The sequence below is a fragment of the Grampus griseus genome (assembly GCF_964374135.1).
Source record: "Grampus griseus genome assembly, chromosome: 9".
Taxonomy (NCBI): Eukaryota; Metazoa; Chordata; class Mammalia; order Artiodactyla; family Delphinidae; genus Grampus; species Grampus griseus.
In genome coordinates this window covers 90,866,685-90,998,589 of record NC_139003.1, presented here as the reverse complement: position 1 = coordinate 90,998,589, position 131,905 = coordinate 90,866,685, and the positions used below count along the sequence as shown (strand labels likewise).

Below are 131,905 nucleotides of genomic sequence, written 5' to 3'. Positions count from 1 at the left end.
GGTTGTTAAAGTGCAAAGTGTTTGACCTTAAGAGATAAGCAACTGAAAATATTCTATATATAGATTGCTACATATAAACCTAATGCTAGCCACTAACCAAAAATCTATAATAGATACACACATGAAAGAGAAAGGAATCCAAACATAACGCTAGAGACCGTAATTAAATCAAAGGGAAGAGAGCAAAACATGAAGCAAAGGGGTGGCGGCCAGGCTCGGCGGCCAGGCTCAGCGGCCACGGCTCACGGGCCCAGCCACTCCGCGCCACGTGGGATCCTCCCCGGACTGGGGCACGAATCCGTGTCCCCTGCGTCGGCAGGCGGACTCTCAACCACTGCGCCACCAGGGAAGCCCTCCCAGCTTTTTAATGTGAGATGAGGCACCTTTGCCACACTGTTCTCATAGGTCAAAGTGAGATAATAATACCACTGACCCTCAAGATTGAGAAGTCTAAATGAAAGAATACAAAAAACTATTTAGAACAGTGCCAGCAAATCCTCAGCAGATTTGCAGTAGAAATACCCTACCTACATCTTCCTCCTGTCCTGCCAAGTCACACGACACCTGGATCTTCCAAAACCCCACTTTCCTGCTTTCTTCTAGGTGACATGGTCAGGCAGACAGGAAAATGTCACTGCTGGGCACATCCATATTTTTCTCCCTCTGGGCTTGTGAGTTGCTCTTAAGAGATGAAATACATTCTTTATTATTTCCACTTTCTGTGTCAGATGTTTATGGGAATTTCCCTTAAAAAATTTTTTTTTTTTTTGTGGTTGGACATGGGCAGTTAAAGTTAGAGCAACCTAAAATGTCATCTTCCAGAGCAACAGAAAAACAAATAACATATCCTGTATGAAGAAGACTTTGAAAATATAGTTATACACTGGTATTTGCAGAAACCCAAGGAAATTATGACACATCAGATGTTTGTCATCTCAATAAAAACCCCAGTTTGAGTTCACTTAGGTGAGAAACAAAGCAAATTTGAGGCAAGAAAATTTTCAAGCGCCCAGTTCAATCCTTACCATAAACTTCATAGAAGAAGCTGTGGCCACTGACTACAGTGCGGTGGGACCCACAACACTAGAGGTGCCGACAGAGCCTAACAACTGCCTCTGACGGGGCTCTGCCCCATCACAGCCTTCCCACAGGAGCAAACTCAGCTAGTTCCTGCCTGGGCTCCCAGCCTCTGCCTCACTGTCTCTGCTACTTTCCTGAGCTTTCCAGGAAGCCATCTTCACTTGTCCTTATACATCAGGCCCTATCTTGAGCAGCAAGCATTTCTGACCATGAAGTTCCCAAATCTTCCTTTAACACAACTTCCCAATGAACTAAAGTCTTGTCTGGGAAGGAGTAGACATGGGCTTCATTTATCATATCACCATCCAGAGATTTCCAGTAACTGGGAATCGTTCAGGCTGAGGGAAGGAATCACTGCGTACCAGGACTCCTAGACTTGGTACATATACATTACCACGCGTAATTATTACAACTCTACTGCATTTTAATCATTATCTGCCCATCTTATAGATAAAGAAATTAAAGCTTAGAGAATTAAAATGATTGGCCAGAGACAGGAAGTCTATGCTTTTTTAACTGGACCTTGAGGCTATCCTGAAAATTTAAGGATCACAATTCTATAACAAACAGAATACTTGAGGTAAATTTGGGATGGAGCAAGTGTCTTTTTTCTGGGAGAGCAGCAGAATGTTTCCTCTCTTCACATTCAAGGCTGTGCCAGCCTGACTTCATCAGAGTAGAGGTCTGAGCTACTGAAGCCAATAGATGAACCCACCAAATTGTGAGTAACCCTCGGTTCTGCCTATGAAGAAAGTCGGAAGATGACCCAAGAGAGGAACAGCTAATAATTCTGTGTGTGAGAGAATTCTCTATTAGTGTTCTCAGTTCTTTGCACATATTAAGTCTCTTAACCCACACGGTAACCCGGGAGGCCTCTTCTGTTACTGTCATGAAGCCACTGACTCACGAGGTAAATAAGATACTACTTGTCTCAGGAATCTGTCCAGGTCACACAGCTGGTACCTGGCACAATAGGGTTGGACCCAGGAAATCTAGCTCCAGGGTCTGTCCTCTTCATCATAAGAGGATAAAAAGAAGTACTATGCATCGTTCCTACCTCCATGGAGAAAATAAAAGTCACCTTTGTGGAACACTCACTGGCACAATTTATTATTTTATACTGAATCAGGTGAGCAGGATTTGAGTCATTGCAGGCTTCACAGAATATGTGAAATGCCAATAAGTTAGCAATGTATTTTCCAAAGTATAAAATAATAAAAATCTATTGTTTTCTGATGCCACCTCTCAAATAATTGTGAAGTAAAGGGCTATCCTGTAATCCATGCATTCTTTTTATGCAGTACATACTAGGCACCCCCTGGATATCATTTTGCATCTGTGCCATGAGTATTCCCTTATTTATTTGATAATTTCCAAAGTCATGGCAACATATTCACCCCCATCATCCTGTCTACTAAATATTCCAGTCCTATTTCTAATTCAGGGAAGCCATGGAAAGAAAGAAGGGGGATTCACAGGAAAGACTGACATAGAATCAGTCTGTCAGCCTTTCTCTTCTTGCCTCTGATGCAGGCAACCTTTTCTGATTGCATCCTGTCTGTTTAATTTCTGTCCATCTTATTCACTCAGTGTGGCCGCCATTAATTTCTTGAAATTAAATAGGGCGTTATTGGTTACCTAAACTTTGAACACAAGCTAAGGTAGAGAGCCAGACCTTAGAGAAACCAAAGGTCTGAAAACATAAGCCCTTTTGAGACAGAAACTCGAGGACAAGCTTGTCAACCTACTTCTGCTCCCTTCTTGACATGGTTGCTGAGTACTCAAAAGTGCCTCATAAAGCAGTATGAGGCGTCCAAGGCAGGACCCCCTGTGTCACAACTTAGAGGAGAAGTTTCCAGTAGGTTCTTACGTGTCGGACTAAATGGTGAATAACAGGGAAAGATTTACATTGTGTTCAAAGGGTAGAAAACTAGGCAGCCGTTGAAAACAACGTGTTGTGGATTTATTAATAGAATTGAAAAATACCCACAATACAATATAAAGTAAATTCATGAGGATATAACAATCTATTAAAATTATAGAGGTTGTATTGATAGAAGAATTTAAAAAGAGAAGAGGGAGTTCTCCAACATCTTAAGAATATTCTTGAGAAAACGAACGGTTTTATTTCTACTATGTACTTTGATAACCTAACTTTACTAAATGAGCTACTATGGTTTTACTGTAAAAAAAGTAACTTTCTCTTGTTTGATAATAGTAATAACAAGATTTTCTAACATCACTGAAGACTCAGGATGTGCCAGGTACTGATATCTGAGCATTTTCTTCATGTAATAAGATAATGTAAGCCTCCTAAAACCTCTGAGAGATATGTATGCAGTCAAGGTGGAAAGTGAGGCAGAAGAAGCTTAAATAATTCAGCTCATGTCAGATAGGGTAAGTGGTATTGGAAGGTGTTGACTTATCTTTAGTCATTAGAAATAGCATTCACATAGTTTAGTTAAAGCAATGTTGCTTACTATCATAAGTTAACCGAGAGAAGAGAATATAAAGCCCCAATGCAAATCCCACTTAAATGTGTATTTATGTAAATAATATCCAGCAATCCCATCTCTAGCCATAAAAATGTACAGAAAAATTCAAACTGAAAGTAAAGGATGGATGATGCCTCTTTTGTCCTTCTTTATATCGTACTTTACCCATTTTCTCTGATAAACAAAGGTTACTTATGTGAGTTATCACATTTACCAGCTCCACGTCTCTGAATGAGTCTGTTTGCCACTATCCTCACTGGTCACATGGAGATGTTCATAACAGCTCCCTCACAGGCTGATTAAGAGGATTAAATAAAATTGTAAGAGGACATTTAGAACCATGCCTGACAAATAGCAAGTCCTCAATGGATATTAGGTACCATATTAATTTTAAAGATTACCGTTGCATATTAAACAGAATATTGCTTTTAAAATACTCCTGCATGTGACATAAAGTTCATGAGACTGTTCTCAGGTCCAGGTTGAGTGAAGCTGATTTCCATAGATCACTCTGTCTCACAGATCCACTAGCAAATGTAATCTAATCCCTTTTTGAAGGCACCCTGATTGTAAACAAAGTATGATTTCTCTGACTGATAATTTGCATGGTAACATCTCAATTAATTAAAAAAAAAACCCAAAAATACCCCAGTGCTTGTGCACATGGCATATTAAATAATGTCCAGGATGGCTTCCCTGGTGGCGCAGTGGTTGAGAATCCGCCTGCCAATGCAGGGGACACGGATTCGATCCCTGGTCTGGGAAGATCCCACATGCTGCGGAGCAACTGAGGCTGTGTGCCACAACTACTGAGCCTGCGCTCTAGAGCCCACGAGCCACAGCTACTGAGCCTGCGTGCTGCAACTACTGAAGTCCGTGCACCTAGAGCCTGTGTTCTGCAACAAGAGAAGCCACCACAATGAGAAGTCTGAGCACTGCAAAAAGAGTAGACCCCGCTTGATGCAACTAGAGAAAGCCCTTGCGCAGCAAGAAGACCCAACACAGACAAAAATAAATAAATAAAATAAATAAATTTTAAAATAATGTCCAGGAGATGTTCTAGTGTCTGATTTTTTTCTGTAGCATTACAGAAAAATAAAGGTTAGTTTTCATACCTGAGTCCTGGCTCACCAGCCAGTTACAGAAAGATAGACATAGGGAAAGAACACAGTAGGGATATTTCTGTAGCAACGTTACATATGTACAATTTCTGTACATATTTCTGTAGCAATGTTACTACAGCATGGAATTTCAGGGGGATGAGGGGAGTGGCTGTGGGAACTGCTCCACCCCCAGGTATACGCATTCGTCTCAGGGTTTTCTTTCCAGATCGTGAGCCTACTTAGCCCACCTGCCCAGCACTCAGGGGCAGGAAAACCCCACGAAACCAGAACTGCTCATATCCGTAGCAGGTCATGAAGAACCCTAGAGAACCACCCGACCTGATCCATCACTTCTTCTGAGACACGAGATCCAGCCCGGCTCTCCTGCCACTGGCCTGAGACTTCCTGCCAACAGAGCCCTCAATTTCTTACCTCCTCCCAGGGAGCCAGTCTGGGGACGGGATGGCACTCCCGGAAGCGATCCTCTTCTCCTCCCTCTGGGCTTGTGAGTTGCCTCCGAATCATTTCAGTCTACAGGAGAGACTGAAGAAGGTCTTTATCGTTGCCTCTTTACATGTCATTTGTTTATGGGAATTTCTCTTCTTTGCTTGCAGTTGGCCTTGGGCAATTAAAGTCGGAGCAACATGAAATATCAGTTACTGGAGTAAGAGATAAGAGTGTAGTTATATCTTGCAAGGTATCCTCTCAAGACTTTAGCAACGAATACATCCACTGGTACCGGCATAAACCAAATCAGGGTATGGAACATCTAGTATACGTCGTAACAGCCCCTGCTCCAAAAAACTTAGGAGGGAAGAAAAACAAGATTGAGGCCAGAAAAGACGTCCGCACCTCCACTTCTACCTTGAACATAAGGTTCTTAGAGAAAGAAGATGAGGCCACGTACTACTGTGCCTGGTGGGTTTATGTCCACAGTGTTAGAGTTTCTTGGGTAACACACACAAGAACCATCTCCAGCTCTGTGCCTACCCACATCCTCAATACCAGCAACTACTGAGGCTGCACAGCTGAGAGCCCCGCCTAAGTCTCCCGTTAAAGAGAGCGAGTCGCATGTGATATTTTTTTTTACTATCCAGAGATTACTTGAAAGTTACATGGCTTATCCTCAAAGAGGAAATCACCCATTGCCAGAAAACACGCTGGTGGTATTACATCTTATATCAACGTCACAACACTGTTGCAACGTAATTCTCACTTTTTCCACTTCAATACTAATAATTTGAGGCTTAGCGAGATAAAATGACTTTTTTTTTTTTCAAGCCTGCATCTGACATTAATTAATTAATTTATTTTTGCTGTGTTGGGTCTTCGTTTCTGTGCGAGGGCTTTCTCTAGTTGTGGTAAGCGGGGGCCCCTCTTCATCGCAGTACGTGGGCCTCTCACTATCTCGGCCTCTCTTGTTGCGGAGCACAGGCTCCAGACGCGCAGGCTCAGTAGTTGTGGCTCACGGGCCTAGTTGCTCCGCGGCATGTGGGATCCTCCCAGACCAGGGCTCGAACCCGTGTCCCCTGCATTGGCAGGCAGATTCTCAACCACTGCGCCATCAGGGAAGCCCCAAAATGACTTTTTGAACCTCCAAATCCCATGCTACTTCAACTCTCTCAGGCCATCCTGAATAAGTTCAGAGTTTGGTTACTCCCTACATATTTGGGGTGAATGTGGGATGGGGCTCTTGCCCTCCCTTGCAGGAAGGGGGTCACTGTTAACTCCTCACTCAGGGTTTGTGTGACAGCCCGACCAGGGCACTTCCTTTTGCACAGGCCTCTGACCCCCAGGGGCATTAGGTGATCACACAACAAGGTGGAGACTCCTGTCAGGATCCTTTTCCCCGGGATTCTGCTGTGAACCTGCAGAGCACCACAGAGTCCATTTATGCAGGCTGCTGCTCTCTCTCAGACACCGTTCTAAATCCTTTAGGTCTAATTTTTCTCATGTTTGGGACAATCCGTTGACATCAGTGCTGTCATGATTCGCATTTCACAGGTGATGAAACACAGGCATGGAGATGTGATTTCTTTTGTGGTAATAGTTACCGAATGGGGGAGGAAGCCTGCAGCCAGATGGGGAAAAAATAGTAGACTTTCTTCAGAAAGCATGCAAACAAGAAGACAGTGGACAAAAATCTTTAAAATATTGGAAGGGAAAACTGACATCTCAGCAAAAATATCCTTCGAAAGTCAAGGAGAATTGAAGAATTCTCAGACAAAACAGAAATTGAGGGGTTTCATTGCCAGCCCACCTACTCTTAAGAGATGTTAAAAGAAGTTATTCAGGCATAAAAAATATGGTATAGGTCCAAAATTTGAATTTCCATAAAGAAATGATATGCATTATGAGTATAATAAATGAAGGTAAATAGTAATCCTTTAAATGTTTTTTTTTTTTTTTTTTTTTGTGGTACGCGGGCCTCTCACTGTTGTGGCCTCTTCCGTTGCGGAGCACAGGCTCCGGACGCACAGGCTCAGCGGCCATGGCTCACGGGCCCAGCCGCTCCGCGGCATGTGGGATCCTCCCGGACCGGGGCACGAACCCGTGTCCCCTGCATCGGCAGGCGGACTCTCAACCACTGCACCACCAGGGAAGCCCTAAATGTTATTTTTAATTGCACTAAAATAGGAGTTGGCAGACATTTTCTGTGAGGACCAAAGAGTAATGATTTTCAGTTTTGTGGGCTGTGTAGCCTCTGTCCTTCAGCTTTGGCACGGCAGCATGAAGTCACTCTCCTTTTAGACCTTTAGGGACACGGAACTGCTATGACAACAGGGAGGGTATCTGTATTGAGAGGTCACTTTGGGAATTCCCTGGCGTTCCTGTGGTTAGGACTCAGTGCTCTCACTGCCGAGGGCCCGGGTTCAATCCCTGGTCGGGGAACAAAGATTCCACAAGCAGTGAGGCGTGGCCAAAAGAAAAAAAAGAAAGAGAGGTCACCTGCCAGGAGCTGTGGCCTTTAGTAAAGGGACACAACTGTCTGTCAATGCAAATCATTCGTAAGTCATCTTTAATAGGAAGAGAAAAAAAATTTTTTACTTGAGCTAACCTGAAGACAGCCTAGGAGACACAGATTCAAGGACCACAGCTTTTCTGTCAGTAATTAGGATTAGAGTCGGCAAGGTGTGAAGGGTGACTCTGAGCTGGCAGCTACGAGCAGGTACTGTTTTTGAAAGGGCTTGTCGTGTCCTTGAGTTTGATACACTTCAGAAAATTCAAGTTCCCCGTAATGCAGGAACGTGCCGGAAAACACATCCACAATGGAACCCGGCTCCATTTGGGATGCCTCAAACAGTTTTGTTTCTGTCAGAACAAAGGACAGACATCGAACATGACAAGGGCACACTTCATCAAGGTCTCAGAGAGACAGATCAGTATGTACATGGCGACTCAGCTTGACCTCGGTGTCTGGAAAGGAAATTTCATCTTCAAAGGAGTACAAGCATTGACCTCATAGGAAGGGAAGGGCATTCATTTGTATCTTCAAAGTGGACATCCTAAATAATCTGGTAATGCATTCTTTTTTTTCCCTTGAATGGTTAAAGCGAATGTGCAATATATGTTTGACAGGCCATAAGACAGGCTGTTCTAGTTAGCACAAAGTTCAAGCCAAATGAGGTATAAACAAGAATGACTTCCCCATACCTCAGTATGTGAACATGTCTTCCATCAATACCTACCTATCTTAGTTTGGGTTCCCCAGAATAGATGACTTGGGATATGAGTATAAGTAGTTTATTTGGGAGGTGCAGGCAGTAAGGAAAGGAAACATGAAAGGCAAGGCAGATGACACTAGGTCGCTACAGGGAGCATAACAAGGGTTCAAAACTGAGTGATGGGGCTTCCCTGGTGGCGCAGTGGTTGAGAATCTGCCTGCCGATGCAGGGGACATGTGTTCGTGCCCCGGTCTGGGAAGATCCCACATGCCGCGGAGCGGCTGGGCCCGTGAGCCATGGCCGCTGAGCCTGCGCGTCCGGAGCCTGTGCTCCGCAACGGGAGAGGCCACAACAGTGAGAGGCCCGCGTACCGCAAAAAAAAAAAAAAAAAAAAGTTTATTTGAAAATACTGGAAAAAACTAAACATTCTCCAACTTTCTCCTCTGAAACATTAAGTATTAAGTAAAGGTGCTTCTTAATCCTCTTCCCTTTCCAAGCTCCCCTATACAACAGACCCAATTAGTCCCCTACTTCTTTCCAGCTCACATCTCTAGATTCTTTTTCACTTGGATATTTATCTACTTGGAACTCAATTTATATGGTATGAGGTAGAGAGCTATTTTTGCTTTTTCCAACAGGGTAATCAATAGTCCAAAGCTTTTTTAAAAATAATCTATTATTTCCCTATTATTAAAAAATACCAGATCACTGGGGCTTCCCTGGTGGCGCAGTGGTTGGGAATCCGCCTGCCATTGCAGGGGACACGGGTTCAGGCCCTGGTCCGGGAAGATCCCACATACCGCGGAGCAACTAAGCCCGTGAGCCACAACTACTGAGCCTGCGCTCTAGAGTCCACGCTCTAGAGCCCGCGCGCCACAACTACTGAAACCCACGCGCCTAGAGCCCATGCGCCGCAACAAGAGAAGCCACCGCAGTGAGAAGCCCGTGCACCGCAACGAAGAGTAGCCCCTGCTCGCCACAATCAGAGAAAAGCCTGTGCGCAGCAACGAAGACCCAACGCAGCCAAAAACAATAAATTAAAAAATATATATACCAGATCACATTTTAATATCAGCGTACACTTGGACCACCTTCTGGAGGATTTCTGTGTTATATAAGTTTCACTATTCTTACACCTTTATCCTACTATGTCAGTAGCTTTGTAATAAGTGATAAAATCTTCTATGCTAAATGTCTCTTCACCATTGTTTTTAAAAATATTTTTCAATTACCTCATATTTATTCTTCCCATTAGAATTTAAAATCAACTTATCTAGTCCACCCTGACATTTTACAACAAAGAACAAAAAATAAAATGTTATCATAATTCTGGTTGGAATTGAGGTCAATTTACATACATGCTTTTAGGAAAGGTTAGCATCTTTATGATCTTGAGTTTTTCCTTTACAAATATGGTATATATCTGTTTATTCAGGTTTTATTTATGCCCTTTAGTAAAATATTATACTCTTCATCTAGTTTTTGTAATTTAATAAAGGATTTTGTAACTCTTTACTTTTTTGTATTTTACTACCTTCGTGGATCTTAAAATATAGACAACTCCTAAAATACCTTATAACTCTCCTCATTTTCTTGGAATAAGGTAAAACAGAGGAAAAACTATCAGAAAGGAATTGAGTGGGCATCATTTATGTCTACAATGGGTGCAAAGGGTGTTTGACAGCTCCAAGTAATAATATCTTTGAATTTTCAGTTAAAAATCCCTTTCTAAACGTGATTTTCATTTAGGTCTTCCCCCATTGTGTTGGGGGTTCTGAGCTGCTGTGAATGAACAGTAGCCCACCGTGGCTTCCTCCTACTTTCATTGTCAGGGCAGAGGCAATGATTGCTCACAGGACTGAGGCCGGAACCAAGTGGATCTGGAGTGGACATGGGGATACTCAGGCCCTATCCTGTCCGGGTCCTGGCAGTTGGACAGCTCATCTGTATTCACAGGAGCACTCAGCTGCTTCTGGCAATTTCTTTTCCCTCTGATCCATATTGAGTGACATAACATTACAGGACAGCATCCCAAGATGGCATCTTTCAACTTATCAGAGAACTAGGCTTAGTTTTTAAGGTTTAGTTTAAATAAGGAATCTATTATTTCAAAGAGACAGAATGCTACAAATTTCTTCTTTCATCCCACGAAAAATAATAAGTCATCACAGGACTTATTTTCTCATTTGACACTGCCTTTTTAAAAATCATGTGGCCCAATGGTAAAAGCGGTTTAGGAGAAAAGAAGAACTTTGTTCACAGTGCTCAGTATATTTGTGTTGGCATATTTGCATTTTCAGTTACTGAAGCATTTCCTCCTTTCAGAAATGCATTCCCTAATCACTAATGGAGAAGCCCTGGTGTTTGTGAGAACAAAAGAGACTTTCTTTGATGCAAACTCAGCAGTTTCAACACAACCGAACACCTGGAAATAAAAAAAAGCCTTAATCCTCTGAATACTTTTCCTGGTAATTTAGAAAAGCAGTTGGTTGACCAGTTGGTGCTGAACTCTTCTTTTCCTGCTTTTATCCTTTTCATTTTCTATCTGTGCTTTTTAAAGTTTATGACTCGGAGGAAAACAGACATTTGGGTCAATTGATTTGAGGAAAATCTACAAACTATCAGATGCCATGAAACCTACGTTCAGGGACGTTCGAAAGAACTGGAAGATCAAATTGACTCTACAAAGTTTTTTAACTGCTGGTCACGTCATGAAGCTAGGAGAAGGCTGAGATTTTTGTAGGCGCTCTAACCATTGTGATAGCTCAGGTTGGATCAAGATATTTGGAAGAGGAACTAAGCTCATAGTAACTCTCCCTGGTAAGTAGCTTTTCTCTATTTTAACTTAATAGTGAAAAATTCATAGTTGCTTTTTAGAAAAAACAAAACAAAACAATTTAGGGTTCCCCCTTATCTGACTGCCACATTCTTGTCCTCAGCATCTGAACAGCAATTTTGCAGCTACTGGTCACTGTATATGGAAACAAAACTCTCTTGTAAATGGCTTTTCCCTGCTTGTTAGTAGTTCAAATTCTACTTTTAGAAGTTCAACTTTTTATCCAAAAAAGAATAGACTCAGGGTAGAAATTAAAGTATTTTGAGGACCATGTCTGTAATCCGTTGCTGTAAGTTATTGGTTCAAAATGCTTTTCTTATAGATGGGCTATTTTTTAATAGATTTTTAAAAAATTTTTATTTTTTCTTTGTGTCTTTATTTTTGGCTGTGTTGGGTCTCTGTAGCTTGTGTGGGCTTTCTCTAGTTGCAGTGAGCAGGGGCTACTCTGTGTTGCGGTGCACAGGCTACTCATTGCGGTGGCTTCTCTTGTTGCGGAGCACGGGCTCTAGGCACACAGCTTCAGTAGTTGTGACACGTGGGCTCAGTAACTGTGGCACACGGGCTCAGTAGCTCTGAGGTATGTGGGATCTTCCCGGGCCAGGGATCAAATTCGTGTCCCTTACATTGGCAGGCAGATTCTTAACCACTGTGCCACCAGGGAAATGCTATGGATGGGCTTTTAAATGAGAGACAATATTTACCTCTTCTCTATAGTTTGAGATAAACATATTGCTCCTTTCTCCCAATAACCTGAAAAAATGACATTATTGGTTTTCATCTCATCCTTAACAGCAGTGCAAAAAAATTCTTATAGTAAATGACTATAGAACATCGATAAATCCCACTTCTTGTTACTCTAGCTTCTCAGACATAGGCTGAGATCAGCTGAAATTCATGCAGTTACAACTCTTGTTACATTGCCTGGATGTGGACCAGTTTCATGGGATTTTTGAGCTCAGTGAGCCATCTCAGCTCCAAAGTCCATGAAAAGGGTCTGCATGGTTGTATATTCTCATTTGCTCCTTCTCTCAGCAAACATTTATTGAGGACACTTTCTGTGCTGGATGCTGGAGATAAAAGGGTGAACAAGACACAGATAGGACAGGTCCCAACACTCAAACAGCTTCCAGTCTAGTGGAAAAGTCTTCTAGATTCTGGCTTGATTGAGCCCCATATTCTTTGGTCCGTGGCTGCCAGAGAGGTAGGAGGTCTTGCATTGATGAGCTTGTTTCCTTTCTTAATTGATGTAATACCTATAAAATCCATATACTTTGTTTACTGGAAGATTTTGATGAAGTGGCCACAACCATCCCATTAAAGGGAATAATAATATCACCTACTGTTTACTGAGGACCAGACGCCAAGATAAGTAGTTTCAGTGCCTTATCTCCTTCCTCAACAGGAATCCTCTTCTTCCCATTTCATAGATAAGGAAACTGAGGTTTAGAGAAGTTCAGTTACTTGCCTAAAGGCACATGACTAGTTACTGTGGCAAAATTTGGGACCCAATAGCGACTTGTTGATTCCAAAGTGCAGGGTCTGGACCATTATGTGATGTTAAACGTCATGTTTTTATATTCTGAATATTTAATCTTTTGTATTCTGGCCTTTAAAAAGGATTTTGTAATTGACTACCTAATTAGTAATAGCTCATAATTTGTATTAATACTCATGTGTGAAAATAATGCTCCTGCTTCTAATCATGGCACCGAAAGGACCTTGCTCCTCCCAGAAAAGATCATGTAAGTCATACTGAATATCCAATTATTAAATACTCAAAATATAATTCTTAGAGTATCTTTATAGAATGGCAATTCATTTTGACACCATTTCACTCAATTTTCCTTCTGTATTGGCATCAAATTTGCTAAAAATATTGAATCTGGTAAAAGAATTATAGCATTTATACTAAATTGCATAACTTAGAACTGCTTCTCCAGACATGATGGGAGCGAAAAATACCAAATACACACTATTCTATTTAAAATAGATAACCAACAAGGACCTATATTCTGCTCAATATTCTGTAACAACATAAATGGGAAAAGAATTTGAGAAAGAATAGATACATGTATATGTGTAACTGAATCACTTTGCTGTACACCTGAAACTCACATAACATTTTTAATCAATTATACTCCAATATTAAATAAAAATTTTTTAAAATAGTGCAGGAAAGGTGGTACCAAATGCTTGAGAAATACCAAACTGAATAGGATTCTCTGATGAGCAGCGGAGGATTTTATTTCAATGCCCTTGAAACCATAAGGTTATTTTCAGGTAGAAAGGAGCAGTCTTTCAGCAATGAATAGCTTAAGAGGCCATCATTAAAAATTCACACTCTGCCGCAACTCATCTGGTCTACTGAATGAGGATTGGATTCTGGAAAGAAGTTACTTTAGAATTAACCCAGATACCTACCTCTCAATACATATATATCACAAAATAGCTATAAAAGGTAATGAATAGACATTTATTAAATAATCAAATACATTATTCCTAGTTCAACTTTGGAAATTAAAGAAACATTAACTGTATACCCTAAGCATGAACTGATTTTATACATGAAAACCCTTTAAGGGAGGATATTTAGAAGATTTAGGCAAAATGGTGAGAAAAGATGGAATCATACTCTCCAGTGTACGTGAGGTGAGATGGGAGCAGATGTAACCCAAGATGCCCAATAAGAGCAGGTTCAATTTTTCAATTCTTGACCACGTTCGTACCTAATGCACTTTTGCTTGAGTTCCACCTTTGTTTATTGTTAGCAGGGCCATTTTTAAAATATATTTACACAAATATTGAAAAACTATGGGCACAATTTTAAAGCAGGCCGAGAGGGAGCTCTCTACAAAGGCTTTTTAGATAGTGGGCTAACACATGGCAAGAGCGTCAAAGTGTTTGGTTCTGGAACACAGCTCATTGTTACAGGTAAATATTCTTTAAATTCTGTAGTAAGGTAGGGGAGGGAGGCAAGCAATACAGGCACTGCACACTGCAGTGCTGGTGTTGGCCCAGAATTCTTGGATTTTATCCCTGTTTGGTCACGAATCAGGGTGGGGTCTCTGGAGAGGTCGGTGACTCCATCCAGGTCCTTGGCGTCTGCCTGGCTCCTTCTCTGCCTGACCTAGTACAGAGGACATTGACAAGAGTTAGCCAGTTAGACCAAGTGTGAGTCCCTCAGTGGTGGATACATTAGGTTCATTGGGTCTTGGAAAATTTCAAAGACTCTTAGGTGGTTTTTTCATTTGATTCCAGAAATAACCGATGGAAAAATTGGACAAATATTGTTCAACTTGTCATTTAGTTAGAGAATGATTAGTATCAAGTAGCAAGATATTTAACTTTGCGACCATATTCAAGCATGTCTTAAGGTGGATTTTTTTTTTTCTAAATTCAATCCAGTAAATTTATTCCCTCTTCATTTGCCTTAAAGGTGAAATTTTGCCTGGATGAGGGGGGAACATCTCTCAAGTATGTTCCTACCCTATGAGATCCACGGAAATGAAAGTTTTAAAAAATTTTCACAAAGTTGATAAAGCATTGAAAAAAATGAAAGAATTATATATTTTGATCTCTTTAGTGGTGGTGATCATATGAACAAATGAATTTGTAAATTGAAAAGCAACATTCCGGTCTCCCTTTTTCAACTGAGTCTATTCAATGAAAAGTATAGCAATCAAATTAAATAAAGGTGACCCAGATACAACTCATAAGTGTCCTGAAAAATGATTTTTAGTAGTGTGTAGTGCAGGGAAAAATATGGACTTTGATTCTGTCACTTTCTGTATGATGATCCTTTAGCAAATAAAATTTGATTCACTGGTTAGTGCTTTAAAAAATTATGCAAATAATGCATGCCCATTGCGGGAAAAAATTGAAAAATACCAAAATAAAGAAAAATTAAAAATTTTTATAGACACATCACTGTTAACAGTTTGATATATTTCTACTCACTTATTCCATCTGTGCAACAACCATCTCGAGTAGATGTTGTGAGGATTAAACAAAATGAAAAATGAAAATTACCTACCACAAATGTTGGGACGTGGTCTATGATAAAAAGATCAATTCCTCTCCAGAATTTAAATTGTTACTCATTTACTCATTGGAATTCTTTATGAAATCAGGAGTGCAGCTAAATGTATTAATTACCATCTAGTCTTAGGTCATTTTAGAACAAATGGTCGGTACTTAAAAATTCTCTCAGTTTCTATGACCAATTGTTACTAAAAAGTGGTAAAAGTGGTAAAATGTAATAAGCATTACCTCAAATATTATTAACCTGAATATAAGGTGCTCTCTCATCTTGCAGTAGAAATATCTGGAAGTAAAAAAAGTGGGGTTTTTTAAATATTTTTTTTTTGCAACTTGAACATATAAGCTTATAGAGATATAGACAAAAGTCAAATATTCAATTGTAGTATTTAATTTCTTATTTGGATTACACCTGAAAGTTAAAAATTATGTCAATACAAAACCAGTTGAGAAATATTGCTTTTTGCCCACACATTTCATTAAAAATTTTGTTCAGACCCTAAACAGGCACCTAAAGCATCTACCTTAGAGCAACTTACTAAGTCATCTCAGGGTCTGTTTGTTTTTTGATCCCCATATGATGATGCCAGTGGGTATTTCATTCAAAGAAATAATTACCCACTTATAAAATAAAAGGAAAGCATTTGTAAAATTTATTCTGTTATTCTATACATGTGCAAGGTAAGCACAAACTGTAGAGACTTCAATCCCAAATAATTTTTACCAGGTAATATTAATACTCCCAAACCAGCTTTAACTGAGTTCCTTTCAAGTTGATATCTTGTCCAGGTAGTACTTTTTGATCAGAGCAGAGTATTAGAAGAGGGTCTTTTAATATGAATGGTTGCACAGGCACTGACACATAGGCAGCCCCTTGTTTTGTGAGGGATAATTTTGAGAAAGAAAGCCTCACCTTATGTTCTGGCACCCTCGGTCTGTTTGAATCCTGCATGTTTTGCTTCTATATCACAGAACTAGGATTAGTAAACATATTTTACCATACCTCATATCATCCTGGAGTTAGATCTTACTAATTATGAACCCCTAGGGCAGAAAAACAAGCAACCTATAATGCAGAAACTATTTGTCACTCATTTAAACTGCTTGTTTGCAAAATCTATTTGAGAAGACCTAACAGAGCAAACATATATAGAGGCAGAGCAGGAAATAAGAATAGAAGATCAAAGGCACTAAGGGAAGCAGAATGAAAAAGGCCTCTGATAATCTAGCAAGAAGCACAGGGTAAGATTTTATGCTCAAAAGTAGGAGAGTTATGTGTCAGTTATATCTCAGTAAAAAGAAGTGAATAAAAAAAGAAAAAGGAAGGTAGGGGAACATGTAGTAGAATACATACCCTTTGTTAACTGATAAAATGAAGCACACCAAATTTTCAAATATGATATGTTTTCCCACCATAAAATTAGAAAAAGACTTCAATGCAGGGGTCTTGAAGGAGGAAAGTGATGTAAAGCATGGACATTGACTTCAATATCCGTTCCATAAAATGGAAGAAATGGTCTTTAAGCCAACCCAGTTTATACTCCCAGTGCATTGATGATACGGCACCATAACATTTAATGTCATTTGGATGGTGACCCTCAGCAGATAATGTCAGGCAAGTTTTCGTGATCCAAGGTGACAATAATAGGATTTGAGGACCAGGCATCCTGCCATTTCTCTAGTCATCCTGCCTTGAAGGTCCACTGCCAGGAGTTGCAAGCTGAACTCTGAGCATGAGCTGGAGAGAAGTCAGATTGAGGCTGAAATTTCTGGTAAAACTTCGAATGCCAATAGATTATGCTGTTGATTGGGGAAAAGCCATTTGTTTTGGACAACACGAGTTAAGTAGTCCCATATACTGATTACATATATTTAACCAATGTTCCCTTTGATTTTCTTAACCATAGATATGCAGGGGATAAGACAAGATATACTGCCTATTAATTGGGTGTGTAAAAGACACATTTCCTATGATGAAGGCTTTGAAACTTCCAGATATATCAGAGCACAGCAAACCAGGGAATCAGTCTTCCTGCTTGATTGCCACAGATCCAATTGCAACCCCCAGATACTGAATTTCTAGCGGTGAGGGCATGATTTGGTCCCATGAGATTAAAATGTCATATTGGACCACACAATCATCACAAATTGCTAATAAAATGATAATGATAATAATAATAATTATAATCTCATTTCTGTAGCATTTTTAATCAAATTGCTTTTCAGATCTTGTTTTATTTTGGTCTCACTTCAGCACTGGTAGGGATGATGAACTGATTTACATTAACATCATTGTTTTCAAATAAATAAAGGCTTTAGTTTACCTGATTAGCTCAGACACAGAACTTGTTAAGAGCAAAAAGAACCAGGAACAGAGCCCTGGTCTCTTGAATAGCAGGCTGTTATAGTTCCACTAGGATTTGAAGAAATCAGAGAAGCTAAATTAGTCTAAAGTTTTTGATATGGGTTGAATCACTGTGGAATTATTACATAAAAATTTTCGGCGATGGGACAAAACTTGTGGTCACAGGTAGGTATCAGAGGAATGCAATTTTTTTCAAGTTTTTGGAGGGAGGGAAGAAGAAGTTAGAGTAATAGTTAAGAATCTTTAGAAAAAACAAGGCTGTGATGGTATTTAAATGTAGAAACCTTAGAAGTGGTTTTAAACAAATCTGTATAGTAAAGGACAGCACAGATAACACTGTGCACATCCTGTGATAGGAATTAGTTTTGTGTCCATGTGGACTTATACAAAGTGCTCATACGTATGTAATTATTATGAAAATGTTTGACCCAAGGCTGAAGTTTGCTATTACAGGTAAGTTTTGTGAGTTGACGTATTACTTTTCTGATGGTGAAAGGGTGTTGTCAAGGAGCCTGGGCTTTGGCATCAGGCTGAGCTGGAGCTCCAGGTCCATCACTTACTGCTTATGTGAACTTGGAGATGATTCTCTGGCCTCAGTTTCCTAATCCATAAATGGGATAACAGTATGTATCGAGCAGGGGTTGTGCTGGAATTGAATGAGACAGTGTGAATAAAGTACTTTGCACATTGGCTAACTCATCATAGGTGCTGGATAGGTGTATCTACAACTTATTCCAGGAGAACTGTGTCCAGTATAGAGTTATTTGCAGCCTATAATATTAACAGAACAGATATTCTCCAGTGAATACAGTTGTACTTCTAACTGCTCAAATGAAAAGTTATTTTACTGTCCACTCACACAAAAAGATTGAATTTAGACATACTTTTTTCTCTTTAGCAGAATTTTTCCTCACTTAGCAAGAAAAATGAGATTAAAATGTGTCTGTTTTTCATTTCTGTTGTTCTGTGTTTGTAAACATAGATTATGAACACTTTAGGCACATAGAACAAGAAAATAAATCTTAATCCTTTATCTCAATTGCTATTATCTCAACACCAATATTTATTGCCTCTAAAATTTATAGGCAATAAGTTTGAGTTTCATACTCATGTTTATAAGGAAAAAAATTAAATTCATACAGAAAATGATCGATATGTAAAATCAATTAAATGTAGTTAGAAATGTCATAAATTTGAAATTCTTATTTAAATATAAATTAGCTGTAATTAGTTATTTGATTAAAAATGTGACAAGACAAAATAGAACGTGTAAATCAAGATCAACAAAGTACATATACAGTTGGAGAAATTTTTAGTGTCATTATTATAATCAATCAAATATTATTTGCGCTAAAATTGAGATGTATAAAATTAAAATAAGCACACTGTGAACTAACTATATTTACAGTATGAGTAAAAAATCAACATTGTTTGCTTACTGATTTATGATAAAAATCAGGAACTTGGCTACAAAGGCAGAAATTCTCAAGAATATTTTTCCTTTTCTGCTCAATGGAGAAATCCAGTTCTTTTCTTAAGAAATTGCCCATTGAATTATTAAACTAAATCCAAACTAGTCAAAAGACAATATCAGTAAAGCATTAGTGTTTCAGTTGAAGATCAAATTGGAAAGAGTTCTAACATTTATAATTTCAGTTGTTATATTAACAATAAATGTATAATCAAGAACATTCCAGCATTCGAGTGACATCCTTTGCAAACTGTGATGGTTTTGTACATATCTTGACGTTATGTCTGCAAGAAAACTCGGGAACCATAACTTTTAACATTACACTAATTATATATACTCTTTATTCAGCAGAAGTAAACACAGAAATATTTGAGCTTGAAAACAGTTCAGCAGCCCAACAGGGTAGACTCAAATTTGGGGGGAGACAATAAAAGTCAAAATATGGTGCCTTCTTAGTCATGCTTCAACTTCAAATGAAATTCCAAAATAAAATGCGTTCTAGATGAACATTTTCTAAAGTGGAACAAAATTCTGTAAGTGCATTACTTGGTAAGGTAAATATAAAACCATTTCCAAAAATAATATATTTTAACAGAAATATTGGAAGTATTGCTGTTTTACTTCTAAACTCAAGGCAGTGTTTTGGAGGTGCAACTTTAATATTGCCCTCCTCAAAAATCTGGAGTGGTTCAGATGTGACATTGAGAAGTTGTACAAAATTAGGAGAACTTCTTCACTTCAGAACTGAGCTTCAAAATAAGGAGAACTTCTTCACTTCAGAACTGAGCATGGGACCCACATTTGAAGCTCAAAATTCAACTTGATAGATTGTCAGATACAGATGGAGGTAGAGTCCCATTAATACAAGTAACTGTATATTGTTTTTAAAATGATAACCCCCTCCTGACATTTATTTATTTAGGAATTAAGATAAATATGGTGCATTCCAGAATCAGTTAAATGAAGAATGAGGTTCCACAGAGATGCAGAACATAAGAATGTATTAACCAGCCAAAGAGAGCGTGTTAACAAAACACAGGATAGGAAAGGGAAATAGCTTAGAAGTGACTAAAGATTCTTACCTGTCGAGAGACCATCAAAGTTACATGGTCTTCTCCCCCAACCCTACCACCCACTCTCATCCCCCTTAAAACAGGCTCCACAATGATAGAACAAAAGAGATTTAAGAAGATGAATTTGTTCTTGAATGTTCCAAGCATTGATATGGGGCAGTTTTAAGTCATATTCCAACTTAGCAAGTGGAGAAGGAACCAAAGCCAAGGTGCGAGCCAGCCTCTGTTTCTGAATAGCTGTGACTTTGGGCAGGTTATATAACCTCTTGAACATCTCTTCCCATTGAAAATAAGAGCAATAATGAGTACCTAGACATCTACTGTGGATGAAAGGCCATGATGAGAACTAATTCAATGGAAGCTTTTCTGCCTTTTACTATAAGCTAGGTTGTTCCAAACCACACAATATTTATGTTTCTCTAATAATTTTCAATTCTATTCCATTATCCCCTACAGATAGAAGCCTTGATGGAGACATGTCTCCCAAGCCCACTATATTTCTTCCTTCGATTGATGAAATAAACCTCCATGAGGCTGGAACACACCTTTGCCTTCTCGAGAAGTTTTTCCCTGATGTCATTAAGGTCTATTGGAAAGAAAAGAATGGCAACAGAGTTCTGGAATCCCAGCAGGGAAATATCATCAAGACTAATGATACATACATGAAATTCAGCTGGCTGACTGTGACTAAAAAGTCAATGGATAATGAACTCGTATGTATCGTCAAACACGAGAATAATAAAAGAGGAATTGATCAAGAGATTCTTTTCCCTTCAATTGAGAATTATAAAAGAGGAATTGATCAAGAGAGTCTTTTCCCTTCAATTGAGAATAATAAAAGAGGAATTGATCAAGAGATTCTTTTCCCTTCAATTAACAAAGGTATGTGATTATAAAGAAACATAACCTCCCATAATTCTTTTTTCAAAGAAAATACCCCACATTGACGATCAAGCATTAATGAAAAACAAATATAAATTGTTAAATGTTGTTACATTTAATGGTAGCATAAATGTCCTGCTATTTCCCCACAAAATTAAAATTGTATTGGCTTTGAAGCATAAAAAAGAAAAAAATTTACTGAAGCTTTTTCAGCTCAGTTTTATCATCTGAAATATAAAGGTCACAATGATGTATTTTAGGGTTGCTGTATAGATTAAATGAAACAACGCATGTCAAAGTACCTATCAGTTTAGCACACAATAAATGCACAAAGAGAGATTCCATTTTTGATGACCTTACTTGATCAGGAAATAAGAACAATCACACATCTTTCAAGAAGGTTCCACTCAGCAAGCAGAGTTCCTCTCACTTCACTCTTACTTTACTCAAAGTATAACCCAGAAATAATGAGTTATTAAATGACAAAATGGTGTTCGTATGAGGAAGCCAGATCATGGCTCAACAAAATGTAGAATAATTACTGCTGCATGTTTATTATGGTCTTAGGTTTTTGAGGTTTGTGTTTTACGTACCACTTAAGCTAAAATTTTGTAATTGACGATTGGGTGAGCCTTAAGTGTACAGACTTACTCCCATTTTACATAATGAATGTATTTCTTGCCATTGGTAAACGCCTCTCAAGAAACTTTTCTTGCAGCCCTAGCACGTGCCGGGCCTGGAGGGATGTGTGGATGAACACTCTCGGGTGAATTACTGTCCCAGGAGGATGCAGTACAGTAAAGAGAATATACACTTTTCCTAATCACTCAGGGTCTCTCATGATTCAGGCATGATGTCCCAAAGGAGACCTTTTGATGCAGATGTTGTGCATATCCACACAGTGTGGGCAGAGGGCTGGCTGTACCTTGGCCCTGGCAGTGGTCCTGTAACTCACTGGACTCAGGACTTAATGACCTGAGTGTTCACCTAACAGACCAAAGGACCCAGAGTGCCCATCAGAAGAAACCATTTTGTTATCACTTCTTTTCTCTGTGGTTGGGAAAACTTTTTAAGCAGTGGCAACCAAGCATAAAACAAAACTGTGCAGAGATTTTGGTGTGTAGCAGTCTGAATTTCTGAAGCAAGTTTTTATCTTCTCAGATCGTGAGTTCATCCAATGATCAAATTACATCCGAGCACTTGCCTTGGCTTTGTCCTGGGGCTGCGATGAAGAGCAAATGAAATAACGTCAGTGAAAATGCTTGCTTTCCAAACCATAACACTGATGTATTTATTCATGCATTCATCATATTTATTGATATGCTTTTCTCAAACTAACTAGAGTAAGATTACGAAAACAACCCTAATTTTCTATTTCTACAGCTAAGAAACAGAGGGGAAGCAAATACGCAAAGTGTAAGTTTAACATAACCTTGGGCTTAAAGGTCTTATTAGGTTTTGCTTTTGCTAGTGATCAGGGAAAAACAAAATGATAAGTTCCATGGTGATGACGATCATAAAGGAGAGAAGTTCCAGTTCATAATGTGTTTTACTTGGCACTCCATTTCTGAAATAAATGTCTTCCATGGGCTTCTCAGTGCAACATAGCAAATGAGGGCATTTCTGTCAATGTCATTCTACACTAAACTCCTAATGCTGTTTCATAGAAGTTTTTGTTGGTGGTTCTTTTTGCTGTCTTAATGAAAGATAAAAATATAACATGGAAGCACAAATCAGTGAAGTGATCTTGAAGGCTCATAAAAGTAATCTGGTCCAAGTTCTTGATTGAGAAAGAGAACTTAGGATATTCACACAAATTTTATGATGAAAACTTTTTATGCTATTGTTTTTACCTCAATCAATGCATGGTGATAAGTGATTTTTATTTATCTTATAATAAATAAATTCGCTGAAAGGAAAAGAAAGAGGTTTTTAAGACATATTAATGTCAGTTCTTAAGTATATTTTAACATCTAACAAGAGTGTACTAACATTTTCCTTCTTGGAATTTACCCCAAAGTCTACACAGGTTTACCCTCTACCTGAAAGTAGATTGTTCCTATGAAACCTTTCCTAAGATGAAAGGCATAAAGCGAAGAAGCAATCATCTTAAGACAGATCTTGCTAACAGATGCGCAAAGTAAATGGAGATAAGGCACAGATGCTCACAGATAACAGTTCAGAGCTATGGCAGCTTGATGCTGAAATGCTGAGTGTAGTCCCTTGGCGATGCTGTTCTTGTTGCTGGAGCGCCCGCTGCCTCTATCATGGCTGGCTGCAAAACAAACACTAAATGCTATTTTTGCTTTTAACCTTTTCTCGTAAAAGTGAAAATCCTCTTCAGATTTCTTTCTGTTAGCAAAAACAGGTACTAATGTAGGTCTTTCGTAAAAGCGAAGTGGCGTAAACTTTTGAAAAATAGGAGATACTTGTACCTCGAAGCCATTTTTTAGAGCAAACCAACTAAAGATCTCCCTGAACCATATCATAAACTAGAACCATATCATATGTACAAAAACACACCTAGGAGAAAAAGGATAAACCAAACAACCTCTGTGTCTCTGATTTCCTCCATCCAACAGTCTATTATTTTTTTAAAGAAATTTTGTTTTTGTATGAATGTAGGAGAAAAAGGATAAACCAAACAACCTCAGTGTCTCTGATTTCCTCCATCCAACAGTCTATTATTTTTTTAAAGAAATTTTGTTTTTGTATGAATGTTTGCCTTTTTTTTTTCATTGTAGATAAATACACCTTTCACCTCAGGTTTTCATATTAACTAGAAATATGATTTGGTCTCTCTCTCTATCCTGGAAAGAATTGAACTGAAATGCTGAGCTCCTGTAATAAATATTTCATTTGTTAAGAATAATTAAGATCTCTGGAAAAGAAGATGTTTTCAGTGTCCACCATGGTGGAATTATGTTGTCTCTCTATAGATTAATTTCTCTTTATTTCTATGGATTATTTTTTACAAAGTACTTCCCACCTACTCTATCTCATTTAATCCCCCATGACCATCCTTTGAATGCACTCTGTCATCACTGATATGACTTATCCTCTAATCTTTATTCCTCTTTTGTACCGTGCAATACCCCCAAATACAACTCACTCCAGTGTCACTGGGGAGTTAAAGGAGATAGTGCATATGAAGTATTTAAGCAAGTACCTGGCACAGTAATAATCACTCGCTAGCTATTAGCCTCATTTATATTGTTATCCTGATGTCCACAAACTCCACAACTGCAGAAAATCACATACATGAGTTGGGGATACTGGGGGTATGTGTGATCTGGAAAGGTTTCACTTCTTTTTTTTTTTGATGGGAAATTTACCTAAGCCAGACTCCTTCAAACATGAGATTCTGTTGTAGATTTTGGGATTGGATGCATCCGTTTGGGGAGCATCCCTTCATGTCAGCAGTGGGCGCTGAAGATGTAGAGCAGCCGCTTTTTCTGACGATTTGTCGTTTGACAGTATTTCCTGAACGCTTTGGGGTGTAGGAGATGCGAACACAGAAGGAAACCAAGATGGTCTTGGATATTACCCTCCAGTTGTAATAAAGAAAAACAAAAATGTACCCTTCATGAACTTGAACGTCCTCAGATAACAGAAAACAGTATATGCACTAGATCTACTGAATTACATTGAACCAGACCATCTATTCCCAGATTGTAGGCATCTTATTTTTAATGATTCTCTCCTCTCTTGGCAGATTCTATCAGTCTGTCTATCCAGAGACACACACAGAGATGCACACTGTCAAATAATGGATATAAACAATTCACTAATACTTGCTCTTATTTCTTGTAGAGGTCACTACACATGCCTGCGTGAAAAAAGGAAGTGGTAAGTTTTTGTCTACGTTTGCCTTTATGTCAGGCTGCAGCACATTTTTTTCCTCTGGATAAACTGAACTTTTGAACTTCCTTGGTTTAAGGGAGAAAAACCAGAATGTCTGGATGCTGCAGAAATAGACTGAGTGATAGTTTAAGTAAATCTATCATCATTTCCTAGGAGTCACCTTAACACAGTAAATGCCGGTTTTGGTGTGACGTGACTCTAAATTAGGGGGTGCAGTGATAGGTTCCGAATTATTTCAACAGTGGATTTCCTCCACTTGTGTGGCTTGTGTTTCTAATGACTAGGGAAACGTGGTATCAAGTTGTTTGTAGATTTTTTTTTTTAAGTTTTAGCCCTTGCTAGTACCTAATACATGAACTGATACTAACTGAGAACTTCGTATACACAAGGTGTTGTGCTGTGTCTTGCCTACATATCCTGTTTACTGCTTCTAATACTCCTAGGAGGTGATACAATATTTTCCCCTCACTTTACAGATGAGGGCAGTGAGCTACAATTAATTAAGTCCCTTGTACAAAGCCACACAGCTCTATCTGCGGATTCAACCCAACCCATTTGAATCAATGGTTCATGCGCTTACTCAGTTCTCTATCCCTCCTCTAAGATATAAATATAGAGCAAGAATCCCAAGGTCAAAGCCCTGAGACAGAGTGGGCAGGGGTGTAAGAGCGTGGGCTTCCGCTATCACAGACTGGACTTGAACCCCAGTTCTTTCATTACTAGTTGCATGAATATGGGTAAATTCCTTACATTTTCTGAGCAATACAGTCATCATCCGCCCATAGGGAACAATTACACCCTACTCAGTTATTGCAGACATAAGGTCACATATGTGGAATAGGGTATCCATTTAGCTAGCACAGAATCAGTACTAGTTGGTGGTCCTTTCTCCCCACATGAAGGTTCTAAGTGAATTTAGAAGCACTGGCTCTGGCCCTGCTGATCCTTCTTTCGTTCCCCCTATCAGGGGGCCTGGAACTCACCTAACACCTGAGCTGACTGAGGGCAGTGAGTTCTGAGCACATCACCTCCTGAGATCCCTTTCCACACCAAGTGCTGGTGATTCTGGAATTCTGACTCTATGAAGGTGAAGCGTGGGAAAAGGGAAATTTCCCCAGAAACGGACTCAGCCTTGTGGTCCATTCAGTAGCCAAGTCAGGCCCGTCATCACTGTTGTTAATTATTTCTTCACATCATATATGTCTTTGAAAACTTGATAGGAGAGGAAGTGTCATTACCTAATAACACCCTAGCCACCATGAGAGATGTTAAAGAAAATACAGGTGACTGAGGCATGAGATCCTAAAGTTTCAGAGAATTTGGATTAAAATGTTTATTCCACTTTGTGCAATGTTCTCTTTACTAAGCCCTCAACCACTCCACTGTGAACACCAGCAGATTTCCCTGATTTGTACCCCTCATACGAATCTCATTGATACTTCTGACTGTGATGCGTTCCCCCATCACTGTGTTTTAGCCTCTCAAAAGAACAGGTGAAACTAACGAAGATGTCTTCTCCTAGATTCCCTGCAGCTGCAGCTCACGAACACCTGTGCCTGCTACACCTACCTCCTTCTCCTCCTCAAGAGCTTGGTCTACTTTGTCATCATCTCCTTCTGTGTGTGTAGAAGAACAGCCGTCTGCGGCCATGGGAAGAGCTCGTGACAGAGGACACCACAAAGGGGTCACCTTTCCTTCATCATCTCTTGTCTCTAAAAGTGTCTGCTGAGGATCTAGCTGGGCTTCCTTTCTGGGTTTGGGTTATTTCAGTTCACATGTGTATTCTTCTATGTGCCATTATTGTGTAAGGGCTTTTCAAACCACTGGGCAAGCAGACAGTTTGACTCCGTAACAGGGAATTCTACCATTACTCAGGGCAGGGCCCAAGGCTGGCCCAGGGGAGCCTCTCCCACCACTGTCCCCACAACCTCCTCAGGTCCTCCTGCCCCCGAGTCCTCGTGCCTCCTGAGGGCACACAGCGGGCAGCTCCCCTCTCTCCCTCAGTGCCTCCACCCAGACCACGGCCCACACCCTCCCTGCCACCCACCCTGGGGCCACCAGCTTTGCCACTTGAATCCTGTCCTTTGATCTTCATAAGAGACATGAAAAATAAAAAAAACAAATCAAAAGTCCACTTTTGTCTGTGTATTTTAATCTCATGAAATCTAACCAAGGTAAGGAACAGCATGACAACCGAGCTATCAAATCCAGTGCTGGTTGTAATAATGGTCACACCGCATTTCTGAGTCTTTCCCTGAGGTGCTGATCTAGTCCTTTCTTTGGGGCACTGGCTCCAACGGCACCCACCGCCAAACGAAGGTGCCCGGGTTCCTTCACTTTCAAAGGTCACCGGATTCAGACTCATTGGTTTGGGACGTTCCTGTGATGACAGTATAACAGCCAGCGTGACCTGCACCGTGTGTGCTCAGATCTGTACTAGTGTCTCACAGGCACTGACTCCTGAGCCTCACATTAACCCCATGAGAACTGCACCGACACCAGAGGGGCACTGGGCGGGGGGTGAAGCACACAGATTCTGACCCCAGAGGGCCTGAGTTTGAACCCTGGGTCTTTTTTTTTTTTAATAAATAAGAGAGGCTGTTATAAATATAATTAAAGAATAAGAACAAGAGCAAGAGACTATCAAAATGATTGGACAAAATTTTCAACTAAACTCAATTGAAAAATACAGTAAACTGGAAACTTAACTGTTAAACGAGTCATGCATTGTAGAAAAAATTTATAAGCTAGAATCTAAAAATGAATAAATTACATGCACACACAGATCGATAGATATACCTCACATATAACATGTAGAAAATATATAAATATGTATATCTATATGATTAGAAAAAAAGGAGTAAAGAAAGAAAATAGCTGACATATTTACAAATGGACTTCTGGAAGAAAAGAACACGAAGAATGGAGGAAAGACAATATTTAAAGAGATAATGGCTAAGTATTTTCCAGAATTGTTGTATGGCATGAATCCTCAGTTTCAGGAAGTCTAATCAATCTCAAATGGGATAAATAAAAAGCAAGGTATACTTAGCCAAGTTGCTGTAAAACTGTAGGACCAAAGACAAAAACATGATTTTAAAAGCAGCCAGAGGAAAGAGAGAAATTGCTTACAAATGGCAAAAATCAGATTAAAACCTGACCTCTCGACAGCAGCAATGTAAAACAGAAGACAATTAAACAATAGCGTCAACTTTCTGTGAGAGAACTGCTGTCAACCTAAAATTCATTATCCTCTAAGCCTACCTCTCCAGGACAAAGGAAAATATATTAACTTATAGATTAAGGAATTTCTAAGATAAGTATTTCAAAAAAAAAAAAGAAGGAAAAAATGATCTCGAATGGAGGCACCTGAGATGCAAGAAATTATAAGCCAAAAATATGGCATGCGTGTTAATCTAAATAAACAATTACTATATAAAGGAAAATAATATCTCAATTATAATCAAGAGAGAAATGATCTGTTCTAAGGCTTTGCTTTTATATTGATTTAACTTTACATTGTGTTGAGTTAAATTCCCTTATTGAAGCTCTTTAGGGCAACCACTAAAGAGAAAAAGCAAGAGAGGAGAAAAATAGAATGGGGAAAATTATTAATAAAAAGGTAAGAAAACAGAGAGGAAAGAGAAAACATAAATCACAAAATAACCTAGTAGTAATGAATCCAAATAACTCAGTAAGCATTTCAAAAATAATAGATTATATAAAAAACAGAATCCAACAATATATTGCTTGTATATGACACAATCAAAATGTAAAGGCATTTGGGTGGAAAAAGATCTACTAGGCAGGGCTTCCCTGCTGGCGCAGTGGTTGGGAGTCTGCCTGCCAGTGCAGGGGACGTGGGTTCGTGGCCGTGGGCCGTGGGCCGTGGCCACCGTGGGCCCCCTGCGTGGGCCTGCGTGGGCCTGCGCCGTGGCCCCCGTGGGCCATGGCCGCTGGGCCTGTGTGTCCGGAGCTTGTGCTCCGCAGCAGGAGAGGCCACAGCGGTGAGGGGCCCACGTACCGCAAAAAAAAAAAAAAAAAAAAAAAAAAAAAGAAAAAAGATCTACTAGGCAAATACTAAGCAAAATCAGCTGGGCAAGTATTATAACAGAAGAAAAGTAAATAAATGACATAAAAGTTGGAAAGGAAGAACCAAATCTATCACAATTCACTATCCATAGATCATATGACTGTTTACAAGAAATTCCAAAATAAACAATAGGAAATGATTAGAATTAATAAGAACATAATAAAGATGTTGGATATCAAATTGATATATAGAAGTAATCTGCATTTACACATATTTGCAGAAAATAGAAAATGAAATTCAAAAAGGTGACATAGTAATTCTTTATATCTATCTAACTAGCATCTATCTATGTATCTATCTATCATCTCTCTATCTACCTAAGTCTTTCACCTATCTACAAAATCTAGAATTAAGTCTAAATTTAATGTGGAACCTTTTAAAGAAAATTATAAAATTTTAGTGAAAGACATTAAAGAAGAATGAAATAAGTAAAGAAATACCATGTTTTGGGAAGGGCATATTTAATGTTTTTAAGATGTCAGATCTCTCCAAAATTATCTGCGGATCCTGTACACGTCCAATGAAAACACAAAACGTATTTTGTGGAATTTTACAAGCTGTTTCTAAATTTTATATGGAAGAGAAAGGGGCCCAAAATAGCCAAGAGTCCTGGAGAATATAAATAAGGTAAGTGTGGGTGGGGTGGTGAATGGCCCTTCAATGTATCAAGATTTATTATAGAACTACATAATTTAGACAGAGTGGTATGGGACAAGGATAAACAGGGAGAAAAAGGTGAAGAGAACGGAGACCAATTCATATAAAGTCCTACACAAAACAGGGATGGCAATGGAGGAAATCAGTGGGGAAAGGATCAATTATTCACTGAATGCTACTGAGGCAACTGGTTACCCATAAGGAAAACAAAATGAAATCGTATCCTTATCTCACACCATGCACAACTTTCTTGTTTTATGCCTCCTGATGCTTCCGAGGGGCTTTCTCCTGTCACAATACTGGGGCAACAGAACAGGGGCTTTCTCTAGTGATTCACGGTGGAAAAGCCCTAAAGAGAGAAACTTCTAAAAGCTACCAGTGGGTAGCAAGCTGATTCAGCTCTTCAGCCATTCAGCAGTAGGTTGTCACATAAAAAGCATATACAAATTTAACTCCCTGCTGATTCTAACTAACATTTTGGAATCCTAGTCACTTCTAAGTACATTTCCTTTCCTTTAAGAAAAGGTTAAGTGCTAATGTGGTTGCTGGTTTGCCAAGAGAAATCTGGCAACTCTTACAAGTACAGAGGTAGAGTGTAATTAAATTCTTAATGTAGAGCCAGACAATTCATTGCTTTGAAAATAATACTTAACTACAAAGCCATCCTACGTTCTTTTACTAATAAGTATTGACTGGAGTTGGAGGAGGAATTTTTTTTCTGACCTGGTTGATGAATTCAAGTGACAGAGCCCTGGGTCTTTATTAGTACATTTCTGTGTGATCTCAGGCAGCGATCTGAACTCTGTGCTGTCATTTCCTCCTGTGTGTCATGAAGTTACAGCGCCCTGTCTCCTGGAGCGCGAGGATTAGACGAGTTAATAATGTTTGGTCCATGCACATCCTTGACAACATTAGCATCTACTGTCAGTAGCTCTACTGTAAAAACAGCAGATTCCACACATACACACGCAGACACACCGAGGATCATCTCTAATCTCATTTCCCTGCAGACAGGGTGGGTGTGGATGGATCAGGGACTCGGTTTTAACAATTCCCCAGGAATCCCATTCATTGTCTAAGAGCCCTTGGGGGAGGGTACAGTTATAGCCACAGTTTACAGATTGGAGAGATTAAGTATTCTGCTCCTGGTCACTATTTTGTTAAGTAATAGTCAGTTACAGCCAGGGCTCTCTGAACTCAGAGATCATATTTTGTTTCCTAGGATCTTATGGCTTGTCCTTGACTCACTTTCTACTGGGAAAAACAAAAATAGAACAAGCCACAGCAAAATGAAACACGCACTGCTTCTTGACTAAAGACATCCTTCAAGGAGTCGGTGAGAATGTTCTAAAGGACTTGTGGGTGCACCTGTCTTCTCCTCATGTACGTACTCTGGAATCACCATAGCTGTTCACTTTATTGTCCACGTCATGGAAATCCTGCCTTACTCTGTGAGTGTGTCTAGATTTGTAACTGCTCTTTTGGGGGGTGTAATGAATTGGACTGAGATTCTCAGGCAGAGCAGGACACTGGATGGTGCTCTGAGCATCCTGACACCACAGCTCCTCCCCTAAACTCAACGGGCCCTGAGATCCTCAGAATCTCCCTGTGGAAGCCTCTTATATGTCCAGGAGCATTTCTGAGGTGGGAGGAAGGCATACATCGTTTTGGTCCAGTCCTTTTCCACTACAGCGTGGCTACAATGTGGTATTGGGGGAGGAACCCTGGACCAGAGGTTCTACCTCACATCCCATCGTTAGAGCCTCCACTTCCCGGTCTGTTATAACCAGCTGTGTCATTTCTCCTTGACCATGTCACGTTGCCTAAGTTTACCCATCTTTAGAAGAAAGTGTTCAAATTAAGTCACTTCAGATTTCTATGGCAATGTACAAATTCAATGATTAATAACGCAATGAAGTAATAATAGCAAAGGCTTTCTGGTACTGGTCTAAGTGCCTGTTAACTTATTTAACTCTCACAAGACACGTGCAGTTATCGCTGTTCTATAGATGGAGAAACTGAGGCAGAAAGGGTTAAGGAGGGTCCCTAGAGTGAAAACAGCTAATAAGAAACAGACGTGGGATTTGAACCCAAGCAGCCTGGCTACTGGAGCTCTGCTCTTACCTTCTACATTAGTTGCTGCTATTATAGAAACAGGTTACATTTACTTTCGGTTAAAACAGGAAAATTTCCTTCCTTGTCCACGTTTCCTCTCCTTGCTCCTAGGCTGTGCGTGCAATTAAAGGGTCAGAGGCCAACCTGCCCCCAAATTTTTCATGCCGGGAAGACTTTTATACACTGACTTGCCAACCACTGATAGAACCTATGTGACTAAAGTCCATGACACTTGGTTGGATAAAATATATACCACGACAGCAGGCTGCATCTGCAGGTGCGAAATGGAAAAGTTAGGCAAAGATGGATACAATTCCACATTAGAACTCTCATGTGTCAGTTGTTTTTATAGAACTAGAGTACATCATACACTTCTCAAGTATACAAAAGGGAAACTTCAAGGCAGCAATTCTCAAAGTTTTTCCCATTATGAATTCTCTTTACTGTTTTGGAATTCTTTCCCTCATAGACTTCAGTGTTTGAAGGCTTCCTGTCAATCTAGCAGGCCATGATTAAGTAATACAGGATTTCCCACTTTATTTATTCAAAGTCATATATAATTGTCAATTAGAAATTCTGAGTAAAAAGAGATAACTAGAAATACTACATACACCAAGCTGGTATAATTCAGCCAAAAAGCTAGAAATTCAACATTTCTGTTAGCCATGAAAACTAGTCTGGGTAAGTGCATGATCTCTGTAATGGTCTCTTAGGCTAATTTTGTATGTTTGCTTTCTTTTGTTTTCTTTGAATCATAGCAAGTACCTACCACTTAGTGAGCATCAGGAATTCTGCTGGGCAGTTTGCTTGCTTCACGTTCGATGCTCTCACTAAAACACAGATCAGGTATGACACTCATTTCACTGATGAGAACACCAGGCCCCAGAGAAACTAAGAAATATACCTCAAGTTAATACAGAGCAGCGCCATAGTTCGCATGGGCCAGGTCTGCATGACTTAAGCCCTACTGCTTTATCCATTATAACAGTTGCTGTCTTCTTGGGAACCCATGGAATGTTAATTATAACTCAAAATAAATGGAAGGAAGAGAGGGAGGGAAGGAGGGAGGGGGGGTGAGAGAGGGAGGGAGGGAGGAAAGGAAGAATCACTGAGGCCCAGACTTCATAACAGCCCAGGCATCAGACTTTAAAAAGCCCCCTTCAGTAATTCTAATGTGCAGCCGGGTTGAGGCAGCAAGTGACTGAAACAGTCCCAGTACTGCCAGCTCAGATCTCAGGCAGCAAGGAGTCGTCGCAGAGCCCATTACACAAGTGTACAACGTGCTTCACCTGGAAAGTGATCTTACCGTCCACGCATCAATTTCCTAAGGAAACAAAATGTATGTACTGAGATTTATGTGCCCAGATGTCCATCGAATGTAGCACCACTTACAGCAGCCCAAAGTAACCCAAATGCCCAATTAGAAACTACAGAAATAAACTAAAGGACATCATATGACAGACTACTATGCATCTTCCAAAAAAATGTACATTATTTAAAGAAATGGAGAATTAGTCAGGAAGTGTGGTTGAAAAACTAATATGCCTAGCAAACTCCAGTAAAATTGTTAGATTATACCACCACATGGTTCCAAATCAATCAAAAACACTCTAGAAATTGCATTAAGAAACCTTGCTTCAACCACTGTATCTACGTCCCTACCTCTTACAGGTCACACTTCTCTTTCCTCTGCACACTTCCAGTTTTTATTTAGCAAATTCAAATGAACATACAAAATAAATAAATAAATGAAACATATATGTATATGCGTGTATACATATTCTAATTTCCGGCTTCATACACAAAGGTAGTGAACAATATACATTCTTCTGCACCTCTCTTCTCACTTATACCACCTAGAGCTCTTTTCATGTCAGTCTCTGGGGACACATGGAGAGCTGTGTGATATTTCACTGGTGAATTACAATACTTTACAAAAATCAGTGGCCCCGTGATATGTCATTGGCTTATTTCCACTCTTTTGCTATTACAAAAGATGCTGAAATTATAATAGTGTTTTATGTCATTTTGACCGTGCATATTGGTCATTTTGACAGCTATGGCCAACTTGCCTATTATGGACACAGCACCATCCTGCATCTGTACCACAATGTAGGTGAATGCTGGGAGAGTGCAGTCAAAGGTCAGGATTCTGCTGATCTGACAGGTGAGAAACAGTATCTCATCTATCTCATTGTGGTTTTGTTTTTCTCTTTCTGTGAGTGAGGATAAGCATCTCTTTATATGAAGTCTATTCGTATTTCCTTTCCTGCGCAATATTTGTTCAGTCCTTTGATCACTTTTTTCTATTGAGTGGTAATAGTAACTAGTACGATGCTCATTTATATGTGTATCTGTGTATTTCTACAGGCACACACAAAACAAAATGTTCACTGCATGGTAGGTGGGTGAAAAAATAAGTGATTGTATATTTTTCTATTTTCTCTGATCCTTTTAAAGTAAAAATCCTTTTTATGCATTAGAATTAAAACATTGTCTCCTTTAAAATTGGGAAGCTGTTTTTTTGTTTGTTTCTGTGTTTATAATTCACTTCAGCTTCCGTGAAACTAGTTCTTTTGAAAACCAAATAGAGGTTCCCATTTGGAAACAAAACAAGAGCAACCAGATACAAGAAAGATGAAATCTAATTTAGATAGTCTCCTTGGTTGAGACTATCTAAATTAGATATTTGAGCAGATCTCTTTAGCCCAAGTACCTGGCCCTCCTCTTGGAGTTGGAAACTATTTCTACGTTGGGAAAGCATAGAAAGGCAAGATGGAAAAATGGCAAATCTCTGAAAGTTTTGTGCAGCTGATTTCACCGCCAGGGCCCTGCTGGGCAGTGCCTCCTGTGGTTTCCAACTTCTCAGCAACTTCCTTTCCCAACTCGCCCTGGGCTGCCCTGGGAGGCGCAGAGACGGGAAGGCGGTGGTGGTGAGGGTGACAGCGTGAGTGGCAGGAGGGCGCTGGTGTGGCTGGTTCTCAGGCTTCTTTTGTTCATGTGCTCTGTCGAATGTGGTTGATTCGTGGAAAATGCTCAAAGTCAAACCGGCCCCTGCTGGTTGGGACTGTGCAAGGGGTAGATGGGGTGTCACAAGGAAATAAGAACAGTTAAACCACAACCAACTTTGCTCACTTTCAAAGAGTCACAGCTAATGGAAAGAAAACATCCCTCTACACGGGCACGTAATTGCTATCAAACATACTGTGGCTTAGGGTTCCCCATTATTCCTGTATGCAGTTCCTCCAATTAGCTCCTATGTGAGTTGGGAAACTTACGCCCAGAATATTCAGATGCTGCTTCTCTGTCCGCGCTCAGGACTCTGTTCTGGAGGAAAGAGCAGACAGGATTCCTTGCAGCACTAAGATAATCCCTGACATTCCACCAACCACCCATGCTCTTCCACGATCTGTGATTTACCGAGGCTGGTACTTCTTGGTTTCATTTTCTCAGTGTACACAGGGTGACACAAGACTCGATCCCCTAAACCCAGCCGCATGGACAGATGTGATGTGCTTTTTCCCTCACAAGAACAGAGATATGGAGGCCCTGATCTCGCCCATGCAATTGAGTGTCATATACTGAGTCACATAAGTTCCCCAAATGGGACAAAATGACTTCAGAGTCATCCTGAGCAAGGCTCAATAGAAGCACTAACATCAGATAAGAGTGTGATGGGTGAATGAGCCAAGGGCGGCTCAGCAACGTGAGCATGGAGAGCAGGTGTCCCACCTCCACCCCACCCAGCAGGGGTCCAAGCCCTGGACTCCATCCGTCCAGTCCCAGAGGGAAGCACGGCTCTGTGGCTGAGCTCAATGCTTTAGCTCTCCCAGTCTGACCTTACAGCACATTCAAGTCACATCCTTCATTCTTCCTGGTCTCTGCTCTGAGAGCCAACATCTGGGGGGCCCTTGCTCACCTAGGACGACTGGCCACATCCTACTGGTCCAACCCAGTGTGTTGGGGAGAGCTCCTTCTCAGCTTAAAGGCACGCAGGTCACATCAGTGGTCATGGTGTAGATGGGGGTCCACTCCCGAGACAGGATGTTCTCGTTGTGATGACACCACTGAATTCTTGAGGCTTTAGTCCAAAGCCAGACCCTGGAGCTCTCCCTCCCCCTTTCTCCATGGAAGAAGCTCCCCCTGGTTAGGCCCCAGCCTCCCAGGGAGCTTCCAGCTGCACTTCAGTCCTGTGGCCCATTCTTAGACCAAGCATGGATGGAGTTGATTTGATCTGCATAAATGGTCAGTTTCCATCCAAACCAGCACCATTTCCATCATACACAGTTGAGTATTTCTTGAATGACACATGAATAATGAAAGAAAACTGATAGACATGCTGCCTTCCCATGAAGCATTGCGTTGAATATTCCTGTTTAACAAAAATAGCTCACAATATAATTGAGCTCATTTTAATTCAAACTAGCTAAACACAAGGGAAAATGATTTCATAGAGTGGGTTCAAAGACGAGTAATCAGACTATTTTAGATCATACTTCTGAGAGAACGATTCTATTTCTGGTGACTTTTTATATGTATTCACAATCCCTCATGTTCCCCTTTTGTAATTCCAACACTTTAGGCCAAATACATAATGCAAAACAGGAAAAATAAAACCGATCATTTTGATATGTTGGATTTTATTACCTTTTAAAATTGTACAAATAGTGCATGTGCATGAGTTAAAAAAACACAAGGGAAATGTAGGGAGTTAAAAAAGAAAGACAAAAGAAATCCAAGACATGAAACAAAAAAATTCCATTCTGCAAGTCAAAATAAAAAGATATTCTGCATACTAAAAAAGTGTTATTCCAATATATTAAGAAGTCTTTTGATCAGGAACACAGCACAAGACTTTCTGCAACTATTCTTTGACAGATCAGACTCAAGTCTCACCGAATACAGGATGGATCATGACATTATCTTACCAGCCACAGGCAGGTGATTAAATGTATGTGGAGATGGTACCATGTCTGTGAGGTATTACAATCAATAAATTCGTTATTAGCCGTTCAGTAACGTCAGCAGTGGATGTCACCATTTCAACCTTCAAAAGGGAGACCCTCAGTTTCAGTGCTTTTTTCCCTCTGGTGACGTTCAGTGAAGGTTTTTCACACTTAGAAAAAGAGAGAACACAGAAATATTTGAGATGTAGCGTAAAAAGGCAAAATGCTACATTTTGCTCTATGTAGTTACAACACAGTCTACATACTAAAGATAGGCTGTGTTACAGACACTTGAAAGACCATGTGTGAGGCCACCCAAGAAGTTATTTTAAAGCATTTTAGAAAAGGACGTCCTTATTCACATGCTCATATTTTTGTCCTACGTCTGAAGACTGTTGTAGAAAAAGGGGCCGGAGTGTGCTGGGTACCACGGATGCAGGGCGGGGCCTCCGTTTGCTGCGACTCTGGCCGCCTCTGGCTGCCTTTTATTTCTTTTAAATAAAATTTTACATTTTATTTCATTATTTTTTTAAGTTGAGATATAATTGACATATAACATTTTATTAGTTAAGTTATACTACCTAATGATTCTATATTTGTATACATTGTGAAATCATCACAGTAAGTCTATTAACATCCCTCACTATACATAGACGGATTATTATTTTTTCTTGTGATGGGAACTTTTAAGATCTACTCTCTTTTCCCTTCTGTGGTTAAATAATTAAGCAGGGTTGCTGCTTCTACCATTGCCTGTATGTTTATTTGCTCGTATTTCTGAGGTTGAAATGTTTCCTTTGATGATTTGAAGGGAATGAACAACGTGCCCTGACCTGGAGGTACATCGGGCTTGACTGCTGTGACTGGACCACACGTGTCATCTCAGAAGCTCCAGAACCCTCCAGAGACGTCCATCCGGTGCGGGACCAGAGGAGATCCTGGTACCACACAGAACGCCCGAGTTCCGGCTCTGCCCCTGCCAGCTGTGCGACCTTGGACCAGTCACTCACCCTCAGTCTCACCCACCTCCGTGTAAGTGGAGACAATGACAGTACCAGCCTCCCAGGACTGCTGCCCTCGCCGCCCTCAGAAGTTAGGCTTTGTAATTAAACAAAGTCTGACACGGAGACATTCTGGCTACATAAACAAAAAGGAACTAAGTCATCCTTATTTAGAAATTTGGGACTCTGACGTATTTCTCATCCTTCACAAATTTATACCTAGAAAAGGTTAAAAGATTTTACATCATAAAATGTGCCTGACAAATTCATGTACTTAGGAGAAATATAATGTATAGTCACACACATATTCTTTGAATTTTACTTTGAATCTACTCAAAGAAAGGCTCCGTATTTAACCACTTCATTATTACAGTTTCCTTTTCGAAGACTTACTTTAATAAAAGTCTTACTCATAGTTCTAAAAGTGGTTTTTCACTGTCCTGCTTTTCTTCAGCTTCATTTTCAGATCCTAGATGGTAGGGAAGGGGAAGGAGAAAAAGTACTGCATTCGATTACAGTAACAAATGATTTCTTGAAAATTACAATCTAAGAGCATAAAATTTTAAACGAGGGATACATATGTTTAAGCCACAAGAGATTCAAGTTAACAAAACTGTAAAATAGTTTTACATTATATCTTGTAGGAGGAAAACCTTTCAAATAGGACCTATCGCAAGCACCGATCTGTCAAAATGGATTTCACGTAGGTTCTAAAAATATTCATATGGACCAAGAACTACTATGCACTGCTCCTCCTCTTGTGCTTCTTTGCTGAAAAGCTTACCTGTTTTTCAAGTGCAAGTATCTGTGGGTATTAATAATTTAATCTACGTATTTTGAAAAAATAGCTGTATTCAGTGAGTGAGAGAGCAGTGAGGGATTCCAATGTACAGGCAAAGCTGATGTCACCACTGTGTGCTGTTGCCAGCGACCACGGTTACAACCATTCTGGGTCAATGTTGCGTGAGCCTTCGATTATTCTTGAATGTGACCCAGTCATTCCACTCTGGGATGATATCCTTAGGATATCTCCCTGAGGAAATAACATTTTTTTTCCATTATGAAGACTCCCCCTCTAAAAATGAGAAGAAAAATCTAATGTCTGAGAGTAGAAGAAAAGTTAAGTAATTATTATATTTCCATGAAATATCTTCCATCCACTTAAAAACTGTGTTTATACTGTATATAACAACATGGGAAATGCATACGCTAGAAAGTAAAAGCAAATATGTAACGAGAAATATAGTGTAAGATCAGATTTGATAAAAATTTTAAAAACTTGATATACTTGTACAAATCAGTAAGACTAGAAATAAATGACCAGGGGACTTATGTACATTTCTGGATATTCCAAAATTTCTACAATAAACTTAAAGTGACTTTATCATTTTTAAAACAGGGTATAAATAACACAGACAGTACGGCCAACAATTATGTGAATTACACAAAAGTAGAAGGAAACAAACTGAACTGTCAATACTAATGCTGCTGAATAGTTTGAAGGAGCGTGATCTTTCATTTTTGTTCTTTCCACACATTTTTATAACAATTACGCATTCCTATCATACTCAGGGAAGGGAACTAAAGAGAGTGGTGAGGAGACCAAGGGAACAGGTTAGGATGTTACCTACTCACCTGCAAAAGCAGCCAGCGCCACTGTTGCTTTACTCTTAGCAGATAATACACTTCAAAAAGGGCACTTTCACCGGAGGGAAAGTGGGGGCAGAGGGATGAATCGGGAGATTGGGATGGACATCTACACACTACTATATATAAAATAGATAACTAATAAGGACCTACTGTATAGCACAGGGAACTCTACTCAATACTCTGTCATGACCAATATGGGAAAAGAATCTAAAAAAGAGTGGATATATGCATATGCATAACTGATTCACTTTGCTGTACACCTGAAACTAACACAACATTGTAAATCAACTATACCCCAATAAAAAGTTTTTTAAAAGGGCACTTTTTTCTTCGAGAACGTCTGCCTGGATTATAGCCAAGAACAAATCTGGTACAGAAGAATGAATGCCTGAGAATCTTAAGAAAAGTTTTGAGTCCCACACCTCAACCTCATAAATGTCATGTCGTTCAGGTTAAGTCTGTGGTAAAACAAATACATAAAGAGGTAGTGGTTGGGAGGCTTCACTTCCCAGCTTATTAAACTGCTGGAAATCTTAGAGACACTGGAGCGGTTTAACTGCCATGTCACTTTGAAAGGAGTCTAAGGAAAGTGGTCATACCGAGCCTTCCTGTTTCCGGGCTCACTTTCCACCTGTCAGGGTAACGGCACTCAAGCCACAATGAGCTGACGTGGCTTGGAACTATTTGCGAGTCCTAAATAAAGCCAAACTTTAAATTAAAACGTAATAATGCACATGCTTTCCGTAATTTAAAAGCGAATGCTAGCAAGGTGTGCTGGCTATTGTCGAATAAGGAGTTCAACAAATGTTCTCCTTGAAAAGCAACTCTAAAACTGGACTAGATGAACCAGACAGCAAGTTCAGTGCTGGGGAAACGACCAAAGGCTTACAACTATGTGAGAAGTGCTTGAAAAATTGCAGAATTGCGGGAACAACCATGTTGCTCTTTCCTTCAGCTGCCCCCATTCTTCCCCCACCTCCCATCACCCAGCTCCACGGCATGAAGGTCCTTCCAGAGTACGGCAGGCCGTGAGGACTGCCAGCAAACTTACATGGTTGAAGGAGCTCATTTAATCTGGGGTGAGAAGTGATGCAATGGTGAAATGACAGACTTAGTGGTATGTGAGCACAGGGGCCAGAGCCTCTGCTGGTTTGAGGTGATGGTCATGACTGCAGCACGCATATGTCTGGCTGAAGCTGTGTGCATACACAACGGAAACCCAAGAGAACCCACGCTATAGCCTAAAAACCACGAGGCTGTGAGCATATGCAGAGGAGGTGTGAAAATATTCAGCAAAAGAAGACTCAAAAAGCTTTTTGAAGAAGACTCAAAAAGACCTGAAATTTGAATGTGCTATCCAATACATACAAATATCCCTTTGGCCGAGGATGAAAGTCTTAATCAAGGTGACTGACCACAAAGGCTGTCTAATCATTGGTTACCACTAAGCTATGTAGACACAGGGGTGACCCCTAGGAAGCCAGGCTTAAAAATAAAAGAATTAAAAACAACAACTACAACTGAAAAGACACAGCCACACACCGTAGGGGACATAATTTCACAGACTTAGCCCACACCAGCATGCATGGCGTCAAATTTAAATTTCAATGCCTTACTCAGCCATAAAAAGGAACGAAATTGGCTCATTTGTAGAGACGTGGATGCATCTAGAGACTGTCATACAGAGTGAAGTAAGTCAGAAAGAGAAAAACAAACATCGTATATTAACGCATACATGTGGAACCTAGAAAAATGGTACAGATGAACTGGTTTGCAGGGCAGAAATTGAGACACAGATGTAGAGAACAAATGTATGGGCACCAAGGGGGGAAAGCGGCGGGGGGGTGAGCTGGTGGTGGGATGAATTGGGAGCTTGGGATTGACATGTATACAACGATGTGTATAAAACTGATGACTAATAAGGACCTGCTGCTGTACGAAAAAATAAATAAAATTCAAAAAAAAAAAAGATGTTTCAAAAACTCCAGAAAACTTATCTAACGTACAAAAATGGCCCATAATTTATAAAGGTAAACTAGTATTGTATTTAAATGTTAAATTCCATTTTATTTTAATGAGTTATTTATTTACTTTTTTAGACCTCAGGCAGTTTATTTTACTAATTTTTTTTCAAATGTACTAATAAAACTACATTTTACAGTGTATATATATATACACATGTTTAACACAAATAGACTCATAGTGTATATACTCTTCTGCAAGTTGCCTTTTTTTACTTAATATATAGTGGACATCTTTTCATATTAGTTTATAAACCTCAGCCTCCTTTTAACAGCCTCATAGGATTTATGATAAGGATGTACCATAAGTTATTTAAATGTTTTGCCTTTTTTAGGTGTTCCCAGGCTTGGGTTTCATTTTGCTCTGCTTTACTTTATAAACAATACTGCACTGAACATCCTTGCCCACAGATCCTTGTGCGGTGTGGCCACACCCATTTTAGAAGGCACACACACACACAAAAATTTCAATGCCTTCATCTAGATTTGTTTAGCACAGATGATAGCATGCAATGAGCTATTCTGCATTTTAAGTCAGTCTTTCAATGATTCAAGAGGTGACAAATTACCTTTTCTCCAGCATCACAACTGGTTCATTTAAATTGTCTGAGCACATAACAACCTCAACCCAATCATCCGAGAAAGGACTCTGCTCCCTCATTCTTTCCATTTAATACACAGGCAAACAGGATATGGTTAAACCAACAAGCAAATCTGTAAAACAAACCACCTTTATATCCTTTAAAAGTACATCCACTAAAATGTGCTAATTTTCCAAAGCTCTGTGATTCTAAAATTCAAGCCATTCCAAGGAAAAATGCTAACATTTAAATTTCTGGTGCCTCCAATTTCTTTCTTTCTCTCTTCATTCATTCCTTCAACAGTTCTAAGTTTACTATGTGCCAGGCACTATATTAGGTGCTAGAGAAAGACAAGAAAAGGCAAGGCAGGCCTCAGACACCCTCTTATTGATAGGGACCAATTAGCACTGTTTAAGGGCAAAAAGCTTATAACTTCTGCTGCTAGAAGACTATTTAATATTTGTCTGCTGACCTCATAAGAAAGCTTTATTTTAAAATAAAATCTTTTCTAGGCACATTAATTCCAATAATAGTTTTCAATCTTAATTCTTTCCTGAATTGAACATTCAGACAATGAAAATATAATACAATAAAGTAAGTCACTTTGAACACTCCTCTGCCCACTACTAATCTGGGCTTTGTCTTATACAATGCAGCCACCCAGTGGAACGCTGACAGGGTTGTTTTTGTTTAGCTTCATAATTCAATGAAATGGTAATGCTTCCAACTGCCACTAGGTGGTGGTAAAAGTCAAAGAAGGAAGCCAACGGCTTGCTGGATGAAAAATGCCTGAGGTATTCCTCACATTTTTATCCTGTTGTTCTGAACTTCTAATTAAAAAAATACACTGGGGCTGAGAAATTTTATTAGTCTTAGAAAAAAAGTTATACAAAAGCATGAACTGTAATGCAAACTTTTTTTTTGAAAGAATGAGTCCTGTGACATAACAAAAATCTCAAGGAAATCATCCTTATAATGAGGTAATGAAAGTTTAATACTTATTCTAGTTTCTGCTGGCTGAGAAATAGCTTTTCTGCTAATTCATATCTTTATTTCATCTAACTCTATGATTTTGTATTTTATATTGCTTTTAAATCTAACACCAACAGTCCAGAATAGCAAGTTACTTCGAGTTCCCCTAATATCCTATGTCCCATTGTTGTGCCTTTGATATTCACGTGGCTCTTTCTGCCTGGAGTCTGTTTTTACTCTAGTGTGTGTGTGTGTGTGTGTGTTTAAAATATTTACTAAATGTAATGTGGGGAATAAAACAATGTAGTCTCTAACCCAAGTTTATATCCCAGTAATAGAAACAGGCCAAGTCACTGCCAAAGACAGTGCAGTCAACCCAGGATGACAGGGTTGTGGGAGAGATCTTAGAGAACCGAGACAAAAGACCCTCTACCTAGGACTGCTGGGAGCCAGGGGGAGGGTGGGAGTGGGGAGAAGCCTTCTGCGCGTGTGAGTGGAAACTAGGACTGCAGAGGGTAATGTCAAGGATAGAACAAGCAAGATGGCTTGAGGGTTTTAGTGTATTTTCAGAAAGCTAAGAACAGCACACAAGGAGCATGAGAAGAGAGCTTGGATCACTGGGTAAGGGTGGACACAGAGGTGCTTTCTGTCAGCCTAAGGATCCAATGACTTTCTTAATCCTTTGCGTCGTCGAAGGCTTTCAAGCAAGGAAATAACGTGATCAATTTTGCATATTCATTAATACTGAGAGGCTGTATATTAGCTATGATCAGGGACTCTAGCCCTGGAGCTGGGGTTCAAATCCTCCACCTCCTTACTCTTTGTGTGATACTGGACAAACTACCTCACTTCTCTGTGTCTCAACTTGCTCATTTCTGAAACAGGGATAATGAGACTTTTACCTCACAGAGTGGTTATGAAGAACCTTTAGAACAATGCAATTGTTCCATTTAACATGGAATTCTAGTGGCTGGTTGGGAGAAGGCAACTGAGGAGGGGGCTGTTGCAGAAACTGAGATGAGAAATGCTGGGGACTTCCCTGGCGGTCTAGTGGTTAAGACTCCGCGCTTCCAATGGAGGGGGCGCGAGTTTCAGCCCTGGTCAGGGAGCTAAGATCCTACATGCCGCGCGGCGCGGCCAAAAAAAAAGGAAATGAGAAATGCTGAACTGAGGCTACAGATACGATAAGTGTGCAATTTAAATGAAATCTAGGAGGCAGAAACAAAGAGGATCAAAACGGCGTGGTGAACGATGGACCGGGAGCCACAGGTAAGGGGCAGAGTCCCCAGTGAGGCTCTGGTTTCTGACTTGGGCAACTGGGTAGGCAGTGCTGCTACTTTCAGACATGGGGGATTGTGGAGGAAGGTCAGTTAGGGGATGACAGATAACAGAGCATAGAGACCCTCCCCCTGGCCACACATCAGGTCTAAGGCCCTCTACCACGTTTATTTTCACATCTCTGCATCTCATCACGGGTCGCACATCAAGACCACGTCTTAGTTATATTCACAATCTAAATGCCCAGTATGTTAAATGTTTGCTAAGCATATTGAGAAGTAGAGGGGGTAGTGAGGGGGAGAGGGGGACCAAGTTCTGAATGATGGACAGAGACGCAAATGATAATCAAATTTTGTACCTGCTTCGGATTCAGGAGGAGAATAAAACTGACCATCAGAAAGACCACCAGGTATCAGTGCTGCCCTCTCCGAGGCATCCTGAACTATTAGGAGTCCTGGAAGAGAAGAAATTCAGATACTGGGGATGATGTCAGTGTTCTGGTAGCTTAGTGGCCAGGTTAATCACAATAAAATGCTGTTACTATTACATTTAAAAAAAAACTCTTAGCAGGAAGGGTACTCTGAAAATCTTTCAACCAAAAACAAAGTGTTATTAATAAACTATGAACCGGTACAATAAGGACAGGTTTCAACTAGTTAAAAAAAAATGCTTCATGTTACTCATGGGATTCTTTGGCTCTGTATTTATAGCATCTTTCCCTTTGGAAATACCTACTTCCCTATAGAAATCAACAACATCAAAACCAAAGCACAAAGCCAAACAAAAAACCTGGTCATGCTTTACGTCTGTGTCTGGTTAGAGAAATGGCAGACGTAAAGCATCAAAGCACTAGCCCATGATGAGAGAGGCCGTCGACAATGAGTTCTTCCGGCTGAAGCTGAGTTAGCACCGGGATAAAGCTAGAGGAAGCACCGGGCCAAACAGCTGGTGCCAGGTATGCATGTAATACATGCTACAGTGAAAATAAAGGCTGTTTTCAAGTTTTTCATTAATTATATGTTCTGCTTTATTAGTTACTTTGAATTTGGTTTAATCACATAGGCATGCAAGCCTCAGTCACATTAACAGTTGATAAGGCTTTCAAGAAAGTTCAGTTTGATGTTTATATACAACTTTTTATTTTTTATTTTTGGCTGTGCCATGCGGCAGGGGGATCTTAGTTCCCCAACCAGGGATCGAACCTGTGCCCCCTGCAGTGGACACGCAGAGTGCTAGCCACCGGACCACCAGGAAAGTCCTCTATTTACAACTTTTTAAAAAGTGGCTTCCGTTAGCTTTATTTGTCCCCTTTTCACAATACATTTTCATAAAGGAACAGAGGGCGCAGAATAGAAGACGGATCTTGGTCTGATTAATGTGTTTTAAAATCTACACTTGAAAGTATAATTTTTTTCTTCTAGATGTCTTCTTTGCATATGAGCTTTTGAAAAATAAAACCACTTGCAAGGTTATCTTCCCTTCTGCTGTATCTTGAGGTTACAATCATGCTTAACTTTCTATAAGACACAAGAATTTTTTTTTTCCTATTAGGCAGGGCAAATCCAGCCAGATGACTGACAGAGCATAAAAACAGCATGTCTTGAAACTGCCCGGGTCTCTGCATTGAACTTTGATTATATCACCTCTAAGAGGGCAGGTGGGATGTACAGGCTTTCACTAAGGCCATCATGCAGAGGAGAATTCCAGCCCCATAGTTCATCCTAAAGTTCAGTCAATCATTTGGATTCCCCAGAGAATATTCAGTGATGCTCGAAGCCACACAGGGAGATGATAACAGCTTTGACAGGACTCATGACTACATAATGTCAGCTCTCACTCTGCTCCTCAGAAGAGGACTGGAAAGCCTGAGATGGGTGAACATTTCCAGCTGGCTAACTCCCTCCTCTCCATCTCCATCAGCAACCCATCAAACCACCCCCCTGTAGGCACTCAGCTGTTATTCACACTGTGGCCCATTCAAACGCACCACCTGTGGGACGGACGGCAATGGGAGGCTGTGGAAAATGGAGGACTTCTATGTAGAACTGCTATCTCGGCACAAAATGCTTTGTGTCCTCCGGCTATTATCGACAGGGAGAAAAGGTCAACCTGTCCGAGGAGAAGGAGGTGTTGGCTGTTGTTGCTGCTGGAATGTCTTTTCCACCAGTGTTCACACTTCCTTCCGGGGAAGCCTGGCCTAAGAGCTGGAGTGAGGAGCCACACCCTGTCCCTGTCTTTTCGTCCAACCCTTCCCTCGATGTCTCCTGCAGCCCTGCAGGGTGGAGACATGCGATCTGCCTAACTGCACCCAGAGCTCCATGCAAAGCCAGATCTCTGAACCCTCCTACACTGTTGGTGGGAATGTAAATTGTTCCAGCCGCTATGGAGAACAGTATGGAGTACACTTAAAAAACTAAAAATAAAGCTATCATATGATCCAGCAATTCCACTCCTGAGAAAACCGTAATTCGAAAAGATACACACACCCCAATGTTCACTGCAGCACTATTTACAATAACCAAGACGTGGAATCAACCTAAATGTCCATGGACAGAGGAAAGGATAAGGAAAATGTGGTACATATATACAATGGAATACTACTCAGCCATAAAAAAGAATGAAATAATGCCATTTGCAGCAACATGGATGGACATAGAGATTATCATACTAAGTGAAGTAAGTCAGACAGAGAAAGACCAATATCATGATACCATTTATATGTGGAATCTAAAAATGATACAAATAAACTTATTTACAAAAGGGACACAGACTCACAGACTTAGAAAACGAACGTATAGTTACCAAAGGGGAAAGGTGGGGGGAGGGATAAATTAGGAGGTTGGAATTAAGATAGACACACTAGTATATATAAAACAGATAATCAACAAGGACCTACTGTACAGCCCAGGGAACTCTACTCAGTACTCTGTAATAACCTATCTGGGAAAAGAATCTGGAAAAGAATAGATACATGTATATGTATAACTAAATCACTTTGCTGTACAGCTGAAACTAACACAACACTGTAAATCAACTCTATTCCAATATAAATAAAAATTAAAACAAACAAACAAAGACAGACCTCTGCAGCCCCTCCTCCCAGCCTGGCCAATCTCAGGAGGGGAACTTGGAGAGAAACTTACGGTTTTCTTCTTCTGCCTCTTGAGGTAACACCTTGAAATCCAGGAACCACGTCTCGATCCAGGCAAGGATGAAGGAAATGATGGGCAGCACGTAGCCGAAAGCCCCTTGAGAGAAAAGCTGGAAGAACAGACGTGACCAGGAGAGAGAAACGCAGTTACCATGAGCTCACCCTGGAGAACGCAGCTGTGTCAGTACAGATGGTCATGGCACAGAAAAAGCGGAAAGCCATACCTTTGAGAGGATCACTTTTGCTAGTAAAAAGGCACTGGTCACTGCTGTCGTCAACTGAAAGACACATAATCCAGAAGCGTTCAAATTCGATGTTTTACACTCTGAAGGCACCTTCCTCAAGCAAGAGACCCATCTGAGCCAGGAGCAGGTAATGCCTGAAAGGGTCTGTCTTACCCAGCCCCCTCCCATGTCACTCTATCCCCTAAACCAGACAGGGGCAAAGTGGGCTTCCACGTGGCACACGAGCCCTGACCGGCAGCATGAGGTTTCCCTTCACCCACACGCTGTGTGTTGGGAAACTCTGTTTTGTCCACTAGAGGGTACAACATGCAAAGATGCTATCGGCATATGAGAAAGGACCAGTGAAATAGAGGCAAGGCTCCTCCAGGGCTAGGGAAGCCCAGAGACAATCCCACAGCACCTGGGGTTGTCTCTCCATCCTTCAACTAATATTTGTAGCAATATGAAACCTGACCAAAGTGAGTGCCAATGGCAGCCATAACTGACAAAACGGAGGTTGGAGGTTGGGGAACATCAGGCATCATGCTTAGTGTTGACGAAGTTGCAGAGTTAGTTTTGTCGGCAAAACATACACACACACAGCAGACACACACACACACACCAGCCAGACACACACATACACACACACACGACACGGGAGGGGAGGCATCTTACATTCTGATACTAATTAACTTTACAGGCTGACACTAAGTGCTCTTCAGGTACCAGCTGACTCCTTTCAGCTGCCTGGCCCCCTCTCTGTAAATGTTTTTTAAAACGAGAATCAAAAACAATAAAATGGGGCCTCCCTGGTGGCGCAGTGGTTGAGGGTCCGCCTGCCGATGCAGGGGACACGGGTTCATGCCCTGGTCCGGGAAGATCCCACATGCCGCGGAGCGGCTGGGCCCGTGAGCCATGGCCGCTGAGCCTGCACGTCTGGAGCCTGTGCTCCGCAACAGGAGAGGCCACAGCAGTGAGAGGCCCGCGTACCGCAAAAACAACAACAACAACAACAACAACAATAAAATGGATGTGCTAAATCTGACCTGTCCCTTTGATCATTTCAAAGAAGAGGTTGAAGAAACTCTCTTAAAACTCTCATTGCACGTCAACCACTTTCCTGAAACAAACACTGAGACAGATGGTCTGACAAATACCAGTGCACATCATGGAGACTGGAATAGAACGGCCCAAATTGGGGCTGCTGCAGACGGTGGGTAAGGGATAACCATCACGGCCGTTTGGTATCGGCAACAGCGTACACAGTAAAGGGAGTCAAGTCCGGCTGAAACTGTCAGCCCTCATCCATGAACCGTGACCTTGGGACTCAACGGATGGTCTGACAGCAGCCCTGGGATTCTGTGGATGCTCAGAAGAGATGGCCCAGGCAGATGCGGCCCCTGGGGGACTCCCCCGTAGGACAGTGCACAACCCCATGCCCAGCTGGACAAGCCCATGCCGGTCCCACACAGACTGAGGTCTCACCTTCCAGAAGCAGGACGGCAGATTGGTCCTGCCCATGTCTCTCCAGTCTGAGGACTTCAACACCCCCCATATCCCTGCCTCGTTAGAGCTCTCAACAAGGTGACTGTTTAGAAGTCCATGGAAACAGGGAAAATAATTCAGGCAGAAATGCTTGTAATTCTTCTCTCAATCAATAAATATTTATTGAGGGTGAAGAGCTTGTGCCAAAGCTCTGGGCTGAAGGCCAGGAAACAGAGGTGAGTTAAAAACTGCCACTGTCTTCAAGAAGCCCGAAGGCAACCATAAAAAGGGAGCTTTCCCCTTTAAGACCGGAGTGAGGGGGATAACACAGCGAGGAAGGCAGTGATCAAAATAAGCTGAGAGCAAGTCATGAAAAATCACCAAGCAGTTTCAACCCGAGAGGAAACTGTGCAAATCGCTTCGTGACAGAGGGACGGAACTCATCTCTCGTTTGCATAATGAGGTAGAGGGTGGGCTGATGCTTGGACCACAATCACGGGTCGGCCCCTAGATTCCTCACTTGTCTCAGTCTCCATAGCGACAAGGCTAGTTACTCATTAGGTTTGGAAAGAAGCCCCGGAGAATGAAACCTACTGAGGTGTGGAGTACGGGGACTCAGGAGAAGCAAGTGGAATTCAACCCAGATGGAATCCACATCTGCCCCCAGCTCAGCCCTCTTGTGAGCAGGCCCCAGCCACCACAATCGGAGGGGAGGCCCAATCACCAGGCGTACTCACCGCTATGGCCCACCAATGGCGCAGTCTGCACACGGCATATGCAAGTATTAACACTTTAAATCGAAAAACTGCCAAAAGCTGTATTAAAAAGAAAAGACAAGATAAGTTTTAAGGAATATACACAAAGGTAAAGTCATTGGGTTTCAGGAAGAACCCACCAAAGTGTCTTCATTTTTCTGATTTAGCTGAAAACTGTCACAGATGGGTACTGGTCTACAGACCAGCGTTTGGGATCCTCTGCTCCAGAATTTATGGAACACTGCCCAAAGAGGGATTCAAATTAACTTCCCATTATCAACAAAAAAACATATAGTTAGATGTTTATTTTTCCTTTCTATTTGAGTCCATATATATATATTCTGATATCCTTTTAAGGTTGGAGAAAATGCTTTGAAAGTTTCCACTCCAGTACCTTTTCACTCCAAGTACAAATACTGACATTTTGGAAGATACCAGATTCTTAGTGATGTCCACTGCAAAGTTCTGAGTTACTGGGGTGTTGGGAGAGTTCTGCTATCCCAGGACCTGCCCTCTGATTTTTCAGGGTGGTTCAGGGACTTTTGTGAAAACTTTCATGTGCATTAGTATCCCATGTAATCCCCCAGCCCAGCAATCCCGTGAGTCAACTGTCATTAAGATGGATAGAAAAATTGTCCAAGGCCACACAACTCTTAGTGAGGAAGCCATGATTTGAACCCTGGTAGCTTGACTCCAAAGACCAGGCGCTTATCCACTATGCCTTAGCTGTCTCAGTAATTCTACTAAGGAATAAACACGGAATAAAACTTTACTAATTTTACTTGGAAAACATACTTATTCTGAGTAGGGAGAAGTCAGGTGGCTCTGGAGCAATGCCTCAGGGTAGGGGGTCTGCCCAAAGTTCCTCACTAATCGCAACTGCTGAAAGGCTGGAGGCTGACAACTTCTTTGCTGCCACTGGCTGGGTGACCTCACTGAAGATCCTTTCACGTAAATGAACTTTGCAGTTGTTTTTGTTTTAATTTCCTGCTTTCATTAAAAACGTGTTTTCTAATAATCTGCTAACCATTTAGTTTCTCTATGTATCCTACCCCTATCTCTGCATTCTGGACTTGGCAAAAGTATAAATCTTTATTCCTCTATCTCAAAGTCTCCCAGATCCCAAGGTTTCCTGCAGGCTGTGTCCATTTCCAGGGCCAGGCATGACAGTCTTTCCAAGCTGAGCCAATAGGTCCCACCTATTTGTCCAATATCATTAACTCCCCAAGCAGAGTTCAGACAATCCTTGGAGATCTGGCCAGTGGATTAACTTGGCTTCCCGGTAAGTCCTGGCTCAGACTATGTTAAGATAAATTCAACAGGGGAAATAAAAGGGAAAAGAGAAGTCCATTTTGTTATTCTATGTCAATAGTTTTACAGGAAAAAATTATCAAGAGGTTTGGGATCTCACATGCTCTGCCACCAAGTTCAGTGACCTGGGGTAGGTCAAGACACTGAACCATGAGACTCAATTTCTTCATCTGGAAAAGGAGATTAAATTATATCAGTGGTTTTCCAAATATTTTGTAGCAGCCAAACACTTTTTCAAAACAATCTGATTGGAACCCTAACATACCGTACAGATAAAAATGGAATTACTCAGATTGCAAGGGGGTGATGACATGAACACTGATCTCTATTTACTGGGAACCCCATCTCTTTCCTCACACATACTTCTGCAGTGAGTGTGGGAAAAAGAAAATAAAACAAGACTTTTTAAAGTAGTATGAAAACCACTAGAAAATATAATCAGTAATACTCTTCATCCAAAACTAATGATGATAATAAACGTGATTGCAGGTGAGTCTCTGAGCTCCTAGGACATACCTATCATTGGGCTTAAGTGTTTTCCAGGTAGTATTTCATTTACTTTTCAGAACGATGATGATTTCATTTCACATATGAGGAAACTGAAGTTTAGACCTAATATATTCAAAGATATACAATGAGTGATAGTGTTGTGAATCAAACCCAGGTTTTTCTGACTTCAAGGGTCTTATCCGTTGTGCACACAGCTTCTAAAGATAGTGAGTAAAGTAGTTAAAATGAACTTAGGGGGGATTCTTTATGAATTTTAATTGCCTATATCGTGTCTAACACAATGTTAGAAACTGACTGACTTACACTATCACCTGTAAAGAGATACCGTGAGATGTATTAAACCCAACCAAAGTCACAGTGTGTCCTGGAAAGATACTGCCTCATCTACAGATAACTGCATCTATATAATTCTACAACTGACTAGTTTTGCCCAAGATTATCAATATATCACTTTTCTCAAAAACTCCTATTATGGAAAAATGAAACAATTATTTTTAAAAACATACACAGAAATCTATCTCAAGACAGAAAAGGAATGGCATTTTCATGCGTTATTACATAAACAGGTGCATCTTCCTTTCAGTGATTAGGGTCTGTCAGTGGCTTCTATCTCAGCCATTTTAAAGAATAAAGGAAAATCAGAATGGCTTCTTCTGCTATGCTCCCGTATTTCTCATTAATCTTTTTTTTCCTTGAGATGACCAGGCAATTTCTTAGAAAGAGAGAGAGAGAGAGAGAGAGAGAGAAAGAGAGAGAGAGAGAGAGAGAGAGCGCACTGAATGGTCCAAGAATAAGGAAAAAGGAAAGATAATGTTTAAAAGAGGAAAAAAGAATGGCATAGAATCTGAGGTCTACTGACAGGAAATTTGCCTTTTGGTTAGTTTCATCATGTCCAAAATGAAACCTACAACAGAGAATACTTACAAATATATCAAAATAAGAAGAGTAGTAGTCATACTGCACCACCTCTTTTTCTAACGTGTTCTCAATACCTCCATTCACCTGGGAAGGAGAGGAAGAAGTAAAAATGAGGGGAGTTATGTGTGAAAATAATACAAAAGAACATACAAGTAAATTTTTGCATACACTTTTCTGCCTTCTCCTAACCCAGAAATATTAAAATATGGGAGAAAAGAACGCTCATAATTCGAATAGAAAAATGCTGAAGAGCATTTCCCACTTGAATTCTGAATTCATTTGTTCAACAAATATAAATATATAATGACAAACAATGCCGTTTTTTGTAGTTCATATTTGGTAAACTGAAATGTTAAATGTGAAAACTATTTTTTTCTCTTGTAAGATAAAGTCTTCAATCACACAAACATATATTTTTATTATTTTTTAACATCTTTATTGGAGTATAATTGCTTTACAATGTTATGTTAGTTGCTGCTGTATAACAAAGTGAATCAGTTATACATATACATATGTTCCCATATCTCCTCCCTCTTGCGTCTCTCTCCCTCCCACCCTCCCTATCCCACCCCTCTAGGTGGTCACAAAGCACCGGGCTGATCTCCTTGTGCTATGTGGCTGCTTCCCACTAGCTATCTATTTTACATTTGGTAGAGTATATATGTCCATGCCACTCTCTCACTTCGTCCCAGCTTACCCTTCCCCCTCCCCGTGTCCTCGAGTCCATTCTCTATGTCTGTGTCTTCACTCCTGTCCTGCCCCTAGGTTCTTCAGAACCATTTTTTTTAAAAATTCCATATATATGCGTTAGCACACGGTATTTGTTTTTCTCTTTGTGACTTACTTCATTCTGTATGACAGACTCTTGGTCCATCCACCTCATTACAAATAACTCAATTTTGTTTCTTTTATGGCTGAGTAATATTCCATTGTATATACAAAACATATTTTTAAAGAAGAAAATTAACATTTATCCAGGGCTCCCCTCACTTTCTGACCACTGCACTATTTTAAGTCTTGGAAGGTCAAGTGGTTCCCTGATCTCTTAGCACATATCCATGACGACAGTTATCATGACACAGGACAGAAGTGTAAAAAATCTCCTGGTTGCTCCTAGCACTTTAAAATTCTGCACTCTTATCAACTTATATGTATATATATATTTTAACTTGAACAGATAACAAAATAAAGACCAGATTAGACCTATGTGAGAAAGTTATAGATGAAGAAAATTAAAGCTAATACGATAAATTTTCTGTCCTCTCCCAATTCTCCTATCAAGATGAATTTTAAATGATCAAGTTCAAAATTCTGCATATCGAACTATATAGAACACTAATCAAGGAAGGGAATGTATGCGTGGAAGCGAATGCAGCGTTCTAAGCAGACCCTTTATAAGGCGAGGGCCCGTGGATTAGCTAATAGGGAACATGATGTACAACAGTAAATTCAGGGTTCTGATCTGGAGCACAGACATCGTTGGTCCTGGCAAACCAGTGCAGCTGGTCTGAGAAGGACAAATTAGAGGGCAATTAACCCAAGACCTGAGTAAAAGAAAAAAGGGGAAAAAAATCAATAAGGAATACCTTTGCAAGGTTTGCTAATTGGTCAAATTAGAATAAAAGTTGCCATAAGGAAAGGATTCTCTTGCCTTAGATACCTTTTCAAGTACAGTTGACCCTTAAGCAACAGGGGTGTGGACTGCACGGGTCCACTTACACATGGATATTTTGCAATAGTAAATACTACAGTACTACATGGTCCATGGTTGGTTGAATCCGCGGTTGTGGAGGAACCTCGGATACGGAGGGCTGGCTACAGATTATACAAAGATTACTGTCCCCCTCCCCCACATGCTGGGGTCAAGGGTCAACTGTACTTGTTATGAAAATAGAGTATACCATAAACACTATTCTGTTCTTTAAATTCCTTAAGGAGGCTTAGACATCTGTGTAATTCGTGCAGGTTGCCTACAGACCTGCCTGACTATAGGTAGACCTTTACAAATGAATAGAATTGAAAACCTGGGAGCAAGGAGAATTAAAAGCCAACCAACCATCTAGTCTCACTGCTATGTTTCTTCAGACTGAGGAAACTTACCAATATCCAACATATTTTTTCAAAAGATTATTCCAAGTAGCCTATGGCAAAGAGGAGTTCTCTACCACATAGAAGTTACCCCTCCTGGCTGAGAGAACAGGAATTAAAGCTGCTGATAACAATTCAATAACTAGCCAGTAGAAAAGGGTTCTCTTCGGTATCCATATATACTTTAAGAGACCCTGATTTCATGTTGCCTTTAAATATAGAAATCTAAAATCTACATTTCTAGCCCATCTTGTACTCTAAATTATTTCAAAATCTTCGTCATCTCTAGCACAACATGTCCCAGATTCATCTTTAGTTTCACATGGAACCCCTTCCCAATCAGAGTTCTGCCAAAGCTGGTAACTGTTATTCTAGGCTCCATCCTTAGAAATCTTAGAGTCACCTTTGGATACTGGGGGTGATAAAATCAACCTATCAACAAATCGTCTGATATTTCTTCCTTTAGTATGTCTCTCAAGTTAGCTGCTCCTTTTCTACTCCTACCGCCTTCCACGGGGCTCCTTCAGCAGTTTCTGAGTTATGTTCTTACGGTCAGTCTGCCCGGAATTTATCCTAATCTGCAAACCACGGCCATTACCTTGATCCATTCACCAAATACCTGTTGAGCACCTAGTGAATGCCAAGTACTGTTCTAAACACAGGAAATATTCCAGTAAACAAAACAATATATCTGCCTTTACGGACCTTCCATGCTAGCAAGTGGAGATAGAGACACATAAGAAAATCAGTGCTACAAAGAGGACAGAAGCAGGACAGTGTGATGGAATAATAGTTGACTCCTTTGGGTTGGGTGGTCATGGAAGTCTTCTCTTCGTGACATTTAAACTGATACCAGCATGCTAAGTTGAAATCTACATCAAGATAAAGGAAATTAACCATTTCATATAGAAGGAACTAGTGTCAAAGTCTTAGACAGAAGAGAGCTTGTTCCATTCTGAGAACAGAAGTCTGGCTGATCTGGGTGGGCCAGGAACAGAGGGTGGGAAAGGAAGTCTGGGTTGGCTTCTGGGGGGCTTTGCAAGCCAAGTTTCAGCATTTGGACTCTATGCTAAGTGCTCCGGTTAAGTCCATGAAGGGTTTTAAACAGAAAGTAACATCTGATTTATGTTTTTACTCTTAAGAGTCACTGTGGATTCTATCAGGAGAATGGATTTGGGGAGGGCAAGTGTGGAAGCAGGCAAACTGGTCAGGCACAGACAGGGTGCAGCAGTTTGGATGAGTAATAATGTTGGCTTGGTCGAGGGTGGCAATGGTAGAAATGGAGAGAAGGGATCACATTGTGAGTACACTTTGCTGGCAGATTTGACAGGACTTACTTTTAGATTGGACAGGGGGCATGAGAAATACAAAACAAACAAGCAAATCAATCAAGGATGATTCTTCACCTTTGGCCTGAGCATCAGGGCATTTTTTTTACTGATAAAGAAGTGGGTGTATGTGTCGTCGGGGAGCAATGTCAAGTTAAGCGTCCAAATCGACATAGCAGGTAGCTCGTGATGTAATGTGGAATGCGAGTCAGTGACCTCTGGAAGATCTCAAAACCGTGTTTTTCAATCTGCTCTAGAACCTATCTCAGCTCACAACTAAGGTAAGTCCAACACTTCCATGTAGCTCTTTAAGAATTTCAATTGTTTAGAACCAGGTTACCTAGGCAATTTCATTTCCTAGAGGCACTTTAATTCTAGCCAGCCTAATATTTTCTCTGCATCTGCCCTTGTTCCATCCAAAACACACACACACACACACACACACCTGCATAAGCACAACAGTCTTGCCTCAGTGCTTCTGTTCACCTCCATCTCGAAACCCTCTCCCTATTGGTCCCACCATCCAATCCTAGATCACCCTTCTATCCCCAATTCCACTCTTCAGATAATTCTAACCCACTGAACTCTCCCAGTGAGTTTTTGTTATCGTGGGTCATCACAGTTTAGCTATAGAACATAATGACAGTGGGGTAATAAAATCAGAATCAGAATCAGTAGGATAATAAATACCTGAAACATAAGTGTAACAATAGAGAGAGATTAATAACCAACTTGTTTTTTCTCTTTCTGGGTAGAATTTATTTAGCTAATAGTAAATTACATAATCTATAGTTACGTAGAGCTTTGTAACTGCCAAGGGGCTGTGGAATATATCTTTTTATTTGCTCCCCACAAGAATTCACAAGGAAGGCAAGACAGGTATTAGCTCAGTTAACTGACTGAGAAACCAAGGCTCAGAGAAGTTACACGGCTTGCCTGAGGCCACAGAGTTGGCCATGACAGCTCTGGGACAAATTAGAAGCATTCTGCCACTTTCTGCTACACCAGTTAGAAAATAAGAAGACAGGCAATGAGCACTGATAAAGGTCTTTCTTGAACCATAATCTCAACCAAAGTGTCAAAAAAAGAAAAAGACAAAGAAATCAGCCGGCCCAAGGTCTTCCAGCAGGAAAATGATCCAAGGTGCTCTTAGGCCGCTCCAGCTCGCCTAGGCCCTGCACACCAGGCTGGGTTGGCGCCAGTCAGCTCCCTGGAGCCAGGAGGAAAAGTGGCTAAGTTGGAAGTCATATATGAAGGCAAAATATTTTGGTTATTGTTATGATTGCATAGAACAGCTGGGTCCCCATACTCTTTTGAAGGCCTAAGCTCCCTTCATGCTATTTCTTTCCTCTTTTAAAGATCAACAATAGGAGGCAATATAAGATCATCTGTTACACCTCCTCAGCTAAACTTTAAAGCGCATGTAGCTCTTTGTGGAGCTTACAACACCAGAATCAGAAGCCTATGTCTCGGCACTCGGTAAACGTATAGTCATGTGAAAATAACAGTGGATCCGAGTGATCAGAGATTTACAGAGACAGACAACAAAAGAAAAAGGGATGGTACAGTGTGTAATGAAAAACCCGGGTCAGGGCTGACAATTCAAAACAAATAGAACTAGAAAGTTAAATGTTTTCTTTTTTTTTAAACAGCCTTGCTAAGAAAGTCATGATATACTGTCTCAAAGATCATATACTCTTTTTACAAATGGGGAAACTGGTAGTCAGTGGAAAAGTGAGGATAGAAACAAATTTCTTAATTGCTAGGTCTGGTGATTTTTCATTTATAAAATGTTGCATGTGGATGGCAACAGATTGCTTATGATGAATGAAACAGGGTGCATCCCACTTACTTCACTTCCATTTCAATTTCCTTGAAGCAGTAAGAAAGGAGGGAAGTGAGTAGTGTAATCCCGTAACCCACCACGGCCCCATCCCATAGCTTCCCTAACTTAAGTGCACACTCAGTGGTCATATTAGTGGCAAACCAATGAATGCCTCGATTTTGTGCTGTCACTGCAATAATTTTAAGTGTGCTTCCTTAAGACTGCTGCTAAGCTTTCCTGTTAAAAGATGCATTTCTTTTTCATCTCTCATGCTACAGCTGCTGGTTTTGAAAACATATTACTCCTTTAAAATATATCAATTTAAATATATTCTTTAATGTGTACACATGGAACACATGGTTAAAAGAGACATTTTAAATTACTGTTGTCATATCACTGGCTTTTTTGGTTTGAAACAAAACTAAGGCATACCCACAATGCTAGATTAACAGAAGGAAAAATCTATAAACAGAAACTTAACAGTAGATTTGTGCTGCATATGACCTTGATTCTGGGAAAAATCTATCTTCTTTTGATTAAATTTTTAAAATTTTCTAATATAAGTATATATCTGCTTTCATGAAGTTTTATTACTCTATTAGAATTTATGATGAAATTAAATGAATCCAATGATGCTAATTATTAAGAGTCTAGAATCTAGAACTAAAATTGCTGCTATGAATCAGAATATTAATCAGAGTTTAGATTAAGACATTAACTCTTTCTATCATGAGGCAAAATTAAAAATCATTTTCCAACAGGAATCTCAGCATCCTTTCATATTTTCTCTATTTTAATAAATTTCTTAAAAGCACCTAGCACCATGCCTAGCAAAGAGTAACCTCTTAATAATAAACACTAGCTAATAACTATTGCTTCCCAGGCCTTAGCAAATGTTTCTTGGAAATAAATGAACTGCTGAAAGTGAAGGAAACAGACAATTTTTGCTTGGGAGGAAGCATTCTGGAAGAGTTCACCTATTTGTTGGTAAGGAATGTAAACAGTCAAAGCCGAGGCTTTGGAGAAAACAGATATATTGGGTTAAATAAAATGTATTATTAAAATGAATTTTACCTGCTTATTTTTATTGTTGTTAAATGTAGCAGCTAGAGAACTTACATGAGGCTTGCATTCTATTTCTACTGGATAGTACTGGTCTAGACAATTATTTGGCAATATAACCACATAAATTTGACAAAACTTCAAATGCCTCTAGGATTTTTTTGTGTGTGTGGTACGTGGGCCTCTCACTGTTGTGGCCTCTCCTGTTGCGGAGCACAGCCTCTGGACGCGCAGGCTCAGTGGCCATGGCTCACGGGCCCAGCCGCTCCGCGGCATGTGGGATCCTCCCGGACCAGGGCATGAACCTGTGTCCCCTGCATCAGCAGGCGGACTCTCAACCACTGCGCCACCAGGGAAGCCCTAGGATTTTTTTTTGATAAAATATGAACAAATAATCTTTTGCAAAAAAATAAAAAATAAGGGCATGCAAAATCTTAAATATGGGAACTAGAAAGTAAATGCAACATTTGAAACATATTCCAGGAGCATGTTACATTTTTTAAAGCAGTGATTAGCAGTTTTTTTCTGAAAAGGGCCAGGAAATAAAAAACTTTGCCTTGGTGGGCCAGATGGACTCTGTTAAAACTACTCAACTCAACCACTCAGCACAAAAGCCAGCCACAGACAATATGTAAACAGATGGGCAGGGCTGTGTTCCAATAAAACTTTATTTATAAAACCAGGCCACCTGAATTTAGCTCTCAGACTGCAGTTTGCCAACTCCTGTTATAGAGCAAAACCCGAAGAATTCAACTTTCATAATTGCAGACACAGTGAATTTTAAACTAACCAGGTTCTTCTTAAATATTGATAATAACCATAAAAAAACAAGAAAGGTCCAAATCAGCTGGAGAAGACCAATGGTGCCTCATTTGAAAAAAAGTTGAAATTCACGAAAATGAGACAGAAATGATGAGAAAAATAAGAAAACTGTTTTGTTTTGTTTTGTTTTTGTCTCTGGAAACAATTCGTATAATGTCATGAAAAAAAAAAACCACTTACATTTAACTCTATTATCCACAGTAACGTTACAAATAAGAGGTCAAAGGTGACAAACAAACAGAAAGTCCTCCTGACATCAGATATGCCTTTCTTTTCCCTTCCTTCATAGGACTCAATCCTGGCCATGAGTTGCGTGGGGTTGATGGAATGGACGTCGCGCAGGGAAGCGTGCGAGCTCTGACTCCCCATGAGAGCGTTCTCCATGTCTTCTGGCACAGGGTTCATCCTGCAGAAGGGTTAAAGGAGCCCCTCTCCAACTTCACCATCCCTAGAGAGAAGAAATCTTTGGGGAATGAAAGAGAAACGCACGTTAAATCAGAGCCCACCTGATACCACAGTGCTACCCCTGCCCCGTGTGACTGCCTGTCTCACTAAGCATCAGGGTTTTTTAACTGAAGACATTTCTGTCTTGATGAAGATACAGAGAGAAAGAGAAATGAGAAGCAATTCTTGATGTTATCCATCAATACTATCAATACCAAAAAGGCTGTTATGGGAAAGACTGTCAGTAAAGAAGAATGCAAATTTATAGTAAGTAGTATACGGTAAAAACAGGCAGTTAACAACAGACAGGTGTGCCTGGAACCTGGAGCAAGCCTCTGGGTGACCCAGCCAAGCCAGCTCCCTTGCTGTGCCAGGGAGAAAACCTCTACAGTTCTGTCAGTGTCACTATCCATGGACTAGGAAAACATTTACTGAATAGCTTCCCAGAGAGCAGGTAACCAGAACGTGTAAACCCACTATAAAAAAAAATCTGTTTCCTAAAGAGGAATTGCTTTCCACCACAGGTATCTAATAAATCAAATTTAGCATTTCCATTACCTCTTAATGAATAAGCATGTTTCTGGGCCTCTTCTTGGAAAAGAAGTACGCATACCTCAAAAAGTTTACCATTAGTTTACCATTATAACCCCACTGATAATTGCAACAATCATAGTCCTATATGGAGACGCAGGACTCCCATCCCTGCAAGGCCAGCATGTGCTTCTATAATAAAAGGCTGGCGATCTGAATGATCTGATCTCCTCATGGATGAGGCAAAGTCATCAAATAGAGAGTATGATGGATGGTATTTTTCTTTGCCAAACATTGTAGTTTCCCTTCCTACACCACCTCGCCCTATGGGAGGATTATATACCCCTGGCTCTACTGAATTCATGTGCCTTTCTCTGGCCAGTGTAATGTGGCCACTGTAATGCGTGTTACCTGCGTCCAGATCTTAAGAACCAGCGCATGGTTCACCCTGCTCTCCCTTCTGCCACAATGACTGACAATGTCCAGTAGAAAGAACATTTTCCAGGTGGGTAAAATACAATTTCAGAACATTGCTGGAATTTCCCTAAAGTAATATGGTCCCATTTGGTCCTATGCACAGTCCAGAACTCTGTATCTTCACACTTGACCTTCAATTCTCTCCCTCCCCACACTCAGGAACAAAAGTCCTTTCCACATTTTCATACAATGTGGTGATTTAATGACATAGCATTTTTGAAAGCAATTTCGTTATGTAGTTTGAACTATGATAATTTAAAATAATCATACTGCTTGATCTAGTAACCCTACTTCTGGAAATCTATAGGAACTTAACCATAGACCTTCAAGGCAAAAATTGATCTATGTCATTAGAGGCTGGGTCAGTGATTACCTTAGAGCAAGAGGAAAGGAAAAGTGACAAGAGGGTGCAAGCTTGGTCCAGTCCTCTTTCTTGGGCTGAGTAGTGCTACCACGGCTGTACTCACTGTTTGATAATTTATTGTCATATCAATGATTTAAAGCCACTAGACTGTACAGAAAAATCAACAAGTTCACAATTCAAACTGAGGACTGTTTTTAGGAAGAAAATCATTTGCAAGGTAATTGGATCATCTTCTTAGTCTCACCCATTCCTCCTTTCCTGAGCCCACCCCTCATGAATAAAAAGGACAACAAAGAAAAACACCCACCCCAGAAGTCTGAGGCTATTTCCAACTAAAAAACTGACATCATACAATGCTGTACACCTGACTTGGGAAATGAGAATCATTACATTATTTTTCAGACGTGTGTATATATAACTTCTAATTAGCTAGAATGTATAGATGCTACTTGCAATAGCTTCAATGATAAAGTTACCCACTGCACAGATTGCTCTCAGCAGCCTGACTCTAATCAGACTGATCTCTGTCTGGGACAGAAGCAAATTTTAAAAGGGAGGGAGAGCTTCCTTTTAATGTGTCAAGAGGAAGATACTTCTAAAGCCTCTTTCTACTCTACAATGATAGGATTTCATCCTAACCATGTCCTTCAGAAAGATTCAGTTCAAGTGTCAATTCCTTCAAGAAGACTTTCCTGAAATGCTCCCCACATTCCAATCCCCACGCAAGGCCAAGTGCATCTCCTCCAAGCTCCCCTAGGACTGTGGATATGCCACTTATGGTACCGCTTACCGCACTGTGCCTTAATTATCCACTTACTTGCCCGCCCTCCTGCTAGCTGGAGTGCTCCTTGAAGGCCTTGAATTTGATTTGCACATCCCTGCGTCCCCAGGGACTACCTCAGTACACAGCACACAGCAAGAACAAAACAGATATTGACTGCATAAATCCTGTCTAGCATCTAGCCCAGACACTAACGCCGAGCGGGCTCTCAAAAAACTCTGCTGAACTGAGGAGACCACACTGTTTGTTTCTGAAGAAAAGCTTGGATATTTTCCCAGATATAATATTGAAAGTATTAAATATCCAGTTCTTGTACTGAGTCCTCTCTGGGGTTGGCTTGAGGAAAGCTATGCCTCTCTAAAGAGGGTATTAAGTTCTGATTAGCTGTACCCCAGGAGACTGAATCTACAATGCAGGGTTTATTCCAACTATGGAAGAAGCATGGGGAGGGGGGAAGGTGATAAGGAGTGGGGTGGAGAATTATAAAATAAAGAAAACCATCCCCTTATCTTTTACTGGAATTTGTGTAAGGAGATGAGCATCCTCTTTTGTTATTTTGGTTTTTGAAAAAGAGATTCATATCATAATTGTTTTATCTGGATGGGTAACTATCCTCCTCTATATTGGCTAGCTATTTCTACAGTCATGCTGTGCTCACAAACTACCCGCAAACCCAATGGCTTAAAACAATCTACGTGTGTTCTCAAGCTCATGCGTCTGCAGGGTGCCTGCAGTTCAGCTGGTCTAGTCTGGGCCCAGCTGGCAACTCTGCTTCAGGTAGTGGACAGCAGAGCTTGGCTTCAAACTGTGTTGCGTCTAAGTCTGCTGCCTGTTTGTCTTTCCCCTTGGACCAGGACTACGTGGGGAAGTAGTCACGGAGAAACTACATGTTCTCTTCACGGCAAATGGCAAGAGCACAGGAGACAAGCTCGACCATGTAAACACACTGCAATCTCTGTTCACATTCTAGAGGTCAAATATATCTCAAGGCCAAGCCCAGAGGGCATGGAGCTGAGATGTACATTCCATCCAAAGAGGAGCAGAAGGTAAGTGGACATTTGCTGAGAAATACTCCAATCTACCACAGCTGTCAATGCTCTAAACTAGGAGTCAACATACTATAGCCTGTAAGTCAAATATTGCAGGCTGCTTGTTTCTTAATACGGAGTTGTATTAGAATACTACCACATGCAGTCCTATGGTTGGTATCGATTGCTATGGACACTTTCACATGAAGACAGCAGAGGTGAACAGTCACAACAGAGACTACGTGGTTCACAAAGCCTAAAATATTTCCTTTACTGCCTGTAGTTTTCTAGAAAGGGAGACTGCTGCTTCCATCAGCTTTTCAAAGGGGAGCCATGTGAGATGTAGAGGTTCTGTGTTATAATTAGCAAAAAATAGGCTGATTGATGAATATTAATTTTTCCAATGCACGCTCTGATTCTGCAATTAGCAAAAACCTGTAATCCAGTCTTATTTTTCCACAGGTGGCTCTCGTGACACAGCACAGCTCAGGCACAGGTGGTCTTGTTGCCTTACCTGAGGGCCACTTCAGCAGTACTTACAGCCCAAACACACACAGCTCTCTGCCGTATTCTCTTCCCTTAATCCCACACTGCTAGAACTGGAGAAAAATTCTACCATATCTATACTGGTGGCTTCCTAAATGATGATACCCTGTGCACGTGGGAAAACCCAAAAACCTGAAATCCTTTTGCTTCCAGAAAGAATAGCTTACATCTTTGAGATGTTACTACTGCACTGGTCCCCAGGCTGGTTTAAAATAATCTTAGCAAAGCTAAGCCAAAACTTCAGCTCCATCTGCTTCAGCACAGAATTGATACCACCCAGATGGTAAACAGCAGCTGCTATAGCGCAGTAGCTACCACTGCTAGCATTTTACAGAAGTCCCACAGTCTCTCCTGGGAGAAGTGGAAAGGGCCTCTGGGCACCTACTGGGGCGGCCAAACCAAGTCTCTCAACCCAGGCACCCAGGCTTCTCCTCTGTATTACTTCCGGCCACAGCAGGACACTGTATGTTCTCCTCCAAGAAAGAGAGAATTGAGAATAACAGACGCTAAAAATATTTATCATCTTTTCCAAAGGCCAGTGGAGCAGATTTGGCTTACAGACATGTTTTGCTTGGTCTTGTACGGTGTTTCTAAAGATCTTGAACTAATTGCTAACATTTTAAATAATGATCTTTCATCTAAAATTCCAGATGTCTAGCTTCTCTGGAAAAGTTAAAAGACACAGAATAGCCAGGCCTGCATTCCCTTACCATAAGAATAAAGCCAAGAAGATGCTGAACTCTTTAGATGGAGCCCGCACTCTCCACTTGGCCTCAGCCTCGACCTAGCCTGGAGTCATCTGAGTCTGCCACTCTGATCTATTCCCCTGTCGTCTGACAGGCAAAGAGAATCCTACACCTGCAGATTGTGTCTCTTCTTGTTCTTTCAAAGCTTTCTTCAGGGACTTCCCTGGTGGTGCAGTGGTTAAGAATCCGCCTGCCAATGCAGGGGACACGGGTTCGAGCCCTGGTCCAGGAAGATCCCACATGCCGTGGAGCAACTAAGCCCGTATGCCACAACTGCTGAGCCTGCGCGCTAGAGCCTGCGAGCCACAACTACTGAGCTGGCGCGCCACAACTACTGAAGCCCGCGTGCTCTGGGGCCCGTGAGCTGCAACTACTGAGGCCCATGCTCTGCAACAAGAGAAGTCACTGCAATGAGAAGCCCACGCACTGCAATGAAGCCCCGACTCGCTGCAACCAGAGAAAGCCCGCACTCAGCAATGAAGACCCAGCACACCCAAAAATAAATAAATTAAAAAAAAAGCTTTCTTCATCTATGTTGCCGAAATTATTCTCGCCTCTGAAGTAAATGTTTGCTTACAGATGAAAAAAACAAAAAGGTAGCAGCTGAGGCCTACGTAGATTATATAAGGACACACCCATCTGAGGGATATTTCAAGATATATCTTAGAATTAAGACTCGGGTCTTCCACTTCTGTCCTCTCCATCAGATTCCTAGAAGGAAACAGGAGGGACCCTCTCCATCAGATTCCTAGAAGGAAACAGGAGGGACATCAGAAGGTGTTCAAATGGCCCCTGGGATGCAGTCATTGGATTTGTCCCTAAAGACATGAGCTGCCCCAGCTGTGCCCACTCTACCCAGGTCTGGGTTCCTCTGGGGGCAAGAAGCACCTCAATCTGACTCTCTTCTTGCAAGGCCCACCACGTGTTACGAGACCTGGTTTATGATGGTTTTTAAAAGCTCTGTGTAGAGCCCACAGTTTCCAAAATGAAACAGCTAGAAGTGGAGAACGGGAATCGTATGTCAGGGAGTAACCTGACATTTACAAACATACTTTGCCAGTATGAGAAAGAGGCATGATAACTAACAAACACAGATGCTTTGGAAGTAAACATGCAGAGAGAAGAGAGAGCTGTGGGAAGGAAGCTAATCCACAGCAACAGAAACACATAATAAGACAACCTTCCTATTCTAAAGTATGAGAGAAGGAAAGTTCTGCACGCCTAAGAAGACCTGGGAAAGCTACACGTCAGATTCAACCAACTATTCAAACTTTCATAAATTAAAAACTTTTATTTAGTGTCTTCTTAAATGATCCGCTTATGTTTTTAAAACATCATAAAGTTGGTTTGTGGTAAAGATGTTCTAAGCAACAAAAAAAGGTATGATTCATCATCCTGGACTTCTTCATGGTACTGATGCTATAGGTATGTCCATTTTACCTTGGAAGGTAAAGACCTGGTATAACTCTGATGAAAGTGTCTTTAGAAAGCCTGGCAGCGGCTGAGGTTAGGGAGTTGATGCATTTGTGTAACATTCCAGCTTCCTGGGCTGGAGAACTATCACGATGAAGCACTACAGGAAGGTTAATAAAATCAAGATCAAACAAACCTGTCTTTGGCAAATGTTCGCTACCATTATGTTCACATTTCAAAACAGCCCTGGCTTACTTTACGCTTTATGTATTACAAGCTAAATAGAACGTCTAGAAAACATTTCTAAAATCTAGACTATTGGATTGAATTTTAAACCACCTACGCATCACATCCAGATTAGTAGTTGTAGCAATAGGAAATTACTGGATAAAGAAATATGGAAAATAAAGTTATTTTAAATTAATAAGTAAAAAAAATGTTTTTAAAGCATCTAAAATCACCCAACCAACTGTTTGGCATTACTTTAAAGAAAAAACTTTGAATCAAGGAATCAAATTTTTTCCAGCAGATTCCTATTGATTTTCCAACTGAAAATGAGTGAAATGTTTTAAAAAGGAAGAAGAAAAAGATCTATGTGTATGTATGAAACTCTGCTAGGCTTTTTATAGATTTGCCCATATCATCAGGACTACAATGGGGAGAGAATGTTGAAACAATTGAAATAATACTGCCCTCTGAAAGTTAAACCATAAAATCTGCACATAATGAATCAGAGTAGATGTGCTCTGCCCTTAAAGAAGCAAAACGGCTCGTAGGCCAAGACATAAGAACAAGGTGACAGGACATATGTTCAGATCTAAAGAGGTGAAGAGGGAATGTGCCCATCAGAAAGAGGGTGGGTCAGTCCCGAAAATACAGGAAAAGGAGTGTCACAAGCAAATGGCACCTGTGCCCAGTCTGGCACTCTTCAAGTGGGGACACCTTGTCTGTTTGATTTTAAGTATCTTCAATCCACTGGCCTTCCTATTCCTATCATTAGTGTGATGGCATCAGGGTATCATCAGTGCCTTTTGTCACTGAACAGTTTAATAATTCCCTACATGCCTCCCACAACCTTTCACAATTCTGTGCTTCTTATTAAAATGTGATAGGGAGACAATAGAATGGTCAGCTTGAAATAAATATCCAGTCTACACGGCAGTTAACGGTGTTCACTGGAGATTCTGAGATGTAAGTTTACCCATGTGAGAAAGAGCCACTCTCCCTTGGGCTCTGATTACACAAGCCGACAAATGAAGTTTCTCAGTCAACAAGAAAGATGGCTGGACTCAAACCTAATAAAGTCACCAACGTGATGCCACTGAGAAGCTTTTTGGGAGATAAACGTCTGGACGTCTCCTGACGACCCTCAACGGGCTTATCGTACAAAATTGCTCTTTAGGAGCTTCTAGAGATATCATCCAGAGACCATTTTAGTGACGGTTAGCCACCAAAAAATATTAGCATATTCTGTATATAGTATGCAAGTGGTAACGTTTCAAAAGAGAAATATATAAAGGTTGTATTCATCACTCCAGTATTCTTCCAATATCTCTTTATAAACCTACATATAATTATCAATAATTTTCCTTAAGTAGAATTATTAAGTACATGACAGTTACCAAGCTTAACCCAAAGCTATAGTAACTGAACTTGATTATGCAACGGTGATCCAATATTTGCTTATTTTAAATCTGACTTGTAAGCATTTGGGTATGATTACGAGTTCATACTCAATAAAAAGCAGGGGAGGGTACACAGTTCAGCTAAAGATTTTTAATAAGTACACAAAAACTTCGAAGACTCAAGATGTGTAATTAAGTTCTGAGGATTTTTATATATATACTCTTAACTAGGCAAGTATAGCTAATATTTGATATTTTTAAATTTAAGAAGTGTAATACGTTTGAAATCAGGTTTAAGATTTACCAATCAGTATCCATGTATTCCTTACCAGAAAGAACAGAAATACAAAATGCATCTTTAAAAACGAAGAATCTAAAAAAGAATGGATGTATGTATGTGTATAACTGATTCACTTTGCTGTACACCTGAAACTAACACAACATTGTAAGTCAACTATACTCAAAAAAAAAAAAAACTAAAAAATTGCAAAATCTTACTTAGTGATAGATTATAATCAAAATGGGAAGTTTTTGAAGATTACTTTTTAAAATCTACTGAGTATTTTAAAGATACAAACATGGATACAGATTATTTGAATACTGTAAGTTTTTTAAAGATAATTATTTTTTCAACCCTACAACCATAGACTATGTGCTATTTTGAAGATATGCCATGTTTACAAAATTGATCATAAAACTAGACTATCAAAAAAAAATCTAGGGCTTCCCTAGGGCGCAGTGGTTGAGAGTCCGCCTGCCGATGCAGGGGACACGGGTTCGTGCCCCGGTCCGCCACATGCCGCGGCGCGGCTGGGCCCGTAAGCCATGGCCGCTGAGCCTGCGCGTCCGGAGCCTGTGCTCCACAACGGGAGAGGCCACAACAGCGAGAGACCCCCGTACCGAAAAAAAAAAAAAATCTAATTCAGTAAGCCTTGCAATTAGGAGCTAAATACAGAACAAATAATGCATAAAATAGAAATTTATAACATAGTAGTATTTTCTAAAATAACTACTGAGATAAAAATATTTTAAAATTAAAACAAACTATTTAGAAAATAGTGACAGTGGAAAGCTGTCAAAGTTAAGCTTATTATCAAATTCACTTCCTTAAAGTGCTCTAATTACTTTTCAATAAAGAATAAAATTAAAGAATTAGGCATTTAAACAACAAAGTTACAAAAACTCTATCCCCATGGGAAAAAAATATAAAAAAGAAAAACAATGGGTACAATTAATAAATAAATCCAAAAGAAGAAGAAGAATTGCTCCAATCTGAGGAATGAATACAATGTTATTCATTATATTAAACCCTCTACTTTTGCACATGGATGAACATTTCCACAAATTTTAAAAATATAAATAAACCCCAAAATTAGTCTTTTAAAAGGGAACATAGGTAAACCTAGATTCGGGAGGGGAGATTAGGAAAGGAATACAAGTCCCATAATAGGAGAGCTTATTTTTCAAAGTGTAAGTGATACTTTATACTAATCACATTTGAAAATCATAAAGAAAGTCCATACTCTGAAAAAATACATATATTACATCAAGAAGACATAGATCGCCTGAACAGAATGAACCATCCCCAAAAGAAAAGTGAAAAAGTTGACAAAGAATTACCTAGCAAAGGAATGAGAGTCAGAAAGTATGACAGGTATTCCAAAATTTTAAATAAAAGATAAACAAAATCCTATAAACTGTTCCAGAACATTAAAAAGAAAGAAAAGCTATCTATCCTATCATTAAATAAAGCTAGCATAATCCTAACATTATCTGACCAAGAACAAGAACAAAAGAACATAAGTACAAACCTATCCCACCTATTAACATATTATTATATTATGTAACAGTGTAAGCCTTATATTAACATATTAACAAAATCAATAGCTTCCTTACACTGAGACTGAGTCAGGCTTGGGGCTGAGTACTTAACATACATTATGTCATTTAAGCCTCACAATAGCTCCCGCAAGTAGGACCCACATATTAGAATGTATTCCTGAAACATCACAAAAATAAGTCAAAACTCATATTTAAAAAAAAAAAAAAACTAAACCTAATCAGAAGGCAAATATTTCTGTTTACCCACTGAAATGTTTCACTGCATTTCGAAACCACACATGAACACAACTTACAACTTATTTGAGCCAAAAAGCTTTGAAATTATGTATGTTTTGACTACTCTTCATTTCCGCATAGATTACCACTACCTTCCACTTTTCTTAAAATGTGTCTCTCTCAAGTCTCTTATTCTCCAGGCTTTGAAAGAGACCTAGGGAAAAATATGTGATATTGCAAAAAACACCACAGTAAGCTGAACAAAAATGGGCAACTGACAATCAGTGTCGGGAGACAAGGAACAACCGGCAAACAGGAGGGGGGCGTATGCCCAATATTCCAGGGCCAAACGTGTGGACATAGAGGATACTGTTATTTATCCGTAGAAGCCAGAAACGTTAACTGTCATAGGAAATTTCCAAAATATTAAGCATTAGTTCAATTAAAAAAATAATAAAAACACTGACGGCCAAGGAAAACTCATTACCAATAAGCCACTGTGGGGCCTGTACTTCCCTAAGCTTTTCTGCAAGGAAAAACTTGTGTAAACCAAAAAATATCTACAGATGATAAAGATACCATCAAAATTCAGTTGCAAAAGAATAAAACTATTAACCAGTCATTCAAGTACATGGAGAAAGAAATCTACTTATCAAAATATACTGAAGATTTTATTAAAAAGCTAACAAAGCAAAATCGTTTGTATGGTTTACATAGTAGAAGAAATTGTGGTAAATAACACATGATTTTAGGATGTGGAATTCTTTCTAAGACAATCTACAATGGAAAACAGAACTGAATACGTAAAAATCAAGTTTCTCTATTCAAAAACATTAGAAGCAAAACAAGAGTATTGAAAGACAGATAATAAAAACCTTAAATCCAATTAGAAAAATGGGCAAAGCAAGTCAAGGTACACTAGAAAAATAAATGTATTGATAAACTAAGGTAATTCTCACCCAACACCTGTAGATTTTTTAGGGGATCAAATTAAATTTATGAGATCATTTATTAGTTTCCTGGGACCTTCAGGTAGAGCTCAAATTCCTTAATCTTGCCTAACCTAACACATGGCCTACTTCTGCCTACCTCTCCAGAACCATTTCACCATACTACAAATCACAAGCAGTTCCCTAAAGGAATCACATTCTCACCAACCCCGGCTTGTATTTTTCTCCCTACCTTGAGCGCTACTTTCCTTATCTCTAAGACTCTTAGCCATCCTAATAAGCCTTAACTCAAAGGTCACTTTCTCAGGGAGGCTTTTGCTTCCCCTCATTCTTCTACACCTCTCCGCCCCTATCAGAAAATAGTGTACACAGACATCGATCATGCTGCCTCAAGATTATGTTCAATCTACTTTAGATAAAAACAAAATAAGACAAAACAACAAAACATCAAAAAACAAAAGAAAACCAAAAAAATAGCTTATTCAGGATGTTGTGATTCACCTGTTTACCGATTCCTCCATTCTAGGCAGTTGGGAGCAGGAAGAAATGAGGAGGGGGTGGAATGCTTTTAAAATAGCACCCAAAACATAAAACACTGTAAAGCGATAAAACACTGCTGAGCGAAATCAAAGAAGATGAAAATAAACAGAGAGCTGACCATGTTTATGGGTTGGAAGAATTCATATTGTTAAGATTTCAATTCTCCCCAAATTGGTCTATAGATTCAACTCAATCCCAATCATAATCTCATCAAGCGGATAAGCTAATTCTAAAATGTATACAGAAATGCAAAGAAATGAGAATATCCAAAGCAATCTTGAAAAAGAACAAAATTGGAAGACACACTACTTAAAGATTTTCTATAACACTTCAGTAAGGCAGTGTGGCACTAGCAGAAGGATCAACAAATAGATCAGTGGAACATAAGGAAGAGTCTAGAAACAGACCCACACTTATATGATTTTACTTTTGACAAAGATGTCAAAGCAATCCAACAAGAAAAGAAAGTATGATGCTGAGACAACCAGATATCAAAATTGAAAAAAACCATGAATCTCAAACCCTAACTCAAACCATGCAAAAAATAATTCAAGATGGATCATAGGCAGAAAAGCTAAAAATATAAAGCTGATATAAGAATTTGCAGGAGAATATTTTTAAAACCTTTTTGTAGGCAAAGATTTCTTAAGAGAAGGCACAAAAAGCCATAATCATTAAAAAAAAAAAAAACAAAATTGTGCAGGCTGTGACGAGTTCCCGCGGGTCAGATTGGGTGACTTGAACATAAAAATGAATAATGACTGTAATGCTGGAATTTATGTTGGAAAAATTAAGAAGTTCCATGAGTCCATCGTAATATTGCAAAAAAGAGAGGGTAGAAATTCTCCTTTACAGGAAACAAATGTTAGATTAAGAAATGTAGAAAAAATTAATAAAATTAGATAAATCAACGGTTTGTAAGCCCCAGCTGGAGTAAGTGATTCGGGCAAGGATCTTTACTGGATGCTTAAAATTATTAAAACATTGTTGGGGAATAGGATATTCATAGTCTCAAAGTGTAACCCCTCAGAATATTTAATAATTTCACTGGGAATAATATGACTTTATAGTAGAGAGATCTGGTAGTCTCCACCTGTACCAAGTAATCAAACAGCATTACCAATATTAGAACAAGCTGACATTATATGCCTTTTAATGTGATACAGTCACAGGTATATAACAACAATTATGATGTTCCCTTGCCAGAAAATGTTTAGCCTGAATTCAGCCATAAGGAAACAAACAAACACAGTAGGTGGGACATTCTAAAAGACCGGTATTCTGGAATTTTGAGCGAAGTCAACATGTTGAAAACCAAAACGAGAACAAAAGGTAGGAAAGCGGTGTGGATACTCTTCAAACTTAAAAAAGCATAAAGAGCCACAACCATCAAATGCAATGCAGAAGTCTAGACTGAATCCTGAATTTAAAAAAACCCAAAAAACCCAAAAGATAATGCTACAAAAGACAGCTGGAAAATTGATTATAGTCTAGTATTCTGATTATGCAGGAGAATTCCCTTATTCTTAGAAATTCTTAACCTCTGAATAGTTCAGAAAAACATAAGGACATAAGGATGTTTTGGGATAGAGTTGCTCTATCTATCTATCAATCCATCCAGTATATATAAACATGTATATATGATATAAATATATTTAAACATAATAAGTATATAGTATACATATGTGTATGTTGTGTGTGTGTTTATATAAACATGAATAAAGACAAATTTTCACTGCAAAAATTCATTAAATTAACTTTACTGTAAGTATGAGCTACCTTTAAGAGCAGAATAAGCAACTGGAATCATCTTAGAAAACTTCATAACTCATTCTATAAAAGAGAATGCATGTGGATTTTGTACACATACCTCTGTGTAATAATTCCTATGTACGTGACAATTTGAGACACACTGATAAACTCAAAGGAAAACCTATATAAGATTTCTGGGCATCCAAATCATTCTGCCCCTAATAAAACTATCGAATTTCTTGGACACAAATGGAGATTGGATGAACACTTCTAAAGTGCTTGTGACTGCAGACAGGAGTCATTCTGTCTGGATTTTGAGCCAATACCAAATACCTAATAATAGTCTTTTGCTGTTGTTGTGTCGTCACAAGGCTTAAATGAAATAACAGAGTGCACACCATGCAACAGTTTGGGGTCTCAAGTTTGCTCCGGTCTTTAGTGAAAATGTGCACAAGACATAACTTTACTGTAAGCTTTTAATGGCCAACTTTATCCTTCACTTGTTCCGTATGTTAGTACTTATACTCTTCCCAGACACCTGGGGAAAGATGGATCTTTTACAACGCATCATCCACCGAGGCTTGTGGGCACCATGTGTTGTTTTATTCATGCAGCTGACTTATTCTACTGGGACCTACATTTCAACTGCACTCCCTTCTTTCTCTTACTTTGCTTCAAGAATTTAGAACTCCAACTCCATAGTAATATCTCTATGTATCAATTCCATGGTTTTATTCTTAATACTTACGTTCCAGGTGTCATATTTTCTATTGTTGTTCATATTCATTTGGGAGGTAATGAAACATTTTATTCCATCCTGATAAGTCTGCTCACTCTGCTGCTATGTGTTCTGCCCTCTTCCCCCTCGACACACATTAACGCTCTCTAATCAAGCTCTAGGTCATTTCTTGCAGTCTCATCTCATTTAACAATTTCTGTTAATATCAACAGATAAAAGTAATTGTGTGTGCATAAAGAGAAGTTAACTTTTTGACAGCATGTTTCAAGACTCAAATTTATTTAGAAACTAGCATCAATGACTTGGAAGAATTAAAGCAGAAAACAAGTATGTGATGGTGTTTTTAAGTCGCTCCCCTCACAGACACTAATTTATCTCCCAAGCCCAAACCTGTTCTTATGGCAACTTAATTTCTAAGTGACCTATTTCTATAGCAATATTAGAAATATTAGTGAACTTTTATTTGACATATAGAGGGAAATACTAAGATTTAAAGATAGCTGGGTAAATACATATTGATGTTTTCATAATTTATGAGGCAAATCTAAAACGTTTATTAAGAAACTGAACCTGGATGTATACTATAAGATTTAAAAATTGCACTTGATAATTTTTGAAAATTCAAAGTTTGCCGAGAATATACCGCATCTACTTCATTTACTCCACAAATAGGTTTTGAACTACCAAAAACATATCAGGTCCTCCTCTGAGCACTGGGGATGCGGCAATGAATAAAGCTGAAGGAATTTTCTCCCCTCACAGAGCTTACCTTCTAGAGTGCAGGGACACAGGATAAACAGAGGAGCCCTGTAACCATACACTGCTTGGTCTGGATGAGCTCACTGAGGTCATTTACAGGTGAACAGAGGTGGAGCAAGGACTAGCAGGTGATAAGGGAGAGACGTCACAGGCAGTATCAGAAGAAAGAGCAGGGCAGGTGGAGAAAGAGGACAGGCACGGGCCTGAGCGTGGGGTGGTGCGGGCCAGGCAGGAGTTCAGCAGGTCGTTAGCTTCCAGCTTTGCAGGAGCCGACAGCATGGAAGAGCAGCGGGAGGTGATTAACGGAGAAGTCAACAACTTGGGGCGGCCTTGTGGCGCATCAGAGGCCACAGTAAAGATTTTGAATGAGATGGGAAGACACTGGAAGCTTTTCAGTAGAAGAGAAGGCTGATGCAGCTGAAGCTTTAGGAGACGCTCTGGCTGACAGAAGCACAGAAGCGGGGAGCCCCTTTAGGGGACTACGGCAATAATTCAGGAGAGGGAGGACATACTGCCTTAGTAGATGAGGGTGGTGATAGTGGTTGGTTCCAGACACAGAGCCAAAAGCAGTAGGGGATGGGTTGGGCATGGGATACAGGACAAAGGGAGGACTAAAGGAGAGCTGCCAGATTTATAGCCTGTGGGAAGGGAGGGATGGACTCACTATTTACTGAAAGGGAGAAGCTACAGGAGGGGCGACTCTGAGGGAGAACATCAGCTCACTTTGGACACATGGAGTATAAGATGCTTATTAATATCTAAGTGGAAATAAAAGTAAACAGTTGGATATGAGTCAGGAGTTCAGGGGAGAAGTCTGAGAGAGAAACAGAAAGGGAATCAACAGCATTCAGATGGAAATTATTAACAGCCATGAGACACAACAGAAATCAGAATGTTCTCCTTTCTCTCCATAAAAGAAGAAGGGGGAAAAAACCAAAGAAAGTGCATCTACTTGTAGAACAGAAAATAATTATGAGGCGGGCCCTATTTAAATCCTCTAAGAGTTCTCATTTTCTTAAATAATAAGCATTGAACACCTACAGAATGTAAAACTCCAAGCAGATATTTTAAAGGATCCAAAAGGTAATGCAAGAGTTTCCCTGCTCTCACAAAAACTTCCAAACAGTCAAGGAAGCAGATATATAAATACTACAAGGGAGCGACCGGAGAGAGGGGAAAGAAATCAAGTGTATACTCTTGACAGTAACCATGCCAGTGGGATGTTGCTTGGTCCAGGGGAAGATGGGCCAGCTGGACAGAGGAAGGTCCTTTGACAATGTATATTTGTTCTTCCAAAGATCATAGGTTGGCAAAATGAAAATAGGCCACACAGTGGTCAAAGTCATGTTGGGTGGTACATGTTGTTAGATCACCCTGCAGGGCTCAACAACTCGGTAGCCAGTTACATCACCAGCACTGGTTGAGTCAGATGGCTGGAATGTTATAGCTACACCTCACCATTTTTCAAAAGTCTCTCTCAAGATGGCCTCTGACAAACAAGAACACTACTTTATTTGTCTCTCATCTTTTTCAGAAGCTGCTATCAAGTGGCCCGGAATCACTGGAACAACAAAGTTACTATAGCTACCTTCCTCCAGCTTCTACTGTCTCTCTCCAGCCTCTGATTCTCCTCCTAATAGATCTCTCCTGGTGCTCAAATTGACTTTGCAGCTTGTTAAAGCTTCAGCTTTAACTCCTACACTCAAATATTTTCGCCACAGCTTACCTAGAAATTCCTTTGTCTTAATCTTCCCAATCACAGAAGCTACACATAACCTCATTTTCCTTCATGAGTCAGTCTTTTCCACAAGTCAAAAGACTGCTGATTTTTTTTTGGTTGCTGACTGCCTATCATTTTCCAGGACTTTTTTTTCTTCCCATAGAACTAAATCTATTTTTAGCTTTCCTAAAAATCACAAAAATACCGAACGGTTATTATGGAGTTACCACTATTTTTCCCAATTTTAACCTCATTATTACTGTCAACCAGTCAACCATCAGCTGACAGTAATTCAGAGGAATCATGTTGCTCCTTAGTGCATATATTCTCATGAATATTTAAACCTTCCTCTTAAGAGATGTGTTGCCAGCCTTGGCAATAATGGAATCAACATCATATTACTATCTAGACAGATGAAGGTCCCTCAGTTAAGAAACTTGAAATATACTCCAGTGCATACAAGGACACCTTTGCACTATGTAATGCCACTTCTTCAGTACTTACTGCAAGCAATTTTCCAACAAACGCTTTCAATTCTCAGGGTGGAACTGATGATCTTATTGATCTAGATCTGAAAATCAATAATATCTCAAGGCAGTGAGCTCACTGCTCTCCTAGGAACCATAGGAAGGTAGCTAAAGGTGTACAACTTGTTTTAGTAACTGTCTTTCTTCATCTCAAAGACTAGAATTAAGAACGTGTGAAGAACACATTCCTAGCAGGCCTCCCCAGACCTATATTCTCTATGCAGAGAAAACAGAAGCTAAACTATAAGTAGCTAGCTGATGAGCAAACAGCAGAGCCAAGGTGGATATTTAGAGGCAAGATGCATTTCTTTTTATTCAACAACACAAGACTCCTTCTCTGGCAGGATAAGGGTTCCTGCAAGTGTCGCTCTAGTTGTCAGAGCCATCCTCTACTCACTGCTCCTGTAGTGGCTCTACAGCTGGTAGAAGTGGCACACTAGTAGCAATGCTAGGGAAGATGTAACATCAACTGTCCCTGGAGTTATCTGAGGCCAACTTCGTATCTCACAAACTAGAGCAAGTCAATAAAAGGGAAGGCCATTGGCATGTTTGCGCGGGGGTATCTACCAACAGGCAGAAGTTACATACGTTATCTCCCATAATTTGAGACATGGGTAAAACACAGTTCTTTAAAAAAATCACTAATCTCTACCGTAAGTCAAGGTTTGAGGTTCAAAGCTTGGTGCATGTGACTTGGAAGGAAAGTCAATCTCAAATCTTGACACTGAGATTTAAACCAGTACCCTTTCCTCTTTCTTCATCAGACTTTTTAGGCGGTCACAAAGGAACACAGAGCCTTGAGAGATCAGCATCAGAGGACTTTATCAACCTAGCTTGTGCTTCAGGAAACAGGATCACAGAAACAAAGACCACTAATTATAAGAGTCAATACAACTACAAGCTAATATATCCAGAAAATAGAGTATGAACTACAGCCTAATAATGAGAATGGGCTGGGAACACATGTTACAGAGGCAGAGGATATCACTAAAGTAAGACCTGTTTAAGCTCACAAGGTTCTCAATAGAGGTTTGAAACTAGCATGTCTCCAAATAATTGCTCTCAAATTATTTGCTCTCAAATAATTAATAAGAAATAAACAATTACAAAATCAAAAAAGAAAATTTTAAGAATGACTTAAAAATATTGACATTGATGTATAATATATATACACTACCTATAAATACTTCACAAATGTTTAAGGTAAGAAAAATTAACCAATAATAATCAGTAAGATCTCGTTTACACCTTGTATTAAGACAATGTGTTAAATGTGATTCTGCTACTGGCTCTATCTTCCAAACATTATATTCTTAACTGGTGACTGTGTCATTCCTCCTAATAGCGCTCATCAGTCTTTTCCATGGTTTTCCCAATCAGCGTTTATCCACATTACTCTGTAATTCAGTCTACTATCTGCAAAACATTCTCATGCTAGCTTTTCTAAAATGAAAGCCTGAATAAACCATTTCCTCCCTCTACTCAAAACTCCATTTCCCTCACACCCAGGGCTCTAGATGTACTAACTCATTGTTGGCTCCCTTGTCCACGAGGTGGTTGCACCATCCGTGCCTTTGTCCTAATACTCCTTCTGCCTGGAGTGCCTTTCCCTCCAACTGCCAAATGATTAACAGCAATAGAAGCCTATTCATTGCTCAAGGAAGCTTAAGGATCACTTCCTCAATGAAATCTTCTCTGAGCCCACTGATATGTTATCTTTCTTTACCAGCACTTCTAATCTTTCATATGTATTTCACATATTGTTTACATGTCTTATTCTCAGTACTATACCAAAAGCTCCTAGAAGACATTTCTGTGCCCTTAGCACCTAGGGAAATGCGTGGCCATGTTTTAGGCATTCAATTTGTTTGTTAAATTCATGAATTACAAATATCACTGTATAAAAGTATGGAGTCTAGGTGCTTGCTACCTAAAGTTAGACAAGTTTACACAGTTGTCTGGAGCTCTAATACATTATATTAAATAAGCCAAGGATATTTCATCTCCGATTACTAGCACTGACAATGTAATTAAAAAAGATGCTCCAACCTCCCCAAATTAATTTGGTCATCACTTTTTCCTACATATTCTGAATTCTATTTAGTGAAGTCCCTCTAACAACACACTATATTATAAACTGATACAAATATATGGAAAGAAAGGGAAGAGATCACCGTATGAGTGGGAACCTACCAGACTCCAGTGAATAAACTGAAACATATTAAGTATCTACCCTATGTAAAACACTATGCTAGATGCCATGGGGAAAAAGTGAGATGGGAAAGACTGTTCCCTATCCTCAAGTAAAATACAGTTTTATAAAGGAGGTAAAATGCTTATACAAATAATTAGAAATTAAAGCCTAAGATAGCTATAAGTCTAAAGGACCAAACTTTAAGTTCTTGTGGCTAGAAAAGGCTTGATGAAAAAGCTGGCCTAGAGCTTCCCTGGTGGCGCAGTGGTTGAGAGTCCGCCTGCCAATGCAGGGGACATGGGTTCGTGCCCCGGTCCGGGAAGATCCCACATGGCGCGGAGCGGCTGGGCCCGTGAGCCATGGCCGCTGAGCCTGCGCGTCCGGAGCCTGTGCTCCGCAACGGGAGAGGCCACAACAGTGAGAGGCCCGTGAACCGCAAAAAAAAAAAAAAAAAAAAAGCTGGCCTAAGAGAAAATGTATGTCTTCAGAAGAAATGAAAAGGTGACATATAGCAAGGAAGAGGCAGACTAGAGGAAATTAAAAACAAAGGAGGACCAGGAACAAGTTCTGGAGACTGGGCCACAGTGGGGGAGGGGCCCACGTGAGGGAGTCTTAGGAGGTACTGGGGACTGAAGGACAGGACAGATTTGGAGGCCATGAAAAGTCAGCATAAGAAAAGGAGTTTGCTTTTCACACCAGAGCAGGGGCATGATGGCACACAGGCTCAAGGAAAATGCTGCAAAGGCCAGCAGAATTCCATCTGCTACTAAAGCAGGCAGACAGCCTGGTCTTACCTAGAGAGTGAAAACATACTCAACTGCTTACTGGCTGTTAAAAAAGTGAGGTATGGTTGTGGTTCATTTCTCCAGGATATAGCCACTGAATTCCAGAATTTATGTTTTCTCAGTGTCATATAAGATATGGGTTTTAACACCTGGACAAGCAGAGGTCATAAAAGAAACTGTTATGAGTGATGCTGCTGGAGGACATAAAAGTACAGAACTTGCAAACTGAGTCTGGGCAGCAGAGCATTAACATTTCAAAGTGTGACAGATGGCCAGCCTAAGTCTCGCACTCTTTTGGCTTATAAGAAAGCAAGACAACCATTTCTAGCTAGAAGCTCCACCCACCCATCCTTATTTTCAGAGCCTTCCAAGAAGCGAAACTTTCGCTCTCCACAGAGAATCTACCTCCTTGCCCCTCATCAAATGAATATACAATTCTCTATAATGTTATATTGCTGCAAAGTCTCCACAAAAAGAGACCACAAACTTTAATGGCCCAGGACCAAATCTTGTCCATATGTAGGTGATACTCTTTGCCTGTCTAGTGGCTTGCACGATGTTTTGTAAACACTGAATTGCCAATATTAAAAGATAAGAATTTTTTCACACAAATAAAATCCAGATTTCTAGCTTCTCTTGAAAAACAGGCAATTCTGGCAAGGCTCCCCAGTTCCCTCCAGCCACCTCACAGCCCTGCTTGATGCCACTGGCATTTGTTTTGTCCCCTGGTTTACATGGGTCTTTGGATTCCTAACAGTTTGCGCCCAGTCTGTTGGATACGCTGGGCCAGGGTTCACGAACAGCAGTGCCTGGTTTCACATCCAGTATGATTGTTGACTAGTTGTGTAATCTCGGACAAGTTACTTAACCACTCTATGCCTCAGCTTCTCCTTCCATAAAATGAGGACAATAATATGACCCACCTTAGAGGGCTGTTGAGAGGAATAAATTAGTTTATATAAAGCAGTTGTTCTCAAGGTGTCTGGGCTGTGGAGGGAAGGACTCTGCTCACTACCCCCTTCAGGACAGCTGGCTTGTCGAGAGACATTTTCGGTTGTCACAGCTAGGGGAGGGGCCCCTGGTACCCAGGGCATAGAGCCCAGGGATGCTGCTAAACTCCTTATGACACACAGGACAGCTCCCACCACAAAAAATTATCCAACCCAAAACGTCAACAGTGCTGAGGATGAGAAACCCTGACCCACAGCATTTAAAACAGCACCTGACACAGAGGAAGCCCTAAGGGTCAGGGTTTTTTTTTGTGGAACGCGCCTCTCACTGTCGTGGCCTCTCCCGTTGCGGAGCACAGGCTCCGGACGCGCAGGCTTAGCGGCCATGGCTCACAGGCCCAGCCACTCCGCGGCACGTGGGATCTTCCCGGACCGGGTCACAAACCCGCGTCCCCTGCATTGGCAGGCAGACTTCCAACCACTGCGCCACCAGGGAAGCCCTAAGTGTCAGTTTTTATTAATAATAACATAAGCAAGTCCTGGCTGGTGCTCCAACCTCAGCTGGAGAAGATTCTAATTTCTCAAGAGCTCCTTGTGTTCCCTTGGAAGAATTTAACATACCATACCGATAGGAAAATGAACTTGAAATTCTCTGGTTCTACATCATTAATTCAGCAAGTGATTGATTAATTAAAAGAATTATGAGAATACATTTTCCTGAAATAAAAAGCAAACAAGAACATGCTCTAGTGAGCAACAATGCACAGTGTCTGAAAAGTAAACTGTCCTAGAAAATATGGGACGTGGAAACCTGTAATTACCGCAACTTAGAAGGCACTAGACTGATTTCCTCCAAACTCCAAGTTTAATACAAAGGATGCCCACCAGTCCCAAGATATTTTTTGGAAAACTGTGATGAGAGGGGAAGTAGAAGAGAGAGGTTTTAAACTAAAGAGCCTGCCAAACCCAATACCAGCCAATGCTTGCCCAGGAAGATCCCACGGGCTTAAATAGCTCAGTCCGGGATCCTTGGTGAGAGGTCCTGCTTTGACCGTGAGTCACAACAAGAGGTGTCTCCCAGATCCAGGGCGACTCACTAGCAAAGCAAGTGTAACAATCCGGAAAAGGCCTAAGCTGTACTGATACAATCTTTTTCACTGTTGTGGCCTCTCCCGTTGCGGAGCACAGGCTCCGGACGCGCAGGCTCAGCGGCCATGGCTCACGGGCCCAGCCGCTCCGCGGCATGTGGGATCTTCCCGGACTGGGGCACGAACCCATGTCCCCTGCATCGGCAGGCGGACTCTCAACCACTGCACCACCAGGGAAGCCCTGATACACTCTTAATAGGCTACCAGGAATTCTGCAGCAAAACATCAGCACGAGTGCTGGCCCACACTGGCCCCACCGCCGTGAACCAGGAGTACTCACCAGGCTCCCCTGCCTGGCACTACAGGAGCCCCTGGCTAGTCCTCTGGGCTTCAGTTTTCTCATCTTCAGTATTAAAAACTGGAATTACTGTTATTTTTTTCTAAAGCCATAAACACAGAGAACACTGATTTTTATTTGCAACAATGTGTCTTCAATATTTACAGCCCAAAGAGGTGAGTTCCTCTCAAGGGACCCTTTGGTAGCTGTAGCAGTCAGACCCTCAACTGAAAACAGGAAAGAGGTTCTACTGAATCAAAGCCAAGAAAAGCATAACAATGCTTCCCGCAAAGAGGAGGCAATAAAAGCTCTACAAATCTAAAAGGGCTAAACTATAAACTACAGGGCTCTATAATCTACAAAAAACTTTGCATGTCTAACATGAATTGTTAAGTCCCTTTTAAGCTCAAGTCAACATATATTTGAATACCCACATACAATATAGTGTATTACCAAAGACACCAAGATTGGTAAACTGTCACGAGAAAGACTACCAAAAATGTTGTGAAAGAGAAGGCTTCCGTTAAAGAGATACAGGAAGTATCTCATTGAGGAAGGAGCATAGATGGAAACAGAGGCACAGGTAGAACTTTGTCTGGGTTTGTCCATCTAGAAGGCATACCAGGCTGTAGGCAGAGCACAAGCAATGGCACTAAAGCTGGAAAGGCCAGGAGTCCAGTTTGGGGCACTGAGTTCATGGTGGAAGGACGCACTGTAATTTGAGTCCAAATCATGACAGCCTGGACCTTCAGAAGGTGGAGGTCAGTTGCATGAACAATCTTAAAGGATAGAGATACTCAGTCAAAGCAGCCCGTAGATGACTTAAAGAGCAAAAGCTCTCTTTTGGCTAAATTTAAATATCTTCCAATGTTTAAGAAAGAAGGTGTTACTAATTCTAATAACATTATTCTGATTTGACTAATAGAAAAGACAATCTCCACTAAGTTATAGGAGAGTCAAAAAGCCACCAGAAAGTAAATTTAGCTATTTTTTAATTTACTATTTTTCATCAACCATATCCCCATCATAATTAATAAAATAAGCAAACCTTAGAAATAAACAATGGGTATTTTTAAATTGTAGAAACAAAGTAACCCATTTTCCAGCCATATAATTTAGGAACTGATTTTTACTCATTTTTTAAAAATGGTAATACATTACACTAAGAAAGAGAAGTTGTATTCCTGAGCTGACCCAACAGCTTCCTCAATTATAGGAAGAAACTCTACTTGCCAGCAGAAACTCTGAGCCAGCAAACACTCGGCAATATTCCCATACTTGTAAGCAAATGGTTAAAGCTGGGAAAACAGTAAATTTAAAACTCCCTTACAAAGATTTGTGAAGTTAAAACTTAAATTTTAAAGTCATTTTGAAACCACTTTCTACTAAGAGAACCAAGATTCATCCAGAATATTTACACCTGCTCACTGCTGAAAAAGAGAAGTAAAATAAAACAAGGGGTTATTTTAGCCCAAGAAGCAGCACTGTTTCATCTTTTAAAAATTGCCTTGTATGAGGTTATGGACAGTAAATTCATGATGCTGAAAAATTATATTTTTGTGTATACAGAAACTCCTTGTGAAGGGACTTTCATGAAGTAAGTATAGCAGAAAAACAAACAAACAAGCAAACAAGAACACTAGGCTGAGAATCAGCAGGGCGAGAATCTGGTGCCAATTCTGCCTTGAAAAGCACCGAATATCAATGGGCCTCCACAGTCTCACCTTTAAACTAAGAGGATTGAATCACGATCCCTAAAATGCTATTTCATAAAATATTAATTTCAAATAACAGAGGTTTGTAGTTGTTATGTACTTGGGAAGCGGTGAGGTGGAGTAGCATGGAATGGGCTTTGGGGGCAGGCTAACTGGTTTCAAACCTGGGCTCCCTCAGTACCACCTGGGTGGCCTGAGGCAGAAGCTTCCTCTTCCACCAAGAAGGGATAAGATTTACAGTAGAAGGTTAGAAGGATCAGAATGTATATAATGCACCTGGTACATCGTAGGCACTAAATAAAGGCAGACGTTAAGTCTCTGGTCAGTAATAAAAGTTTTAATGGAAAACAGTAATCCACTTGACAATGCAGTTTCCTAGAACTCTGCGTGGGGAAGTGCAGGGACTTAATGTCTGCACATCAACACTGGAGAGGACTCGTGCTTGGGAGCAGGAAGGATAAAAGCAGGGAGTGGAAGATAAGCAGAGGCGCAGAGTCCTGCCAGTAATAAGAATGAACAGGAAAGAAACAGCTTGGGACACAGCGCTTGAGGGAAGAAGACATTTTTCCATTAAGAAAGAGGACCATCGGTAAAAAATATATACATGTAATGATTTCATAACCAATATAAAGCAGAGAGCTGGTTAGCTTCTATGAATGTCACTTAAAAAAATGGAGAGCTTACTGCAAAAAAAAAAAAAAAAAAAAGGAGAGCTTTGACTATATCTAAATCCTATTTCCTTTGTCTGGTTGCAATTCTTACCTGGGGTTCAGATGACCTCAGTCCTGCCTACCTCTTGAGCGTCATCTCCTCCCCGTGTCTCCCCATCTCCCTCTCCCCTAGGTTCACCTCACTCCAACCACACAGCCTTTCATCCATCCCTGGAACATGCCAAGCTCCTTTTTCCTTCAGCTCCTTTGCACTGTAATTTCTGCTTGGAAACTTCCAGTCATCTTCCCATGGCTGACTCATTCTAAACACTCAGGTCTCCTCCAAACTTCCTCAAGGAATCTCCTCTGATCACCCACATCTAAACTTCCGTCCACATCCCAGTCACTCTCCAGCCCCTTCCCCTGTAATATTTTTTTCTAGCATTTATCATTATCTAAAATTGTCATTTTTGTTTATATATTTATAGTATCTCCACCAAAATGGAAGGTCTTGAGGGCAGGATCCTTATCTAAACGTTTCAGCGTTCAATCCCCAACATCTAAAACAAAGCATGGCATAGATGAGGCACTCATCAGATAAATTTTCCAAAGACTAAAGTCAAATGATAATAACCATTCTTCTGTGAACCTTAGTAAGGAAAAGTCCCCTGAAGCGGCTTTAATTTCATTTCTTTAATGCAGTTTTATGCAATAATGCAGTCTTAAAAGGTCAATGTCTCAGACAGCAAGATTTAAAGAGAATAAATTCTTCACAGTACAAAATACTACATATGGATACATATATCCTATAGTACACATTTTCACTTTATGAGCATGAATTATGCCCCACCTTATTAGAACCCATCAATAAAGCAACGGTACCCTAAGTTGTTTTGTTTTGTAAGGGTGTATGGGTAGACTGTGTGTGTGTGTGTGTATATATTATTTATATATATATATATATACGAATTATCTTTCAGAACCCTTCTCAACAAAGAATTCTGAGAAACAAACAACTAATTCCAGTATTAGTATTGAGAGGTTCGACCTGTTACTTTGTTACCTTGCTAAACTTATCCAAACTATTACTGAGTCAAGTGATGAATTCAGTGATTCCATCTGTGAAATAGAAGACACATGACATGGTGAACAATTGGCACATGAAGAGAGTGATAAGAAAAGTTCCACAATGTTAACTCATGTTTGAACTGAGAGAGAGAGAGAGAGAATCCCTTTCTAATCCTAAAACAAAAATAAGCATGCTACTGAGATTTCAAAATATGGCCAGATACCCACGAGTGGGCAAAGCATTGAACTGAAACCAGAGCCAGAACATTCGGGACTTGAGCTTTAATTTTTCAATTTTGTTTCGAACACAGCTTTTCTTGATGAATAAAAGAGGTCAGTAACCGACCTTGTCTGTATAATTCACGCATCACCCCAGTAACCATTCTTGGTCATTCTGTAGGGCCCAAGGGGCCAGCACCAGTCTGGACCCCACCGAGGGCTCCTCGGGGTCCGCAGGGTTAAGGAATGCAGACCTCGCTACCTGCATCCATCCCCTGAATCCCAGCCCAAACCCTGGATGAAAAGGGGCTCCGCAATCTGCAACTTCACTTTCGTATCCTTTATAAATACAGCCTGCCTAGCCCCTCCTCCTCCCCGGAGGACGGCGAGGGCTCAACAAACACAACCGGACGCTCGGCTCTGGCCTCCGTTCGCGGGTCTCCAGTGAGTCCCGGGCAAATCATCTGATCCCGGATGACTCAGTTTTCCAATCTGTCAAATAGGGTGACGAGAAACCCAGCCTACCTCATCGGGTGGTTCCGGGCCGGCCGCCCTAGGCTGGCCCGGCGACAGCGGCTCTGTGGCTGCGCCCGCTGCACTCTTCGCGGGCGGAGGGGCGGAGCTCGGCGGGGCTGGACCGGGAATCGAGCCCTGCAGACGTCGCGCAGCCCACCGCCCGCGGACAGCGGCCCCCGGCTCCTCGAGTACCCGGCCCGTGACGTCAGCACGCTGACGTCGACGCACAGAGGCTGCATCTCGCCGGAGGGACCAAAGACAAGGCTGAGGGCCTGAGTGCCCCCCGTAGCAGAGCAGCGATTGGTGAGTGACTCTGTCAATAATCTACTGCCCAGTAAGCGTCGCGGGAAGGCGGGAGAGGGCGGGCCGGCCTGCCCTGAGGAGAGAGTGGGAATCTGGAACTCCGGCTGGTTGGGTTTGCCGTAAACCCGTACCACACCGTTTTGTGACACGTCGCTTCTCCCTCCTCAACCATTCTTCCGCCTTCCTCCAGTCGCTCGGTGGGGATTTAGGCTCCAGCTCTGGAAAATAATCATGGGACTGGATTTCAGGGCCTCCGGGCTCTCCAGGAATGAAAAAGTAGGACATTTCAGTTTCTCTGTTCAAGAGTCACCTCAGCTTTGACTTCTCCTCAGACCCCTCCAGACTTAGGACACACCCTTTCTCTGCGCTCTATCGCTTAACTAACACCTCAGTCTTAATATAGTAGTCACATTCAATTATATTTGTATCGGTTTTCGCATGAAATTGGCATCCTTTAATCATTGTTTGACTTCACATTATATTTTAATGAACCTTTTTTTCCAATAGATGCTACAGTTACATCGTTCAAATACAGGAGGCAATAGGAGCTTACAGAGTGAACGTTCTCCTTCCGCTTCCAGGTCCTCAGGCACTCGGTTCGCCTGTTGAAGTTAGTGCCTGAGTCCGGGTTGCTGATATTAATTCATGTTAAGTTACACATAACCATAAATGTGAACATCACACATTAGGCTAATCCTTTTCAGGCAGGAATTACAAACCAGTCCCTATATGGTGACTCCTAGTTCCTCTGCATCTAAATATGTGTAGATGTAATTTTTTTCCCCAATCAACATTATATCCTCGAGATCTTTCCATATCTCTATATAACTTTATCTCATTCTTTTAAAATACTACGTAGTAGTTCTCAGAACCAATAGATTTAATTTATGATTCCCTTACCCTCTATCCATAGTTTGTTTCTTTTTTGGTTTTCTGTTAGAAGCGTTGCTACCTTCAACGTGTGTTTGTGCCTTTTTGCACATATATCCAAGTGTTCTCTAGGTAGAGATACTAACGTGGGTGCGCTGGATAGAGTATGCACATTTTCAATCTCAGTAGTAGATTTCCCTCTATTTACTCCTCAAAGTAGCTGTTACAACTAACATTACTACCATAAATAAATGAGCACCCCTTCCCTGCACCCTCGCCAAAACTGATGAAATATAGTTTTTAAAATTTTCTGAATGGATGTGCGAAAAGTTGTTAAGAGATAACATATGTACAAAAGTGCAATAATCCCGAGCAGGTATCTTGGTAACAAAGTAAACGAACATATGTTACCACCTCCTAGACCAAGATGTTAAATGTTTACCAGCAATATAGAAGCTCTCCTTGTGCTCCATCTTAGTCATTGCAACCCATACAGAAATGGTCACTGTTCTGAATTTTATCACCAAAATTAGTTTTGCCTGCTTTCCAATGGTTATAAATGGCCACACATAGTATGTACTCTTGTGTGGCTCTTTTCACTCAATAATATGTTTGTAAGATTGATCCATAGTAAAGAATATATTAGTAGTTTATTCATTTTCATACTTGTATATATCCCCATATTTCTTTATCTATTCTAATATTGCTTAACATTGGGTTGTTTAAAGTTCGGGGTGACTACAAATGATGCTGCTGCTATGAATATTCTTATACCTGTCTGTTGATGTGCATAGTTACACATTTGATTTTGATATATACCTAGGAGTAGTATTACTGTGCCACAGGATGTACATATATTCAGTATTAGTAGACACTGCCAAATAGCTTTTTGGTTTTGTCAATTTACATTCCACTAGCAGTGAATGAAAATTCCAGTAGCTCCACATCTTTGCCAGCACTCGATATTCTCATTTTTGTGTTCATCTTTTTTTGTTGTTTGTTTTTTTGCTTTCAACTTTATTGAGACAAACAATATACAAAAAGTTGCAAAGATTTAATGGATACATTTTAATGAGTTTGGACACATGCATAGACCTGTGATACCATTACCACAAACGAGGTAATAAACATATCCATTGACAAAACTCTAATTCACAAAGATACATGTACCCCTATGTTCATAGCAGCACTATTTACAATAGCCAAGACATGGAAATGACCTAAATGTCCATTGACAGATGAATGGATAAAGAAGATGTGGTATATATCTATAATGGAATGCTACTCAGCCATGAAAAAGAATGAAATGATGCCATTTGCAGCAACATGGATGGACCTAGAGATTATCATACTAAGTGAAGTAAGTCAGAAAGAGAAAGACAAATAGCATATGATATCACTTATGTGTAGTACCTAAAATATGACACAAATGAACTTATCTATGAAACAGAAACAGACTCACAGACATAGAGAACAGACTTGTGGTTGCCAAGGTGGAGGGGAGAGGGGGAGGGGTGGATTTGGAGTTTGGGATTAGCAGATGCAAACTATTATATACAGAATGGATAAAAAATAAAGTCCTACTGTATAGCATAGGGAACTATATTCAATATCCTGTAATAAACCGTAATGGGAAAGAATATTAAAAAAAATTTATATATGTGTGTATTTAAATACACACACACACACACACACACATATATATATATATATAACTGATTCACTTTGCTGTACACCAGAAACTAACACAACATTGTAAATCAACTATACTTCAGTAAAATAAAATTTTAAAAGAAGTGTCCATCACCACTAAAATATTTCTTGTGTCCCCTTGCTTTTTTCTTTGTGGTAAGAACACATAGCAAGAGATCTACTGTCCTAAGTTTTTAAGTAAACAACAACCTATGTTAACCATGGGCTCTGTGTTGTACAGCAAATCTCTAGAGCTTATTAGTCTTGTATATAACTGTAACTTTATAACCATTGAAAAATTCCCCATCTTTTCCTCTGCCATCTTCTGACAACCACCATTCTGTTGTCTGCATCTATGAGTTTGTACTAAATACTTGATTTAAGTGGAATCATGCAGTATCTGTTATTCTGTGACTGACTTATTTCCAGGCCTAATGTTTTCTATGATGATGTTGCATCACCAGCTCCTCCCTCTGAACTTTGTGTGAGCCACGGGCTAGGCTGGACTTTGGTGTCTGCCTTTCAGATGGTTGGTGCCATAAGAGGGCCACGTGTGTGCAGGTAAGAGGTGCTGCTACAACTGCAGATCTCCCTCTCCCCATCCCCAAGTACAGCTCAACTCAGCCCTCACCTCACACTCCCCCAGGCCAGGCGCCTGAGCCCAAAAACTTCTCTGCCCACTCCAGGTTTGGGCTTTGGGACACCACAGCTACTGAAGCAGCCCATGAGAGGTTTTAGCCCTGAATTTTGTATTCCAGAAATCTTTAGGAATTATCTAGAAAATACAGATGCTGTAAAGAGAAAGTGGTGATTGAACCGAATGAAGCAATGTCAGAGTAAGAAGATGTCTCTGGTTGTGCAACTGATCTATATCACATGCCTTTTAAGCAATTAGAACTCGATGGTGCAATTATTTGTCACCCAATTGAATCTGAAAGGCAAGAAATACATGGAGTAGCACTTTAGCTTTTGCTTCAGTCAAAGCAGTTGTTACTTAGATAAAAGGGCATTTAAAATGAAAAATTAATTTTGATAATTATGTAGAGGTATACATAATATTTACTTCTAGGTCCATCCATGATGTCCCAAACGGTAGGATTTCCTTCTTTTTTAAGGCTGAATTACATTCTGTTGTATGTATATACCACATTTTCTTTATCCATTCATCTGTTGATGGAAATTTAGGTTGTTTCCAAATCTTGACTGTTGTGAATCATGCTGCAATAAGCATGGTAATGTAGATATCTGTTTAAAATCCTGATTTCACTTCTTTTGGGTATATATCCAGGAGTGGAATTACTGGATCAGATGGTAAAAGTAATAGAGAATATGAACAGACTAATAACAAGTAAGGAAATTGAATTAGTAGTAAAAAAAACCTCTCAACAAAGAAAAACCCAGGATCAGATGGCTTCCCTGGTGAATTCTACCAAACATTTAAAGAAATTTAACACCAGTCTTTCTCAAACTTCTCCAAAAAATTGAAGAGGAGGCAACATTTCCAAATCCATTTTATAAGGCCTATATTACCCTGATACCAAAACCAGAAAAAGACATTACAAGAAAATTACAGCTCCATATCTCTGATGAATGTAAATGCAAAAATTTGTAACAAAAATTCTAGCAAACAGAATTCAACACTACATTAAGAGTATTATATGCCATGATCAAATGGAATTTATTTAAGGGATACCAGGATGGTTCAACATATACAAATCAACCAGTGTGATATACCACATTAATAAATGAAGGATGAAAATCATATGATCATCTCAATAGATGCAGAAAAAACATTTGATAATATTCAACATCCCTTCATGATAAAAACTCTCAGCATATTAGGTATAGACAGAATGTACCTCAACATAATAAAGACAAAATATTAGAAGCCCACAACTAACATCATATTCAATGGTGAGAAATTGAAAGCTTTTCCTCTAAGATCAGGAACAAGGCAAGGGTATCCACTCTCACCACTTATATTCAACGTATAACATAGGCAGTCCTAGACAGAGCAACTAGTCAAGAAAAAGAAAAGGCATCCAAATTGAAAAAGAAGAAGTAAAATTGTCCCTATGTGCAGATGACCTGATCTTATATATAGAAAACCCTAAAGATTATACACACACACACACACACATATACACACACACACACACACACACACACACACACACACACATACCTGTTAGACATAATAAACAAATCCAGGAAAGTTTCAGGATACAGAATCAATATACAAAATTTAGTTGCATTTGCATACACTAACAGTGAACTACCAAAAAAAGAACTAGGACGATAATCTCATTTACAATAGCATCAAAATCAATAAAATATTTAAGAATAAGTCTAACAAAGGATGTGAAACTACAATACACTGATGAAAGATATTAAAGAAAACACAAATAAAAGGAAAGACATCTGTGTTCATGGACTGGAAGACTTAATATTATTAAAATGTTCAGACTACCCAAAAGAATCTATATATTCAATGCTATTCCCATTAAAATTCCACTGGCTTTTTTTTTTTACAGAAATAGAAAACAATTCTAAAATTCATATGGAACGCTGAAAGACCCAGAATACCCAAAGTGACCTTGAGAAAGAACAAATCTGGGGACATCACACTTCCTGATTTCAAAATATATTACAAAGCTGCCATAGTTAAAGCAGTATGATACTGGGATAAAGACAGACATACACACCAATAGAACAGAATAGAGATCCCAGAAATAAACCCATACACATATAGGTAACTGATCTTCAACAAGGGCACCAAGAATACACGGTGGGGAAAAGATAGTCTCTTCAGCAAATGGTGTTTGGAAAACTGAATATTCACATGTAAAAGGATGAAAACAAACCCCTATCTTACCACATACACAAAAATCAATTCAAAATGAATTAAAGATTTAAACAAAAGATCTGAAACTATAAAACTCCTAGAAGAATATGGGAAAAGCTTCATGAGAGTAGGCTTGGCAATGATTTCATGGATACGACACCAAAAACACAGGCGACAAAAGTAAAAATAGACAAGTGGAACTATGTCAAACCAACAAGGTTCTGCACAGTAAAGGAAAAAATCAAGAGTGAAAAGGCAACCCAAAAGTAGAAGAAAATATTTGCAAACCATATATTTAATAAGGCATTACTTTCCAAAACTTATAAGGAACTCCTACAACTCTTTAGCAAAACCCCCCAAATAACCCAATTTAATGGGCAAAGGATTTGAATAGACATTTCTCCAAAGAAGACATACAAATGGCCAACAGGTATATGAAAAGGTGCTTAATGTCACTAATCATCAGGGAAATGCAAATCAACCAACATGAGATATTACCTCACATCAGTTAGGAAGGATATTAACCAAAAAACACACGTTGGCAAGGATGTGGAGAAATTGGAACCCTTGTACACTGTTGGTTGGAATCTAAAATGGTGCGGCCACTATGGAAAACAGCACGGAGGACCTTTGGTAATGTTATACATTCTGATGCATCTGTAGGCTATCACCTTATGGATTTAATTTGCATTTTTTGGATGACAAAAAGAGTTTAGCACCTTTTCATGTGTCTATATATCATTTGGATATTGTGAAATGCCTTTTCAAATCTTCTGCCCATTTTTAAATTAGGTTATCTGTCTTTTTCTTACTGATTTCTAAGAGGTTTTCTATATTCTAGATATGATTCTTTGGCAGATAATTGTATTGCGGATATTTTTCTTACTCTGTGGCTTTTTCATTGCAAAATGAATCTTTGACTTATTAGAATCTTCTGCAAGTTAGTACTTTCCCTAGTTTCCAGACAATGCAAGGACTTTAGAACACTTTAATTTCATTTACCCAATTCCTGATTTTTGTGCAATTGTTGTCACTTATTTTCATTCTGTTTAATCATTTTAAAACCCAACAAAATATTATTTATTTTAAACAGACAATATTAGTTTAGATTTATCCTTATATTAATGCCTTACTTCGCTTTTCATTGCTTTTTGCATTTCTGGGATTAAATTTGAAATCATTTCATTCTTTATTAAGTTTTAGAGCATATCTCCTGGTGACAAAAATCACTACCAGGCTATCTAAGATGAGATACCTAAGCTATCTTTCTTGGCTGCTTTGGATACCCTCAGATGCTACTGTTTCCTTTTCAAAGTTAATCCAGCACTATGGTTATTCATGATGGGAAGTTGGTCTGATACCATATACTCAATTATAGCTCAAAATGGGTTGAGCATGTTGACAGGTGTGAATAATATTATTTTAGTGAACCTCAGGCTAGAATAGCACTGTGCACCATAAGAAAATTATTTTTGAATGTCAGTGGTGAAAATGGCAGAGTATGCACGTTCAATGGCTTATCCCTCCACAGAAATTTTGAAAACTTAAGCAGAAACAGTCAGAATCAATTTTGCCAGAAGTCAGGAAAACAGGCAAAGGTTTCAAACAACCAAGCAAGTGCTGAATCAAGACAAGGCAACTTTATAATGGTAGAAGGGTTTTGGGTGTTTTTACTTGCCCTTGACCAGCCCCCTCCCAGGTACTGCAGTGGTCTTAAAAATATGAAAATATTTACTTAAAGAGACAAACTGTAATTTGGATTTTTAAGGAAATAAGTGATATAAACCTGTAAGACGATAAGTGGAATATGGAGGACAAGCGTTATAGGAAGAGAAATGACAGCAGTAATGTGTAAGTAACCTTGAGGGTAGCCATGATTGAATGGTACATGAAACTATAGGTCTCTGAATTATCTAAATTGAAAAGTCACTTAAGGTTTTGAGAGGGCCTATGGTTGAGAATATGATGAAAGGAGGGATTAACGCATTTTTTCCTAAAATTCTTCTTATATTTCCTTTATCACTAGTTTGCAGCTAAAATAATCTTAGGAGTTTGTCCAAAAGGGACAATCCTTTTAGTAATTTAATAATTAGACACATTGTTACCAAACCAAACTTGGGTCTCTTTGCCCAAAGTGCAGCAAAGCCAATCCACTAACACCAGGTTGTGGTGAAGGAAAGTACAGCTTTTATTGCAGGGTGCCAAGAAAGGAAAATGGGTAGCTTGTGCTAAAAAGATTGGAACTCCCCAGTGGCTTTCAGGAAAGGGTTTGTTTTTTTTGTTTGTTTTTTTTGCGGTACGCGGGCCTCTCACCATTGTGGCCTCTCCTGTCGCGGAGCACAGGCTCCAGACGCGCAGGCCCAGCGGCCATGGCTCACGGGCCCAGCCGCTCCGCGGCACATGGGATCCTCCTGGACCGGGGCATGAACCATGTCCCCTGCATCGGCAGGTGGACTCTCAACCACTGCGCCACCAGGGAAGCCCAGGAAAGGGTTTTTAAAGACAGTGGGAGGGAGAGGGTCATAGGATGTGTGATCAACTCGTGCACTATTCTCTGAGTGGTTGATGGTGAGGTAACAGAGTGAAGTTTTGGAAATCTGAATTATCAAACTCTGATTCCAACTGGTTGGAATCAGTCTACATGTTGGTGGTCAGCATGCAGTTAACTTCTTCTGCCTGGTGGAGGTTTAGTATCTGTAAAATAACTCGAGGATATGGCTCAGGATATTATCTGTGGCCCTTGAGGAGGAACTAAAAGTCCTTGACTTTGTTTTATGGGTAAATTATTATTTTGTCTTGCTTGACTGTTTTGGTTTGTTTGTTTGTTTCAGCATTTTCTCACTTCTCTGATTATATTTACTCTTTGGAACTTGGGAAAAGCCTAGGAGGCTAAAGTTTTTCTACAAACAAGAGGTGGGGGGCATGTGGGGTTCTGTCCCCAGGAAGGCTCAGCAAAGTCCTGCTTGGTTTCAAAATCACTGATGCACACTGCAACTTAGTTCCCACTAAGTAATACTACTATATAAATAAAAATGTGAAAAACCTGGGATAGATGATTTCAACTTAAAAAAGGAAAAGCACACCAATCCTGGAGAAGAATGAAATAGTAGATACCTGTTAGGAAGGGCAGTATCTATACCACGTAAAGTGACATGGGCTCTGGGCAACTTGGGACATTTGGGTCTGATCCAATATAGACTTTAAATATTAATTTACTTTAAAACAGAATGTAAATTCATATTGAATTTATTGAAAAGACAACTTCAGCTGCAGGAATTTAAGTATTAGAAGTCTAAAAGACTAAGTAAAACCCAACTTATGAGACCAGAGCTAATGTTAGAACTTCATAGAAGTTTGCCAACCCAAAACATCAGTGAATTTGTTCATTCTCATCCTGTTCTCTCCTAATTTGAGGGATCTTGTTGCATTTTGGTGAAGCCGTTTAGCTCACCATGGTCTCTCATGTAACACAGGACCACAACCCCAATGAGCATCCTCTTCTGCTCCCGAGTGAGTCAAGACAGCCAGGAAGGAGGCTTTCTTCTGCCACTGTGACTCACAGCACATGAGACTGAGTTGGTGCCCTGGAGCAGGGAACCACTGTACCCCCCCCTTACATGTGGACCTGATGTTAGCCAAGGCTGGTCAAACCACCAAATCCACATGTCAAATTAGGCCTTCGTCTTGCGAAGTTACTAAGAAGTCATACAGAGGTTATTGGCTATTCTTCCCAGCTATGTTTGTAAAGTTTTCACACAATGCTTATGTTGGCAAGAATCAGCTTCTATAAGATTCTAGTGGTAGCATGTGAGGAAGGGCCAAAATAACGGCAGAATATTGAGGAAAACAGTGTTTGCTATTATTATTAATTATTTTCAAAGAAAGTTTTCCACATTGCTTTTTTGACTTTTCGGGGTTTTCTTCGTCTTTTTGTAAGCCTCTGTAATCTGATCTTCTTTCTATGTTAAAAAAGGAATTCAAGTAAAAACATTGTTAGTAATTCTTAACTTTTGGGAGCACCATGCTGATATAAAATTTCTCCATAAATTACGCTATCCATAAAAGTGCTTTTTTAAAAAAGAAAAGGAATACAAGCAGACAGCACTATAATGCTCAGTATTTGTTCTTAGTGAACTCATTCACTATTGCCAGGAACTGATAGAGTTAGTGAGGTATTTTTTTCTGTTTAAAAAATTAGTTTGTTTAAAAATTTATAGCAGTGATTTTGACCCTGCTGAAGTTGAAGCTAAAGGGATGGGGAATGGGGAAGAAAGAGACATGGAATGGGAGGCAGGTAGGAAAGGTGTTAACTGTAATGTAATTTTGTAAGATGGCTCCATGATCTCTGGGCCTGGGAGTTTTGTATTATTTTAACTGTGTTTTTTTTTTAAAAAACAAAAAACATCTAAGACAATATTTACCATCTTAACCATTTTTAAGTGTACCATTCAGTAGTATTAATTATATTCACATTATTGTGCAACTGATATCTAGAGCTTTTTTATCTTGCAAAACTGTACCTCTGTACCCACTGAGCAACAGCTCCCCATCTCCCCCTCGCCCCAACCCATGGCAACCACGATTCTACTTTGCTTCTGTATATATGACTACTTTAGATAAGTCATATAAGTGGAATCATATACTATTTGCCTTTTTGTGACTGACTTATTTCTTATTTCACTTAGCATGATGCCCTAAAGTTTCTTCCATGTTGTAGCATATGACAGGATTTCCTTCTTTTTTAAGGATGAATAATATTCCATTGTACGGATATACTACATTTTCTTTATCCATTCATTTTTCCATGGACATTTAGGTTGCTTCCACCTCTTGGCTATTGTGCATAATACTACAATAAATATGGTTATGCAAAATGTCTTCCATCCTGCTTTCAATTCTTTTGGATGAATATCCAAAAGTGAGATTGCTGGATCATATGGTAATTCTATTTTTTTTTTTTTTGAGAAACCTGTATACCGTTTTCCATAGTGATACATCATTTTACATTCTCACCAACAGTGCACAGGCTTCAAATTTTTCTGTATCCTCACCAACACTTGCCATTTTCTGAGTATATGTCTGTGTGTGTGTGTGTGTGTGTGTGTGTGTGTGTGTGTGTGTGTGAGATATCTCATTGCAGTTCTCTAATGATTAGTGATGATAAACCATCTTTTCATATGCTTGGTGGCTGTTTGGATATCTTCTTTGGAGAAATGTCCATTCAAGTCCTTTGCACATTTTAAAATTTGTTGTTGAGTTGTATTCTTTATATATTTTGGATATTAACCCTTTGTCATATATATGATTTGCAAATATTTTCTTTTGTTTTGTAGGTTGCTTTTTCACTTAGTTGATTATCTTCTTTAATGTGCAGAAGTTTTTAAGTTTGTCTTTTTTTCCCTTTTTTGCCTGTGTGTTGGTGTAATATCCCAGAAATCAATGCCAAATCCATTGTCATGATGCTATTCCCCTATGTTTTCTTTTACAGTTTTACAGATTTAGATCTTATGTGTAGGCCTTTAACCCATTTTGTTTTAATTTTTGTATATGGTGTAAGGTAAAGATCCAACTTCATTCTTTTGCATGAGGATCCCCAGTTTTGCCAGCACCATTTGTTGAAGATACTGTCCTTTCCCCATTGTGTGGTCTTGGCACCCTTGTCCAAGATTATATAACCATATGCGTGAGTGTTTATTTCTGACCTCCCTATTCTATTCCATTTGTCTATATACCTGTCTTTATGCAGTACCACACTTTTATGATTACTGTATCTTTGTAATGTTTTAAAATCAAGTATGAGGCCAACAACTTTGTCCTTTTTCAAGATTTATTTGGGGTCCCTTGAGGTTCCATACAAATTTTAGGATGGCTCTTCAATTTCTTTAAAAAGGTCATTGGGTTTTTCATAGGGTTTGTATTGAATCTGTAGACTGCTTTGAGTAGTATGGACATTTCAACAATATAAAGTCTTCCAATCTGTGAACATGGGATATCTTTTCATTTATTTGTATCTTCTTTAATTTCTTATAGCAGTGTTTTGTAGTTTTCAGTGTATAAGTCTTGTTCCTAAGTGAGTTTGTTCCTTAGTGCTTTGAGTGAGTCTGTTCCTAAGTATTTTGTTCTTTTTAATGTTACTGTAAACGGAATTGTTTCCTTAATTCCCTTTTCAGGTAGTTTATTGTTAGTGTATAGAAGCACAACTGTTTTCTACCTGTTGTTTTTGTATCCTGGACCTTGCTGAATTTGTTTATTAGTTCAAACAGTTTTGTGTGGGTGTGGGTATGTAATCTTTAGTTGTCTACATATAAGTATATGTCACCTGTGAACAGAGATAATCTTACTTCTTCCTTTCCAAATTGGATGCCTTTTTTTCTTAACTAATGGCTTTGTCTAGGACTTCCAGTACTATTTGAATAGAAGTGATGAGGGTGGGCATCCTTGCCTTATTCCTGATCTAAGAGGAAAAGATTTCAGTTCTTCTATGTTGAGTAAAATGTTAGCTGCAGGCTTTTCATATAGGACCTTAATTATGTTGAACTGTTTTTCTTCTATTCCTAGTTTGTTGCATGATTTTATCATGAAAAGGTATTGAATTTTGTTAATGCTTTTTCTTCATTGATTGAGATGATCATGTAGTTTTTTTCTTCATTCTATTAATGTAGTGTTGATACACTACATTAACACTACAAATTGATTGCTTTTCATGTGTTCAACCATCCTTGCATTCCAGGAATAAACCTCATTTGGTCGTGGTAGGATGCTTTTAAAATGCCGTTGAATTCAGTTTGTTATTATTTTCATGAAGATTTTTATATCAATATCCATCAGGGATATTTGTAGTTTTCTTTTATTGCAGTATCTTTGTCTACCTTTGGGATCAGGGTAATACTGACCTCATAAAATGATTTTTGAAGTGTTCTTCAATTTTTTGGAAGAGTTTGAGGAGTATTGGTAATTTCTTCTTTAAATGTTGGTAGAATTCTGCAGAGAAACAGTCTGGTTCTGGGCTTTTCTTTGTTGTGAAGTTTTTGTTTACTGATTCAGTCTCCTCACTGATTATAGATCTGTTTAGAGTTTTAATTTCCTCATGATTCAGTCTTGTTTGGTTCTATGTTTCTAGAAATTTATGCATTTCTTATATACTATCTAGTTTGTTGGGTATATTTCTTCATAGTAGTCTCTTTTTTATTTTTATTTTTTACATAGTAGTCTCTTATAATCCTTTTTATTTCTGGAAAATCAGTTGTAATAGCTTCTATTTCGCTTCTGATTTTATTTATAAGGGTCCTCTCTTTCTTTCTTAGTCTAGCTAAGGGTTTGTCAATTTTGTTGTTTTTTCAAAAAAATTAATTCTTATGTTTTGATTTTTCTATTTTTCTATTCTCTATTTCATTTATTTTGGCTTTAATCTTTATTATTTCCTTCCTTCTGCTAAATTTTTACTTAATTTGTTCTTTTCTGGTTCCTTGATATGTAAAGTTAGGCTACTGACTTTAAATCTTTCTTCTTTTTTAATTTCAGTGTTTACTGCCACAAACTTTCCTCTTAGTACTGCTTTCACTGCACCCCATGAGTTTTGGTATGTTGGGGTTTTTTTCATTTTTATTTGTCTCAAGATATTGTTTTTTTCTTTTTTGACTCATTTATTCTTGGGTGTTGTTTAATTTCTGCATTTTGTGAATTTTCCAGTTTTCCTTTTGCTGTTGATTTCCACTTTCATCCCATTGTGTCCAGAAGAGATATTTGGTATAATTTCAGTCTTCTTAAATTTGTTAAAATTTATTTTGTGGCCTAACATGTGGTGTATCCTGGTGAATGTTCCATGTACACTTAAGAAGAATGTCTATTCTGCTGATGTTGGGTGGAATGTTCTGTATGTCTGTTAGGTCTAATTGGTCTATAGTATTGTTATTGTTCAAGTCTTCTGTTTCCTTATTGATCTTCTGTCTGGTTGTTCTATCCATTATTAAAATTGGGCTAATGAAGTCTCCTACTATTATTGTGTTGCTGTCTATTTCTCTCTTCAATTCTGTAATTCTGTTTGCTTTGTATATTTGGGATTTCTGATGTTAGCTGCATATATATTTATAATTGTTATGTCTCTGTGGTAAATTGACACTTTTATCTTTATAAAATATCCTTCTTTGTCTCTTGTGACAGTTTTTGACTCAGAGTCTATTTTGCCTGTTCAATTATGGTCATCCCTGCTCTATTTCAGTTACTATTTGCATGGTATGTCTTTTTCCATTCTTTCACTTTCAGCCTGTATGTGCCCTTAGATTTCAAGTTAGTCACTTGAAGAGAGCGTTTGGATGGATCTATTTGGGTTTTTTTCTAATCTTTTTAATCAATCTATGTCTTTTGGTTGGGGATTTTAATCTATTTACATTTTTAAAGTAATTACTGGTAGGGGAGAACCTGCTACTGCCATTTGTTAATAGTTTTTGATATGTCTTGCAGCTGTTCTGTCTCTTTTTCTCTTGCTACCTTCCTTGTGTTTTTTTTGTAGTAATATACTTTGACTCCTTTTTCATTTCCTCTTATAGATCTTCTATAGGTCTTGTTTATGGTTACCATGGAGATTACATAAGACATCTTAAAGTTATAACAATCTATTTTAAACTGATAACAACTTAACTTACATCGCATACAAAAACTCTGCTTCTTTACATTTACACTTCCCAACTTTCTGTTATTGATGTCACAAATTACATCATTTACATTGTATATCCATAACATAGATTTATAATTATTTTAAATTCTTTTGCCATTTAAATTCTATTCCAGAAATAAAAATGATTCATGTACCAACATTACAATACTTGAGGATTCTGTATTTGTCTCTATATTTACCTTTTCCAGAGAGCTTTAATTTTTTGTATATTTTCTTTAAATTTTTGTATATTTTACTTTAAATTTTTGTATATTTTCATGTTGCTGTCTAGTGTCTTTTTCATTGAAGTGTAGTTAATTTACAATGTTGTGTTAGTTTCAAGTGTACAGCAAAATGACTCAGATTTATTTATTTATTTATTCTTTTTCAGATTCTTTTCCATTATAGATTATTGTAAGATATTCAGTATAGTTCCCTTTGCTATATAGTAGGTCCTTATTATTTACCTATTTTATATAAAGGAGCATATATATGTTAATCCCAAACTCCTAATTTATCTCTTTCCCCACCCCCACTATCCCCTTTGTAACCATAAGTTTGTTTTCTATGTCTGTGAGTCTATTTCTGTTTTGTAAATAAGTTCATTTGTCTCTTTTTTAAAATATTCCACATATAAGTGATAGCATATGATATTTGTCTTTTTCTGTCTGACTTACTTCATTTAGTATGATAATCTCTTGTTTCCTTAATTTCTCTTTCTGATATTTTGTTGTTAGTGTACAGAACCAGCAACTTTACCAACTTCATTGATGAGTTCTAGTAGTTTTCTGGTAGAATCTTTAGAATTTTCTATGCATAGCATCATGTCATCTGTAACCAGTCACAGTTTTACTTCTTTTCCAATTTGGATTCTTTTTATTTCTTTTTCTTTTCTGATTGCTGTGGCTAGGACTTCCAAAACTATGTTGAATAAAAGTGGCAAGAGTGGCATCCTTGTCTTATTCCTGATCTTAGAGGAAATGGTTTCAACTTTTTACTGTTGAGTATGATGTTAACTGTGGGTTTGTCATATATGGACTTTATAATGTTGAGGTATATTCCCTCTGTGCTCACTTTCTGAAGAGTTTTTATCATAAATGGATGTTGAATTTTATCATAAGCTTTTTCTGAATCTATTGAGATAATCATATGCTTTTTATTCTTCCGTCTGTTAATGTGGTGTGTCACATTGATTGCTTTACAGATATTGACAAATATTTGCATCCCTGGGATAAATCCCACTGATCATGGTGGATGATCCTTTTAATGTATTGTTGGAGTCAGTTTGCTAGTATTGTGTTGAGTATTTTTGCATCTATTTTCATCACTGCTGTTGGCCTGATGAAAAATTTTCTTTCTTTGTGATATCTTTGTCTGGTTTTGGTATCAGAGTGATGGTGGCCTTATAGAATGAGTTCAGAAGTGTTCCTTCACCTGTGAAGCCATCTGGTCCTGGACTTCCGCTTGTTGGGAGTTTTAAAATTACTGATTTAATTTCAGTCCTGGTAATTGTTCTGTTCATATTTTCTATTTCTTCCTGGTTCAGTCCTGAGAGATTGTACCTTTCTAAGAATTTGTCCATTTCTTCTAGGTTGTCCATTTTATTGGCTTATAGTTGCTTGTAGTATTCTCTTATGATCCTTTGTATTTCTGTGGTGTTGGTTGTAACTTCTCCTTTTCCTTTATGATTTTATTGATTTGGGCCCTCTCCCTTTTTTTTTTTTTTTCCTGAATAAGTCTGGCTAAATGGTTATCAATTTTATTTATCTTCTCAAAGAACCAGGTTTTAGTTTCACTAATCTTTTCTGTTGTTTTTTAGTTTCTATTTCATTTCTTTCTACTCTGATCTTTATGACTTCTTTCCTTCCACTAACTTCACATTTTGTTTGCTCTTCTTTCTCTAGTTGCTTTAGGCATAAAGGTTAGGTTGTTTATTTGAGATTTTTCTTCTTTCCTGAAGTAAGCTTGGAATGCTATAAAATTCCCTCTTAGAACTGCTTTTGCTGCATCCCATAGGTTTTAGATTGCTGTGTTTTCATTTTCCTTTATTTCTAGGTATTTTTTAATTCCCTCTTTGATTTCTTCAGTGACACATTTGTTGTTTAGTAGCATGTTGTTTAACCTCCACGTGTTTGTGTTTTTTGCAGTTTTTTTCTTGTACTTGATTTCTAGTCTCATAGCGTTGTGGTTGGAAAAGATGCTTGATATGATTTCAGTTTCCTTAAATTTATCGAGGCTTGCTTTGTGGCCCAGCATGTGGTCTATCCTGGAGAATGTTCCATGTGCATTTGAAAAGAATGTGTATTCTTGTGCTTTCAGATGGAATCCTCTATAAATATCAATTAAGTCCATCTGGTCTAATGTGTCACTTAAGGCCTGTGTTTCCTTTTTGATTTTCTGTGTGGATGATCTGTCTATTGATGTAAGTGGGGTGTTAAAGTCCCCCACTATTATTGTGTTATTGTCAAATTCTCCTTTTCTGCCTGTTAATATTTGCCTTATATGTTGAGGTGCTCCTATGTTTGGGTGCATATATATTTATAATTGTTATATCTTCTTATTGGATTGATTCTTTGATGATTATGTAGTGTCCTTCTTTGTCACTTGTAACAGTCTTTATTTTAAAGTCTATTTTCTCTGATATAAGTATTGCAACTCCAGCTTTCTTTTCATTTCCATTTGCATGGAATACCTTTTTCCATCCCATCACTTTCAGTCTGTATACATCTCTAGATCTGAAGTGAGTATCTTGTAGGCAGCAAATATACAGGTCTGGTTTTCATATCCATTCAGCCAGTCTGTGTCTTTTGGTTGGAACATTTAGTCTGATTAGCAAACTAAAAGAAAAATATGTTGACACATGGTTAGACACTATTTTAATATTTTATAGGACTTAGAATTTGACCTCTCTGCCATGGAATTTGTTAGATACTTGGAGTACAGAATCATGTGGAAGTGTGGAAAAGATATTTTGACCAGTAGATGTCTAGTATACCTACAAATTTGAGCTTTTCACTGAAATTTCATTAGTCTTGCATGTTCTGATGTGTGTATGTGAGGTAGGCGTAGTGATTGCTGATGCTAAGAAATTGTCTATAATATCTGGAAGGATACTGGCAACAAGACTGCATTAATTTTATAGCTCCTTTAATCATGTACCACAAATTAAGTGGCCTTAAATAACAGAAATGTATTGTCTCACAGTTCTGGAGGTTAGTAGTCTGAAATCAAAGAGTCAGCAGGATCATGCTCCCTCTGAAAGCTTTAGGGAATATCCTTCTTTGCCTTCATATAGCTTCTGGTGGTGGCCACGGTCCCTGACATTCCTTGGCTTGCAGCGGCATCATTACATTCTTGGCCTCTGTCATCACATGGTGTTTTCCTTGTGTGTCTCTCTTTAGTTGTCTTCCTTTTCTTATAAGGACACTGGTCATATTAGATTAAGGAGCCATCCTACTCATCTAATTACATCTGCAATAACCCTGTTTCCAAATAAGGTCACCTTTGGAAGTGACACATTTGAGGTATGGGGGGTTATGACTTCAGTGTATCTTTATAGGACACACAATTCAACCCATAACAATGACTAAACCCAGTTGTAGAGGTACTGGAGTAGTAGTGGTCAGATTACCTAGAAATGTTATAAAGAACAAAGAACAAGACAGAAGTCCAGTTATAAGAATCAGAACAAAAGCTCAGAATGAAGCTGAGATCAAGGATAACTTACTGCCAAACCAGACAGTTAGCAAAAGAGATAAGGCATTGTGGCTAAGGCTAGGATTTATTCTAGAACTATAATATTGGGGTCAGGTGTAGAGAGGGGATTACAGAAATTGGAAGCCAGATAGGTGCAGATAATCATTAACAGTTGTATCTCATATTTAGTGCTGTGAATCACTTTGTATAATCCTTTAAAGTTTTTAAACCATCTTTTATGTGCCAAGTCCTCTGGCAAGTAGCTGGACAGGTACAGTGACAGTAGATACAGTATGTCCCTTAGGACTATCTAGCATTTTGCCAAAACACACATATGGCATTTACAATTAACCCTTGAATAATAAGGGGGTTAGTGTCACTGACCCCAGGGCAGTCAAAAATCCATGTATAATTACAGTCAGCTCTCCATATCGAGATTCTGTATCTGCACATTCAACCAACTGTGGATTGTGTAGTATTGTAGTATGTATTTATTGGAGAAATCCACGTATAAGTGGACCAGCACAGGTAAAACCCATGTTGTTCAAGGGTCAACTCTACACACAAATGTTACTGATATGGGGCAATCAGACTGATAATTGATGCATAAAACATGTTATTGAATGGAGGGAAGGGATGAATTGATCTTGACAGGGAGGATATATGTTCTGTGCCCCTCAGCCCACCGCTCCTTTCCCCCACCCCGTTTTGGTTTCTGTTTTCCTCTGTTCCTTCTATGTTGATCTTGGCAAGCATGTCTTCCACCCTTACTGTCTGACACTGAACCCAAAGACACTGTTATAGACTAAATATTTGTGTTCTCCCCAAAATTCACATTGAAACCTAATGCCCGGTGTGATGGTGTTAGGAGGTGAGGCCTTTGGGAGCTGCTTTCATCATGAGGGTGGAGCCCTCATGAGTGAGATTAGTGCCCTTATAAATGAGACCCCACAGACATCCCTAGTCCCTTCTGCCATGTGAGGTTACAGTGAGAAGATGGCTGTCTATGAGGAAGGGGCTGTCACCATACATCAGATCTACTGGTGCCTTGATCTTGGATTTGCAGTCTCCAGAACTGACAGAGAAATTTCTGTTGTTTATAAGTCAACCAGTTTATAGTATTTTGTTGTAGCAGCCCATATGGACTAAGACAGCTTCTTTCATTCTTTATTTCTGCTTTGGTGTTTGCTGGCTAGACGGAAAGAGGGAAGGAAGCTGGGAGGGAGGAATAGACATTCTCAGTGTACCAGTGAGAAAGTGAGGTGGGGAGGGAATTACTTGGAAAACACACAGATTAACGCTGAAATATAATCCTGCCACAAAAAGGCCGTGTGGCAAAATCACCTTCTCAACCTTCACTGTAATTAACTTTTCAATCCTGCAGGCTACTAATCAACTCCTAACTCTAAGGAAAAAATTATTGAATTTAAGCATGTTATGACTTAGGAAAAATGTAATTTTAGTGGTTGACTTGCATGTATACACTTTCTCCCAATCAGCAAAATGGATAGATCAACTGATGCACTTTTTTTCTATACTTGCCTTGTCGTAAGAACCACGTGGGGCAACAGTTAAATGTACAGATTTTTGCCCCAGCCACAATGCATCAGCCTCTCCAGGGGAAGGGCTCCGAACATCTATTTTTAAGTTAAGAAGAATCTCATGATCAGGCAAGTTTGGAAACACTGAGCAAACATGGGGAAATATTTCGGAGAAGGAAAATAATAGTGCACTCAATTTATAAATATCATAACATGCATTTGGAAATAACTATCCCATTGACTAAACATGTCTTTTAAGTGAGGAAAATCCAGGTGAGATCTTAAATCTTTTCTAAGTTTGAGGAGGATGATTTTTCAGATTCGCAACACTGAAATTTCCCCTTTGCCTCATCTTCTATAATAATATCATCATCATCATGAATTGCCCAATCAGTATCTTTTTTTTTTTTTTTTTTTTTTTTTGCAGTACGTGGGCCCCTCACTGTTGGGGCCCCTCCCGCTGCAGAGCACAGGCTCTGGACGCGCAGGCCCAGTGGCCATGGCTCACGGGCCCAGCCGCTCTGCGGCATGTGAGATCCTCCCGGATCGGGGCACGAACCCATGTCCCCTGCATTGGCAGGCAGACTCCCAACCACTGTGCCACCAGGGAAGCCCTCAATCAGTATCTTTTAACTAAATGAGAATTGTAAGTAATTGCTTATGAAACACTATGTTATTATTTGTTTTTAAAAAACAGTTCTGTAGAAATAAAAGGAAAATTAATCTGCCTTTTATATGAAGGGAAGAAATGGTGGTTTTTTGAGCACTTATCAAGAAGCGTATGCTGCTATGCCATATAACTGTTTTCAAATCAGAGCAAAGTTTCCATTTTACTTATGGGGAAGCAGATTTAGAAAAGCAAAGAGGCTTTCTCATGACCACAGTGTATATGGTGGACCAGTATACCAACCCAGATAATTTATTAAGAAAGCTAAGTCAGTAATTAAGCAGAGATGAAAAGTTTGAGAATTCATGTTGTATTTCAAAAATAAATCTGCCATAACGTATACAAGAAAGAAAAAGCTTATAAATGCTTCTTTTAACTCCAAGAGAATTCACAGTGCTTTTGTATTGGCAGTTGTATTGTTTATAGTAACATCAGTGAAGTCACAGACAGTGGGTTGACTTTACAAGGGTGATGAGTAAGTTTAACTAGAGCAAACAAATAATGAATCAACACAATTTCCCACAAAACAATACAAAAGCAAACTGTAGGAAAATTTCTTGAAAAACAAACTCATGTTTTTATGTCAAAATATAGTATAATGGGACTTAAATATTCTTCAGTGGTTCATCTGCTCCAGGCTTCTTTGGTGCTTGCCAGCAGGATTCAGTTCCTCACTGGCTGTTGTACTGAAGGCTCTAGTTTCCCCTGGCCATTGGCCAGAGGTTGCCCCCAGTTCCTTGCCACGTGGGCCTCTCAGACATGTCATTTAGGCCCACAAAAGAGTCTGCTAACAAGACAGAAGTCACAATTGTTGTAACCTAATCAATGGAAGTATTCTACTCATTAGACCCAAGTCATTCGGTCCAGCCCACACTTAAGAGGAGAGCATTACACAGGGTGTGGATACCAGGAGGCAGGGATTGTTGGGGGTCATCTGGAAGTTGATTTATGGCCTAAGGTCTCTATAGGCATCAACCCAGAAGCATCTTTCTTTCCCCTTTGCCTTAAGATTTCTCTGTTTTCTACCACATCTCAAGAGAATCTTTGGACTAAAATACATTAAGCCAAGGAATTTGCAAACATGTCAGAAGAGAGAAGAGATTGCCTCAATATAAGCAAAATTTTGGTTCTTAGATAGCTATGAAAATGATAAAATTACAGAAGCAGCAGAAATTCTAGAACATGATATTCATCCATCCTGCAGTGATTTTAGTACAGATCACACAAATTTGTATAAAGAGCACATTTTTTTGTGTTTTCAATAGGAATGTTTTTAGTTCAGGCATGCTCTCTCTAGTTCCTCACTGGCCCCTTCCACTGCTCATGGGCATCGTACAACCCTGGTTGGTTTCTTACCTTAATATAAATAACTAGCCTGGCACCAAATCCTTTGAGTTGCAACTCCTTGTGATATAAGGTACCACTTGTCAAAAACTTCTGTGATTTTGAGGTCCCTCCATTTCCCAGTTTCTTAATGATGGAGTCTTTTAGAAATGCTTTAATGCTCTGAAAGAGGATTAGCGTAATAGAGGAGCAGCATATTGCAGGACAGCATATAACTTTCATTGTTTGCTTAGTATGGTCAGTCAGCAAACCCAGATAGCAGATATTTTAGGCTTTGCGGGCCATATATGGTTTCTGTCACCTATTGTACGTTTATTTTGTTTTGGTTTTTGTAACTCTTTAAAAATGTAAAAATCCTTCTTAGCTCCAGGATGTATGAAAACAAACTGCAAGTTGGATTTGGCCTGTGGTTGTAGTTTTTCAACTCTATTAAAGATTTGTTTAATGAAATTTTTTTGATGTTTAAAAATTGAAGTACCATAATCCTCAAATTTGAGACACAGGCACATTTGTTACAAAGAGTGATTCAAATTTACTTATTGAATGTAGTTAATATTTTTTCTTTATATTAACTAAATATTAGTTGAATATAAACTATAAGGTAAATAATAGTCCACCTGTCATGCTAGATACTTGGTAGGCCATTTTGATTTGGAAAATCTCTGCAGGAAATTTAACTGCATTACTTCTGTTATAATTTCATCCTTTTCATTTTTCTCTACTCTTTTTTGTGAACTTGTTATTAATAAGATATTGGACCTCTTGAATCTTTTCTATCACATTTTCCCACTCATCTTTGGTTTTTAGTCATACTTTTGGGGAGAGTTCCTTAATTTTTATCTTTCAATCCTTGTATTAACCCCTAAAAAGTTATATTTCTAAGAGTCCTTTTTTGTTCTCCAATTGTTAATTTTCCATAACACTCTGTTCTTGTTTTATAGATGCAACATATTCTCTGATTGTCCTGAGGATATTAATTAAAGATAATAGTTTTGAAGAAAACCTTAAAAAAACACCCAGGGCTGTATTTTCCTATTTTCATATCTTTCTTACATATGGGAGATTTTTCTCAAATGTCTCATAACATTTAATTTCCATTAATATTTCATAGTGAGACTCTGAAAAGCAGATTGGAAGCTGTGTGGTTTAGCTCAAGGACTGGTCATTCATTGACTCTTTTGCTTATTTCAGCAAATACCATTTGTAGAGGTATATTCCAAGAACCACTAAGTTCTTCAGAAAAGAAACTGCCAATCTCTTGCCCATGGTGAGAGATGGGAGGAGCTTAGCTATCACTCTTCCATGCATAGTGTGGGAAGGAGGGTGGAAGAGTTAGCTGTATACAATTTTTGTACTGTCTACAAAAATTCAATTTTGCCCTGTGCCTCCTCATCACTTTCCTCTGTACTTTGCACCTTCTAGTCCTGAGCCCCTCCTAGTCCTGGCATGAACTATCACTCTTCATTCATTGTGGCCGTGGCTTCCTCAGCATCATTAAATCCATATATGTTTGGTTTTCTAGAAATTGAGATTCTTCCTCTAGCCGTCCCCCTTTTCATGTTCTCTTTGTATCTGTCAGTTTACATCTTTTTTCTCTTTAATGTTACTTCTAGGAGGGTGATTAGATGAACAGTTGACTGATTCCATATATTTGGAATTAATTAATTTGGATTGATCTTGTATTTAGTAATTTTATTGGAATATATCCTTTAGTAATTATATTAAATGCAGTTTGAAGTTAGTAAATTTTATTACTTGTAGTTACTTAGTTTACATAATAGTTTTTGGATCTGGGAAAGTCAAAAGACATTCTTCTAAGGGCTTAGAAGATAGCACTTCATTATCTGCTTGTATCTAGTGTTACTTGTGAGATACCTAATTTCAGTCTGACACCTGTTAGTTTATAGATAATTTTTGGTTGTTAGCTGCCAGTCAACAAGATCCTGAGAAGTTTTCCCAACTTTATAGTAGGAAAGTATTCAAGCAAATAGGAAAGTTGAAAGCATGGTGTAGGGAATACCCATGTATCTGCCACCAAGGTAAGCATTTAGCCATATTTGCATGATATTCCCCTCTCTATATGTGTGTGCATTCTTTTGCTTAACCATTTGAAAATACATTGCAGCCATCATGAGTTTTCATCCCTAATATTAACATACTTTTTTAAAGAATAGGGTAGTCTTCTATTATCCACAAGCCTCTCATTACATCTAGGAAAATTAATACTTATCATTTTATAAGTAATATTTTTTATTTTCTTTTTTTCTACATTTTAGAATTTTTCCTTGATGCTTCGATATTTTTCTTTAATGTATACCAAAGTTGGAGCTTTCTATATAATTTCTTTTTAATCTCCTCTGTTTAGCACTTAAGCAGTTTCTTTTAATCTTACACCAAGCCCTTTTTAGTTCTAGGATTTTCTTAGAACTAAACTTTCTTCTTTAATTTTCTTTTTTTTATATTATGTACCACTCTCTCCCTTTGCTCTCTGTGCTGTCTTCCTCTGGAACTGCTTCTGGAAATTCTGGACATGCTTGCTATGTCTCTTATCCTTTCTTCCATGTTTTCTGTCACTTGGTTCATTTAGAATTCATTTAGGGAGAACTCCTCAGCTTAATCTTTCAGCTCACCAATTTGTCTTTCAGCATTGTTTATTTTTCTGTTAATCCAATCTCTAGAGGTGGATCAATTTTTAAATTTTGTAGATCTCTTAGAGTTTTTGATGTATGCAAAATTTTCCTGAACCTCTCTGCAGGGGAGGTGTCTCCATTTATACATTTTCTATAGCTTCATTTAGTTTGCTCTATTACCTCTATTACTTTATCGTTTTTCCTCAAGTGTATGGTGATTACAGGTTGTGTGCTCATCTTTATTTGTGTTTCCCTTTTAGCCCTCTGTGGACATAGTATGTTTTTACTATAGTCTTTCTCTTTTGATTCTGAGGAAGGGACATTTCTTGTTTCTTCAAAGCTAGTTTCTTTATGTTGGGTTTTTCCCACTCTCCTTATGTTTTGCCAACATGACACCAACCTGATTCTTAGCAGAAATCCCCACTACTCTTTCTTGCACAGATACTACTCCTGCCTGCTCAAATGGCATAGGTCCATCTCCATGAGTTACTGGGGCTGGATCCCTAAGGAAGTGTAGTTGCCTCTCAGGATTAGCCTCCTGAGGCGCAGTAGGAGAAGCAGTTATCCATTAATTCCTGACCCCCATTGGTTCAGTGTCCCCCCACTGTTTGCTAAAGCTCCAGAGCTTCTAGGCTGCAGAGGCATGTGTGCAGAGTGGTCTTCTGTGTCCCGTGCTGCAGCAACAGGAAACCCTGGGCAGAGAGCATGGGCACTTGAAGTGTTAGTTGTTAGTATGACATGAGACAAAGTCTTCAGAGAGCTGTTTGCTACAGCCATGGAATCAAGGGTGTGACTGAGAAGGTCTAAGACAGGCACTAGTGGCATATGATACAGAAAAGGAGGTAGGAAATTTCAGGCAAAAGATGTTAGACAGACTCCTTCTGGAGTCATAGTCCTTGTGAGACACAGGAGGAACTTAATAAAAGCAAAGAGAGATCCCGCTTGCCGTTACCTGTTATCTGGCTTTACAAGGACAATGGCATTCAAATGAGCCTCACAACACTTCAAACCTGATTGAAAGGAATACATTTTAGGCAAAGCTATATAAACATCACACCAAACCCTCTTCCCATTGCCTCTTTTTAACATTGGCTTCTAATTTCAGAATCCACCTAACACTGTCATAATTCACAACATGGCAGTGAGAAAGTGGACCATCATAGGATGATGTGGGGGTCGCTAGTAGCACATGCTGTCTTCACCTACAGCAGGGACTTTGTCCTTGAAAGTCTCCCGTAGTTTCCTTTAGCTCTTCACTCGTGATTTTCGGCATCTTCCCACAACTGCTAAAGGATCTGGACTTTACCAGACATCTCAGAACAGAATATATATATTTATCTCCACGAGGGGAAATTATTCTTTGACAAAAACTATGGGTGAATTTTTGCTGAATAGCTTCATTTTATAGAAAAAGAATAACAGAGTAACAGGGCTTCTATATAATTGAATCCTGGAGGAAAAAAGGGAAAATATTATGAGAGGAGATTTATCTCTAACTCCCACTATTTATGGACAGCTTCCACAATCACAATTTCTACCAGATATTCCCCCTTTAAAGCTTCCATTTCAAAGACAAAAACAAAAAAGGGAAAAGTTATTGCATGAGCAAAGGCAACTAGGGGAGAAATAGTTTTAAGAATCTGGGAAATATCCATTCCATGTTGCTGTAGCAACGTCAAGTTTGAGACAGGGGATTGTGACATTTATAGCTGAAGGGGTAGGCAAGGGTTAGATCATGAAGAAGTGTCACGATAAGTTGCCCAGACATTATTCTATAGACAATAATTGGTGAGTATTAAATATAAGCATGATGTAATCACTCTTCATCTAAGAAGAGTGATTGGGAGCTTTGTGGAGAATGAATTCGATGGGACAAAAGCAGCAGCAAAGAGAGTATGTTGTCATCTTTTTTTTTTTTTTTTTTTTTTGCGGTACGCGGGCCTCTCACTGTTGTGGCCTCTCCCATTGTGGAGCACAGGCTCTGGACGTGCAGGCTCAGCGGCCATGGCTCATGGGCATGCGGAATCCTCCCGGACCGGGGCACGAACCCGTGTCCCCTGCATCGGCAGGTGGACTCTCAACCACTGCACCCCCAGGGAAGCCCTGTTGTCATCTTTTGTATCTCCAAGAGGGTTATGATGGCAGCCTGATGCCTGGCAGTTTTAGTGCAGATGAAGGTTCCAGAGACCAGAATATTTGAGATATAACAAATGACTAAGTTAAGGATGTGATATAAAACAGTGAGGGAGTAGAGAGCTAAAAGGAGACACCAAATTTCAAGCTTTAGTTAAGGTGGCTGTTTAAATAGGCAGTGGATATTGGACATTCTTTTTGGTGTTCTGAGACCAATTTCCAATGTGTGGATGGGGGGTTTCACCATACATCCGACAATTCTCCAGACACTAGCTGGATGTCCTACAATTCAACTGAATTCTGACACTGTCTACCCAGAGACAACATCAGATTCCACAGGTTAAGAGTTCATTCCTTCTAGACTGCCCCTCTTCTGCCCCAACACCCACTACTTCAGATCCCCAATTGCAAGCCCAGGTTGTTACCTGTGCTTCTGACCAACCAGCTACAGACCGGACCTCTTTCTTGGACTTCACATGCTAGTCACAAGTCCAGTTGTGACCTGTACTTCTGACTGACTGGCTGTGCATTATGTTCCCAAAACCTCCTCCTTGGTTTCAACCAACTTACTATAGCTCTTCCCAGAACTCAGAGAAACATTTCGCTTACTAGATCACTATTTTATGAAAGGATATAACACAGGGACAGCCAGATGAACGAAATGCATAGGGCAAGGTATGGGGAAAGGACACAGAGCTTCCATGCCCTCCCCAGGCACACCACTCTCCCCAATCTGCACATGTTCACCAACCCAGAAGCTCTCCAAACCCTGTCCTTTTGGGGTTTTATGGAGGCATCATTATATAGATATAATTGATTAAATCATTCACTATTAGAGATTGATTCAACCTTCAGCCCCTCTCCCTCTCCTCTCCTCGGAGGTGGGAGTTGGGGTGGGTCTGAAAGTTCTAACCCTCTAATCACATATTGGTTCTCCTGGCACCAACCCCCATCCGTAGGTGCCTCCAAAAGTCACATAACAAAAGACACCTTTATCACTCTCAACACTTAGGAAATTCTAAGCATTTTGGGAGCTGTGAGCCAGGAACTGTGGACAAAGACCAAACATGTATGAGATATATATTTTGGTACTCGGAATGACCAAATATATTTTCTTATACATCATAATATCACAGGTGTATATATGGGTTTTGGGAAGAGATGCAGGGTAGTGGGAAGAAACTAGTTTAGAAATACTGGGTTTAGGTTCCTCTCAAAAATTAATAATCAGATCCAGCCAGCTAGTGAAAACATGTCTTCAGATCTCAAGAAAGGGAGGGAGTTGAGTTGAAAATAAAAATTTGGAAGTCAAAAGCATAGTGATGATAGTTTAAAATGACATAATTTTACATATTTTTGGTTGGTCTGTGTTGAAGGCAGAGAACTGAGAGAAGAATCCAAAATTTAAAAATATGTGAGAGAAAGAGATTCCACTTACAGAAATGGAAATACAAGTAAGAAATTATTGTTACTCGATTTTATTCCTATTTTAGGAATTCTATTCCTATTCACTTATAGGAATAGAAATAAGAAAATAGTGTGTCTTGGATAACAAGGGCAGAACAAATGTTTAAAATGTTACTGAGTCCAAGCTCGCTCTGCTCACTGCACGACAGGCCAATAAATCGGAGACAAGGTGTTGAGGCAAGGAATATGACTTTATTCAGAAATCTGGTAGACCAAGAAGATGGCAGACTAATGTCTCAAAATAACCATCTTATTGGGGTTTGGATGCCAGTTTCTTTTATAGCACAGAAAGGGGAAGGAGATGAGGAAATAAAGGAAAAAGGCCATAAAATTTGCAAATATCCCCTGGAATGGGCAGCCTCGGGGAGGGGTGTGTTAATTTCTTCTTTCTTTCAGCCATCCACAGGTAGACAGGGTCCAGATGTTTCCCTGAACAAAGGCACTTTGGTTTAACATTCAAACAAAGGGGCAGAGTCCCCCAAGGCAGGCCATTATGTATAGACAGTATCCTTTTAGTGAACAAAGGTTACAAAGGAAGCAAAGGTTAAAGGAAAAGAAACAGATCCAACATGTAGTCAGAACTGGCTCTTCCCTGTTACTAAAAGAACAGGATGAACAATGCCAAGTAAAGTGGAGAGATCTGGTAAGAGAGCAACTATTAAATTTGGTGAAAATGTTATTATGGACCCCAAGAAGAGTAACTTCAGTGGAGTGCTGAGAGTGGGAGCCATTAATTCAACAGATGAAGTACAAATGCTTGATAAACTAGTCTAGACTGGTCTCTTCTCCCTTATTAATCTGAACTTCAGAGAGGAAAATGTTGCTCTTGAAGAATTCAATTCAGGGGAAGGTATCTGTTCTTATTTTGTTTTGGGAAGGGCAGTTAAAGAAGAAGTAGGGCAGAAGAGGTTACATTTATAAGGGAGACAGTGAATGATTGAAGGGAGTGTGAAGGCTCAAGGGCTGAGTGTTTGGTCGACACGTGACATAAGGAGAACTTAGACCACAGGAAATAAGGTAAAGATGGACCGGTGGAAAATATATTTCTAGATAGGGTAGAAAGTGAAAACAAACACACAAAGAAACAAGCAAACAAACCACTGAAAATGTTAAGCACAATCTCAGTAGAAAGTAACATTGAGAAGATGTGTGAGAACAAGAAGCTGGGAAACTGGAAGTTGGATTGTGAATTTAATGGCAGAGAAGTTATGGTTTAGATTTACAAGAGTCATTGAATGGAATGGAGGGGAAAACTTCCATTAGCTTGCAAGAGTGCAGTTAGGAGGTGCCTGTGGCTTATGAAGCCAGAGTCTCAAAGTGTGGTTTCATCGGTTTGTGACGTTGTGTGTCTTGCTCCAGCAGGCCCAATCCCCTGCATAGAGTAGGAGAAAAAAGGTGGATTATTCCTTGTCTTTTATCCAAGGGTCAGGGAATATGCATAGTGGGTGAGGCAGGAGGATAGGGTGTAAGTAAACTGAGGTGCTGGTGGAGAGCAAATCAAGCCTGAGGTTCAGGGTAGGTAGTAAAGCTGCTGGTACAAGGGCGCATATGCTTGAGTGAGGGGAGATGAGGAACTAAGGAGGGAGGTCTGTGGGGTAAAAACGAGGAGATCCTCTGAGAAGTGGAAGGTTGTGGTGAGAGTACAGGATATTGGAATCTATGTTTCTGAGGCCTAAACTGAACCAGTCTGGTCTTTGGGCTTAAGGACAGAATATGAAGACCCAAAGGATTATTTCTACCACATTTAACTATCTCTTCATCAATGCCCCAGATCAGTACTGAGGTAAAAAGCAGCACAGTGGTTATTGACTCACAATTTTTCTGATTCCCACCCCTTTCATCTTATTATTTAAGGGAAATCTGGTTAAAAGCAGCAATCTATGGGAGCCTGGGGAGAGCTGACTATGCAGAAGAATGGGAAAGCTAATCTATTAGACATTCCCTCAATCACCACTCAAACATAATGTGATTATGAGCAATCACTGGTGGGGATATTTGCAAGGTGGGAATACTGTACCGCAGGAAGTATCATATTATATACTTGCTTCAGTATATTTTAACAAAATGCTATGTGATGGAATAATCTGATACTAGGTACAGTGTTTAAAGATACGTCAAAGAGGATGACTTAGCTTAGAGGTTTTGAAGCACTATGGAAAAAATGGAAATCTTGGGCTATTCTCATTAACTACTGTGGATAACCACTATATTTCCCAATCTGCAAAGTATGCAAATCGTAGAATATTCACAAAAGTGTCTTTGTAAAATGTCAACAAGGAAATAGTTAAATGATTTTTCTTCCAGAACAGATTATTAGAGTTCACTTTGGTTTTCCATTGTAGCCTTAAATATTATCACCTACAACTCACCCAGAAACTAGAGTACACTGTACCCTGTTTCTGTTTTGGTTACATGTCTGTTATCTTCATGAACTTTTTTCAACCTCAAAAGCATGTGACCTTAGAATCCCAAAAGAATAGAAATCATCATAATGTTCTTTTATTCTTGGATCACTTTATAATATTATTAGGATTTTCTAGGCCATTCCTTCAAGATTGGTGCTCTGACCTTAGAGGGAAATAAAGGCAAAAGCTTAACAACTGAAACAAGATCCATTGCCCGTCTAAGCAACTTTTTAACATATCTTGAACTGGGCTGGTGAAGTTCAGTAATTAGCATCATAAACACATAATTTTCTTTGCTGGTTTAGAGTGTTTATGTACTCTATTGGTGTAAACTTTTTAAAAAGTCAACCCTTGTACTTAAATTTTCTATCCCATCGGCAAAGTTTAGCTGAATTGGGCCTAAAACATGCCTTCTGATAGAATGAGGTATCCTCCAAATTATTGACACCAAACTCTGTCACTCAATCAATGGTGTATACATTTAGAGAAAAGATACTGTGTGACCAGTCAGATGTAAGTGTTTAATTATTCAGAAACACAAGAGCACAGCTTGCTTTGACTTATTGTACAACTTTCCGGCTCCAACAAGACCTCAGGCAACTATGTAATAGAAGTTCTAACCAACTTAAGTATTTGTTTGTTTGTTTTTTAAAGAATAAGGGAAAATAAAGATTGAAAATAAAAAATCGAGTTGAAATCCTTCTCAGCACCTTAACCATCTCAGGATCACAGAAGGATGGAGATGCAACCAATAGGATGGTAACAAGATGAACCCAAACCAATAGAGCATAACAGGAACTGACTAGAAAGCTGGGGATGGACGTTTAGAACCCTTGTCTGCATATGTAGTTAACTCCACACACAAAAATTCCTTTGTTTCAGTTTTTATAACTCCAAAATTTTAGTCTTGCTCAATTTATTTTTTACAGTGCTCAAAGGACACATTCATTTACATATCCTGTCCCACACCTCACTCGTTGGGAGTAATCTGAATACTTCTCTGCCGGCTCAATTCCCACAACCAAAGATAACTTGGTAATATAGTTTCCATTCAAAGAAGGGAGGACATTCAATGAAAGAGGCTATAAAATGTGCATTTCCCCAGTTCCCAAACTCAGGTATCTTCTTTGTAAAATCCCATGGGAAATTTATCCAGTGAGAGCGAGCTATTGGCATAGTGAGCACTGAGGCAGAAATGTTGTTTCTGAAGGAAAATCCTCTCCTCAGACTAATTCAGAAAGGGAGGGAGAGCTCTAATGTTTCTCTGTGGTTCTGTTCTGCTTTACTGCACTTTGTAATAAACTCTCTGGTCAAAAGACCGAGTTCTGATGAAGTGGCACAAAACTGCGTGTCATCCCACAGCCTCAGAAAGGAGGTCTCTCTGTTTTTATTTGAAGCATACGAAAACATGGGATCCCATCACAGTCTTTGAGAATTGAAGTATAACAACACACAACTGATGTTTGAATTGCCTCTAAACCACAAGAGAATAGCCACAATTCCAGCAACTTTCCTTCTTAGTTCCAGCCAAGTGTTCTAAAAGCTGTATCCTGGAATTATAATGTGGAATATCATTCATTTGGGAGGGAGAGGGAGGGAATGGTTTTAGAAGACAGTGACTGATTAGTTTTAATGCAGTATGGGATAATAGAAAGCGCCTTAGACACGAATTTTAGCTTTTTTCCCCACCCAAGTAACTAACTCTTCAATTGAGGTCAAATCACTTGGAGTCCTTCATTTAACAAATGAGAGGATTAATACTGAATGCAATGAGCTTCCTTATACGTCAGCGAAAAAAGTCAAAAGCTTGAATCTCATGATCTATAGACTTTCTATAATTCTAAACTTTTCCTTTTTGCTTTGGAAGGGATTCCATCACTGATGTAAAAATTATTACTTACTTAATACCCTCCGTTTTAAAGATAAATAACCTCTCAGAAATTATGTTTCTTAATTTATAGGGAAATTAATCAACACTGTACTAATTTAAAAAAAAAGGTTTCCTGGCTAATTACCTCTAGAACTTATTGACAAGAAAGGATGTGCAATTCTACTTCCTGGAAGATTTTAGAGACTAAGATACTGGCACTCCTCAATCACCCTGGGGTAGAGTAAATCAAATCCCTAATTAGCTATGGTAATAACGCAGCAGGACTCAGAAATCAGGTAATAGCCATCACTTGTTGCCATTGATGTTCACTAGAACAATTTCCCCACTCCCCCAGAGGGCTGGCGCTGGCAGGGTAGGGTTAGGATAACCAGAACCAAACCTCAGGGAAGGCAGGCAGTTGGGAAGCAATAGAAGATGATGCATAGTTTATTTCAGCTTTGATTTTGGGTTGTGCACTTCTCTCTTCTCTAATTAATTGAGCGTTGACTATATATCTATAATACTATATGTCCAGGACAAAATGGACAATTTATCAGTGTTGTTTCTGGTATGATCATGTCATGATCCTCAAATCCATCTTCAGCATTTTCTTCATATTTACTCTTCATCTCTAATCTCTACTTAAAGATACAGAAAATATTTCCATGAGAAAGAACATTGGCATACAGTGGAATTAAAAGACAGACTTTTTTACTGAATTTGAAACTTTATTTAGATATCATTTATTGTTCAATTGCATGCATCCCTAGCATAATAATGACACTAATTATTTGTTAACAAGAAGGGATTTGGGGAATCATTCTCTTGACATGAGATGCTGAGTATGCTTCACAGAGTCAGTCCACATCCAAGTCTCTGAAACCAAAATGTACGGCTTTAATCCTACAGGGTGTCTTAATCCATGCAGAGTAATTCTCTGAGTGTAGAAAGATTTTCAGGGATTAAGGTTGTAGCTTGTTTTTGCAGTAAGGTTAGGTGTTGTCACAAAGAAATGTTACTCTTCCTTGAATAAAAATGGGGATGGTCACTGGGTCAGAGATGGAGAGGAAGTTCTTTCACATTGGAGGTTGTTTAAAGAAGATGGGAGGGAGGAGAGGCAATTCTGAGCAATTGCATGGCTGAGACTGAAAATCCTTCCAAATTCGGCCACTTTGCGGATTAAGTATGGATCTTGTACAAATGGCTGTAAATGTAGACTAAAATAGGCTCAGGCCTGCATAGAACTACCATAGTTGACAATGACACCACGGAGAGATTTCTTCTTCCTGTGGAGAAACTGCTGCCAGATAAATGATGGATGGCAGCGGTGCTTGTAGGTCACCAAGGCTCTCTGCAGCGGTCACCAGCCACAATACCGGCCTGGGGCTCAGCAACAACAGTGTGAAGCAGGAACCCTACCTGGGTGGCTGTGTTCCCTACGTTTCAACAGTGACACCATGTGGCAGCAACTGTGAAAAAGAATGGCCTCCGCCACTGACGGAGCAGGTTTTCTGGTTCTCTTTGGTTGGAGTAAGCATCCCGGGGAGTTTTGGTGTTCTCAGAGGAAGGAGAATCCTAGGGAGAGAAGGGCAAGGATGACTGCAGTCTGTATGGACCAAGCCACTATCTGAGAGGGAACCAGTACTTCACTCCTCATCACAATGGAGAAGGAAGAGAAGTGCTCATCTACTGTCTCCCTGCAGAAATTATCTTCTCACTCAACAGGGAAAATCAGGACTAAGCAACTTGAGGGCTCTGAAATATTTGGTATGAATGGCAAAGCAAACCAAACTACATCTCAAGCCAATCACCAAATAACCTCTCTGAAGCAAAAGCCTTAGAGTGGAAGCTAAAACTTGGACTTTGCCTCAAACCTACTTGGGGTTAAACACAGTCCTGCCACTTACTGTCTATGACTTTGGAAAAGCTATTCAACCCTGGGTCTCTTTTTTCTTATCTTTGTATAATGGGATGGAAACAACATACTTCATAGAATGATTTTGAGAATTTAATGCATGAATCTACAGAAAGTGCTTAACCCAGTGCTGGACCCAGTCAACTGACATTTGCTGGACATTATTATTTTTTACCTTTTTATACTGTGCTGCTTATCTTGCTCTAAGGCCCCTTTACTTTCATTAATTCAAGATTCATTCTATAATGTAGAAACCAGATCTTGATTCCTGTTGTATTTCTTCCCTTTTAACTTTACCTCTATATTTCTGAAATAATTTCAGTATTAAATTAATTTTTTCCAAGAGAAGCAAGAAATAGTTTTATAATGTGGCATTCTCTAATTTTAAACATTAACCAGAAATACAAAATTTTGAAAACATGATTGGCCAATCAAAACACACGTGGGCCAGAATCAGACCCTGTCAGTTTGCAACCTCCCTGTCACCCTCCTGGGTAGATACAAATTAAGATGAGTGCCACCTAGTGGTTAGAATTATAATTAAGAGATAATAAGTAACTTTTACATGCTATTGATATTTTACAGTTTGTGATTAAAATGCTAAGTATAAAAGGTAATTGGTGTCCTTTAATAATTTCCTAAATAATTATTCATAAATGCTAGTGGGATCAGTTAGTTTCAGGAAATTCTTTTATCACAAGCAGTGATCCCATACTTTATTTCACTCTCATAGCAAAAGTGCCTACAGAAGAGCAGCTCCAATAACGTAACTGTAAGATCACTTCCATTCCATCTTGCAGTTTCTGGAGATTCTATTCTCATAAACTCTGGATCATCTGCTACCTGAAATCACTCTCCCAAGCCTATGTCTTAATTTTTATCTTGTCTAGAACTGGTATAAGGTGGGAGTGAGGGAAAAAGAAAGAAGTGATGAGTTAATGACGGATAAGGAAGTAAAAAATCAAGTCATCTACCATCTTTGTCCAATTCCTTCTCTATTCTTACTGAATACCTATTCCAGCTTCTGAGATTGACTTTTCCTACAAAATCATGATGTCCTAATTTATCGTGTTGTATCTTAAAGTATTCCTTTGCATAACTGTTCGGCCCATGATTATGACCTTTCAATAGAACAAAACTCAGCACACCATGGTCTGTTGATTAAATATAGTGTGCCAACTGTTTTTGTGAAAAAGTTTTCTTATAACATATGTATGCTCATTTATTTACATATTGTCTATGGTTGCTTTCTTACTACAATGGCAGAATTCAGTAGTTGTGACATACAGCCCAAAATATATGTTATCTGGCCCTTTACAGAAAAAATTTGCCAACCCCTGCAATAGAACATTTTTTAGATTACAGCATGTATAGTGTTTATTTTACTATCCATTTGCTTGTAATCTTTCTGTATGCTTATGTTTTAAGTGTGTCTTTTTAAAACAGAATATTGCTGCATTTTATTTAATCCAACCTTAGTTATTATTTAACTGTCAAACTCAGTTAAACTGATGCATTCATCATCCATTTTTGCCATCCCATTTTGTGATTTTCGTTTATCCTGTTTTTTCCCATGCTCCATTTTTTCCCTCCATTCAAGCTTTTAGTAGATTAAGTTTTATTTAAGAATCCTATTGCTCCAATAATATTTTGAAAGTTTTATATTCTCATTCTCTTCTTTAAATAGTCTTAAATTTTACAAACACACATTACCTTGAAAAGTCCAGTTTTTTAATTCTTTATCAATATTTTTATTGAAGTATAGTTGATTTGCAGTGTTGTGTTAATTTCTGCTGTACAGCAAAGTAATTCAGTTATATATATATACATATATATACATATATATATATATACACATTCTTTTTTTTTAGTATTCTTTTCCATTATGGTTTATCATAGGATATTGAATATAGTTCTCTGCACTATACAGTAGGACCTTGTTGTTTACCCATTCTATACATAGAAGCTTACATCTGCTAACCCCAACTTCCCATTCCATCCTTCCCCCAACCCCCTCCCTCTTGGCAACCACAAGTCTCTTCTCTATGTCCATGGTTCTGTTTCTGTTTCATAGATAGATTTATTTGTGTCATATTTTAGATTCCACATGTAAGTGATATCATGTGGTATTTGTCTTTCTCTTTGTGACTTACTTTACTTAGTATGATAATCTCTAGTTGCATCCACATTGCTGCAAATGACATTATTTAGTTCTTTCTATGGCTGAGTAGTATTCCATTGCATGTATGTACCACATGTTCTTTATCCATTCATCTGTAAATGGACATTTAGGTTGTTTCCATATCTTGGCTATTGTGAATAGTGCTGCTGTGAGCATTGGGGTGCATGTATCTTTTTGAATTATAGTTTTGTCTGCATATATGCCCAGGAATGGTACTGCTGGATGCCAATTCTATTTTTAGTTTTCTGAGGAACCTCCATACTATTTTCCACAGTGGCTGCACCAACTTACATTCCCACCAACAGTGTAGGAGAGTTCCCTTTTCTCCACACCCTCTCCAGCATTTGTTATTTGTAGATGAAAAGTCCAATGTTAATCAATATATTTATCCTGAAAAGTACAAATTCTTAGAACACTTAAATACTTACCACATTTCCTCAGGTCTAGTGTTTCCCTATTTTAGCTCTAACTTGTTTTATACTCTTCAATTAAGTTGTAAATAATAATTATAATAATATTTTATGCAATGAATTCTTGTTTATATTTATCCTGATGTTTGTCAGTTCCTTTATCTACCACTGTTTCTTGCTTTGCAGTTCTTCCTTTAGGTTTCATTTCCTTTTCTGGAAGCACATCTTATAAAAGATGTTTCAGTGAAGGTCTTCTATATAAGAAATTGGGGTTCCACAAGGGAAGGAGATAGAGGATGGGGAAGAAGTAATATTTGAAAATTTTTTCAAGAATTTTCCAAATCTGTCCAAAGATAATAAGTGATAGAGTCAAGAAGTGTATAAAGTCCAAGCAGAGTAAATACAATGAGAACCACATTTTTGCACATCAAACTGCTGAAAATGAAAGAAAATTATATTAAAAGTACACAAAATATAAAGACACATTACTTTCAAACCAGTAAATATAAGATGGACAGCTGATTCCTTAACATAAATAATGAAAGGCAGAAGACAATGTTATGACATCTTTAATGATGAAAGAAAATAACTGCCAGTTTAGAATTCTCTAGCAAGTGAAAGTACACTTCAGAATTGAAAGTGGGAAGAAAGACTTTCCAGATTACCAAAAGCAAAGAGGACTCACCATGAGTACATATTACAGCAAATATTACGGGGGTGCTTCAGATAGAAAGAAAATAACGCCTAACCGAAAAACAAAAAATTCAAGAAGGAAAAATATCAATGGTATTGGTAAATACATGTATAAATATAAAATAATGCTAAATAAAAAATAAAATACTTCATAATGTTTACATGGGTGTCGAATTAAAATACATGACAATGAGAACATAAAAAGTCAGAGGGGGTTTAAAGAAGTGAAGAAAATCATAAGTTTTCATCATGGGTTGTTAGGTAGAAACTACTATTATATGAGATGATAATAAGTCAAGTGTGCAAAGGATTCATATTGTAATCCCTAATATATATATATAATATAAAATATATATAGATAGATATAGTATAACTATATCTATCTCTCTGTATACATATAAGTATAAATATATATATGTAAATACATTTATTAAATATATACATTATATATATACATCTATGTATCTCACATAATAGAGGGAGAGTTATAATAATAAAATATTTGATTAACAGAACATAAAATAAGTTGTACAAATAGAAAACAAATAGTAAGTTTGTAGATATAAAAGCAATATATCAATAATTGCATTATTAATGTACTAAGTATTCAAATGAAAAGACCAAGATTTTTCAGACTGAATAAGAAAACAACCCAAAAGTATCTGCTCCTTACAAGATGGAAATTTTAAATGTAAGGACATAAAACGATTGCAACAGGATGGAAAAAAAAATTTCATGTGTAGCTCTACTAATATCAGATAAAGTGGACTTTAGGGCAAGAAATATTACTACAGTCAAGAGGGACATTTGATTTTGCTAAATAGGTAAATTTGACGGAAAAAAACAGTTCAAAATTTGTATGTATCTGATAGTTATAGCTTTAGAAACAAAATTGATATAATTTAAAGGAGAAAAGATAAATTCATATAGTGATGAACTTAAACACACCTCTCTCAATAGCTGATAGACCAACCTCAAAAAAAACCACTAAGTATATAAATGTCTGAAACCATGATTAACCATTTTGACTAATTGACATGTGTAGAACACTGAACGCAGAAATGACAGTATGCACTTTTCAGCAGCATATGGAACAATTACCAAAATTGGTCATGTGCTGAACTATAAAACAATTCCCAAGAAATTACAAAAATTCCCTACCAATTACAACGAATATCAAGAATGAGAATGAAAGTGTTTCCACCACTGAAAAATCTTTGTATACCTGTCTGTCCTTTGACTAACACTCCACTGTCTTGTTATCATAGCTCTGTAAGTCTTGAATAGAAGTTGAACAATTCATCTTGACATATTCTTCAAGATTTCTTTGACTGTTTTTGAATTTCTGCACTTTCATAAATTTTAGAAACACCTTGTAAAATTTCATAAAATAACTTTGGGAGTATTGATTAGGATTATATGAAAATATGGATCAGTTTGGGGAGAAATGACACATTTGTAAAGCATTGAACTTTCCAACCCATTAACATAGTATACCCTCAGTTTATTTAGGTCTTAGCTCTTTTCTCTAAATAATGTTCTTTTCTGTAGAGATATTGCACATTATTCAGAATATTTATTTTTAGATATTTGATATTTTAAATTATATTCCAAATTGTATGCTTTCAAAAAACTTCATCTTCTATTTGTTGTTGGTATACGGAAACACAGTTTTTTTTGAAGGGGATGGGACATAATCACATTTGATATTTAGAACAAAATTTTGTTGACAATAGAGAAGTGTATTAAAAGAGGATCAAGCTTGGGGACAAGAAAATTTAGTAGGCTTCCGCACAATGCACATGATCTTGCTTAAAATAAAACTGTGGCTATGGATAAAAAGTAGATATAAGATAGTCATAGCTTGTTGTGACTCTTGTATGTGTGCTGAGGGAAAGGAAAGAATCAATGATAACTTTGACATCTAGAGGGATTATAGTATTATTCACAAAGGTGGAGAAAGAAAAAGTGGAGGTTGAATGAAGAAAGTGAAGCCTAAAACTGAACTCATTGAGTTTAAAATGCTTGTGGAAATCTAGGTAAAGCTGTCCAGTGTAGAGTTGGATTTAATGTGAATACAAAGCTGTTCAGTATATAGTTGGGTCTAATATGGTTATGAGGTTTAAGAGAGAGAGATGTGGGCTTCCCTGGTGGCGCAGTGGTTGGGAGTCCGCCTGCCAATGCGGGGGACGTGGGTTCGTGCCCCGGACCGGGAGGATCCCACGTGCCGCAGAGCGGCTACGCCCGTGGGCCGTAGCCACTGGGCCTGCGCGTCCGGAGCCTGTGCTCCGCGGCGGGAGAGGCCACAGCGGTGAGAGGCCCGCGTACCGCAAAAAAAAAAAGAGAGATCTTGGCTTACATTATTATGTAAGTGGTAGGTAAAGACACAGAGGTTCAAGAGATTACTTGAAACGTGTAGGAAGAGAAGGAAACCGTCAGATTCAGAACCATGGATAAATCAATATTTAAGAGATAGGCAGATAAGTCTGAGCAGAAGACTAAGGGATAGGATAAAGCAGTAAGAAAAATTTAAAAAGAAACAAAAGCTAAGGGAAAGGAAATATCAGTGTCAAACATTGCAGAAATCTAGTTACAGAAGAGATGAAAAGCTTAACAAATCTTTTGAATTTATTGCCAAGAAGTCATGATGACTTGGGAGAACACTTCTAGTATCTTTGAAGGGAAAGCCGGATGGTGATTTTTAATCTCCTGTGCAACCCACTATGAGCAATGCTTTAAAAAAAACTTTGTTGTGAAGGGGCAAAGAAAGACTGAATAAAAATTAGAGAAGGGAAGAGTCACAAGTTATTTTTAATAAGTGAGAAGTAGTAAGCATGCAGAAAAGATAGCATATCACTGGTTCCCAAAATTTAGCATGCATAAGTATTATCAAGGACACTCAAATAAAGAGGACTCCTGAGTTCTGCCTTACAGAGTTGCTGATTAGGTAGGTTTGAGGTAGAGCACTAGATTTGTGTTTAACCAACTACCCCAGGTGAATGTGAGGTAGGTATTGCAAAGACCCCAGTTTAGAAATACAATGAAGGGAAAATAAGCAAGGATAAAACTGATAAAACCTTGTCCACAGAGGTATGGGAGGGGTTAGGGTCCAGAGAGTAGGTGGTAGAATAAGCATTAAAAAGGAAGAATACACTTAGCCCACTCTGATAGGAGAGAAGGAGCAAGGTTTGCTCTAGATGCATATATGTTTGTAGTAAGCACACAGAAATGAGTGAGTTTCATTCTGAAGGTTTCTATAATTCTCTTTAAAATAATCAATAAAATAATTTACTAAGAATAAGGAGCAAGGCTAAAGAGTAGAGACATGAGGAAATAATTTTAAAATGGATATTTTTAGGGAATGGAGAATAGATAGATGGTCATGAACATGATAGCATTTCTGGGCAGCTAAGGCCCAGTTGAAATGAGATACTATTAATTTAAAGCGACAGTGATCTATAAAGCTGTGATTTTCTTCCCTCTCCCCCATCAGTCTTTATCTGCTGGGTTTTGGATGTCTCTAAAGTTAGAATTTTTTTAACAGATATAGGAAAAAAGGGGGTAAGCTAATTATGCCAGTTGTCAATTTATTGTCCCTCAGCCCCCAATCCACCCTTCTTTCCCTGCTTTGCAATAGTGGGGATGGACCCTGTAAACATTTCTTCTAGTCTGTTGGCACAATATTAGAACTTGTCAGGAGAGAGTGCTGGAGGGACACTGTAAAAGGAAAGGGCTTCTTTTCCTTGTGGTGGTGCTTTCCTTCTTGATCCTGTAGTGCATCTGCCAGAGGCTGGCTTCCTTGTTGGGGAGGTGTGCTGGAGACTAGTGATGTGTACCCCAGTGGGTGGCTTCCTGGCAAGTCTAGTCAGTGCTTGGGCAGGCATGCTCTTCCCAGTTTGTTCCTTTCTTGAGTGTTCCCTGGCAACCGGCTGCCCCTTATATACACTTATTCTTCAGCATCCTCTTTACTTCTCTTTGTGCTTTATCTGTTACTAATTAGTAGTTCTTTATGTTAACATTTTTCTGTTGACATTACTGGTGTGGTTTCTACCTTCTTACTGCACCCTGACTGCACTAATTGAGAATGTTTTCTTTGAAAGTAGCAATTTGAATAAGTTAATATCTACATTCACAGAAGGTTGAATGGTGAAATAAATTCTTTGAGAGTAGGATGGAGCAGAGAGTTTGGTTAACATGATTAATTTCTCCCCACACTCAGTGATAAAGATTGGTTCATTTGAGCGTGAAGATGACTAGCTCACTAAGAATGAAAGTGAGGGAACTATTGAATGTTGACATAAGAGATTTGGAAAGCCATCATAGTGGCAAATAGTTTGTAAGAGTACATTGTTATACATGAATATTCTTCCTATGTTAACAGAAAGCATCCACAGAAAATTGTCCCTTTCCAATCTGCTTGAAAGTTCACAGAATATATGAGATATTTTGACAAATTATATTTAACTAGATTGTTTTTATATGTTAATAAAATATAATTTTCTGCTATGCCACAGCCTTCATTTTGAGGATATAAATATGTCTCTACTCGTAATTCATGACTGCTACAGGGAATAAATATTCTTATTTAAAGAAAAATCTGACTCAAATACTTGTTACTTTCTGTTATTAGGAAAACAAAACTGAGGGTTCATGCTTTGTTGATATGCATGATCAGCATTTTGCTGGCCATGGATGAGCCCTTTAGTCATTCAACAAACATTTACTGATCTCTGAATAATATACAGGTCTTTATTAGGTGCTAGGATATAGAGGTGCAAATCTCTGCCTCTATGATTCTGTCCTGTTGATCTAAGATAAAATAATTGCCTTTCTTCATGTATTCTAAAATTCACTTTTCCCCACATTTTAACGTTAAATATCTTTTTTTTTTTTTTTTTTTTTTGGCGGTACGTGGGCCTCTCACTGTTGTGGCCTCTTCCGTTGCGGAGCACAGGCTCCGGACGCGCAGGCTCAGCGGCCATTGCTCACGGACCCAGCCGCTCTGCGGCATGTGGGATCTTCGCGGACCAGGGCACGAACCCGTGTCCCCTGCATTGGCAGGCGGACTGACTCTCAACCACTGCGCCACCAGGGAAGCCCTAACGTTTAATATCTTGGTAGTCAAGGGCTGCCAAGTTGGTGGCATCTTAGCACTTACAGTTACTGATGGCCAAGCTGCGGTTGGGATGGGGTTGTAATTACCTGCACATGCATGCACTTGAGCATAGCAATTCACATTGTCACTTCAACAATACATCACCTGTCAAAAGCCTTGGCACTGAGGGGAAAAATGTCACAGGCAGAGTAAAGTTTCTCAGAGGAACATGAAACAAGCAAGGTAATTATCTGACCATAAAGAGACTCTCCCAGGGTTCATGGTGGGAGAGGAAGTGAAGTGGGAAACCTACCAAATAGGAAATTGATGATAGGAGCACTACATTACTGACAAATTATGCTACTTCTCCTTTCATTTTGTAGACATGCATTGGAAGAGTTAGAGGAAGAGCTCATCATTAAGCATAGTGACTTTGTGCATTTTTCTGATGGCATAACTGGACAACTATACCTCTGAACATTTTAGTCAACAAATATTTTAAGTCTCATTAAAAAGTAATGTGAGGGCTTCCCTGGTGGTGCAGTGGTTGAGAATCTGTCTGCCAATGCAGGGGACACGGGTTCGAGCCCTGGTCTGGGAGGATCCTACATGCCGTGGAGCAACTAGGTCCGTGAGCCACAACTACTGAGCCGGTGTGTCTGGAGCCTGTGCTCCGCAACTAGAGAGGCCACAATAGTGAGAGGCCTGCGCACCGCGATGAAGAGTGGCCCCTGCTTGCCACAACTAGAGAAAGCCCTTGCACAGAAACGAAGACCCAACACAGCAAAAATAAATTAAAAAAAAAAGTAATGTGAGACCTAATTGTTTGAAAACCTTCCATTGACTTCTTCTGTTAGACTTTTTAATGTCAGCACCAAAACTTGAAGAGCATGTGTCAGGAGCTTGGAAGAAAAGCTTGGAGATAGGAGTGGAGCACTGTTTTTAATACCTGATGTGGCTGCATCTCCTGATGCCCCCAAGGTGGTATTATGGGGGAAAACATGGACATCAACACTTCTGATTCAGAAAAGTTGAACTCTCAATGGGAAGAAATTTTAGGAATATTAAGTCATTTATTTTACCAGCATTTTTCTTTTAATGAGAGCATGAGAGTTATATATGATAAAAATCTAGGTCTAAATATGTCTAAAAGAGCTCTTTGAATACATGTAAAATAAAAACAGAAGATGATTTAATTGGCTACTTTTTTTCCTTCTAACTGTATATGAAACGATGCATTTTACAATTGATAGCATCATAGATTCAATAAAATGTGGTTCATTGGCAACATAAAAAATATGAAGTGCTTCTTCTTTGCTGTGGACTTGGAGGCTGTTCTGTTACCATATATTACTACACATCAATGAACTTTTTTAATCATGGGAAGGGACAAGGTAAGTATTTTACCAAGTGCTTAGTGATGAATTCCTCTATTTCCAACCTCTCATTTCTTCAGGTGTGTGATTTCCATATACATATTCTTATAAGCAGAGCAGCTAGATTGAGAATATAGTGTTGAGAGATGAACAAAATTCTATAATTCACATCGTTGGTAGACTATTCTGGAATGTTCTGGTAAATTCATCACACTTCTATGCAACATTTAAAAGTCCAGTTTCTGTTAAATTCTGCCTGATGTCTGATTCCCTGAGTAGTGAGCATGGATTGAGAAGAAAGAGAAAGAGAGAGTCTATTTTGTAGACTATGCCCTGTGAATGGGTTTAAATCTGTTCATAATAATGTGGCTCTCCCACTCTAAAGAGGCAAAAAGAAATATTTCAAGGATACTGACAGGATATCTATGGCATAATGAATACCTGTATTTGCAGTCCTAGAGAGGTTGTGAAGCAGATCAGTTCCTTTGGACCCAGCAGTATGGCTATCATAGAAGAAAGGATCAGGGCATAAAAAACCTAATGGTTTTGGTTTTCTACAGTCCCAACCCAATGTTTCATTCTTCTGCCCTTTCTTATTTTATCCTCATTAGGTTCACACAGAGTTTAAATTTATTCCCCACCCAAAAACCCACAGGAATCAAGCAAATGTTTTTTGATGGATTTCTGTAGTTTCCTTTCAGACCCAGATGTTGGACAGCAGCCATCTTAGTAAAAACACTTGCTAGATGAGGCAGGTTAAGAAGGGAAGGAAATCTGAAGAAGAAATCAATTGGGGAAAAATATCTTCACCATATCCAAGTAAGAAATCTAACACATCAAACACAAGTAAGAAATCTAGTTAGTTACCTCAAAGATTTGAAGTTTGTAATCCCTGGAAATAACATGGACTTCCACTCACTAAGGCCAACCTGGCTATAGCCAATGCTGAGTCCAGGTTGACCAGCAGTAGAAACCAACACTCAGTCACCAATATAACACCATGCCCCAGGTTGACAGTGCACTGAGGAAAGGAAATAATCAGGTTTTTTGAAGATTACTGGACACTGCCTCTGAACTGACACTAATTCAGGGATACACAAAATGTCACTGTGGTCCACCAGTCAGAGGTCATGGAGTTCAGGTGATCAATGAAGTTTTAGTTCAAATTCATCTCACAGTGGGTCCAGTGGGTCCCTGAAATCATTCTGTGGTTATTTCCTCAGTTCCAGAAAGCATAAGTGGAATGATAGACATATTTAGCAAGTAGCAGAATCCCCAGCAGTTCTCAAATGTTAGTAGCATCAAAATTGCCTAGAGGGCTTGTTCAAACACAGATCGCTGTGTTTCTGAGTCAGTAGGTCGGGGTGAGATTCAAGAAAGTGCATGTATAATGAGTTTCTAAGTGATGTTGATGCTGCTGTTAAGGGTGCCATTGCTTGAGAGCCACTGATTTAAGCCATGGTAATGATTAAATATTTTACTTTTGTGTTAATTTCTTGCCATAAGTATCTGAGAGCACAGAGATGCTACATGGGGAAAAAAAAGTGTTGTGAGGGTATAGATGAATCAGTATAACTTTCCAGCCAAAATAAATGATGAGATCACTTTAATACTATGTCTGTAGATGCAAAACTGATGAGGGAAATCTGCACTATTCTGGAATTAAAGTTTAAATTTTGTTGTTAAATGCAACTTCTTTTGGCCCTTTCATCCTCTTCTGCAACTAGGCATGGAAGTTTTAAAAATATTATTATAATATATTTTTAATAAGAGTTTGATAAAGAACTATGAATTAGTTTCCTAGGGTTGCCATAACAAATTACCACAAACTGGTTGGCTTAAAAACAACAGAAATGTATTCTCTCACAGTTATTAAGGCCAGAAGTTTGAAATAAATGTGTCAGGGCCACACTCCCTCTCAAGACCCTCGG

At 39.2% G+C, this 131,905-nt stretch overlaps 2 protein-coding genes across 5 annotated transcripts; one reads left to right on the top strand and one right to left on the bottom strand.

The window, feature by feature from the left end:
* Positions 1-10,234: 10,234 nt before the first annotated feature.
* Positions 10,235-26,918, top strand: TARP (TCR gamma alternate reading frame protein; the record flags this gene model as incomplete). The annotated part of the gene is made up of 5 exons (XM_082661718.1): positions 10,235-10,289; positions 14,012-14,110; positions 20,583-21,008; positions 24,822-24,857; positions 26,395-26,918. The coding sequence occupies 5 exons, from the start codon at positions 10,235-10,237 to the stop codon at positions 26,535-26,537; spliced, it is 759 nt and encodes a 252-aa protein (XP_082517844.1). The 3' UTR covers positions 26,538-26,918.
* Positions 26,919-36,375: 9,457 nt separating this feature from the next.
* STARD3NL (STARD3 N-terminal like) lies at positions 36,376-86,331 on the bottom strand. 4 transcript variants are annotated; one of them, XM_082662425.1, is made up of 9 exons: positions 86,197-86,331; positions 59,846-60,128; positions 52,547-52,624; positions 49,784-49,861; positions 47,562-47,615; positions 47,330-47,447; positions 44,545-44,640; positions 38,078-38,153; positions 36,376-36,853 (listed from the first exon to the last, which is right to left on the bottom strand). In XM_082662425.1, exons 2-8 carry the CDS (start codon positions 60,068-60,070, stop codon positions 38,095-38,097), a joined length of 708 nt encoding a protein of 235 aa, XP_082518551.1. In that variant the 5' UTR covers positions 60,071-60,128; positions 86,197-86,331; the 3' UTR covers positions 36,376-36,853; positions 38,078-38,094. The 4 variants fall into 4 exon arrangements, with proteins under 4 accessions (XP_082518551.1, XP_082518553.1, XP_082518552.1 ...); XM_082662427.1 differs by having other exon boundaries at positions 38,095-38,153; XM_082662426.1 differs by having other exon boundaries at positions 59,846-60,113; positions 86,197-86,318.
* Between the last annotated feature and the right edge of the window lie 45,574 nt (positions 86,332-131,905).

Coding starts and splice junctions, on each gene's coding strand:
- STARD3NL (XM_082662425.1), bottom strand. CDS start 60,070: ATGAACCCTGTGCCAGAAGACATGGAGAACGCTCTCATGGGGAGTCAG. Junction 52,625..59,845: donor TGTGGATAATAGAGTTAAAT/GTAAGTGGTTTT, acceptor TCTCCTTCCCAG/GTGAATGGAGGTATTGAGAA. Junction 49,862..52,546: donor CTTCTTATTTTGATATATTT/GTAAGTATTCTC, acceptor TTTTTAATACAG/CTTTTGGCAGTTTTTCGATT.